Source organism: Urocitellus parryii, chromosome 7 (assembly GCF_045843805.1).
Source record: "Urocitellus parryii isolate mUroPar1 chromosome 7, mUroPar1.hap1, whole genome shotgun sequence".
Classification (NCBI taxonomy): Eukaryota; Metazoa; Chordata; class Mammalia; order Rodentia; family Sciuridae; genus Urocitellus; species Urocitellus parryii.
In genome coordinates this window covers 172,292,357-172,424,790 of record NC_135537.1, presented here as the reverse complement: position 1 = coordinate 172,424,790, position 132,434 = coordinate 172,292,357, and the positions used below count along the sequence as shown (strand labels likewise).

Below are 132,434 nucleotides of genomic sequence, written 5' to 3'. Positions count from 1 at the left end.
ATAGCTATGAGTACTTTATCAATAGGAAGGAACTGCCTACCATCCTAGCAATTTGGGAGGCTGAGGCAGGAGGACTACAAGTCCAAGGCCAGGCTCAGCAATTTAGTGAGACACTCAGCAAGCTTGTGAGACCATGGCTCAATAAAATAAAAAAGGCCTGTGGATGCTGCTCAGTGGTAAAGCACCCCTGGGTTCAATCCCCAGCACCAAAATAAAATAAAATTAAAAAGTTAGAAAGTATGAAATTTTCTGAGAAGCTTTCCCCTACGTCCAGCATCGCCTTCTCACGGAGTAACAGCATTTCGTTAGGGAGATGTTGCTATTGACAAATTGCTGTTGTAGTTAATCGTTGCCCATTTTAGTAACTCTCAGCCATTCATCTAAGATGGCCAGCAGTGTTAAAACAAACAACAAGTGGAAGTTCTCCCTACTTGACTCCCAGTCCACCTGTCTCCCATCCTTCCTCTCCCTTGCTTTTTTGGGTCTCCTACCCTTGGCTGGTCAAGGTTCCTGGTCTCAGGTTCTATGGCATCCTTGCTTCCTTGTACCATGGCACTTGTCACACTTGATTGCAACAGTCCCCTCCCTTGCCTACCATGCCAAAATGTGCCTCCGTCAAGGCAAGGGACATGCTTAACTTACTCTGTATCTTTAGCATTTAATGTGACGTATAATAAAGGCTTGGTAAGTGAACATAATTTCAATGAGGATACACTAGCTACCTTTACTAACCCTCTTCCTGAGTTTCTAAGGATGAGAAGCTGGATTTGCAGGATGCCAGGACCCTAGCAACCCAGGCAGTGACCAGAGTGGGGTCTTTTGTCAGAACCTACTTGTTAGAACCAGGGCCCTGGGGCTTGCTGCACAAGGTGCTGACTTGGAATGACTAGATACACATGACGGGTTAGTGAATGGCTCCAAGTGTGTCTGTGTCGGGGTGGGAGTGGGGTTACGTCAGTACACGACAGGCATCAGTTGAGAAGCCTGCTCACAGGGGCCAGAAAGACAGTCATGTCTCCCTGTAAGCACCAGGTAAGCTACCACTTGGGCCATCCATTCCCCAGCAGACACCTACGGAAGCCCACTCCTGGCGGGTGAGAGCTGGGGTCTGGAAGAGCACTCCTGAATGGTAGGCAGGCAGCACCAAATCCCAGCTCTGCCACCTCACTCATCTATGAACATTCTGTCTTGGGTCACTTAAATTCTCTCTTTTTGGGGGGGAGGGGAGCGGTTACTGAAAATTGAACCCAGAAGCACTTAATCACTGAGCCACATCTCCAGCTCTTTTTATTTTTGAGACAAGGTCTTGCTAAGTTGATTAGGGCCTTGCTACATTGCTTAGGATGGCTTCAAACTTGTGGTCCTCCTGTCTCAGCCTCCCAAGTCACTGGGATTATAAGCATGTGCTATGACACCTGGAGTATTTTCCAGCCAGCTTGGGTGACACGTGCACTGTTTTAGGTAAGCTTTCCTGGGACCAGTGCCTATGAGAGGATGGAGAGAGGAGAGATCCCAGCCAGGGACAGCAGGGTGGAGGCAGCTGTGGTGACTCAGGTGTGTGGAGATGACGCTTGACTAGTGTGAGAGTGGACAGGACCTTCCAGAGACTTTACAAAGTCAGGACCCATAGGACTCCCAAACCAGCCAGGCTCTGTAGAGAGAGGTTGAGGAAAGGAGAGGTGGTCTGTGGGGCATGCTTGACCCTGGAGGTTGAAGAACCTAGGGTAGCTCTGCTGGTTAGAAAGTGACTCCTGAAGTCAGACAGCCAAACCCAAGCTCTGGAGTCTGTTTTTTTTTTTTTTTTTTAATGGATTTTTTTTTTAAAAGCAAAGGTATAATTTATAACTCCAGCCCCACCCTCTGAATCACAGGGCAGCCCTGGACTTTGCCCAGTCTGACATTGAGAGAGACACTCCTTAGTCCCAGGGAACACTTCTTGGAGGTGTTCAAGGTCTGTGCGGGAGCCAGTTCAAGGGGCCTTGGTTCTCAGAAGTCAGGGGAAGGGCTGGGCAGAGAGCGCTCTGCTCCCTGGCTGGCTTTTTTGTACTGCTAACTTCTTCTCTGGGGATACTTTGACTTCCCAGGTGAATTCAGGCACTCCTGCTGGGAGGAAGGCTCCCAGAGAGGAGAAGGCTCCCCCTTCTCCTGCCCTGAGTCCCTTCGACCCCATTTCTCTGTGGACAGGGTCCAGATCAGAGGTGACCATCCAGGGGCTGCTGGTATGGTTGAGGGCTGACCCCCGGACCAAGCTTTCTGTGACCTCAAACAAGCCCAATGCTGCACTGTTGGGGGAGCACCTGGGGGTGCCTGCACTGGGCCAGAAGGTGGGGAGATGCAGGGAAAAGAGGTCACGAGTGGGATTTACAGTAGGTGCAGCAGCCTGGCCAGCCGGCCACTATGTAAGTGCCCTGTGCCACAGAGAGAGCAGGGACAGCTGCCCAGGGCTCTAACAGAACACATCAACCAGCCTGGAGGTGGGCGTGAGTTTTGAAAGAAGAGGACAAGAAGAGGGAGAATTCTGGGCAGAGGAACAACTTGGGGTGAAGACGTGGAAGGAAGGTGTGAATATGGAATACTGGGGTGAAGACGGTGGTGGTTGCTGAGCCCTTGCTATGGGTGGGGCACTGTCCAAGGGCTCTGGCCTCTTAGCCTTCTCCCCATTTCCCAGATGAGGAAACTAGAGCTCCCAGCAGTTAAGCAGTAAAAGTGCACTTGTCCGAGGTCACCCTCAAGGCCTGGTGCTGATCCAAACCCATAAATGCCTGACTCATGCAACCTCCTTAAGCAGCGCAGATCTGCAAACCACCAAGCATCCTATGGGGAGCACTGAGGGAACCGACACTGATCTACAAATGTTAGGTCTTATTGTTTTGATGAGAGGACTAAAGTCTTGTACTCAGGGTGTCACGAGGTACTCCCAGTTGCTGACTGGAATAAACTAACAGACTCCAGCAGGTAGTTCTATGCACAGGATGTGAAGGGGATACCTAAGTCACTGTCGTGGCTCTGCTTGGCCACAGTGTGGGGTCTGCAGGGTGCTGGGAAGCCCCCACCCCCAGTTTAACAAGTGGCTCTGAGCCCCCCTGGGCAGGGTGGGTCTGGGCAGGCACTTCCGCCCACCACTGGCTGGGCACTGGGCCCAGACTCCAGGCTTTTCTAGGTCAGGCGATTCTATCTTCAGCCTGGCCTGAGGATACAGTTTGTGTAAACTGCAGACAGGCCGACATGCTGTGTAAACAGAGACTATCTCCCACTCCAGCGTTTCCTCTGGGGAGGCTCCTCAAAATGGGAGACTCCATTCCCACTTATCAACTTGAGCTTCCTACCCTGATAGGAGGAAGCTGTGAAAGTCCACTTCCTGGTATTGCCTTGACCCCACGGCCACAGGCTCCTGGGGAAGCAAATGCCCCTACAGAGGAGAATTTTTTCACCTCCCCAAACTCATTACCCAGCCTCCAATCCCCCACATCAAACAAACCTGCAGAAGTTTTGAACATGTTTTCAGCCAAACCCTATCCCCTTAACGTTTACTTTTTAACTCCAGCTGGTTTACACATGGTTACTTGGCCTTCCGGGCCCTCCTGGAACAGCTCGGCTGCCTCTCGCACTTTATTTATAAACTTTTTTTCCCTCCCCCATTGTCAGTCTACTTGTCACCGGCCCTCACAGAGGTCCTGCTTACCTTGGTAAGCATCTCGCACACTTCTCCTCCTTCCCTCTTGCCCTTCCTCTCTTCCCAAGTCCTAGTGAAGGGTGGGCTGAGGGAAAACATGGCTGGGTTGTCCCTTGTGATCTAGCTGAGACTGATGGGAAGTTCCCTTGCGCTGGGACCTTCCTGATGCTCCCTGTCATTTGGGCTGTAGGACTCACAGCCTCTGCCACACAGTTCAGTACTTGTGGTGGCCAGCCTCCAAGATGGCCCCACTGAGCCTCTGCTCCTGGTATTCCTGTCCTTGTGCAGTCCCTCCCCCAATGGGCAGGACAAACCTGTGTAACCAGGATACTTTGGCACAGAGTATGACTTACTAAAGACATCCTGGCTTCTACCTTGCTCTCTTAGGTTACTTGCCAGGGGGGAAGCCAGTCGCCATGTTGTGAGGATGCTCAAGCAGCTCTCTGAAGGGGACCATGAGGTGAAGAATCAAGGTCTCCTGCCCATAGTCTGCACTAACTTGGCAGCCACGCAAGCAAGCCAGCCGTCTCAGAAGCAGACCCTAGTCAAGCCCTAGGCAGGCCCCAGGCAAGCTGGTCTGTAACCTCGTGAGAGATCTTGGGCTAGCACCATGCCACTGTAAGTTGCTCCCAAATTCTCGACCCACAGCAACTACACGAGATGATAAATGTTGATTGTCACATTAAGCTGCTATGTTTGAGAGTAATTGATTATACATCAATAGATAACTAATTCAGAACCGAAGTAATAAAATGGCAATAGTAGCTGTTATTGTGATTGTTTGATAAGTGTCAGACACTGATTTGCACTTTATATGGAATATTTACCAATGTAGTCAGTGATAAAAGCAAGTGGGGTGCAGAGGTGCATGCCTGTGATCCCAGCCACTCGGGAAGCTGAGGCAGGAAAGTTGCAAGTTTGAGGCCAGCCTCAGCAATTCAATGAGGCCCTAAGCAACTTAGCAAGACCCTGTCTCAAAATAAAAAAAAATAAAAACAGCTGGGGATGTGGCTCAGTGGTAAAGTGCCCTGGGTTCAATCTCTGGTACAAAAAAAAAAAAAAAAAAAGAAAGAAAATTAAAAATAAAAATAAAATAGTAAAAGCGACAATTAACACTGACATTGTGGCCCTTACTGTCCTAAATACTTCACATGCATTATTCCATGAGGTCCTCATGATGGCCTCTGAAATAGGAAATATGACCGTCTCCCTATGATTCCTGATTTATACTCACTCCCCGCCACCCGCCCCCCATCAATCCATGGTGATACATTTCAGGATGTTCCAAGTGTGCCTGAAACCTCCACAGGTTCTAACGCTTATACACAGTTTTTTCCCCCCTATACATACATATTTTAATGAAGTTTGATTTATAAATTAGTCATAGTAAGAGATCAACAATACTAGCTAATGATAAGGGGCTGGAGATGCAGTTCAGCAGTCAAGTGCCTGTCTACCACGTGGGAGGGCCTGGGTTCAAGCCCCAGCATTGTGAACAAAGCAAAACAAAAACAATAGCTAGTAATAAAATAGAACAATATATTGTGATCCAAGTTATTTAAAACTGATGAATTGTTTATTTTGGAAATTTCCATTTCATATTTTCAGACAGCCGTTGACTTCAGGGAACTGAAACGGAAGGTACGCGTGGTCTACCGTGCGCAGCTGGCCCCCTGGATGCTCAGGTTCTGCACCCACAGTTCAGACGGCTGCAGATGGAAAATATTCGGAAAAATGTTATATCTGCAACTGAACATATACAGACTTTCTTTCTCGTAATAATTTCCTAACCCATGTAATGTGACAACAATTTATAGAGCATGTATGGTATTAGGTATTATAAATAATCTGAGATGATTTTAAAGTGTAGGGGAGGGGCGAGGATGTAGGTCAGTGGTAGAGCATTTGCTTGCTTTAGCATGTGTGCGTCCCTGGGTTGGATCCTTCATGCCACAGGGGGAAAAATATATAGGGAAGAATTGCACAAGTTACATGCAAACCCTGTGCCATTTTATATATGGGACTTGGGCTTCAGAGGACTTAGGTATCCTTTGGAAGTCCCAGAACCAATCCCCTCAGTATAATAAGTCATACCATTGTGGGAAGGGGTACTGGGAATTAAACCCAGGCTCTTTACCACTGAGCCACATCCCCGGCCCTTTTTGTGTTTTTATTTTGAGACACGGTCTTGCTAAATTGTGTAGGGCCTTGCTAAATTGCTGAGGCTGGCCTCCAACTGACAGGCCTCCCGCCTCAGGCTCCTGAGTCGCTGAAATTACAGGAGCGCCACTGTGCCTGGTCAGTAAGTGGCACCTTGATGAGGAAATCAAGACAGAGAAGTTGAGTCTCATGTCCAGGGCGTACAGTTGGGGACTGGAACCCTGCCTGTCTGGGAAGCCTGTGCCAACCACCCATCCTGTGGGTTGTTCTGGGCACGGTCTTGGCTCTCCAGCACTGGGGACTCTTTTTCTTGGCGACGGTGGCTTTGGTCTTTGCTTTCCCACCATGGGGTGCATGTGATAAGGGCTAGATGCCTGTTTCAGCCTGCTGCACCCCTCAGCCCAGGACCTTTCACAGGTACTTTCCTGTGAAAATACAGTGACACTTTTTCTGGGGTGAGGACAACTGCTGCCCCACAGAGGCGCCCCGACAATGGCACTGCACGAAGAAGAAGTGCATTTTAATTAATGAATTATTCAGTTTCTTTCTTTATTTTTACAACACTAGGAATTAAACCCAGGGGTGCTCTACCATTAAGCTACACCCCAGCCTCCCTCCTTCCTTTCTTCCGTCCTTCCTTCCTTCCTTCCTTCCTTCCTTCCTTCCTTCCTTCCTTCCTAGGTATGGAATCCAGGGACTCTTTACCACTGAGCCACATCCCACCCCATTTTATTTTGAGACAGTCTCAGGATGTTGCTTAGGGCCTCTCTCAGCTGCTGAGGTTTGTCTTAAACATGCGATCTTCCTGCCTCAGCTGGAGATGTAGCTCAGTGGAGAAGTGCCGCTGGGCCTGGGTTCAATCCCCAGTACCCAAAATAAATAAAAATAAATAAATGAACAAATAAGTAAGTAAATAAATAAATAAAATTTCATTTCACCCAACATCTGTTGAGCTCCCAGTAGGAGGACTATACCATCAGGACTAATATGACAGGGGCCCTACCTTCCTAAGCTCTGTTAGCGAGGAAGACTCATCAAAGTGTGATAAATTATTCAGACCATTTTGAGGGCCTGGACAGGGGCCGGGGAGGGCCAAGTGAGAGCTGAGCATGGAAGTTGCCTGACTTGGGTTTTCAAATTGGAACATCGTGGTCACAGCTGCCCAAGTGTTATCCAGTGTCTGCTCAGCCTCTTGCATCTGGAAGCAGGATGTCAGGCTGGATGGAAAGTGCTGCTCTTACATCCTGTTCCAAGGGCTTCCTGGAAAGACAGAAGAAAAGGGGAAGAAAGCCCAGGCTGCTGAGTCCCAGCCCGCTTCTCTCCACGGAGCCGTGAGTCACCCTCGGGAAGCAGGCAGAGAGCGCACCGGAGAACCCCAAACTTGACTTGGTTGTTTTGACTACGCCAGGAGACTGCAGATGTCCCAGGAGGCCTGTGGGAATGTGCACGGGAGCTCTGCCAGTCTTGGGGACACCCTGGAGCCCCCATACCCTTCTCAGACTCCTGATGCCTTCGCTGAGCAGAGTGTCCTGACTCCAGGTCCAGCCCTGGAAGCTGGGGGGTGTTAGGCCCTGAGCTAGGAGCTGGGATTTGAACATGCTTAGGATATATCCTCAGGGTGCCTTGGGTTTACAAGCCATGGGGTCCCTAGATCCAGTTGGAAGCATAATTTTAACATACTCCATAGAACCCAGTTAGTGTTCTGAGACACCCAGACTCCCGGAGAGAGGTTCCAAAGCCCTTCTCAGGCTTCCTCGGCCACATGAGTTTCCTGGAAATGCTATAACAAAGCGCCTGAACTGGGTGCTAACATAACAGGAATCTAGCAGGACTGGGTGCAGTGTAATCCCAGCAACTCAGGAGGCTCAGGCAGGAGGATTGTAAATTAAAGGCCAGTCTCAGCAGTTTAGTGAGACTCTGTCTCATCATAAAAAATTTAAAGGACTGGGGATATAGCTCAGTAGTAGAGCATGCCTGGGTTCAATCCCCAGAACTGCACAAACAAACAGAAGACAAAAAAAAACCAAAACAGAGATCTGCAGTCTCACATTCTGGAGGCTGGAAGCCCAAACCCAAGGAATTGGCAGGACTGTGTTCTCTTTGACAGTTCCAGGGGAGAATCCTTCCTTGACTCCTCTAACTTCTGGTGTTTGCCAGATCCTTGGCAAGACTCCATTCGTATGGCCGTCAGAAGATGGCACTTGATCTTCCCATCATCTGCCCTGTGTCTGTGTCCAAATTTCTCTGTTTATAAGAACACTAATCATGTTGGATGAGGGACCACAGGACCTCACTCTAACTTGAGTACCTCTGTAAAGATCCTGTTTCCAAATAAGGTCACATGTGGTGGTACACGGTACTAGAATTCCAATATATCCTTTTTTTTGCAGAGAGACAACATTCAACCCATCACACCAGGCTCTTTAGATTGTTCTGGGGAAGAGCTGCAGCAACATGAAATTGTGACCAAAAGTATCAACTGTGCAGCTAGAAGGACTTGGTTTGCCATCAAGTGGAAACTTTTTACTAGTTTTCTGAACTTGACATATCCCCATAAACTGAACCTTCTAAGCATCCTCTAAAAACAGGGACAATAACACTTAGCTCACAGTGTTAGTAGAAAGGAGTCACTACTGATGTGGATGACACCAGCTCATAGGTATGTGAACTGGGTAGGGTGCACATGCCTGCAATACCAGGGATTCAGGAGGCTGAGATAGGAGGATCACAAGTTAAAGGCCAGCCTCAGCAATATGTGAGCCTGTCTCAAGATAAGAAGGGCTGAGGATGTAGCTCAGTGGTAGAGCACCTCTGGGTTGAATCCCCAGTACTGCAAAATAATAATAATAACAATAATAATAATAATAATAATAATAATTTGACTCCAAAAAAATGGGGATCTGTACAAAGCATAGAAGTAGAGAGGAAGGCCTGGGAGACTTCCTAGAGGAGGTGACGAACGGAGAAGGGTTTCAAAGGTTAAGAGAGCTCGGCAGGCCTAGGCACGGAGGCACGAAACAACACGACCCATTCAGGATGTCACAAACAGCCTGGTGTTGTGGGCCTGGAAGGGAAGAGAAGGGAAGGAGGGTGGGAGAGTAGGTAGGAGACAGGTCGTGAATTATTTCCTGTGCTCTCCAAAGAAGCACAGTCTTCATCCATCTCCTTGGGTGATGGGGAGGCTTCTCAAGGCTTGGACCATCAGTCAAGGACTGAAGGGAACAGAACCAGGGAGAGTTAATACACGGACTTCATCTGAGGGTTTGAGAAGGACGGAGGAATGGACACAGGCCAGGGTAAGGCCCGGTGCTAGCAGCGCAGGGACTGTGAGTGCATCAGGGCTGGCCAGAGCAGAGGAGAGGCGGGGACTAGAATCCCCAGCACCAGGAGGAGCCACCACCTGACAGGGCTGTGGCAGTGGGAGGCGGCCACCCACAGCTCCCCTCCCGGAGCTCAGCTGATTGTGCCCCATCTCTTCCCACCTGGGCTCCTGATTACATGGAAGGCCTTGTGCAAGGAAATAGTCCAGGCAATGGAGTCTGTGGAATGCAGCTCCCAGGGGCTTGACGTGGGAGAGGTGCAGCTGCCAAAGCAAAGGAGAGAGGAAGCCCCGAGGGTCAGCTGATGGACTGGGGAGGGTGGTGCAGGGAACCGGGGATAGCCGGACCAGTGATGCTTTGGATTGAACCAAAGCTTCAGAGAAAGCTTGGGAAGGCAAGGAGAGCTGAAAGTCATGGAGAGGAAGAGCTGACCACGCCTGGTGGCGACATCATTGTGGAAGATGAGGGAAAAGGAAGAGTCTAGGAGTTCAGGCTTTGGGGACACACCTGTCTGTTGATCCTGTCAACTCAGTAAGAGAAATCAAAAGGAAGAGAAGGTTTTCACTTTGCTCCAGGGCCTGGAAGTGGGTTGGGGATGGTGGGGTGCTAAGAAGCTCTTTGGGACTTGCTGAGTAGGAATGACATCCTAGTCAGGATGTCCTCAGGCAGTGGGTGATGCACTTCTAGAACCGGACTGTCCCCTAGGGTAGCCACTAACCACAGGCAGCGATTCAAACTTAAATAAATTAAAATTAAACAACAGCCAGGCACAGTGGTATATCCCTGGACTCCCAGGGACTCAGCAGGCTGAGGCAGGAGGATCTCAAGTTCAAGGTGGACAATTTAGTGAGAGGAGGTCTCAAAAATAGATAGGTAGATAGACAGAGATAGATAGGTAAGGCTGGGGATATAGCTAAGTGGTAGAATGCTCCTGGATTCAATCTCCAGGACTGAAAAAATCAATCAACAGCACCGACAGTTCAGCCTTGGTCCGAGTGGCCACATTGCCAGGGCTCAGGAGCCACATGGAACATCACAGTTTGTAGAACATTTTCATCCTCTGGCGAGTTCTATGGGACAGTGTTGGCCTAGAAAGTGTACGGGGGAGGGCTGGGGTGGAGACTGGGGTCATCAGCACATCAGGAGGTGGTGGGATGGGGGAGGTGGGCTTGGCCAGCAGGGAGGGTGGGCTTAAGGAGAACATGGGAGGACACACGAGGGTCATCTATACAGCTGGAGAGGGGGGCCTGGAGCGGGGGAAAGGCCACCCCACGGGCAGGTGCAGGTGAGTGGTGGGGATGGCTGGAGTCTGGGCCACCAGCTGCTTAGCGCCTGCTGAGTTGGGGGACCAGAAGTTGGGTCAGAGACTTGAGAAGGGACACGGTCATGGGAAAGAGCAGAAGGGGGAGCTGCCAAGTTCAAGAAAGGGATGTGTGGTTTGGGGACCCCGATCAGGTGACAAGCCATAGACTGTTGTGCTGTCGTGGGGGATTTGAAAGTGAGTCATCAGAACCACCAGGGTGGGAGGCCCCCGAGAGCGAAGGAGGTGGGATGTGAAATGGTCTAAATAAAGACAGTGGAACCGGTGGATTCACGTTCTCACAGGTGCTCTGTCTTCATTTCCTGTCTGTGCGCCCGCCCGCCGGGAGTCATCTTCCTGTACCCTTCCATTCCCAGGAAAGTCGGAGGCAGAAGGCGGGAGGGATGGAGCTTTGGAAAGTCCCTGCCTGAGAGTCACAGTGGGATGCGGCCCCCGCTGCTCTGGCTTCAGATCTGCAGCTGCCGGAGGAGCCTCTTCCCGGGTGGCAGGAGGAGGGGCTGCACGCGGGGGAAGGCTGGGCCTGAGCCTGTCACAAGAACATCAGGGTTGCCAAAGCCCCAGGGGAATTCTTGGTGGCCAGTGTCCTGGGGGAGTGGCGGTCATCAGTTAACTGTTCATTTGGCCCGAATTGCCCAGAGGGGACTTAGGAGTGGGGACTCCAGAACCAGCTGGGCCGAGGCTGAGCTGCGGCTGAGCTGCTCACTGCTCAAGGCCACAGGAGCTGGACAAGTGACTCAAAGCCTCTGGGACTCATTATAATTGCAGGTTTCTCATAGGAAAGGTGTGAGGGTTCAACGCCCCGTGGACATGGGCATCCAGTAAAGGAGGGGTGCCATCCTTCAGTGCCATTGGCATTGGCCCCGGGAGACCCGGCACATTGGGGAGGCCTCTGGGATCGGGTGGCAGCAGCCCCAGCCAGCCAGGGCTTGTGTGGCACCAGTGGACTAAGGACTTCCCACCCTGGGACTGTGGTCCTCCTTACCTGAAGCAGGGACAGTGGGAGGTGGGGACTTGGCTAAGGCAGCGTGTCTTGACTTGGGGGTCCCATAAGAGTGGGACCTGGAATTCAGCTTGGCATGTCTCCGCTCAGAGGGGCCGAGCACTGAAACTTGCTCCTCTACTGAACCGCCCTGAGGACTCCACTGAGTGTGGGGTTTCTGGTGGGACAGCCTGGAGTGCCCCTGTTCTCTGCCTGGGTTGGATTAACTGAGCGTGGAAATAGCACCATTATTTTGATAAAGGCTGTGTCGTCCAGGTGTGGGGATGCACACTTGTAATCCCAGCGACTTGGGAGGCTAAGGCAGGAGGATCACAAGTTTGAGACCAGCCTCAGCAACTTTGTGAGTGCCTTAGCAACTTAGTGAGACCCTGTCTCAAAATAAAAAAATAAAATGGGGTGGGATGTGGCTCAGAGCCCCTGGGTTCAATCCCTAGTACTAAAAAAAAAAAAAGGGCTTGGATTGCTCAGTGAGCCTGCTGATACCAGGAGGCACAGATTCCACCTGGTCAGTGGCCACCTTGCTGGCCCAGGGCAGGGCTTCTTGGGGTGGAGTAATGCACAGCAGCTGCAGGGGCAGGAAGCTCAATGCCTAAGAGGAATGGGAGGTCGTTCTTCCCAAATTGCTAATCCAGAGTCATTCCACCCCCACAGGGAAGGGGCAGTGCTGGGGGCTGTACATCTGGGGGATCAGATTTTAGGAAGAAAATGGCAGGAGAGAAGGGGGAACAAGCCTTCCCCTGAACACCCAGCTACTCTGCCTCTAGGTCTTTCATATTCACAGAAAGGAGCGTGATGGGTTTCTTGAGTTTGTACCGCAGGCCTCCCACCTCTCTCACTGTGGCCAGGGATTCAGTGAGGAAACTGGACAAGTGGCCCTGGGGGATGAAGAAAAGCCAAACAGACACACAGAGAGAGACAAAAGTGGGGCCAGGTGGGCAGCCAAACTCGGGTGGAGTTTGACAGATCCAGAGCTAGCTTGCATGTTTATTAAATAGGTTTCCCCAAAAGGTTATCTGTGGGAAAGTTTTAGCAGAGCAAGGCAATCAATCTGCAGGACCCAGGACCGACGAGTCGTTGGAGTTGTTACGCCCAGAATTCTCTGTTCCCAGGAGTTGGTGACTGAGCTCAAGGTTCCGACTGACACAGCTGCTCAACTTTGCACACAGCCCACGTGCCTCCTCTGGCCGGGCATCACCATAGCAACTGGGCCATCTTGACCTGCACCTTCACACAGGCAGTTCCCAGAGCAAACGCAGCAGTGAGAGAGAGTCAGAAAGACCGTCATCACTCTCCACAGGTTTGAAGGGGACCTTTGTTTCTTCCTGTTCTGGCCTGGGATTCTCACGTGGGGATCAGTGTCACCTCTCTCTCCAGGAGGTGGCAATGCAGATTAGAGGAGAGTGCCTGGTTTGTAACAGGGTGACTCCAGGAGGGTGTGTGGTGGTCTTGACTGTTGTCTGAAAGGCCTCCAGGGGGGTCTGGAGAAGGAGAAGCCCAAGTTCCAGCTCTCCAGGGAGAGGCAGGCTCAGGCCACCTCCAGCAGAGGAATTTTAATCACAAGTCCACAGACAACTAGGGAAGGTGCAGCAGAGCTTTTCAGATGCTGGCACCGAACAGGCAGAAACCAGGCTCTTGGGGCCATGGACTCCCTAACCTGTGCTCTGCTCTGCTCTACCCCTGGCATGGAGCCAAGAAGTGCATATGACTATGAGAATTCAGAGTCTGTCCCCAAAAGGCCCCGGAGGAAGGCTGTGTGGAGAGATCACAGGATAACCATCCACGTGGTAGCAGATCTCTGTACCAGAACTGTCTTCCTTTTTGGAGCTAAATAATATTCCACTGTGTATGTGTATATAACACATTTTGTTTATCCATTTATCCACTGATGGATCCGTGGCTTGCTTCCACCTTTGGGCTATTGTGACTAAACCGCCATAAACATGGGTTTACAAACCTAACCTCCCTTTCACACGTGAAAAAAAATTATAATTAAGGAGAGTGGACCCCCCCCCACCATAAAAAAATGCATAATGGAAGGACCTAACCTAGTAGAGGAAGAAAAACCACACAGGGCTCTCCTTTGAGGAAGTGACATTTTGGTTGGAAACTAAAGGGCGAGAAGTCATCCAGGAAGAATCTAACTGAAGAATAGTTCTGGCCACATGTGACTGCCCCGAGGTTGTGAGAGACTTGTGTTGTTCCAAAAATGTAAACGGATATGGCGTGACTGGGGGAGAGAGACCACAGGGCCTTGTAGGGTTCATTAAAAACAAGCTTTTCCCTGGCCAGGCCATGGTGGGCCCATGCCTGTAATCCCTGCCATTCAGGAGGCTGAGGCAGGAGGATCACAAGTTCAAGACCAACCTCAGCAATTTAGTGAGGCCCTAAGCAACTTAGTGAAACCCTGTCTCAAAATAAAAAATTAAAAAGTCGAGGGATGTGGCTTAGTGGTTAAGCATTGCCAGATTCAATCCCAGTACCCCTCCCCCCCAAAAAAGAAATGGGGTGGTGTGGGTGGGGGGAGCTTTTCCCCTAAAAACTGTGGTCGATCATTGAAGGCTTTTAAGGAAAAGAGGGAAATGTCCAAATATATAGTTTTTGAAAAATCATTCTGACCGAGTGGGAGGAATGAAGAGGAAGCTGGAAGGGGGTATGTGGCAGGAGGAGGGCAGGAAGACCTACTGGGCACCAGGGTGCTTGTCCAGGCAAGAGAAGCTGGTACTCAGGACTGACCTGGTGACAGTGAAGAAGAGAGAAATAGATGCATTAAAAAAACATTCAGGGCCAGACGTGGTGACGTTCACCTTTAGTTCCAGTGACACCGGAGGCTGTCAGGAAGCAGGAGGATCCTAAGTTTGAGGTCTCAGCAACTTACTAAGACCCTATCTCAAAATAAGAATAAAAAAGGGTGGGGGGCAGACTGCAGTAGTAGAGCACCCGGGGTTCGATCCCCAGGACTGAAACACACACACACACACACACACACACACACACACAACAAACAGACAGAAGCCATCCAGGAAGTCAACATAATTTGATGACTGATTCGATATTGGAGAATAAAGGAGAAAGGAATATCTGGTCAACCCCGTGTTTTGGGATGAGCACGTGAGCGTGTGGTGGCGTTATTTGCCGTGACAGGGAACAGTGAGGAGACGTGGGTTGGTTGGAGGTGTATGGAGATTATTCACTTGGTGTTAGATGTCACAGGGCTGAGATTCCAGGGCTGTGGTTGCTGGGTAGGCACAGTGGGCACGTGGCTCTCAGAAAAGAGGATAGTGGGAAAAGCAGGCTGGGCCACCTTTCAGACAATGGTAGCCAACAATCTCAAGTCGTCTCCATGTGAGAGTCGTGATCGCCATTAGTTTATAGACAGGGACACTGAAACATGGAGAGGCTCCAAAACTACCCAGGCTCAAGCAATTCACAAGTGACAGTGCCCGGAATCTAGACCCAGGCTGCCCAGGTACCAGGTGTCTTGTTTGTCCTACAAATCCCAGAATACAAGCAGAGCAGATGTGGCTGGCCCAACCTTTACGTTTACAAGTGAAAAAAAAAAAAAAAATCACCCAGGATGAATGACTAGCCCAGGAGCACCCCAGCTGGTTTTAGAAGAGACTGAACCAAGTTTCCAGTCCAAGTTGTTTCTCATTATGTTCCCTCCTGTCATACACTCAATTTCAAGTCTCTCAACTTCTTTTCTCAGATTTGATAGTATTCAATTCTTTAACAGTTTCCCCCCTTATATTCTTCTTCTTTTTTTTTTTTTTTGTACCAGGGATTGAACCCGGGGTGCCTAACCACTGAGCCACATTCCCAACCCTTTTTAGCTTTTAACGTTGAGGGTCTTACAAAGTTGTTTAGGGCCTTGCTTAGTTGTTAAGGCTGACCTTGAACTTAAGATCCTCCTGCTTCAGCCTCCCGAGCTGCTAGCATGATAGTGTGCACCACCACGCTGGGCAAGACTGGTTCTTATAAGGACTTTTGACAAGAGTTGGAAATCCTAACATTGAAGTTTAGCCCTGAGATGCTGATTCAGTGTAGACATTTGATCGGTTTTTGGAAGCACCTGGCTTGACCTTAGATTGGCAAGAAATTTTGGATGCAAGTGCTATTTTCTAAGGTATCAGTCATTCCTTTCTTTCACATCTTTGTTTGACAATGTGAACATTGTGGATCAATGTCCAGTTTTGGGTGAATCCTGTGATGTGCAGCTAGAGACCTATTTCTCTGCCTGCGATGATGACTAACAGGAGAAATTGGGGCAATGATGATTCAGACACCATTCCACTTAACCTGGTCTGCATCTGACCTATTTATTAACTTAATTTATTAATTTAATTTATTAATTCATTGTTTTGGTTTTAGGAATTGAACCCAGGGGTGCTTTACCACTGAGCCACATCCCCATCCCTTTTTATTTTTAATTTTTAAATTAATTAATTTATTTTAATTAGGTATATATGACAGCAGAATGAATTTGTACACAATTGCAGCACAACTTTACACTTCTACGGTTGTATACCATATAGCGTCACACCATGTGTGCAGTCATACATGTACCTAGGGTAATGAGGTAATGATGTTTATCTCATTCCACCATCTTCCTGCCCCCATGCACCCTCCCTACTCTCCCTCCCCTTTGCTAAGTTCCTTCATTTTTCCCTTGCCTCCTCCCTTCCCATTATAGATCAGCACTCACTTACCAGAGAGAACATTTGACCTTTGGTTTTTTGGGCTTGGCTTACTTCACTTAGCATGATATTCTCCAAATCCATCCATTTACCTGCCAGTGCCATAATTTTATTCTTTTTAATACTGAGTAATATTCCATTATGTATCTATACCACAGTGTCTTTATCCATTCATCTATTGAAGATTCCACAGTTTAGCTATTGTGAATTGAGCTGCTATAAACATTGATATGGCTGCGTTACTATAGTATGCTGATTTTAAGTCCTTTGGGTATAGACTGAGGAATGGGATTTGGTTTTAATTTCGAGACAGGGTCTCCTGAAGTTGCTTACGGCCTTGCTGAGTTGCTGAGGCTGGTTTTGAACTTGTGATCCTCCTGCCTCAGTCTCCTGAGCCCCTGGGATACAGGTGTGCCCAGCCTGTTTGTTTATTTATCCCATGTTTCTTTTCACATTTGAGCCAATGAGGCATACAGGAGATGCATAACATAAAATGGTAAAGCATAAATTAAGAACCAGGGCGGCTGGGGTTGTGTCTCAGTGGTAGAGTGCTTGCCTAGCACATTCGAGGTGCTGGGTTCAGTCCTCAGCACCACATAAAAATAAAATAAAGATGTTGCATCCACCTATAACTAAAAAATAAATATTAAAAAAAAAGAACCAGAGCAAGGAAAACACACTAAACATGAAGTCAGGACCAGGTGGGGACAGTGTAGATTGGTAGAATGAAGATAAGATCCCAACGAAGTCCTCCTGCTGCCACCCATTGGCTGAAGCTTGGGTTTGGGCTTTCTGGAAAGGAGGCGCACAGTTGACTCTTTTCCCTTTGATGGCTACAGGCTTGCCTTCATACAGCTAGCATTGCTCCAATCTATAGCTCATCACCACTGTGAGAAACTGAGATGACACAATTTGCTCTTTGTCACCAACTCTAGCCCCAGTGACCTCCACTTCCTTCCCTCCCTCACTCATTTCCTTCCTCTCTCTCTCTCTCTCTCTCTCTCTCTCTCTCTCTCTCTCTCTCTCTTTCTCTCTCTCTCTCTCTTTTTTCAGTACTGGGGATTGCACTCAGGGGCACTCGACCACTGAGCTACATCTCCAGCCGTTTTCATCTCTTACTCTGAGACAGGGTCTCACTAAGTTGCCCAAACTGGCCTTGAACTTGCGATCCTCCCGAGTCGCTGGGATTACAGGTGTGCACTTCAACTTCTAACTGCCATCAGGTCACCTCTGCACTGCTCTGTGCCTCTATCCCTTTCCCACTTCCGGTCCAGGCTTCTGTTACATGCGCAGAGTTTGTCTCCCTTGTAACCTGAGCTCTCATATGGCTTTGTCTCATCCTGGGCCCGATTCCACCCTGGGGTCTTTTCAAATTTGCCTCCCTCTGCTGAGTCAAGTTATCTGCAAGAATAATAATCTCATTGGCCCAGTTCATCTTTGACACCTTGTTCTAGGTTCTAGGTGGATCACCAGTCTATGGGTCAAGTTACATCATCCAAAATATGACCCAGGGTGCAGTGGGGATGTGGAAGGGGCTGTGTGGGAAGCAGTTCCTTTGCAGTGAGGCTTAAGTATGGCAAGCCACATCTTCTATTCATCTGGGAGAGGGATTGGGCACTAGCGTGGGAAAACAAGCAGCCCGCTTATCTTTCTTGCATTGGTTTATAAAATAAAGACTTTTATCTTTCTGCAAAGCTATCCTGAGTTTCTCAAGTTACTGGGGAGTCCTGCAGTAGACATGCCCTCTTAAATGTATTAAACACAGGGATTTCTGAGGGTATTTGACTTTAAGACTCTTGCGGCTCAGATTGAGGTTCACAGAGGCATCGCCTGGCAACCTTTATAAATGCAGAATCCAGACTCTCCCCTTACACACTGAATCAGAATCTGCATTTCAACGAGACTTTCAGAAGACTATGATGGGCATTAGGGTTTTTTTTTTTTAAATATTTATTTTTTAGTTTTCAGCAGACACAACATCTTTGTTTGTCTGTGGTGGTACTGAGGATCGAACCTGGGCCGCACACATGCCAGGCGAGCGCACTACCGCTTGAGCCACATCCCCAGCCCAGGCATTAGGGTTTGAGGAGCAGAGATGGTAGAGCACACTCTGGGAAACACTTAGGTCACTCAGCTCTGGGAATAAGAAGCGGGCATGTCCTTGGTCCTGACAATCCTGGGTGTCAGACCTGGGACCTCTCATTCTGTCATAGGTTTAGTTAGTATTTCAAATTTTGTGCTCTGTTTATGATTCTAATATTAATAATAGTAATAACAACTGATATTTATTGAATCATTACTCTCTTATCTCCCCTTAATATAACCATTCGAGGTAGGCGCTGTCATTGTTCCATCTCCATTTGATAGAAACCAAAGCACAGAGAGGTTAAGCAACTTAACCAAGGTCACACCAATAGTAAGTAGCAGGGTTGAGGTTTGACTCCAAGTAATCTGATTCCATAGACTATACTCTTCTTCCATGTATTACTCCAACAGTTTATAAGCTTAAACACATACACACACAACTATAATATGTGTTTGTATGCATACACAGCATACACACATATACTGTTTATATATGTGTACATATTACATATGTATATGTGTATGTATGTATGTGCATTAATATGTATGTGTGTATATATATGCATATATACATACATACATGCTTGGGATGTAGTTCAGTGGTAAAGCTGTCCTTAGCCTGGGAGATACTGTAGATTCTATCGCTAGCCCTGGGGTAGGAGGTGGGACTGAGCTTGTGTGTGCAAAGACAGTCTCAGGAGGCAAAGGAGAAATTATTACTCACTGGACATTCACCGCGGGTTATTCCTGGTTCTAAGGGGTTGTACGTGCACTGGCTCAGTAATCTCAAAACCAAAACCAGAACCAAAGAAGGAGCAGTTATTCTTGTTGATCAGATGAGAAAAAGGAAGCCCAGAGAGCTACCAAAGAAAGCCCAGAGCTGAGCGGCACATCTGGGTTTCAGAGCTGAGCGGCACATCTGGGTTTCAGAGCCAGCCCATCTAGCGTGTGACAGCGTCTTCGCCACCAGCCACACTCCAGGCCGTTGGTTGACATGAGGGTACGCTAGACAAAGCTCCAAAGCTCGCCAAATACGGTTTTCATTTTCCCAGGCTTTAGCGGTGCAGCCAAGTCTCGCTCCTTGGGACAGATCGTTCTGCTGGCGCGTCCCTGACCTGCGGGTCCCACCTGCGGCTCCTCCGGGTACAGGTAGGACCGGACGCCGCCCCCTGGTGGCAGGTGCGCGCCCTCGCAGCGCATGCTAATGAGCCCGCGGCGGCGCTCGCTGATTGGCTGGCGCGGGTTCCGGCTGCTTTGCCAGTCGCCGGGGGCGAGGGAGAGTCCGGGGGCCGCAGAGGCTCGGTGATCCCCCAGTCCAGCTTCTCGCTGGCCGCGTCAGGCTGCCTTGCTAACTTGGGGCTTTCCCCTTGTCCCCCGTCTGTGTTCAGGGTCCAGGATGACGACCCGACACCAGGGCCAGCAGTACAGGCCCAGGATGGCATTTCTTCAAAAGATAACCCGGTGCCCACACCTGGGCCCTGGCAGGTGGGCGGGGTCCGAGTCTGGGGAGAGGGAGCCGAGGAAATTCTGTGCAGAAGGGGCGGGCAGCCCTGCGGGGCCGTTCTCGGGGCTCCATCGTATGGACTAGTATGTGTTTCAATAATAATTTTAAAAATGTATTTATTTAGGTTTCCAATCTGCTTCTTGGTCCCGAAGGAAGAATCGGCACTGCGCGGGCAGAATGTGGGAGGGGCAGACACCAGTTCAGCCGGGCCCCTGGCTGCTCTGAGTCACAGAAGAACCCAGTCACCCACGTGTCAATTTCGCAGCTTCTGTAGGTTGCCATTTCTGGATCTGAAGTGTGATATTTGAAAGTAAAAACTTATCCCACACACATAGACCACAACATGCCCGCAGCTTCAAAGGCAGTGGTCACTGTCTCCTGTCGCTTGGATCCCTTGGTTGGGTTTGGGGCTAAATGTCAGGGGTTCTTGGTGACGTGGTCTGCATCATTTCCTCTCAGTCAGCCAGTCAGCCGTCCACGTGTGCAAATACTGCGCTGAGCATTGTTCATGTTCTGGGGACACATGGTGAGCATGACAGGAGCAACCCTGCACTCAATGACCCCAGAGGCTAAGGGATCCATCCAAGGGCAGCTTCAGGGTGTCCAGCCTGGGGCAATGTGGGTGGACTGAGGGCTAGACCCACCACAAGGAATCTTGTGGTGTCCTAGTCCAGACAAGCCAAGCTCTCTCGGTCCCATGGCAGAGCTGGAGGTAGGCCATATAGATGCTGTTGGCTTCCCACCCCAAACCAAGGACTTCAGCTTCAAGCTCTTGAACCTCTTGACCAGGAGGGTTACTCTGGCACTGTGAACATGACTGGCACTTATGTGACCTGAGTGCCAGGGAGTAGATGCCCCAGGAGCAGCCTGCAAATGACACTGAAGGTAAATATGAAGCTTCCTCCCCTCTCAGGTGGGGCTCTTCTGACAGTGTTCACCTGTTTCTCCTCCCAGTAGGATGCCACTCAGTGGCCCAGAGGGCTAACCTGCTCATGAATGTGCCTGTGTTGCTCTCCTTATGATCCCTGTCTGGGTCCCCAAGTACCTACTGTGGCTTCTTACACCAAGGCTATAGGTCTGCTATCTCCATTTTACAGGGTAAGGAAACTGAGGCAGGGGGAGCAGGGGGCCCAGGCAGCAGGTGCCATGTGCCCCAGGACCCAGGTGTGAGAATCCGGCAGGAGTGAGGGCAAGTTGTTCACTAATGCTGAGCTTACTGTGCAAGGGGAGTGTGAGGCTGGGCAGGCAGGAAGGGGGTGGATCATAAGGTCCCCTGAGCTTTACAAATGTGCTCCAGGTTTGCCTGAAGGGACCCACTGAGGAATTTGTAGCTGAAGAGTGACGTGGTCAGGTTCAGGTTCAAGAGCCCACTCTGATGTAAGCAAGAGCAGTGGCTGGGATGTCTCTTGTTTTTCCCAAGCTGTAGAGTCTTCCCTGACAACTCTGGCCACCTAGGAAATGGCAGCGTCTCGTGAGGCCAGGGAGAGCCATGTGATCCAAGGGCCCTTCCTTCTCCTGGGATTCCCAGCAAGCTCAAGGTCATGCTTCCACCTCCCCCATCTCAGGCTCAAGCTGCCCCTGTCTCCACCAGCCAAGCCATCAACATGTGATGCCTGGACTTGTTTAAGATGTGGTAGAGAGAGGGGGAGAGTTCGCCTGTCCAGGAGCTTTGCCTGGGGGAGTCAGCCAAGGAATGTAGTGGATGGAAGCAGGGGAGGCAGCCTGCCGTGGCCTCCAGCACCCATGGGCCTCCTGTTCCAGCTCCTGGAAGCTGCTGTGTTTCAGCCATCCTGGCCCCTAGGATAAGATGGAAAAAAAAAAAAGAAAAGTTCTCCAGCCCTTTAAAGTACTTTTGTACCTGGCTTAAGGAAACAGTTGGGCTTGGGTGAGGGCTACAAGGAGTAGGGATCTTGAGGAGGTCTGGGTGGGGTTGGAATTGCTTGAATCGTTCATACATTTCTCTGCTTAACGTTTATTGGGCACTTACTATGGTCTCAGATATTGTTAGACGCTGGATAACAAAGACTTCAAGACACAGTTCCTGTCTTCGGGTAACTTACAGTTTAGTAGTGGGAGATGACCATGGACACCCCATGGCCTGTCACAGCTGCAGTGGCAGACACTTGGAGGCTAAGGAAGTGTCTAAGTATGGGTATTTGCTTTATGCAGGAAGGAGTTCTTTCTGTAAGAAGATTCTGAAAAGCTTGTTGAGTTTTTAGGTGGGCCTAGAAGGATGTGAGGGTGTTCTTCAGGCAGATGGGGTGCCAGAAGCAGGTGTTGCGACAAAGAAGAAAGGAAATGTGGGTCTCGCTGTGGCTCTAGTACATGTCTGTTGGTTGGAGCCAAGTGGCAATGTCTGGCAGACAGTTTTTTTCTCTCAAGGAATATTCTGGAAGACTTGAGACACACATCGAACAGGTCATTGAGGATGTAACAAGAACAGGCTGGGCCCAGCTAACAGGTCCATACTGGGCCTGGGCACTTTGTGACAGAGATGTCACTGGGATGAGTCATCTTCTAGAAAACAGAGTGGTTTGGGATTATGATCGATGTCTCTGCACAGCCAAGTAGATGATGATGATTGTCCCCCAGGGAGCCCTCTCTGGTTTATAGGAAAATTCCAGTCCCTGAGTTCTGACGGAGGGTGACAGCCACTGAATGAGAGAAAAAAAGTGAGTCTGGGTGAGATGGGTTCAGAAGCCATTGATTTTTGACACTTTAGTGTTTAGTGACTGTCTGGGTTCTTTGAAGTTAGTTTTGTGTGTGTGTGTGTGGGGGGTTTGCTGGGGATTGAACCCAGGGCTTCATGCGTGCTAGGCAAGCACTCTACCACTGAGCTCCAACCCCGCCCTGGCTGGAGTCTTTCAATCCCTCCACCCCCAGCTCAGTTAACTGGAATCTGAGAGAGGGAACACTAGGCCTGGGATGGGGTCCCATGAGGTCCATTGATGACCCATTTCTTGAAACATTTGTCTGTGGCCTGGAGAAATAGTGATGGAGAAGTTGGGATTCTGGAAGAACCAGGAAGTTGTGCTCTGGTCAATAGAGGGGAAGTGGAGTGTGGAGGGGACCATATGCAGAAGGACCAGGACATTTCACTGGGCTTGAAAGAGGACAACCCAGAGGGATGCATGCAGAATGTGAAGATATAGAGGCCTGGAAAGGTCCCAGTATTCACCCTTTCCAGAGAGCTTTCAATCAAGATGGTGCATTAAAAATGTGGGAAAAAATAAAGTAATACCTGTTATGATTAAAAAATAAAGCTACAAAAAAATAAAGGTAGATTTTATTTTTGTTGTTTCTGCTTGAACAAGAAGGTCAAGACCACTGCTCCAAGACCATTCCAGACCTCAGTCAGTCAGATTTTTTGTACTTTTGACTCATTATGATTTTAATTTTTTTGGCACTAGGGATTGAACTCAGGGGTGTTTTACCACTGCTACATCCCCAGTCCTTTCTATTTTTTTTATTTTGAAATAGGACTTTGCTAAGTAGCTGAAACTGGCCTCAAACTTGTGATCCTCCTGCTTCAGCCTCCCAAGTCACTGGGACTACAGGTGTGTGCCACTGTGTCTGTTTTGATTCATTATACTTTTTTGGAGGGCAGGGGTATTGGGGATTGAATTGGGGGAACTCAACCATTGAGCCACAACTCCAGCCCTATTTTGTATTTTCTTTAGAGACAGAGTCTCACTGAGTTGCTTATGCATCGCTTTTTTTGCTGAGGCTGGCTTTGAACTCGTGATCCTCGTGCCTCAGCCTCCCACACTGCTGGGATTACAGGTGTGTGCCACCTCGTCTGGCTTGACTCATTATACTTTTTAAAAAAGGACCCCTTAAATGAATTTACATGGGGAAAGGGCAGAGGAAAACTATTCTGCACCCTAATGTTAAGGCCCCTAAAAATATACATGGAGCACATGTTCCCTTCTTCCAGCAAATGCATTTTGTGCAAAGTGAGACTTTCCTGCTGGAAAGAAATCTACCTTTCTTTTTTTGTGCTTTTGAAATAGCTCTTGTCAATTCTCATCGAAGAATTAGTTTCAAAGTCTTCAGATTGATTTCTTTTTCTTTTTCACACAAAGAGAAGGGAATGAAACGGCTGATACTTTTATCAGAGAAGTTTAAATTCTGAACTGGCAAAGCAGATAGGGACCTCTTCATCCTCTGCTGAGCGCCCTCTGCCTCCTTACCAGGAAGATGGTTGCCCCTCCAGCAAGGGAGGACAGTGTTTGGAGTGAAAGTTATTTATAACTTGAAAAGCTACCAATGAGAGGATGAAGAAGCTGGAACCCCTGTCATCAGAAACGAACATGACAGGCCGTGTGTGTGTGTGTGTGTGTGTGTGTGTGTGTGTGTGTGTGTGTGTGTTGGGCAGGGAGGAGAGGGCAGGTGGCTGCTGCTGGATCCTCAGTGATGCTGAGGTTGGTGGCTCCTTAGTCCCTGGCCATCCCCAGGAGCAGTGGCTGCCTCCTAGCTCCCTCTCTAATCCCCCCGGGACGGTCTCTTTGCTGTCCTCTCTGCTGCTGACCCCACAGCCGACCCTGTGGCCTGAGACACTGCCAGGCCCTGACACTGCAGAAGGCCAAGGACTGCAGCTCCGAGTGGAGCCACCATGAAGAGTTCCTTCCCCCAAACAATTCTGTGAGCCAAGAAAGTGTCTGTGCAGATGAAGTGTGCAGTCTTGCACGAGGAGCCCCAGCCGGGCCTTGCATGCTGGCTGAGCCCCTGGCGCTGTGCCCAGAGTGCGGGGGGCTGAGGCGTCCTCACAGTCTGCACCGAGCACCTGATCTTTCTCCAGACTGTGGTCAGCAGCAAGTGCTGGCTTAGCAACAGATCGAAATAGGAAGTCCCAACCCTTGGGGTTGGTCTAGGACATTGCCCCAGCTCCTTCCCTCCTGGAGAAGGTGGGACTCTTCCAGCCACAGGAGCGGCTGGTGGCAGGTGGAAGTTGTCCGACTCAGCTCTCTCCTGCGTGATTTTTTTCCTCTCCGATGCAACCAGGTGAGTCCACGCCTCCTTCTTGTCTACCTGGCTGCATCATGTCTTACACTTCCTGTTCCAGGAAGCATTCCCTGGGCACCCTGTCATCAGTGTCCCTTCTGAGCTCCTGGGTCATTTGCCCTGCATGGCTCACCTGGGCTGTGTGCTTAGTCATTCCTTTCTGTCTAACTTTGCTATCCAACTCCTGGAGGACAGAAATCATGTCCTTATTTGCTGCAGTCATGGCCCTGGGTGCATAAGCATCAGTCAGATCCTTTCAGGAAGGTTGTCCAGCTGAGTTTGTCTTATGGAGCTTTCGGCTGGTCCCTAAGGCCATACTGTGACAACAGTAACTTCTATCAGTACCACTCTCACCCCAGCTGCCACCCTTCCTGTTATTGCCTTTGAGATCATATCTGTTTCACATTCATTATTTTCATTTGATCTTTGCAATCATTCTTTTAAATAGATGGGTCATGTATTAATTTTTTTCCCTAGTAGATGAAAATACTGAGGTTCATAGAGGTCAAATAATCAGCCCAGGGTCACCCAGCTGACATTTTCTTTTTTTGTTTTTTGAATTTTTTAAGATGTCAATACATCTTTATTTTATTCATTTATTTATATGTGGTGCTGAGAATCGAATCCAGGGCCTTGCATATGCTAGGCAAGCATTCTACCACTGAGCTACAACCCCATCCCCACAGCTGACTTTTTCTATTTCTCAATTTCACTGAGGTGAGGAAAAACATTGAACTCATTGATAGCACAGGTGCATTCCTGCATGTTAAAAGAACTTGGTGAATTGAGGGCCTATGCAATGTTACATGGAATTGCAATAAATTGCAATAAATAGTTACTACAAGATTGCAACAGTGAAATCAGAATGACAATCTGGAAGCCTCTGGATTTGGTTGATAGGACCTAGACAGCTGGGTGCATTGAGGGGGCGCCAGATGCAGATATGTAACAGGCAGCTGGAAGTGGCTCTGAGCAGGGCTGGAAGGACCGAGTTCATGGGAAGGAGAGACTTGGGTTCTTACCGTAGTTCCCTGAGTGTACCTGGGAGCTCTAGCCTCCTTTCCTTTGCTTATTCTATACTCTCATCCTGGGAAGCCCTTCCCCACTCATCAGAGTTCAAAGTTGTATTTCCAGTGAAATTTCATGGACATGTGTATGTATATGTTCCAGCAGCAGGGCATAACGGAAATTTTTCTCTTCCAAAATAGGCTGCTTCTTTTGAATTTCCTGTTTCAGACACTGATACCAATATTTGCTCAGCAGGAAACCTTGGAATCCTGTTCTCTTGTCCTCCTCAAATCACATCCAGTCTCCAAGTACGAGAGAGTCCCCATCTCCAAGGGTGCTTCCAGAGACCATCCCTGCCTGCCTGTCCTCACTGCTTCTGCCTGGGCCTTTGCTGTATCCAGTAGGCTGTCCTGCCATCTCTGCAGTCCTTTTGGCTACCATCCATAATCTTGCAAAACAAGGCAAACTATGACGGTCCCCTTTCCCCAAGAGCTTCCTGTTGCCTATAGAATGATGTTAAGGCCTTCTGTGTCCTAGGCCCACTGCTTTCCCACCCACACCATGCCCTTTTATACCCTCAAGCCTTTGCACAACATCCCTTGGTCTGGAATGCCCCCCTTTCTCTGTGGCAGACAATAAATTCTCACCAAACAAACATTCCATGTGCTCTTTTAGTTAGAACTTATGGGTCATGTGTGGAGGTGATATGTGTGCACGTGTTCGTGTGTGTGTGTGTGTTTGTGTGTTTTCCAAGTTGAAGAAATGTGAGTTATTCATGTTTTTCACTCTTTGTCCTGCACAGAAATCAGGAATGCATGGGATGGAATGAGAGGAGCTGCAGGTGGTACCAGCCCAGATTGCTGAGTCATTATATCAAAGGAGGAACCTGGGCATTGCTCAACTTGAGTTAGTGTATGTGGTAAACCTTTGTTACTGCAGCATGACCTAATCTGTCCTGACTAATACACTCTCATTTTCTACCAGCTAAAAGCTTCATCTTTTAAGTCCCAGCTTAAATGCTAACTCTTTCTTAAAAGCCTTCAGAACCAACCCATCCCGAGTCAGAATTAATGGCTCTCCCTTTGTGCTTTCACAGCATGTTTAAGTCATGTCTGTTTGATGCTTAATACATATTATCATGGTTGGCTATGTACATGCAGGGTTAGTGACACAGAATGATTAAGAGTGTGAATTCCAGAGCCAGACTCACTGGGTTCATATCTCAGCTCTGTCACTTAGCACGGGGACCTTCAATGAGTTACTTAATCTTCCAGGACCTTGGTACATGTTTGTCCCCTCAGTACCCACCAGAGTACCTGATATGATAATTAATTGTTAAACAGTACCTGTTTGCAGTCTCTGTTTTGTCTCGCAGACAGAAGCACCAGTAAAAGACACGCAGAACCAGAAATGGGAATCAAAATGCAAAGCCAGGAAATCAGCGGCCTTCTACAACCTACCAGGTGGAATAGCTCATGGTCCAGGTGAGGTCTGCAATAGGCTATAGTTTTCTCCTACAAATTAATTCCTTCTGCTGGGACAGAACTCTAAAAGGGAGGAAGATATTAGATCTACTGCTTCAAACCACTTTCCCTGAAGTCATTGTTTTTATGTATGTATCCAGATGATTTTATGATTTTGTTTTTTTCCACTATTGTGATAAATTACTTTGATTGATTTTTAGAATATTAAATCACCCTTGCATTCCTGGAATAAACTCTATAGATGGAAGCTTGGTTTTATTTGCTAGACTTTGCATCTATACTCACTAATGAAAAACAATTTTTTTTCTCTTCTCCTGACACCACCCACCAGTTTTTGGATTCTACAACACCAACTAGGCATCCTGTATTTCCATCCAATTTTGACACTCATTTCCCAGAGTCAGCATCAGTTCCAACAGATTGAAGGGCTCAGTCCCACAAGACTGCCACCACTTCAGATGCCAGTCACAAGTCCTGGACCACTGGTACTTCTGAGCAACGGGCGATAAATCAGGGAGTCCCATGACTTCTCTTCAGGTTCGATAATTTGCTGGAACAACTCACAGGACTCAGGAAAGTGCTTTTCTTAATGTTATTGGTTTATCATAAGAATACAACTCAGAAATAGCTGAATTGAAGAGATACAGAGGGCAAAGTATGGGGGAAGGGGCACAGAGCTTCTGTGCACTCTCTGGGTCCATCGCCCTCCCAGCACCTTGATATGTTCACTAAGCTGGAAACTTCCTGAGCCCCTTTATTTAGGGGCTTTTATGGAGGTGCCATTACACAGCCATGAATAATTAAATCACCAGCCAGTGGCGACTCACTCAGCCTCCAACCCTTCACCTTTCTCTCCTCCCTGGAGGTTGTGGAGGAGCCTGAAAGCTCCAACTGTCTAATCACACCTAGGTTGTTCTGGTGACCCCCATGTCCCATCCTGATGCTACCCAGAGGCCTCTCAATAGCATACAGAAGACACTCTTGTCTCTGTGAAGATTCCAAGAGCTTGGGGAGTTCTTAGAACCAAGAGGAACTAAGGACAAAGACCAACTATTTTTTTTGTTGTTGTTATACAACAATGATTGACACTGGTCTATGATTTTTTCCTTTGTGCAATAACCTAGTCCAGTTTCTTTCTTCTTTTTTTTTTCCTATAGAGGTTATATTGGCCATATAAAAAGAGTTGGGAAGGGTACATGAATTTTTCTATTTTCTGGAAGAGTTGGTGCAAGTTTGTTATTCTTTAAATATTTGAAAGAATTAATTGATGAAGCCATCAAGTTGTCAAATAATAGATTCAATTTATTTATTGCATATTGGATATTCTGATTTTCTTTTCTTTTTCTAGTCCATTTTGGAAAGCTGCATTTCTCAAGGAATTTGTCCATTTCATTCAAACTGCCAAAACAAACAAACAATAAAGTTTTTATTTTTTGAGGTACTGGGGCAAGTTGTCAATTTTTTGATGTAAGACAATATTCTTTTATCTTTTTGATGTCTGTAGGGTCTATAGTGATGTCCTTTCTAATATTTGGAAGTTTGTGTTTTCTATTTTATCCATTTAAATACACTATTTTCAAAGAATCAACTTTTTATTTTCTTATTTTCCCCTAATGTATATTTGTTTTCTATTTCACTGATTCATAATCTTTATTATTTTCTCCCTTCTATTTTTCCTTAGATATATTTTTCTATTCTTTCGTTTTTAATATAGAACAAACCATTTTCAGCCTTTCCATTTTTATAAGGTTATAAATTTCCCTGTATGCCTACCATTAGCTATATCCCATGAATTTTCATGTAATGTCCTTTTTTTGGGCACAGGAGATTGAACCCAGGGGTGCTTAACCACTGAGCCACATCCCCAGCCCTTTTTATTTTTTGAGACAGGGTCTTGCTAAGTTTCTTAGGGCCTTGCAAAGTTGCTGAGGCTGGCTTTTTTTTTCTTTTTAAAGAGGAATAAAAGTTTATTCTGGGGTTCATGGTTTCAGAGATCTGAGGCCACAGATGACCAACTCCATTGTCTAGGCCCGAGCAAGGCAGAACATTGTGGTGGAAGAGTGTGATGTGGGAAAGCAGCTCAGGTTATGGCACCAGGAAGCAGAGAGAGACAGCGTCACTCAGCAAGGATAAAATCTATATCCCAAAGGCACACCTCCAGGGACCTACTGAGGCTGGCTTTGAGCTTGTGATCCTCCTGTCTCAGCCTCCTGAGTTGCTGGGGTTGCAGGCATGTATTTGAATGGAAATTTCAGATTCACTAAGAAAAGAAAACCTGTATTGGTCAATACATTTTCACAAACAGAATGTGGTATATATATTTTAGAACATAAAATTCTGGGGTCAGGGATGTAGTTCCAGTGGTAGAGCACTTGCCTCATATACATGAGGCCCTGGGTTGGTTCCCCAGTACAGTAAAACAAACAAATAAAATAAAAATGAAAAAACTTCTGCCTAAAGAAGATATACTTTGTATCCCATAAATACAATACTGTCCATGCAGATGGCTCTCTGAAGAAATGTGTGTGACTTCGCATCGTGTGGCCTTCATTCACAGACCTCCCGACCGTGACCGGGTTTCCTTCTTCTTGCCAAGGTGTCCCCCTCAATTCAGTTCATCTCTGCTCAGGCCAACCCAGCCAGGGCCTCCCAGGCAGCTTTCTGGCTTCCTTCCTTCTGGAGGGAAGTCCTCCCTCAAGTCCCCAGTCTCTTTCCACATGTTGTTCCCCGAGTTGGTCTGGAGCCCGGTGTCCAGGCTGCTCTAAGAAGTGGCCTGGGCCTGGCAGCAGGGCCTCCCTTTGATGGCACCATTTGTCAGCTGTGCTTTGGCCTCCCATGGAGAGGACGGAAAAGGCTCCTGTCAGTGACGATCTGGCAACCAGAGCTTGCCCTGTTTGGGAGGGAGGCGGACCGTTAACATCCTAGCAGCCGCCATTCACTGAGCACCTACTGATGCCAGGTTTCCTGCTGGAGACTTCTGGGTGGTGTCTTGTTTATCTTCACAACAACTCTGAGGAAAATGCTATTACTGTCCAATACTGAATAAGGAAGTGGAGCTTCCAAGAAGTAATGTGCCTGCGGACACCGGCGGTCAGTGCAGAGAGGCCTTGCATCAGGTCTGACTCCAGGGCTAGCGCCACTTCCGTGACCAGCTCACTGCTGAAACCCTGGGACTCAGCTCTCCCGTTTCCCTGGAATTGCAGGAGCTGGACAGGATCAGAGAGCTGGCCCAGCCAAGCCCCTTGTTTCTGATGAGGAGACCAAGACTTGGAGCAGGTTAGTGGCCTGACCAAGGTTACACTGTGAGGATGGACAGGCCGGTCCTCACTCTCATGTCTCTGGAGTCCCTTCTCTTACTGTTGGCCGTCATTACAGGACTACTCTCCTACAGTGGGGAATTTTGGCTGTTCTGTGGACCTAATCAATATGTTGGTCTCTGTGTCCATTTCTCTTTCCCAGAAAGGTGTCAATAACAGTTCCCCTTGGACCACCAGTGTGATGACTGCTTCTCCGACTCTCAAGGTGGGGCACTCTGCACTGACCATGACCTTCTTTACTACCTGTGTTTTTTTCCCACCTCTTCCACACTTGGCGAGGAGGGACTGAAGCCTTGACTCAGAGTGTGTCTTCTTTTGACACTGACTTTCCAAGTCTGCCCAGCAGCTTTGCACTCGAGGTCATACCAGGCTGGATGTGGATATGCTGCAGCTGCTCTGGAACGACACTGGCCATCCCCTTCTTCAGGGTGATGATGTTTCTCCCACTTTGCTGGCACTGGCTGAGGTCACAGTGCTGCGGCCATCATGAGTGTCTGTTTGAGAAGACCCAGCCAAGCCAGAATTTCTTGGTCTTTGCCTATGTAGCAGCAAAGACTATTCTACACAATAGTCCTTTTGTGCCTTGACAAGAGTTCCTAAAGGTAGCACATGAAAATAGTACAGAGATGGTTAATTCTGTGCATCAACTTGTCTGGGCCAAAGGATGCCCAGATAGTTGGTAGCACATTACTTGTAGGTGTGTCTGTGAGGGGGTCTCATGAAAAAATTAGCATTTGAATCAGTAGACTGAGAAAGATGGGTCGGCCTCACCAGTTTGAGTGGGCATTATCCAATCAGTAAAGAGAACAGATGAAACAAAAAATAGAGAAAGTTGCTAGGTGTGGTGGCGCATGGCTGTAATCCCATGGCCTCGGGAGGCTAAGGCAGGAGGATCATGAGTTCAAAGCCAGCCTCAGCAACTTCGAGGTGCTCAGCAACTCAGTGAGACCCTGTGTTTTATTAAAACACAAAATAGGGCTGGGGATGTGGCTCAGTCTTTGAGTGTCCCTGAGTTTAATCCCCAGTACTCCCCACTGCAAAAAATGGAGAAAAGGTGAACTCTGTATTCTTGAGCTGGCACTTTCATTCTGTCCTGTCCTTGGACGTTGGAGCTTCTGGTTTTTGGACCTTTGGACTCCAGGACTTAACCACTGATAAGCCCCTTCCCTGAACAACACCCATATGAGGCCTTCAACCTGAGACTGAATTGCACCTGTGACTTCCTGGTTCCCCGGTATGTAGATGGCATATTGTGGGAATACTTGGCCTCCACAGTCACGCAAACCAATTCCCAAAGTAAACCTCTTCTCTGATCTCTCTGTATGTCCTATTGGTTTTGTGTCTCTGGAGGATAAGATACTTCCTCTTTCTATCAGTGGGAAAAGTATTCAGTATCTTATTTCAAATATCATAGTTTATAACATTAAACAGGCTACATTCACATATAAGAGAAACAAAACTTTTATGAAACAATATTTGTGATGTACTTAATTACATGTATAATATTCTAATCCATTTTATTCCATTAAAAAAGTATTAACCCCTCCCCAGAGAATTAATTTTAGGACCCCCCCGTTTATCATGGGCAGTAGGAAAACACTGCTCTATTGTGCTTGTCTTTTTTTTTTTTTTAATTAGACCTAAAAATGAATCTGAAAGCCCTATCAGGCCTCTAGCACAATTCCACAAATTCCAAATATTTAGAAGCTTTGTGGGCTGAATTTTGTCCTCCCTCTAAATTCATACGCTGAAGCCCTAACTCCCAGTAACTTAGAATGTGACTGTATTTAGAGACAGGGCCTGTTAAAAAGGTAAAATGAGGTTGTCAGGGTGTTCCCTAATCCAGCATGACCAGTGTCCTTACAAGCAGAGGAGATGAGAGACACCAAACATGTACACAGACCAAGGGAAGACCATGTGAGGAAGAGAAGGCAGCCACTGAGAGCCAAGGAGGAAAGCCTCAAAAGAAACCAAACTTGATGACACCTCGGACTTGGACTCTAAACCTACTGAACTGTGAGAAAATAATGTCTATTGTTATTTCATTATGACAGTCCTTACAAATGAATACAGTACTATTAGCCTTTACATATGATTATACTGTCCCCTCTTGGAATTCTCTCCACCTCCAGACATCCAGTTCTGCATACACACTTGGCCCTGTATGAGCTGGTCATCAAAGACCTTGCCATACTACCCACACCCAGTGGCAGCCACTCCAAACTACCCACACTTCTCCAAAGATGAGTAGTCCCCACCTCTCTGCCTTTGCTACTAAGGCTCCCTCTGCTGGAAGCCCCATCTCTTCTTTTCAAGTTGATAATCATCTCTTCAGCTTCTGAGGCTCACCCCAAGCGTCATTTCCCTCTAAAGTCTTTCCTGAGCTTCCGCTGCCCAGAGACAACAATTTCTCCTGTGCACAGAGAGTCTCCTTAGTAGGCCCGAGACTGCTCTATTGTGCTTGTCTACTTTTTTTTTTTTTTTTTGGAAGCGCTGCTTCCAAGGTTGGCCCTTGGCTGGGATTTAGGAGCTTGAATTTTGAGAGCATTCCTTGATTCCCTGGTAACAGAGGCTCACTCTGGCTAGGCTGTTAGTGCAAACTGTGGTATATGTTGAACACCTGCTTTCCTTCTGAGACTCTGGAGGAAAGTAGGCCTCCTAATACATGCTGTGCAGAGGGTGCCTATACCACCAGTCCCCAAAGAAAACTCTGGAAACTATTTATAATGAACTTTCTTAATAGACTTTTCAAACTCATCCTGCTGGAGGAATGAAATATGTCCTGTGTTGAGTCCACTGAGAGAGGACTCTTGGAAGCTTGTACCTAGTGGCTTCCAGACTGCCCCATGTGCCTTATCCCTTTGCTAATTTTGCTTTGGATTCTCTACACTGTAACAAATTACAGCCAGGAGAATGGCTATATGCTGAGTAGTGCAAGCAAATTTCTTGAGCTTGGGGTGTCTTAGGAATCCCCAACATACCTGTCACATGTTCTACCACATGCCTACATACAGATTTCTTGCATCAACATCTTGAACCTTTCTCTTTTTTATTTTAAAATTTATTTATTTTGGTACTGGGGATTGAATCCAGGGGCACTTAACCACTGAGCCACATCCCCAGCCCTCTGTATATTTTTATTTAGAAATAAGGTCTCACTAAACTGCTCAAGGTCTCACTAAATTGCTGAGGCTGGCTTTGAGCTTGCAATCCCCCTGCCTCAGCCTTCAGAGCTCCTGGGGTTATAGGCGGGCACCTCTCACCTTGAACATTTCAATGCTCTACTTTCCACATCCCTAATTCATGTTGTTACAAAGGGTGTTTGTCTTATTTACCTTTGTCACTCCTGGGTTAGCATGACACTCAGTTCTGTCACCCATCTGAAGGTCTTCTCAGGTGGCTCATCTAAACATTACAGTTCACAAATATTGGCTTCAGAAGCTACATTTGTAACCCAACATTTCAGAAGGATAAGAGAACAGGAAACAGATATCTAGCGGTGTAAACATAAGTCTTCCTTTTCTAGAGGAGTCTTTGTGGCAGTCCATAAAGTTCCTTCTTCCCCAGCTGATGGCTTAGATGTAAGGAGTTGAGAACCATACCAGGCAGATATAGAAATCAACCTAGCTTAAATGCCTCATTCCCACAGGAGATGCCGTGTGTGTGTGTGTGTATGTGTGTGTGTATTTTTTTGGGGGGTATATATGTATAGTGTATGTATGTATTTTATATATGTATGTATATATATTTCTGTTCCAACTTTATAGACGTGGCTTCCAGAGTCCCTGTAGTTATAAGAGTCACCAATAAGAAGACAGCCCACAGTTGTGGCTTCCTATCAGAAATTATAGTTCTTCCAACAAGATGCAGTTGACCAATCAGGGCCACTTTTACCACAAGTGTCATTCCTGGCAACTAAATTGACATATCACCTTAATAGGTTACCAAGGGAACAGAGAGAGTAATGGTAGCCAGGCTCTAAGATGGCTCCCAGTGACCCCCCTGGGTCCTGTATTCATGCCTTATCACTCTCAGTAGGGCCAACCTATGCTATCACTAAGCTACTGGGGAAAAATGATGATGTGAGAATTCTGCAGCTGTCATAAAAGATACTATAGCTTCTCAGTCTCTTTTATCACTTGTTCAGCACAAGCCAGTGCATGTTTTGAGAACATAAGCAACCTTAAGAGGCCCATGGAGAAGGAACAGAGGACTTTTGCCAAGGGCTATGCCAGTACATCTTCTTGGAAGTGGGTCCTCTATCCACATCCAAGTCTTCAGAGCAATGTAGGTCTGAGCAGGCGGGACTAAGCTTGTGATCTCTGACTTTTCTCAGAGTCTTCCCTACAGCTTAAGACTTTGGCTTCAATTTTTTTTTTTTCTTGATTCTTGGAAATACTGTGTTTTCTTCTAGGATCCTCATCATAATTCTATGCTGATTCCTTTACAAACCCAGTGTTTCCACTTGGCCAACCTCATATTATTTTCAATTATTACACTCACTGTTTTATAATTGCATATTGGATAATAATTGCATATTGGCAATGTTTGCTCAATACTGTAACATTATTTACTGTCTATGATGTATGTAAAAGGAAGGGCAGGGAGGATAGACTATTTCCTTTACACTGCTTGTGGTACTTTTTCTTGAATGCTCACAGGACTGAAACTATCCTTACTGAAATCTAGTGAGACCATTTCCAAAAAGTAGAACTGCCTTTTGGGAACCGAGAGTGCCTGTGCCCAGGTGACTGATTTGTTTACATCAGCATTCGCCAAAATGTGTTCTTGGAAAAAACACGCTGGAAGATATTAATAGGGTGTTACTCAAAGGTCTATGGTCAAAATGCTTGACAAACGCCAGACTAAACAAAGTTAAGTGAGTTCCATTACCGCAGGCCTTTACAGAACAATTTAACAGTCATTAACTGAGTTAAGAAATTATAGAGTTCACATCCCAAACTTATTTGTCTCGTTTTCCCCCCACAGGAACACTGTGGCAACGCTTCTTTATACAAAACGGTCTCAACACGACAGTGTCAGAAGCATATCAGTTTCACAAACGAACACAGACCTCTGAACAATCACAGGGGACAGGAAGGCAGAGATGATCCTCCTTTAAAAACTGAGGACACCCAAGTTCAAAAAGGTTGCGCGGTTTTGTTGGCGCTTTCAGAAAGAGGTTTGGATCGGGAAAGAACACAGGCAAGTATTCTAAAATGCTGAGTTCCACTCTTCTCCGTAAGAGACCTTGCCTTCATGTCCTCACCCTTCTGTCCCAGAGGGAGGGCATTATGAGCCTCTTTCCTAGGCGCACTGTTCCTTCCCCCGCATTCTTCCAGGCTCAAAATCCTCATCGGCTGACCTAAGGCATCTATCTGTCCACAATTAAATACTAAAGTGCTTTTTCTTGTAAATTTTTAAAGGGGGTAAGACAGTCTTTGTCTCAGATACACCAAAAATGGGCCCTAGGCCACGTACTTTTAAACTGAAGAGTCGCCATTATATTCTACGAGGGGTTGTAAAAAGGATAAGGGCCCGGCGCTTGGGGCACTAGAGCGCCCCGAGCTTCCAGGTGGCGCCTACTCTCCGCCCCGCAACTCCGCGGCGTGCGGGTCCGCGCCCACCCCGCTCACCCGCTAGTGCGCCGGGAGCCAGAGGCCAGAAGAATCCTAAGCCGACGTCCAACCCAAGACTGGAACCGGCGCGGGGGCGGAGCCGGAAGTGGGGGCGGAAGCCCGCCCCCGGAGCCTGTTTCCCCTCTAGGACACGGGAGGTTCCGCATCTCTGTGGTCCGGGCTCCACCGCGGCGCTTTGGCTGGGAGAAAAGGGGCGGAGACCCAAGAGCGTGGGTTAGGCTCTCCAGGGCCCCTTTCCTATCCCTTCCTACCTGAACGCACCTGGCAGCACCTGCAGCAGAGGATCAGAAATTGCTTCTGTCACGATTTTAAAAAAATCAAAATGCAGGAAGACAACAGGCCACCCCCAAATTCAACATTTTTCTGTTTTTTTCCTCTTGCAGTGTATGCGTTCATACTTCATTAAAAAATGAGGCGAAGTCTGACTTTCGTGAACCATACAGCCGAAATGCCCCCCACCCCCCGCAAAAAAAAAAAAAGTTTCACATGTGAAGCGTCTTTTGAACTTGAACCCAGCTGGTGCCAGACTCATGCTCAGGTCTCTTTTTCATGGACTCCCCTTTCTTGTCCCCGAATACCACAGGCGTGAACAGGCACACTTGTCCTTACTTACACTCACCCTGGGTCCTCAGCTGGCTCATTTATTATTTCAAAGGTTCAAGTTAGCCAAATTTTACAGGCTCTCATTTGTATTTTCTGTTCTAAAAAAAAGAAAGGGGAAACTCTGCATATCTAACAAACTACCCAGTCTAGCAAAGTTAGGTTTAAACTCTGCATTACATCCCACACAAAAACGAGTGATGACATTAGTTCATTCTGGGCAAACAGAATGTAAGTTATGAGTCCTGTTGAGGAACTTGGTGTTTTATATCAAAAGCCATTCCTTGTGTTTACATTGTGACCCCCGGGATACCACCTGTGGAAGATTTACTTTAAGCCAACAAGGACACGGAGAAGAGCAGGTGCATTTGTGAAGTGATTCTACAATGGACAACTGTTGATTTTGCTTGTCCAACGTGCCAGTTTTCCTTTTCCTGGCTTTAACCCTAGGATTTTTCTATGGGAAACTTGCTGGCACACTTTTGGGGTTGGCACATGATGCAGGCTTGGTCAGTAAAACACAGGCTCAGGAGCCAGACTACAGGGCCCCAGTACTGGCTCTGCTGCTTAACTGGTGCAGGATCTTTTGCTTCTTGTTAGCTTCTCTGAGTCTCAGTATACTCATTCGTGTAATGGGCACATTAATAAGAGACACCTACCTCATAGGGCTACAGTGAGGACTGAATGAGTGAAGCAGTTACAATGCCCATGTACCATTATCTGTTTTTTTTTTTTTTTTTTGGTACTGGGGATTGAACTCAGGGGTACTTAACCACTGAGTCACATCCTCATCCCTTTTTATCTTTTTATTTTAAGACAGGGTCTCACTAACTTGATAGGGCCTGGGTAAGTTGCTGGGACTAGCCTCAAACTTGCAATCCTCCTGCTTCAGCCTCCCGAGTCTCTGGGATTATGGGTAGATCCACTGCTCTTGGCCATTATTCTTTTTTTTTACCTCTAGGGCTCTGGCCAATATTTCCTATTTCTGGCAGTTTCTTATCAAATTGCCTTTCTTTAACTCTTCTTTTTTTCTTTCCACATACTTCAGTGTCATTTACTTCATTCTCCCAAGAATTAAATTCCATATCTTCCTTTCCTACTGAAATACCCTGAAAATAGAACTGTGTGTTATCCACCTTTGTACCTTGGGTGCTGAACACAGATCCTGCTCCAGAAATGATGCTCAATAAATGTTTGTTGAACAAACTGAATGCTCTCTAACACAGCATAGAAGGTTGGATTAATGAAAATGTAATAAATCCTGATGATTAAAGAAAGGGTAAACAGAAAGAACCACAGGAAGCTAGAAAATTTTCTTGCAAAAACTCCTTGATCCACAGGGATTGCAGACTCTAGTTCTTCCTAGCCCTGGACTTGTTCCCATATGTGGTCAGATGATTTCTAGGAACAGACTTGGACTACCTATGGCCCACTTTTGGAATAATGGCTGCCCTTTTCTGCCCTATAACTCATCTCTTCCCTTGTGGATTGGCAGGAGAGATAGCTATTCTCTCAAGAGAGATCAAATCTACATCAGGAGATCTGCAAGCCTTACATGGGCATGGCAAAGTGGAGAATGGTCTTAAGATAGAGCAAGATACTCTGGATGGAGGAGGTAGGTCAGGCTAACTTAGAAACCCTTTCTAATTGGTGATTGCTTGGCTTCTGATGATACCAGACTGGTAATATGAGCATCCATTTCTGTACCATACCAAACTCTCTTGGAGCCACATCCACCTGAGACTTAAAAAATTCTTAGAGTTGGAAGAGATAGACAGGAGCATTAGTTTACAAATGAATATAGTGTAGATCTCATTTACAACTTTGGACCTCGAACATCAAGGCTACAAACACCCTAAGGACACCTAGTTTCTTGCTCCTTGAGATAATCTGTTTTTGAACCAAGTCCTAATTGGTCTTTATTTTTATTTATTTTTGTGGTGCTGGGAATTAAACCCGGGGTGCTCTATCATGAGCTACATTCCCAGCTCTTTTTATTTTTTAATTTTGAGACAGGGTCTCACTAAGTTGCTGAGGCTGACCTCAAACTTATGATCCTCCTGCCTCAGCCTCCGGAGAGGCTGGGAGGCCTGGAGGTTTTAAGATAATGCAAATGGGCAAGTAGATGCTGGGCTTAGAGTACAAGTTATGGGAGTTCAAGCTCGAAAGATGGCCCGGCTTGGGTAAGGGCCAACATATGGCCCTGTACATCGATGGCTAAAGGGAAACAGATGCAAAGATCAGTGGCAGGGAGGAGGTCAAGGACCCATAAGACTCAGGAGTTTTCTGGGTCACTCACTAGTGAGATCACCCAGGATAATAAGAGGAGGATGTGGGTAAGGTGCCAAGTTCTGGGGGAATTCTGGAGGAAGACAAATGAGAGCAAGGAGGATGGGGTGTGGTGCAGTTGGTGCCTGAGCCTCGAGGAGGAAGTGTTCAGCATGAAGGGGGAAGAGTAATGGCACAGAAGTGTGGGGGGGAGGGGCTCCTAACGCCAGCCTAGAAGTAGGGGCAATGACAGGGGAGCAAAGCAATCTTCCTGTGGTGGGTGTGACATCTCAGGGGACAAGCCCAGGTGCACTCTGGAAGAAGATGTGGTGGAATGTTCCATGAGGACCGAGAGGACCATTCATGAAGAATGCTCTTGAGGGCCCAGCAGAAGGACAAGGCCAGCAGCGGGAGGGGGGATGGGTGAGAGGTGGTGGAGTAGGGCTGGGCTGGGAGCCTGGGGGAAAGTCTAGGAACCTTGGTGTTGGGCAGCCAGCTTGTGCCTGTTGGCCAGAGCTTCTCATGTGCACCTGTTCTCCACCGCGGTCAGTGATGTCCCAGAAATCAGCAGTGTCACCAATCACATCTGCTCCTTGCTCCAAAACAAACCTGGAAACAACTGCTTAGAAGTCCCTGGCTTCCCTCGCTCTGGATGAAACTCGCGGATGGGGCGGCGGGTAAGAAGGGAGGCATCTCCTTAGATGGCGCCACTTGGCCTGGGGTCTGAAGCAAGGAAGCAGAGGTGGGATTCATTTGTCAGAAATACGCAGGAGGGAATTTTCCACAGAGCAGAGCAAGAGAAAAGAGCTGAAGGTGGGACTCCACCCCTGCTGGCTGGCGGAAAAGCAAACCCCGAGCCTTGCTGGAAAGGAACCCTCACACTGAGGCTCAGTGACGCTGAGCCTGGAAAGTCAGGTTGGGCCAGAGAGAGGGACTCCATGCTGGAGCCTGGTGGGGGCCACCGAGGGCCTCTGAGCAAGGGAGGGGCAGCGTAGCACAGCTCCCCAGGAAATTCAGACTTGGTAAACAGCAGTGTTCTCTGGGTTTGTAATTTTAGAAAACTGAGATATAGTTCACATGCTGTGAAACTCACCCCTTTAGAGTGAACAGTTCAGTGTTTTGGTCTATTCCGAGGTTATGCCCCAGACTTATTGGCAGTCACCCCCATTCCCTCCTCTCATAAGGGTTGGTAGTTTTTTGGGGGGTACTGGGGATTGAGCTCAGGGCACTCAACCATTGAGCCATATCTTGGTCCTTTTTTTTTTTTCGTATTTAATTTAGAAACAGGGTCTCACTGAGTTGCTTAGTGTCTCACTTTTGCTGAGGCTGGCTTTGAACTCATAATCCTCCTGCCTCAGCCTCCTAAGCCACTGGGATTACAGGGATTTGTACTTTTTGCAAAACATTCAATTTTGTGTGTGCTGGTTAGCTTGAATTTTGAGCCCAGAAAGGCTATCTACTAAAGACAAAAGAGAGAATGGGAAAGAGCAGAATTAGCTTTCTCAAGGTTTGGTTAGTGTATTGAGAGACAGCAATAGACAGATGATAGAAAGATTGACATATTGCAAGATAGATAGACTGAGGAGGATGTGGGTAAGGTGCCAAGCTCTAAGTCCAGAGGTACTCACATTGTAGGAATCACTAAATCTCACTCTGTTACCCTTTAGGGCTCATTGAGTTTTTAAAGATTCTATTTAGAATATTGAAATAATGGGATTTTTTTTTAAATGGTATGTGAGTATGAGTGAGAGAGGGGAGAGAGAGGGAGAGAGAGAGAGAGAGAATTTTTAATATTTATTTTTCAGTTCTCGGCGGACACAACATCTTTGTTGGTATGTGGTGCTGAGGATCGAACCCGGGTCGCACGCATGCCAGGCGAGCGCGCTACCACTTGAGCCACATCCCCAGCCCAATAATGGGATTTTTTAAAAAATATTTATTTATTTATGTATCTTTAGTTTTAGGTGGACACATTATTTATTTATTTATTTATTTAATGTGGTGCTGAGGATCGAACCCAGTGCCTCATGCATGCCAGGCGAGCACTCTACCACTGAGCCATAACCCCAGCCCAGGATTTTGATTTTCTTTTTTTAAGAGAGAGTGAGAGAGAAGAGAGAGAGAGAGAGAATTTTTAATATTTATTTTTTAGTTCTCGGCGGACACAACATCTTTGTTGGTATGTGGTGCTGAGGATCGAACCCGGGCCGCACGCATGCCAGGCGAGCGCGCTACTGCTTGAGCCACATCCCCAGCCCCCGAAATAATGGGATTTTAAGATGGGGTGGGGATTTTGACATTTATTAAGTGTGATTCTTCTTACTAGTGAAAAACAAGAGAATCAAAGAGATAGGTAACTTGATCAAAGTCACCCATCCAACCAATCCATAATAACAGAAGGCAGATCAGTGATTGTGTGGGAATAGAGGGGGAAGGAGTCAAAAAGGAAACTTTAGGAGTTAATGGATATATTCCCTATGTTGATCTTGATTGAATGCATTACTTTATATGTGTGTGTGTGTGTGTGTGTGTGTGTAAACTTACAGGATTGTATACTCTAAATATCAACAGTTTACTGTATACCAATTATATCTTTTATTGTGGTTAGTACTGGGGATTGAACCCCGGGGTGCTCTATACTAAAGCTACATCTCTAACCCTTTTTATTTATTTTTCTATATTGAGACAGAGTCTTTCTAAGTTGCCCAGACTGACCTTGAACTTGTGATCCTCCTGCCTCACCCTCCTGAGTTGCTTGTGCCACCACTACTTATTCCCCGATAAAGGTAAACTTTCAAAAATTACATTGTAAAAAGCTACCCACCCCGTCAGAGGCCGAGTGGGGACCAGGACGCACATCCTACGTCTTGAAGACTTCACATTCCACCTTGACCTCGGCTCCACCTTAAATCCAAAGCCTATTTCAAGTTGTAAAAATACCTTTCCCACAGTGCTATATAAAAAGAATTCTATACTTCCAAGTTTTCCATAATGAGAAATAATTACACCCTTTTGAAAAAGTCGCAGATGCCATTCAACGTTTCCAACGTGACTTGGTCCCTGGAGAGAGGGAAGGGCCCACTGCTGAGCTGGGAGGCGAGGAGGGAGAGCAAGGCCTGACTTTGTTCTCTTTAGCAATGCTTGTGAAAGCTCTCATCTCCGAATGCACCCAGTGAATTCAATGTAGGATAAGAAGGATAACAGGGACTGTGTTCTTATTACAGGACTGTGTTTTGTGGTGGTGGCTACTGGGCTAAAACAGTTTCTGAATAACCCACCCCTGGATGAGGGGGAGGCAGGAAACCTCCCGGAAAGTGCAGTTCCTTTATTCCCCTCTACATAACCCAGCACAGGAGCCACCAGGTGGGGCCAGCTTCCGGAGGGCTGATATAGGTTTTCTGTGGAGAAGGGGGAACGAGAGAGAAGGGTGGGTGTAGTCAGCCCTACCACCGTTTCCTCCAGCTGAGCTGACCGGAGAGTGGGCCCTGCAGGCTCACTTTGTGGTTCATGAGACCCTGTGGCTTCCCTACCAGCGTGTTCCAGAGCTGTTACCTCTCCAACAGGAGCTGGGAAGAGACATTCAGCATCTAAGAGAGTTTCCCCCGCTCTGTATGGTTTATTTTTTAGAATGGCAAGTGTAATATAGACTTATAACAACTTCAAACGAGTCCAAATTATAGGAGTGTAAATGGTGGTACAGCGTGTCCAGTGGCCCTGACGCCATTTCTGTCAGGGAGATGTCTGTTCACGGAGGGGTAGCAGTGCTGTCATGGAGCTGTCGAAAGTGCTGGGGGACACACACAGCATGAGTGGGACACAGGATGAACAGAACTTCTGTAGGACATCTCTGGGCATCCACACCATAACAGATATTTAACCCCTTGTCCTGTCTTTTCATAATTTTCCTTCCCAGTGTCCCTTCATCCCCCCAATCCTTTGCATTTTGCTGCCTGACTTCATGCTCCCAAGGGCTGACCCTAAGAGACCGGGCCACCCAGCCTTCAATGGATTCAAGTCAGGGCTGGACAGAGGGAGGCACCCACAGGAGACTGAGGACAGAATGAAAGAGAGAGATGGTCATTTATTTCCCCAGCTTCCTTTCTAGCAATGACCGTGCCCCTCCAAGAAGGCAGTCCTTCCACCAGGTGCCCCTCCAAGAAGGCAGTCCTTCCGCCAGGGCTCTGGTTCTGCCTCCCTTTGGGTTTGGGAAATGGTAATGGCTTCTGGCATCTGCTCCCCTCTGGACCCATCTGCAGCTCCAGTGGCTCCTTCATGGAAGTCTCTGCCTGGAAGTGGTCTCACCCTTCCCTCATGTTGGAATGAACTATTTAAGGTTCTGTTCATCATTTCTCCTAGACGGGGAGAGGGGCACGGGAGTGGGGAGTGTGCCTTAGGCTTGAGAGCCCAGCACTTGGCACAGTGGGTTGAACTCAAGCACTGAGTTGGCTGGGGGTGGAGAGACACTTTACTGAGAGGCTCTTGGACCCGGGTTTTAAAGGGCATCGATGCTTCTGGTGGATGACACATCGTTGTACCACGATGAGGTCTTTCTTATTCTTTGGGGACAAGGTCCAGGACTACATGGATCACAGTGTGGGATATTCAGGGCAGCGTGACTCCACTTGAGGCCCTGAGTCACACCCTTTTGTTGATGCTGTTGAGAACACCAAGGACAACAGTGGCCATGACGTTGGTGTCATGTGTCCTCATCTGAGTCACAGGACTGGAAGTTAGTACTGTTCCCTCTGCCTTACTGCAAGGTAAAGTTGACCGAGGCGTGGTTTATACATAATGACATGCTCTGATTTTAACAGTACAGCTGAATGAGTTTTGACAAGCACATCTCCCTGTGGAGGTGAATTTGCTCTTGTCAAGAGCAGAGCATTTCTGTCACTCTGGCAAGTTCTCTCACGTCCTTTCCTCTCTAACTCCACACCCAGCCTCTCCAAACGGCAGCACCACTATTGTGGGCTGGTGTCCAGCGAACCCTTGTCCCCACCCTCCAGGCCTTCTGATCCTTGCCTCTGCCCCTTTTCTGGTTGCTGTTGTCTGTGGGGTAACCTTGTGTGCCCTCTCACCTGGTTGGCTTCCCATCTTCCTTCAAGACCCCTCCTCCAGGAAGCCTTCCTGATCTTGTCCTCCACTCAGCCTGGATGAGGGTACTCTTCTACAAAGCCTTGTATTGTGTCGTCTGGATCCCCATCAGATTTTGTTTTATGCCTTTTTGTGTGTGTGTGTGCAAGTATTCTCCCCACCATGCCCACCAAATGAGATCCTTGGTGAGGACTGGGTCGTATTCTACTTTGAATTCCAGACTCTAGCACAATGCTTGGCAGAAAGTGTTTGCTGTTTAAAATAAATATGGGAATGATATCCATCCCCACCCCACTTCCAGGACACTTCCTAAACCTTTACCACCACATTATACACTGGGCCCTTTTAGTTGCAAGACAAAGAGACTCAGACAGGAAGATGCCCTTAGCCTTGGAAGGGCTCTGACCCAGCTTAGCTTGGCTGCTCTTGGCTTGTGCAATTTATTTGCTTCCCTTTCCTCCTCCTCCTCCTCCTCCTTCTCCTCCTCCTCCTCCTCCCCCTCTTCTACTGCTACTACTACCACCACCAGGGATTGAACGCAGGGGCATTTTACCACTGAGCCATCCCCAGCCCTTTTTATGTTGAGACAGGGTCTCTTTCAGTTGCTTAGGGTCTTGCTAAGTTGCTGAGGTTGGCCTTGAACTTGAGGTTCTTCTGCCTCCCCCTCCTGAGCTGCTGAAATTACGGATGTGCACCATGGTGCGTGGTGCCCAGCTGCTTCCCTTTTCTGATTGGCCCCCTCTACCCATCTTACATCTGCGGTCTCCTAACTTCAGCTTGCCTTTTTACCTTAGCTTTCTTTGGCCCTGACTTTACATCTCTCTGGCTTGACTTGACATTTGTAAAGGTAATAATCTATCAAGTTCACCTAAGCTTTTTGGATCCACATCATAGCCATATCATAGGCCAGGAACTGACCTCAGGGTTACATGTCCAGTATCCCTAAGGGTGGGTCCCACAAAACATGGTTGCTTGAAGAGCAGAGCACTATAGAAGAGGTAGGCAGGCCTTCTGAGATCTCTCCTATCCTATTACTGAGCAAAACTCCTCGTATTTTTGCCCCTCTTTGCTCCTGAATAATTTACATTTTCTCATCCTTCATATCAGAAAAGTCCCTTATCTTCTTCTCTCTTCTTAGGAATTAAAGGATTTAAGGCGTGTTTAAGCTGAAGGAACCTCAGGGGCTGTCTGCTTGCGCATGTTCTGTATGACATTAGGCACAAAAGATGCTCCGTGGACATACTTCCCGGACCTCTGAGACCTCCTCTGCACAGACAGACCCCTGCAGCATCCAGGTCCTCTGTATTGGAGGCTCTGAATCAGGGACTACTGGAAAGGTTCCACGGGGAACAAACCACAAACCCCTTGAAATTGTCCACAACCCTGAGTCAGTGTCGAATGTGTGCACGTGAGCACATCTTCCTGAGAGAATGTCAATAGCGCTCATCAGATCATTAAGGTAAATATTACCTAAAGGAAAAAAAATGGATAACAAACTCTACTTTAAAAGACATTGGCTGACTGTGCCTTCCTAAGGCAAAGCTCTACTCTTCCAAGTTTTATTGCTGCACTTAATGTCCACTCACCCAGTGTAAATAGGAGAAAGAACTTTTTATGACAAAGCTGAAGGGTCTTGATTACTTAGGGTCTTTAACCTTTTATTTTTCTAGAGATGAAAACACTAAAATAATTATGCATCAATTTAAGTTCGTCAGTTGTAACAGTCGTACCACTCTAGGTAGGGATGTTGATAAAGAAGGAAACTATAAATGTTCAGGGAGAGAACATATGGGAAATCTTTATACTACACCCTTCTGCTCAATTTTGTGGCAAATCTAAAAATGCTCCCAAAATGAAAAGTTTACTTAAAAATGGACAAACAAACCAGCCCAACACCAAGAATCAAAGAAGTAAAATATAATTTTCCCAAGGCTAGACAACTGGGTCAGTAGGCACTACAGCCTTCCTCTCTCTTCTTCACTTCTATATTTTAGCCATCATTTTACAAATTCCTGTTATTTTGTGTCCATAAGTCATCATTTCTGATCTCCCCCCCAAAAAAAACCCCAAAACAACAACAACAACAACAACAACAAAACATTCGTTTAGGGCCAAGCACTGTGTTACACATTTCTCCTTTGACAGGTAGGGGAATCTTTCTGTTGGATATTATTACCCATTGAAAAAAGATTTTACTTTTCTCATAACCATATTGATACTTGGAGATTTAAAGAAGTTGCCCAAGGTTGCCTAGCTGCTTAGGGGCAAAGAGGGTGCAGGAAAGCCTGGGTTTCCACCACGCTTTATTGATGAGGGTTTTCTCTCACTTTTGTACATAACTCCGCCCAGGTTAAAAGGCTCCCTCCTGAGGTCTCACCTGAGGCTCCGCGGGGGTACAGGTAGGATAGGACGCCGCCCCCTGGTGGCAGGTGCGCGCCCTTGCAGCGCATGCTAATGAGCCCGCGGCGCCGCTCGCTGATTGGCTGGCGCGGATTCCAGCTGCTTTGCAAGTCGGCGGGTGCGAGGGAGAGTCGAGGGGCCGCGGGCGGCAGCCGGAGCTCTGCGCGCTCCCCGCCCCGCGCATCACGGTCGACGCCCAGGCTGGGCGGGCCAGGCTGCCTGGCTAACTTGGGGCTTTCCCTCTTCTCTCCCATTTGTGTTGTGGTGGTAGATCCATCCAGGGTCCAGGATGACGATCCGACACCAGGGCCAGCAGTACAGGCCGAGGATGGCATTTCTCCAAAAGGTAACCCGGGTGCCCACACCTGGGCCCTGGCGCAGGTGGGCGGGGTCCGAGTCTGGGGAGAGTCCGAGGATGAGCGGGGCAGGAGTGGCGGGGCATCCCTTTGGGGCGGTTCGCGCCGCTAGATGGTATGAAATGACTTATCTGCTTTGTGTGTTGCTCCTAAAGACTATAATAATGAGGGTTTCGTGGAAACTGTTTGTAGTGGAGAATCTGGAGCCAGCTATGATGGTCTGCCCGAGGCTGGAAACAACCTGTTACTCGGAGAGGAGGGTGCCAGAGGCAGTTCAGCAGAGGCTGTGAGGTTTGACACAACCTGCCGGTATTGTTGTAAGACATCCGGATGATAAATCAACATTTCTTTTGGCCATGTTTTTCTGATCCTAATACTGCAGGATTATAAAATAAGTATGTTTGTGGGTATACATAGACGATGAAAACGATGTGATCAAGGCCACCCTGTTTACAATGTGCAGAGAGCCCTCCTTTGTGGATGGGCACTTGAATCTCCCTCTGACAGTGGCTGGCAGCAACATCAGAACCTTGTCCCGTCTGTTGTAAATGCTTTCTCAGACCAAGTGACCGGGCACAGGGTGTCCATTCTGGATGGACACGGAGGGTGGTGATGGTGGTGGTGGAGAGCACTTGGAGAGTGATGTGTTTGGGGATGAAGTGGTTCATTTTGTTCTGGGCTTTTGAGATAGCGAGTGTGGGAAGAGATCGACAGAGGATTAGGTCCCAGGTCACCCGTCTGCCCTTCCCAAGCGCAGCCACTTTTTGCGGCCGGCCGTGTGGTGTGCATCCTCTTAGGCTTATCCTGTTGAGTAGAATTAGCTGAATGCTTTTGACAAGCTGGGCCCTGCCCTGAGCCCCAGAAGCTAAGCAAATTGGCGTAGTCAGTGACCAACCGTTTCAATTTGCTAAATGTGTTAAAGCCTGGACAATCCTGGGCACACCAGGACAGTTGTCACGCTCTGTCCACTGAGAGTGGCTGAATGTTGTCCTGCCGGAAAAGAACCAAAAAGCCAGTATCACAGATGCCAGTTCCTCAAAGCCAAAGAAACTGCCTAAGTCCAGTGTCTGAGAGCCCGACACCATCTTCTGGGTTTTATCCCTGGACTGCTTTCGTCTCCCACGCAGGGCAGCTCTGACTTGGGGACTCAGAGAATAATTTTTCCCGAGATGTTCAGCTTGCTTTTATTGAATCTTGGGCATTCTTTTCCATCAAGATGGAAGAGAATCTAGTAGATTCTTCTCTCTTTACCTGGTGTCTTGCTTTCAGCCTCCCCTTCTTCACCCCAGCCTCTCCTTCCGTTTCAGCCCCCCTCACCTCCACCCCAGCCTCCCCTCCTCCACGCTAGTCTCCTTCCTCCACCCTGGCCTCTGCTCTCACCCCACTTTCCCCTTCCCACTCGATGTACCCCTCCTCCATGGCATTCTTCATACAACCACTGTTTTCCTTTCCCAAACCTACGATGACCTCCTTCACCCAAAACCCTAAGTGGCTTCCCACGCTCAGGATTCCATCCACCCTTCTCAGTGTGGCCACTCATGACGCTGCTCTTGCCCCCTGCTCCAGCCTCTCTCTCCAGCTTTCCCTTCCCCTGCCCTCCACCCCCAGGAGTGGAAGACCAGGAGAGTTTAGGATGCTTCTCAGGGGCTCTTGACTCAGTGACTTCCCCTGCTCTCCGGGAGTCTGTCCCATGCCCCTTCATGTACCAGCTTCCTCTAAGTCCTATCTCCCCTCTGCCAACCTCCCTCTCCTCCTCTTCTCATGCCCCACTCCCAGCCACTCCTCGGTGAAGGCGGGTTCTGTTGACCCTTCAGCAGAGTGACCTTCTTTGTGCCTACAGACCCTGCTCCACCTCCAGTATATTTTTTTTTCTTTGCCTCATGCCATCCACAACCCTGTCTGCTGCATATTCTGAGTCCCTTGATCACGTCACAGATTTCCTAAAGAGAGAGCAGGGCAAAAGGCTGCAAGACAGGTGTCGGGAGCCTGTGCCAGGGGACTCTTAGCAATGCACCAGCCTGGGCACCCCAGGACAGTCGTCGCACTCTGTCCACCTTCTGGAGGTAACGTCTAGCCTTCTGGAGAAGCCTGAAATGTGCCCCGGGTGCAGGTGTCATTCTCCACCGGTTCAAAGCCTATGCGTGTTCCTGGCAGAGGACTCACGTTCCTCCTCTCATCTGTTCCGTCAGACAGTGGGGAGGGTCACTGTTCTATGGAGGAAGAAGTTGACACTTGGAGAAGTTAAGCCACTTGCCAGTCATACAGTCACAAAGTGATGGAACCAGGAAAAAAAATACAGGACTGGCCACCACCTGTCCCCAAAGCGATACAGTGCTGTGAAATTCCCCATGATGTGGGTCAGAGTGTGGTGTCTGTGGGAAGACCTGGCTCAGTGTGTCTGGGGGACACAGAGCTGAGGACTGAAGAACACATAGGAGGGTATTCCAAGCAGAGAGGGGGAAGGATGTTCCAGGAGAGGGAACAGCATGGGCTGAGGCAGGGAGGCTTGGGAAACCCGGTGGGTCTGAGGATGGGTTGTTCTGTGATGGATGGAGTTTGGAGGGGAGGGGAGAGGAGTGTGGAAAGGTAGGTGAGACAGAGGGGACCACAGTGGGTCCTTGGAAACTTTTGAAGGTGGTTTGCTTTTTGACAGATTTGCAAATTAAGAAGACCCCTGGTGTGAATAAGAGGATGGAAGGGATGTCTTCTTTTTTCCTGAGCTAGGAGAGTTCACTCAAGGTCTCCTGTGCCTCCCCCAACTCCAGCTACCCCGGACATGGCGGTGTCTCACACTGGGGAGAGCAGAGCTCGTCAAGGGCTCTTCCCTCTGCGACTCCTAAGGCTCTTGCATTGTGTGCTCACCTCAAGCTCCACCCGGGGGAGACTGCCCCTCAGCCCAGACGCTGCCCACCTGTGATGCCTGGGCTGGTTTAGGATGTGGTGGGAAGAGATGGAGGGCCAGCCTGCCCAGGGGCTTTGCTGGGGGTTTAGCTGAGGACACACAGGGGACTGATGACACAGCTGAGTGGACTCTTGTGGCTCCAGCACCGTGGGCTTTAGTTCTGGTGCTGGACCATGTCCCAGCGGGTTCCAGTTACCGGGATTCACTATGGGACTGACTTTTTTGGAGAAAGAAGCCTCTTGAGATGATTTGAATTTCCTGGGTGGTTCCATTTCTCTCCTCCTCCTCCTCCTCCTCCTCCTCCTCCTCCTCCTCCTCCTCCTCTTCTTTTTGCTTGAGAAGGAGGAATACTGAATATTTTGCTGAAGAAGAACACTGACCACCTGGGAAGAAAGTGGTATCCCTTGCTTGTATCATTCCTCCATTCAGTGCAGATAATGGAGCACTGACGTCCCAGTGTTGAGGATACCAAGGAGGTTAGAGTCTCTGGAGACAGACAGATGTGTAAATTAGGAGAAAAACACGTTCCATGCACCATGGCAAACACTGTTGGAGGCTCCACCAAGGGGTAGAGGTCAGCTCCACCTGGGGAGTGGGGTGGGAATCAGGGCAGGTTTCTCGGGGGGAACTGCAACGGAGTCGAGTTATGAAAAACGAGTCTTTTGTTTTTGGCAGGAGAATGGGAAGATGAGTGACATTTTAGACAGGTACAAAACACAAACGTGTGAAATAGTCTGGTGGTTTTGGAGGCTGCTCAGTGGTCAGGAGTGCTGACTCAGAGAGGGCAGAAGAAGTGTTTGGGTTTGGGACAGCAGGGCTGGTAGGTGAGAAGGGCCCAGAACCGAAGGGCTTCTTATGACATGCTGAGGATTTGATGCTCTATGTGTTTAACAAGAAGCTCTCTGATGTCAACCAGGGATGGATATGATGAGGTGATTCACATTCGAGAAGGATGATTCTGATGAGACAGTGTGAGGCTTTCCAACTCTGGATGTACCTTTAAAAATGTCAATACCAAGTCACTTAGAGTTTCAGATTACGCTGGCCAGGCCTGGGGTGGGGCTCAAGCAATTTTTTTTTTTTTGTATTGGAGATGAACCCGGGGCACTTTATAACAGAGTTACACCCCCAGCCCTTTTTATTATTATTATTATTTTTGAGACAGATTCTTGTCCAGTTGCTTAGGGCCTCAATATCAGACTTGCTGATCTGATCTTGAACTTACAATCCTCCTGTTTCAGCCTCCTGAGTTGCTGGGATTCCAGGTATGCCCCACTGCACCCGGCAAACATTGGTCTTTGAAAGAAAGCTTCCCAGGCAGTTTGAAGTGCAGCACAGATGACATTCCTTGAGGACATTGGGCAATGTGTAGATGCACTGGGGGATTATTACAACTGGGGCTTTTATTGGCATCTAGTGGGTAGAGACCAGAGATGCCAACATCCAACAATGCACTGAACGGCCCCTAAGCAAAAAGTGATCCTGCTGAAAATGTTGGTGGGGCTGTGGTTGAGGGCCCCTGGGCCAGGGGACACGCGGGAGGCTGGAGGCAGGTGCCAGTGAAGAGCCAGAACCTGACGGTCCAGGAGGGGGTTAGCAGACATTCATGAGGCCGGATTTAATGGGCAGAAAAGAGATGTGTGAAATACAAAAGCACAGTCCCTGGGAAGTCACCCATCACTGTTGGTGGCTGGGGTCATCACACAGGGGCCACGGCATGGTGCAGGCTGGGGTGGGCTGGCCACTGACTCCTTGTGGCTGGGCTTATTAGAAAGAGCTCACCCTCCCGTGAGAACAATAGCTGTCGTGAGGTCACCTCCCCCATCTCGATATGGGGAAGTCATGATTATTACTGTTCCCCTGGGAACCTTCTCCAGCTTAAAGGAAAATTCCAGCCCCTGAGATCTTCTGCAGTGAGTGACAGCTTCTTAATTCCTGGAGCAGCGTGGGCCTGGTGGGTGGGATGTCAAAGCCAGCGTTTCTGATCCCTTCACGATGTCAGGGTCCGGGGCACACCTGCAGTCACGCATCCCAGAGAAGAACTGTGGGGCTGATATCGCCCCTCCCCCCGCACCCCCAATGCAGGGCCTGCCGGGGCTCGGGGGTAGTCTGATTGTGTGGCATTTATGTGTTGCTTGGGAACACGATGGGGCTGATTCTTCATCTCGTGAGGAGCTGGGAGCTGATGTGGCTTGGAAGAGGGGCACTGATGTTCAAGGGCGGGGAAGGCCGTGGCTCGTTCTCATCTCCAGAGGGATGCCCCGCAGGTCATAGGAGGCTGGTAGGAAAGTTTGCAGCAGTTTGGAGAAGAAAGGCCAGGCTTTTCTGAACAACATGGGAAGCAACTGAGTCTGTCTTCTCTGTGGGGAAGGGGTTTTTCTGATTCAGGATAGAAAAGAGTCTGTATGAGTCAGCTCAGGTTGCCATAACAAAGCACCACAGGCTGGGTGGCTTAAACAACAGAAATTTATTTATTTTTTTTCACAGTTCTGAAGGCTGGAAGTCTGAGAGCAAGTTGTGGTAGGGTTGTTTTAATCTGAGGACTCTCTCCTTGGCCTGTTTTCTCTGAGTCTTCATGTCATCTTTCCTACTAGTGCCTTCCAAACCTATATAGGATTAGGGCCGTCCACATGACCTCATTTCACCTTAAAGACCCTTTTCCCCCCAAACAATCACATTCTGAGGTATGGGGGGGTAAGGATTTCACAATATGAACTTGAGGGAGCTGGGAGCGGTCACAATTCAGTGTCTGACAGCATTTCTCAGTGCCATGAGTTAGAATCCTGCCATTTCCTGCTCAGGTGATTGAAGAGACCACTCACAAGAATTTGCATCAAGAAAAGTCTGAAGAAAATCGATTGGAAACTCAGCATGCTGAACTCCCTCAAAACGTTCCCAAGGTCCATGTGAGGCCCCCTCCCACACAGCTCCTTCTTTCTGTGAAGGGTGACACACCTGCTGGAAAGAAATCTGACTCCTCTCATTGTGTTTTTAAAATAACTCTCATTATTCCTCCTCTGAAAGTTATTTTCGAACCCTTTATCATAATTTTTTTTTTTAAATGCAAAGACAAAGAATCAACTCTGACTTTCGAGAATCTCAGGTTTCTAACTTCCAAGGTGGGATTCCATATGGGCCCCCTATTTCCACAAAATGCTGTTGTTTCACCTCATAAAAATATTTAAAATGAATACAGCCTTTCTTCTGGCAGCTAATATGAGAGAGGGGAGTCTTGAAGTTTGACATTAGAAAATCCAGGAATTCTTGGAATACCACATAAATCCAAGATGCGTCGTTGGCTAAGAACTCGGAGAAGAGTCCCTTCCACAGCCCTCAGATTTATATGGGCTTTCAGGCCACTATCTCCCCTGGCCATCCCCAGGGGCAGCAGCAGCCTCCCAGCCTCTCTGCAGCACCTGCCTGTCTCTTTGCTTCTCTGTCTCCTGCCACCCCTCCTGTCTGACCCGTGGCTGGAGACTCTGACAAGCTCTGACCTTGCAGAAGGCTAAGGGCTGTAAGTTCCAGTGGATCTGAAATGAACATCCTCCATTCCAGACAATCCCGTGAGCCAGGACCGCCTGCAGATGAAGCCTGCGGTCTGTCTTGCTCAGGGAGTCCCCGATGTTGCTTGGGTCTTGCTAGCCGGCTGAGTCACTCTGTGCCTGGGAGCGGTCTTGATCGTGACCTGATCTCAGCCCATTTCTTAGAGATTTGGATTCAAAAGCAAATGCTGGTTTTGCATCAAAGACGGAACTAGTAAATCCCACCCCTCAGCCTTGAGTTGGGACCTTGTCCCACACTCCTGGAAAGGCAAGAAGCCTTCCAGGTGCAGGAAGGAGTAGACTGTAGAGGGAAGAGGAAAGGCACAGGGAGAGTGTTTGCAATTCAGGGCTTCCTGGAATGACCTTTACCTTGCATACAGCTGGGTCAGTCTCTCTTTTTTAATTTTAATTTCAATTTCATTTTATTGTGGTAAGACCACTTAGCAGGAGATCTACCCTTTTAATAAATTTTAAATGTACAGTACAGCATTATTAACTACAAGTATTATATTGTACAGCAGATTTCTAGAACTTATTTGTCATAGCTGAAATTTTTATATTCATTGATTAGAAAGTTCTCATTCCCTTTCCCACCAGCCCCTGGCAAACACCATTCTGGGAATTTGCCTGTTTTTAAGGACCTCATAAATTTGGACCAGGAGGCATTTGTCCTCTAGTCTGGCTCATTTCGTGAACTGTAATGACCCACAGTTCATGCATATTGTGGATGGCAGAATTTTCTTCTTATGTGCCTCTAAGTTATCTTTGTCCATTTGTCTTCGGGCACGTAGGTGGTTTCCACACCTCAGCTTTTGCAGTGAACACGGAGGGCAGACCCTTCTTCTAGTCCTGATTTCAGTTCTTTGGGATCTCTATGCCCAGAGGCAGGACTGTTGAATCTCTTTCTGTTATTTTGGGGGTATATCCAAACTACTTCCCACAGTGGTGACATCAGTTTCCCTCCCACCCACGGTGTGCAAGGATTCCCAATCCACCCTTTCACCTGAAGCTCAGGCCTCTCCACGCCACCGGCCCTTGGAGGGCACCACACCATCCTCCTCTCCTGGCTGTTACGCCCATCAGTGCCTTCTTATTTCTTGGTGTATAATTTAGTCTGTGGTTGGAATCTCATAAATACTTACTTCATGCATAGCTTTGTCCTAAATGCTTTAAATGCTTAATTTCATTTAATCTTAACAACATCTCTATGATAATATAGGTGCTATTGCAATCTCTATTCTACACAAATGAGTCTTAGTGGAATTTACCGAAGGCCTCTAGCATCTTAACTGGGGCAGGGATTTGAACTGAGCTCTCTCTGAATCCAGACTCTTTGCTTTTATATTTGTTAATTCTCAAGACAGGGTCTCCTTATGTTGTTCAGGCTGGTCTCAAACTCCTGGGCTTAAGCGATCTTCCATCTCAGCCTCCTGAGTGCTGAGTCTGTAGATGTGCGCCATGGTGCCTGCCCTCTTGATTTTCACATACTTGTCTCTGCAACTCCCCAAGGACTGGGAGTATGCCTTTTACCTTGCTGTATCCCCTACGGCGTAGGTGCTCAAGAAGTACCTGATTTTGTTTGAGTAGCAGAACCGGGTTTTTATTCCTGGACATCTGAACATGGCGGTGCATGCAAAGTTTAAAAAATGCATTAATCGTATGAATGCTGCTGATGTTTTCTTTTGAGATGGGATCTTGCTAAGTTGACCAGGCTGGCCTCAAAGTGGTAATCCCCCTGCGTCAGCCTCCTGGGTAGCTGGGATTACAGTGCTCAGTGTGCTACTATTAATGATGATAACAACTAACATGTGTGTCTCCTTATAAAGCATACATCTTTATGCTTACACAAGTTGAGCATCTTTAGAGGGAAAATGAGAAATCTCGAATGCTTCGGATTCTGAAACATTTTGAGCATGAACATGATCGATACCACAAGTGGAACAGTCCACGTCGAAACTTGTTTTGTGTACAAAATTATTAAAATACTATATAAAATCACCTTCTAGCATTTGCACAGGGTGTATATGTACACCATAAATACAACTATATGTATGAGGGGTAAATGAAACCTAAGTGTATTCACTTGGATCCTACCCCTCAAACATTGCAGTATGTGCAAATATTCTGAACCCCTTCTCCCCCCAAAAAAGAAATATGAAATCCCAAACACTTCTGGTCCCAGTATTTGGATAAGAGATACTCAATTTATCGTTATACATATGTAATATATATTTCTTCTTATAAAATGCTCTTGAGCAGTTACTTAATTGGATTCCATGAGATTACAAAATCACATCTGTTAGTGGGATGCGTACTACCTTGGTCCCTATTTTTATGACGGAGGCAGGAGATTCAGAGAGGTCACTGTGTTGCCCCAAATCCTTCAGTTGGGAGAGAAAGAAACTCCACAGGGGATGTGGGACCCTGGGGTTCACCTTCGAATGATAAAAGGCCCTTCCTGAAGTTCATTGTCATGGGCTGTAGGGGGTTGGGGTGCTATTTCCTGAAATGAAAGGAGAAAAATGAGGACATCACCAAGTCAGTTAAATTGAGGGGAAGCAGGTCAGTTGGGGTGCTCTTTTTCTTTGGGCACCGGCTAGGATGTGGACAGGCTGGTCTGAGGTGCAGCCCTCCCTGAGGATCTGTCCAGCTGAGCGCTGGGCCAGGGGCCGGGGGAGGTTTCTCGTTCGCTTGCTGGTGCCTATTCTGAGCCCCTGCTCCTGCTGGGACACCCACCCTCCTTTCTAATTCCTGCTGCCCACGTCCTGCTCACCTTTTTAAGGTCCTCTTTGGGAGCGCTGCTGATATCGTGAACTGGCCTTCTTCACTGTGCCTCCTGAGCTGCCCTGTCGTCCTGTGCGGTAGCCCCCTTATCCATGGTTTGACTTTGTTGGTTGTTTCCCTGGTTCTAGGGACTGAACTCCGGAGGTTTCACTTCATTCCATTTGATATGCACAATCAACCTTGGCCTGAGAGAACCAAATGGAAAATTCCTATTTGGAGAGAAGAGAGAGGGAGGGCATTCACATAGCTGTTAGTATATTGTTAGAGTCGTTCTATTTTATCATTAGTCATTATTAATCTCTGATGGGCCTAATTCATACACTAAGCTTAGCCACAGGTGGGTTTGGATGGGGAAAACCACAGTAAACATGGGGTACATGATGCTGAGGATAATCAGAGCTGTCCTGTGGCCGTCTTCCTGAAGTTCAGTCTTCCCTGGAAGAATTTATCGATTTTCTTTGGCTTCCACACTCTCTTGGATGTTTATGACTCTGTAATTCATAGCTCTGACCCTTGTCCTTCTCAGCTTGGGGCAGCCATTTCCAGTCCCTTGCCGGCGGACACTGTGGGTGTCTCAGGGCCCCTTCACAGCTCACATACCAAAGCTGCAGCCTGTGCTTCCAGAAGGTGCTCCTCCCCTGCCCCCACCTTTCATAGTTTGCCTTGCTGGGATAGAACCCAGAGCCCTCGCTCACGCTAGGCGGGTGATCTACCGCTGAGCCACACCCACATCTCTCCTTCTTTTGCATTTTCTATTTTGCTCACTGGTAACTCTGGTCCTGTAGGTCATGACCTTGGCATTGTTCTCTGCCCTTTCACTGAACTACCGGATTCCTTGCAAGTGCAGATGACGCGGGCTTCCTGAGGGCTCTGAGAGTCTTGCCTCCTTCCATCTTCTCGCTGCTGCTTTCACGTACTTATTAATTCATGCATTGACTGTTTATGGAGTACCCTGTGTGTGCCAGGCACTCTCCCAGGCACTTGGAACACAGTAGCAAGCAACCACAGGCTAATGACAGGTGCTTACAGAGCTTACTTTCCAAGAGCAAGGGGATACACACGATAAGCCATTTAATAAACAGGCAAGTCACTTTGCAAGTTCGATGGGGAGTTCTATAGAAGTAAGCAGGGGATCAAGAGAGCCAACCATGGAGTTCAGAGTTGCAGCTCTGAGTTGGATCGTTGGCATGGGTCTCCTGGGGACCTCAGAGGAGAAGGAAGTGAGACCGTGAGATAAGTAGATCTTTTTGGAAGACTGGTCCAGGCAGAGGGAATAACTAGAGCAAAGGCCCTGTGGCAACATGTTTGATATTGTTGGGAGCAGCAGGGGGACCAATATGGAGGGAGCCTGTGGGGAGTGGTAAGACAAGAATCAGAAGAAGGGAGATCCCAACCATGTAGACCAGCAGAGTGACCTTGTCATTCACTCCAAGAGAAATAGCTGTGGCAGAGAATGGCCAAGCAGAGGGGGTCCGGGAATTATCCTAATTGGACTGGAAGCCTCATCTGGCTGCCTTGCTAAGAAGAAGCCAAGTGGCAGGCGGCAGGGGTGGAAGTCCAGCAGTCTACACCTGGACCATGCGGTGACTTTGAACGGGTCACCCCTCTGTCTTCCCATCTCAGTGTTCTTCTCTCTGTCACGGTCACATCTCCAAAATGCTCTCTGGCAATGGCCGCTTGAATAGAACCCACACCTGGAGGTGGCATGCGAGGCCCGCTATGATCTGCCCTCTCTCTGTTCTCTGTCCCTCTTGCTCATGGGACGCTGTCTTCCTCCGTGCCCTCACAGTGACATTGTTAAGGCCCATCTGCTCTTAAACGCCTCCCAGAATCTCCATGTCAGGAGGAATCTCTCCGGGCCTCCCAGCCGGGGAGGTGTCTGCGTCGGTGGGTGGTGGCATCCAAGCTGCCCGATGCCCTCGAGGTTCCTGTGCCCGATGGGATGCCCCAGCGTCCTCCTTTGTATCTTTGGATCCTGCTCAATGCCATGAAAAGCCTCTGAAATGACTTCTCTTGCTCTGTCTTGCAGATTGAAGCGCTTGTGAAGGACATGCAGAACCCAGAGACGGGGGTCAAGATGCAGAACCAGAGGGTCCTGGTCACCAGTGTCCCTCACGCCATGACAGGTGATGTAACTCGTGGCCTACCCTTGGCCTGGAACAGACCCCCCACAAAGGGGTTGGCAAACTTGGTCCCACAAGCCCCATGTGGCCCACAGTTGTATTTGTAAATAAAGTTTTATTGAAACGCATCCATGTCCATGCACCTAGGCATTGTCTACAGCCACTTTCACACCACACTGGGGGAGTGAAAATATCCACCACGCAGAGGCTGCGTCAGGAGCCACAGAGCTGAAATACCTACTCGCTCACTCTTTACAGAATAAGTTTTCTGATTCCTACAGTACAGTTTTCCTCTGCTGAAGGGTTAGGAAAGAAAGAGAAAAGGACTCAGGGGGTCACTTGAAGCCATTTCTCCCAAAAGGTCATCACAGAAGGCCTCGTGTCAGGTTTATGTTTTCTTGCTGTTCGTTTTATTTTAATGAAATCAGCAGGAAAACAAAGTGCTGTTTGGCAGAAAAAAAAAAAAAAAGTGGCTTTTGTCTTGCTCCACCCTTCCCCACCTTCTAATTCACACCTGGGCCTTCTGAGGTCCCCACAGGGATGGAGCTGCTGTCTCCTCCTTGTGTGTGAGTCCAGGGGCCTGCAGAGCATCACTGGGGGATATTGGCAGGAGGGAGGGCTGGACCGACAGAAGAATGCCTCTCGGTTGTTCAGTTACCTGTGCTTCATGACCTTGGCTTTGCAGGGACGAGTATGTGTCCCACTAAGGCTTGATGCCTGATGAAGCAGAGGGTGCTCAGACACAAGCCCAGGACTCGCCACTGTGCCGTGCTCAATGTGAGCTCGCCCTTGGCCCCACCTGTCACCTGGCCACGCACTTTTCACTCGGGGTGCCCTCGTCTTGCCTCCCCTTTCTGATTGCTTGGAGGAAGGGGTGCCCCTACCAGCAGTGCGTCACTCAGGTTTTCTTGAGTGCAAGCAACCAAAGATGGAAGCCTGGCTTGTGGAGGGGAAAGGGGGATGAGTGGAATGCCACAAGGCAGCTCAGGGAGGAGAGGAAATATGTGGGAAAGGGGGGACCAGAGCATCCCTGTGCACCCAAAGAGCAGGGGCCAGTGGGCATGCTTTTCAGGGTATCTCTGCTCTCCCCCATCTTTAAAGGGGCAGCCGAGGCACTGGTTCTTAAAGGCATCCCTGACCCTGTCCCCTCTCTGCTTCTGGGTGTCATGAATAATTTCTGGCTTGAATTCATTAATTCTGAACGGGGGGTGAGGGGACTTCGAGGAGAGGTGTCTTGTCTTGCTCCTCAGGTAATCTCAATGCTTAGCATGGCCATGTGCATCAAGGGTGGTTCCTAAAAGTTTTTCGATCATGTCGATGGGTCCTGGTCCTCCAGGTGGTGGGGGGAACCTTTGCAAAGGGCACTGACCCAGAGTCAGGCCCGCTGAGGTCAGATCCTTCAAGTGCCCTTCTAGCTCCGCAGCCCTAGCTGGTTATCTCATTCGGAAGCGGAAATAGCCATCCTTGTCCCAGAGACCGTTGGCGGGAATGAGGTGAGAGAGCGCTGCGTGAGGGCCCAGCTCGTGGCACATACTTGATGGGTGGGCCCCGTGCCGTGTCTGTTAGCACTCACAGTGAGGTTGGAGGTAGATATGGCCACTTCCTTTCTTCATGGGACCTTGGGGACACAAAATGGTTCCGTAGCGGGTTCCCATGTCACTGAGTCTGTTCATGAGTGAACTTGGATTTGAGTCCGGCTCTTGGAAACCGAAGTCCATTTTATCTGCTGTAGATGTGAGTAGTTTTTTCCCCTTCCTTACACATGGGGACTCTTGGTTTCCAGAATTGGGTAAGGCAGCCCCCCGTCATGTTTTCCTTGTTCCTCCCGCAGGGGTAAATCCCAACGCTGTAGAAGAAGAACACAGGAAGCAGCCCTGGTCCTCCAATTGTAGCGCCAATGGCAGCAAGTGGCCATCTGGCTTCCTGGGTAGAGGTGACCCTGACAGCCTGCTGTCTATCAGCACAGACTGTCGTCAGATGCTGGTGGTGCCATCACCCCGTTGGGTCTGTTTGGGGAAGCAGAGAAGAGGATGAGAGCCCCGGCTCCTTGGTGGAGAGAGCTCACCAGTCTGCCATCGGTGGGGTCTGCCTCTCAGGCTGCACATGGCTGTGTAGCTTAGAAGAGAGGCTTGGGGGGAACAGCGACTTGGTCCAGGCCTAGGATTTTAAGTTGATTTTAGGTGAAGATTTTTGCTTGTGAACAGCCAGGCCAAGAGTCATAGGAGGGGAAGTATTGGACGCAGTAGTGGTGGTTTGTGGGCATTGAGAGAGAAAATGCCTGGCCATTGGTGACCTAGGTTGTGCACATAAAGGAAAGAGACACAGGTGTCAGCAACCAGCCACGGTGAGGGTCGTGTTATCTGGAGATGAGCCCAGGGGACATGTGAGTGGACCCCAGGGACCTCCCCGGAGGGCCCCAGTAATGTCTCTTCCCTGCCTCGGAAGACAGAAGTGTCACTGATGACTGTCCAGCCGCGAGGAGGCAAGCAGAGGGGTCTTGAGTTCTGGCTCTCTTCTTTGGTGTGTTTTGTGCCAGTTCCCCTGCAGGCAGGGACCCTACGTGGCCCTTGGAAATCGAGGAAGTTGGTTGGAAGAAGTGGCCATTGGCATTTGCAAGAAGACTTCCCAGAGCACCTTGCCTTTCCGAGATGCCGCTGCCCACCTACAGGGAGCACAAATGAAGCCCCACTCCACAGTCCAAAGATATAAATCATCCTGAAACCCGTTACTCAAATGGGTACCCTCCTCCCACCCTAACAAAACACCCTCACGATGACCTGAAGGCCGGGTTGGAATTTAGCTTTCTGCCTTCTGGGCCTTCTGCCTGGGAGACGGGGTGTGGGGGAGCCAGCGGGGCCTTCAGCCCCCTCTTCTCTTCCCATCTTTGGTTCTGTTTTACTTCCGTGTGTCTCAGCTCTATCTAGAGCCCCTCCAACAGCTGGCCTTGGGTCTGTTTTCCCAGTGTTTAGTCTTAGTTTCTCTGCTGTCTGGCTGATGAACGGAGGTCCAAGCACAAGTTTTCGTAAGGTGAAAGATAAGCACAACAACAGAGCTTGACAGTGAGTGTGTGAAGGTCGGGTTATGCTCCAGGTCTGCTGGAGTCAGATCACGATAGCCCTGAGTTGCAGGCTTCAGAGTTGCACTGGACATACAAGTGGGAGGCGGTGGTGGGGATGATCACAGCCGAGCCGGGAGGGACTGGCCAGGTGACCTCACAGATGAGGTCATGGCTGTCCAAGGATGGGTCAGGATGCTGTGACAATGACCAGATACTTCTCTGCTTTGCAGGAGGCGATGTTCTACAATGGATCATCCAGCGTCTCTGGATCTCCAACCTGGGTGAGGGTCTGTCCTGCATGGGCAGTTATGGCCGACTGTGGTGCCCACTGCACCACATGGGAAATGAAATGGAGGCTTTGCCTATCTCTAAGAAACCCGCTGGACTTGGTAGCACATGCCTGCAATCCCAGCGGCCCCGGAGGCTGAGGCAGGAGGATTGCGATTTCAGAGGCAACCTCAGCAACTCAGTGAGGCCCTAAGCAACTTAGAGAGATCCTGTCTCAAAATAAAAAATAAAAAGGGCTGGGGGTATGGCTCAGTGGGTTAAACACCTGTAGGTTCAATCCCTTGTAAAATTGGAGAGACCTCACTTCCATGCATAAAATAATCAGAAGCAAAACATGATAATTTAGGGGCAAAATAATAATTATTATATACAAAATATGGAGAGTGTGTAAATAGGGGAAGCTGGAAAGATCTAGAAAGGCTTCCCAGAATAGTGCTGCATGCCCCTGGTCTGGAAAGAAGTGATGCTCCTGAATAGGGGAAGGAGAGTTAAGAATGTCTTCCTGGAAGGAGAGACTAGCAGGAGCAGTGGTGTCGGATTGGAATGAACAGGAAATGGAGGGGTCATGTGGGGGATTGGGAGGAGTGACGTCAGCTTACTCTGGAGGGTGGTGACAGGGTGGGCGTCCACTTAGCAGGTTGGCAGATTCTGCCTTATCTGGAGATAAGCAAGAGGAAGCCACGGGCAGCTTTTGAACCTGGCAGTGTGTCTGATCAGGGTACTCAAGCTGGGATGTTGGAGCAGAAAGAATCTGGGGACCAGACTTCACCCTAGAAAAAAGGCTGTTGATAAAAGAAGGCATGCAAACTGAGGGTCTGGTGTGTGGGGGAGGGAGTGGGACTTGCAGGGTGGGGGCTGGGGAACAAGTCGTCCCAAACCTTCAAGGATGATATGGATGCAGGTTGGGGCCCTGGGGCGGGTGGGCCTGCAGGCTGAGGGATGCATCCCTCTCTTGAGCACAAAAAGCTACCTGCTTCCACTGTTTCTGAGAAAGAACAGGAAAGTTTTCCCTTAATTGATGCAAATACAGAAACAAGCCTTTGCTTCCAAAACAACTGAGGTGGGGTGGGAATTAAAGTGAGGTGGGTAGGAGTGGAAAGATCTGGACCCGGGGTGCAGGTGAGTTGCACTTGACAGTAAACATGGCCTCCTTCCTGTTTCCTCTTTGATTGAGGAAGTGTCCGTTGGTTAAGCAGAGCCATTTGCAACCATTCATGTGATCTTTTTTAGATCCAAAGAACCTATCGATGCTTCTCCAGGGCTTCCCCAGCCATCACCCCCAAATCACCTGCAGCAGGCCACCTGCGGTACCAGTTAACATCTAGGTTCACTACTTCCCATCCAGACTTACTGAGCTGTCCTGGGAACAGGACCTGGGGGATCCTCTTGGCATGCTCCCCAGCTGGTGCTTGTCCATAGTCAAGTTCAGGAACCACCATTCCACTCCTTAGATTCTGCTCGTGGAATTTGGTGGGTGAGGGAGTGGGGCAATGAGCTTCTTCCTTCAACCCCTGCTCCTGACATCATGTCTGAACTGCTTCTCCCCAGAGGCGCAGAACTTGGGTAACTTCATTGTCAAGTATGGCTACATTTACCCCCTGCAAGACCCCAAGAATCTCATTCTCAAGCCTGACAGCAGTCTCTACAGATTTCAGGTGAGACTGGGCCTTGACCTTGGGTGTTCATGGGGCTGAACTTATTTGAAAGATAATTGGTTGGCCTCATGTCCTCACAGTCAGGAGTGCAGAAGTGGTGGAGAGGGATAAGGTGGTTTTGTCTGAACCCAGTGGGTGAATCATGGTTTCCCTGCATTTTTTTTTTTTTTTCTGTAGACGCCGTATTTTTGGCCCACACAGCAGTGGCCTGCTGAAGATACAGATTATGGTAAATACTTCATCCCGACCTTTGCCTTGGGGTGTGCTTGACACATTGCTTATTTATTTTCAGCATTCTGTGACATTTGTCTTGTTGTCATCACGACCTTTAAGTCATCTGTATTGGGACCCCCAGGGGCAGGGACCCGTTGGGCTGAGCACTCTCCAGCACTCTAACTTCAGCCCAGCAGCCTCCTGAAGAGAGAGGCGGCCAAGGGAGTTCTGAAATATGATGATGATGGAAAATGTCATTGTTTTCTTTTCTAGCCATCTATCTAGCCAAGAGAAATATCAAGAAGAAAGGAATTTTAGAAGAATATGAAAAGGTACAGAAGTGTTTTCAAGTAGAGTTCATTATGATTGAGTGGAATATCATTGTAAGATTTTTTCCCCTCTTCCCCACCTTACTACATTCATCTGTACCCTCATGAGCCATCCATCCACCCATCTATCTATCTACCCACCCACCCATCCATCCATCCACCCATCTATCTATCCACCACCCACCCATTCATCCATCTCCCCACCTATCCATCCATCCATCCACCCATCTATCTATCCACCACCCACCCATTCATCCATCTCCCCACCTATCCAGTCGTCCATTCACCCTCCCCTTCATCCATCCATCCATCTATCCATCCACCTACCCACCCATCTATCCATCCATCCATTCCCCCACCCCACCCATCCTTTTATCCACCCACCCGTGCATCCATTCATCCACCTTCCCATCCAACCATCTACACTCCCCACCCATCCACCCATCCTTCTACTCACCCATCCATTCAATCACCCATCCACCTACCTGTTCACCTCCCACCCTCCCAACCATCCATCTATCTATTTGTATAGAAGCAGCTCCCTGAATTAAAGTCTTCCCATATCAAGCTTCAATTTCTTCTCCATAATTTAGGCCCTTGCCTGAAAGGCCATTGGGCATGAAGGGACTACCCCCTTCATTTTGCTTGTCCTGAGACAATATGACTTAATTAATTATGTATGACAATGGACATCCCTTGATTAGGGAATTTGAACCTGAGTTTATGATGTGAAAACAGTAGTATAAGCTTCTCTTTCAGGACAGGCGAGTCCGATTTCCCCCAGAATACATCCTAGTCCTGAAAACACTAACACTTCTGGCATAGGGCAACAATCTTGCTGAGGTATAATTCTTTAGAAATATGCATATATATTTTAAAAAGGGCCAACATCATATCAATGATAAGGCTTATCTTTGTGGGTTTTTTTTTTTTTCATACTCCATTGTTAAATGTTGAGTTTCCATATTCTTCTCCATCCCCAGTTTTCTCTTTCTAATCAGATTTGGGTCACATTTATTTTAAACAAAACCCAACAGCACTGAGAAAAGCAAGGTCATATGGTGGAAGCTTTTGAGAATCCCACACCACCCATGAAATGAGCCTCGTTGACGAGCACGGGCTGAGAGGACCGGATCGGGCCGGCAGTGGCAGGGAGCCCGGGTCATGTCCTCGTGGGTGGAGGGCTCTTTGCCCTGCATCACGGGCTCACTGTTCTCATTTTGTTTCTTTTCTCTAGGAAAATTACAATTTCTTGAACAAAAAAATCAACTACAAGTGGGACTTTGTCATTATGCAGGCCAAAGAACAGTACAGGTGAGTGAAAGAGGGTCCCCTCGGTCCTCTGGTTGACTCTCCGCCCTCCTCCCTTCTTTGTTTCCTTTCATTAAGATAAACCTTTACTGGGCATTTAAGTGCCAAACACTGGGCTGAGCGTCGGGAATAAAAGGTAACGGCCTGGTGGGTTGAGAGAACCGGCCGTGACATGGAGCTACTGTGACATGAAGGCCACAGGGCAGGAGTTTGCAGAGCCAGCTGCAGCAGTGATATTGAACTCAGCAGCCGCATAGGCTGTATCCAGGTGAAGGACCATGAAGGTGACCATGGAGGAGAAATGGGGTGGGAGGAAGACAAACATGGAGGCTGGAGGCAGGAAAGCACCCGCTGCAAGCAGTTCCGTGGCGTGGAGAGGGCGGGGCATGGAGAGGGCAGAAGTTGGCGAGACTCTCACTGGAGGTATTAGCAAGAGCCCATCGTGAGACGGCTTTGCACCAAGGGCCGCCAGGAGCTGGAGAAAGATTTTAAACAGGAGTTGGGGTGTAATCAGGTTCACGTACTGGAACCACCAGTGGGCCCCTCAAAGGTCTAGACTTGGTGGAGCATGGTGGTCTGCAGGGCGCACCGCTGAATTCCATGCAGAGCCCAGGACTCGGACTAGCAATGTGCATTGTTAAATGGTAGCACTGGTGCAGGCTCACATGTGCCTCGTATCCATGTTAGAATCAGAGCTGAAAGTTCCCAGGGGGCTCTGCCTTGTCAATGACAGCCAGATGGAGATGCTGGGAACAGCGAAGGGCGGGGAGGGTGTATTGGTCAGGACGAGGTTAGGCTGCTACAACAAACAGCCCCCAACTCTTCAGGGAGTAGAGCCCACAGGTCAATTTCTGTTCACGTTCATGTCCACTGTGGTTCAGCTGGGTCCCTGGAATGCCCTCCCTCAGTGCAGGACCCACTCGGAAGGGGCAGCACCCTCTGGGCCTCGTGGGTTGCTGCAGTAGGGGAGCGAGCGCCTGTGCAGATCAAAGTGATACCTGTTTCTAGTGCTCACCATTCAGTCAGCAAAACAGCTCAGATGATTTTGCTCAAATTCAGGGGCCAGAGAGCGGGGCCCTACAGTTCTGCCATGGGTCTGAGAAGTGGGAGGGCCAAGGAATATCTGGTGACTGGAACTCATGATTATCCAATTGGATGGTTCTGTTTGTCCCAGACTCCCTCACCTGATAGGTCTGGATCCTGGAAAGTCTAGACTTGCCATTGGCTCGTTGGCTGCATGGTAGAGACCTCATTTAATGAAGCAGCCTAGGGGTTGGAATAGCCATTAGCATTGTCGTATGGGAGTGCCGATCCAGGAAAATATACACAGCCTTATGGCAGAGTGGCTTTGTTGTCCTGGGGGCCTTCATGATAGAGCTTTCCCTACTCCTTAGACATGAACATGTCTCTACCTGGGTGCATTTGAGATAAAGCAACAGGGGGACAGCTTTCTAATCTGTCACCACTAATATTTGTTTGCAAGACTTTGGTAAGGTCTTGGTTGTCGTCTCATCTTCTGTTGGTGTGGGGGAATGCATGGAGTACTCATTGCCACCCCTCACCCCTACAAGTGGGGAAACTGAGGCTTACAGAAGTTACGTTGAACTGGCTGAGGCTCTTGGTAAGGGAAGGCAGTGGTAGAGTCAGAGCTAGTAGGACTTGATTCCATCCCGTGCACCAGTTTTGCCCTCCTAGGGTTCCATCCCTCCAGCCCCTCCATACCGTCCTGCACCTCTCTGCTTTGAGCAGGATGGAGGATGCTCCCTGCTACTTAGAGCACCACCAGCCCTGACATAAGCCCTCCAGGGAGCTCTCATGGCTTGGAGTTACTCTCAGTGGCACGTCAGACCCACCCTGCAGGCCCTGGATAATGCTCTGCACGCCCAGATTCAAGGAGAATTTCTCTCCATCATTCATTTCTAGGTACCATGGAATGAGCCATCCCTCAAGGTTCTCCTTCCAGGAGGCTGGCTTTCCCCACTCATCCACGGCTTAAATCGAAGTCCGTTTCTGATTTCAGATTTAGGGTCTCAGCACAGAACTGTGTGGTCCGTATAGGTTGGCCCAGAAGGTAGTCCCTTTGTTATATAAGCTGAGCCCCCTCTTCTGAGTTCCAGACTCAGCATCCAGCTGCCTATTCAAGATCCTCATGATTATCCATCCTCAAACCCAGCTTGTCCATATTTGAATGTGTCTTTATCTCACTGGGCAAACTTCTTCCTCTCTACTTCAGTATGAGGAACCTTCATCCACCCACTCCTTCCTGACGATGCCCCATGTCCAGTCCTCTGATCCAGTTGCCTCCTCTAGCAGAATTCCTTGAGCTAAATCTGACTTCTGTCTATCTCCACTGCTCCTACCCTGGTAGATCCAAATCACCATCAGCTGGACTATGGCAATAGCCTCCCAACTGGCTTCTTGGCTCCTATCTTGATCCACCCCTTCCACACATTTTTGATGCTGGAGATGCAACCTAGGGCCTCACACATACTAGGCAAGTGGCTTTATTCACTGAGCTGCACCTCCAGCCCTGTTCTTATTCTTGAAACCCAGATGGGATCATGTCATTTGACCTGTCCTCTGAGCTGTCAGAGAGAATGCTCACTTCAAACCTCTCTTCCTTAAAGAGGCCTTTCTGATTAGCTGTTCCTCAGCTTATGCTAAACCTAGCAGCTAAAAACTGCAACATTTATTTTATTGTCTCTCATGATTTCCATAGGTCAGGAATTCAGGAAGGACATTACTGGTTTGTTCAGAGCTGGGGTCTAGCTGGCATTCCTTGCTCTTGTTTGATAGCCTCTGGCCTCTCTGTGTGGTCATTTGAGCTTCTCACAGCAGGACAGCATCAGGGCAGTGGATTGCTTACAGGTGTGGAAGCTTCCAGAACCTGTAGTCCAGTGAGGAGGGTGGCAGCTGTCCCATCTTTGGTGGTCCAGCCTCAGAAATTACCCAGCACCAAGCCTGACCTACTATATTGGTTAGAACCATCACAAAGCCCACCTGGTTTCAAGGGGAGGGAAAATAGACCCTTTTGTCTTTGGAAGGAGTATCAAAAAATTGAAGACATATTTTTTAAAAAATCACCACAGAGACCATCCCTGATTCTACATTGCGTTACCTGAATGTTTGTTTCCCTGTAGCATATCATGCACCTTGCAATCTTATGTTTATTTCTTTACCATTTGTGTAGTGTTTAGATCAGAAGCTACACAAAAGCTGAGACTTTTGTCTGGCTCACCAGCATTCTCCCAGAGCTTGAAACATAGAGAAAGATCAACAAATCCATGAATGAATGAATGAATGAATGAATGAATGAATGAATGAATGAATGATTAAGCAAATGCTTTTGCTAAAGAAAAATCACAATATGACCGACTCAAAGAATCCTGAGTTTACTGCCTCTCTTGGATTCCATCTATCTCCTCCCTCTTCCATGAATATCAATCACAGAGAAGCAGATGAGCAAAGCCAGACAGGACCACGAGTGTGAATTAGAGACGGACTGTTTCTAGAGCCGTCCAGCATCACGGAAACCCCGCTGAGCCGCAGGCTGTGTGTGGCCATCCTCCCGGGGACACCAGCTAGTTAACCCGGTAGAAGATCCAGTTAGGTTGTCAAGGGGAAGTGGGGAGAGACACTGTTTATATTTAATTTCCAGAAGAGGTTGGCAAAACAGCCCGCTGGAGTGGCGCTGCTCACCCATCTGGTCTCTGGATGTTATTGTGTTGTTCACAGAACATTAACGGGGAAATAAATCTGCAGACTCCATGGTGGAGCGGGCCTGTGCGTCATCTCATGTCGCCTGGGAAAACAAGCAGTAATGAATGTGAGCACAGCTCACCGCGGAAATGGGACCGAGTAGGGCCGGTGGCGTGATAATTGGAGCTCCTTGGCTCCTGACAGAGGAAAGCCCAGAGTCACAACCTCTCCATAATGGGAAAGGAGGGCGCTGAGAGAGGAGAGGGAAATGACCAGCCTTTCCCAGGCCCAAGCTGAGTTCAGAAAAGGCCTGAACTCTTGGGAGTGATCAAAAGAACTCATCAGCAGGGAGGAAAAAAGGAGTCCTTGAGGCCTGCATTTCCCCATCGCAGGAGGCTGACAGCTTGTGCAGATGTTAACTATGCTCTTTACCAAAAAGACCCAGTACGAAGCCAGGGGGTCCAATGGTGGCCCGGATGGGCATCCCGCCTGCTCCAGTGTGAAGCTTGTTTGATTCTAGAGCTGGTTATGGCCACACGGTCTACCTCAGCCCAGCCCAGTGCTGTCAGGGAGAGCTGGACCTGGATCTGACTCTGGGTGCAAGTCCCATTTCTGTTACGTGCTGACAGTGTGGTCCTGGCTGGCCGTTCAACTGCTCTTTGCTTCAGTTCCTTGAATTATGAAGCCAGCAAAGGTCACTGAGAGGGTTAACCAGGATCAAACCAGTTAATATGTGTAAAAGAGGTTTGAGTGCCTGAGTGTGAAATTAGCGTTTGCTATTATTGTGGTGCATGCGAATTATTTGCACAGATTGGGTGAGCAGACCAGGTCGCCAAGAACACAGACCATCATGGACTAAAAGATGCAAAGGGTTATGGCCTTAATCATGGCTTTTGGTTTCCCAGGGCTGGAAAGGAAAGGAACAAGGCCGACAGGTACGCGCTGGACTGCCAGGAGAAGGCCTACTGGCTGGTGCACCGATGCCCTGTGAGTACGGGTTCCCCCACCTCTTGCCAGGTACCCCCTCTCTCTCTGCGCTCACCATGCTCATTGCCAGCTCCTCCCACTCTGGAGTTAGAACTGGGTCATCAGGAGGAGCTGCTTAGAGTTGGGTGAGCCTCCAAGCACCACCAGGCTCGGAGAAGACATGCCCTGTGTCTGGAGGGTATGAATGTCAGGTAGCAAGGGACATGGATGAATGTGTCTTTTGGGAGGGCTGGGACATTTTCTTTTTTTGTTTAGGATACCACACCTTGGAAAGGAATATAAGAAGAAAGATGTAGAACACAGGTTTCAAAGCAGAAATATAAAATTCTCTGAGAATGGAAACTCTGCAGAGCCAAAGCTGTTCTGTGTGTCTCAGCTCCCTCTCCTCCTGCCTTAGATCCAGGCCCCGGCAACTGAGATGGGAGAAGAGAGCGCATTAGTGTGTGATGAGCTTCTCATCGCTTGAAGCACTTTGCTTTCCTGGCTTGGGAGCGCTTTTGCTTTTCCTGGCTTGGCGGGACAAGCTGCCCATAACCCATGTGACTTGTCCCAGCCCATCTCTGGGAAATGGTCACCTCACCCCCAGCAGAGAGAAGCAGCCTCTGGCTGCCACCTGCTGGGGTTAATTCCAGTGCCTCAGTGTCCTCCTGGGCCAAGCTCAGGTGCTTCTTCTGGGAGGTGGGAGGATGTGGAAGAGATTGTGGAAACTCAAGAGTTGTAAACAGATGTTCTCCCTCCTCCTCTTTCACTTTCCTTGCCTGCTGCTAGGTATCAGAAGTTTTTAGAAGCAGAAAGTGAGCTGGGTCAGGTGGGCACAGGGTTCTGGAGTCCAGGACACCAAGGACATGCTCCTCACTGGTAGCTTAGGAGTGAGATTGTTGCAATGGAAGATGTGCCACTAGCTTGGCAAGGTGCCCCCCGTGTCCAGTGGCACCATGATGGAGGGAGCCCTCCTCTGCGCCAGGTGGAGCATGATTTCCACTGTATATTCAGAGACTTTGTGATGTAAGATTGCCAGTGTGACTGCATTCCTTGATAAGGGACAGCCTGGCTGTGCATGTGATCTGCCCAGGGCCTCTCTCCTCTCCTCTGTCTCTGTACCCAGAAAGTCTGTAGGAAAGAAAGTGAATAACACATCACCTGCTTAATTCTCCTGGAGTAAGCTCTCAGCCTCCATCGGACAAAAGGCTGAGCTGAGCGGTTCCTTGCAGCACAGTACAGAAGAGCATAAATAGGACAGCATGTTAGATGACTCTCCCACCACGCCCCCATTTCTACCACCATGACCATGGCCGACCTCCAACTCCATCCCCTACCCCGCCTTCCCCATTTCCACCACCTTGCTGACTATCCCCACTTATCTCCCTCAACTCCCTCTCTTTCTCCACCTCACCACCACCATCAGCACAGTTGTCATCGTCATTGATGTCATTATCGCAACTGATCTGAGAAAACTCACAGTGTGCTGGGTGCTGTGCTGAGTGTTCTGCATTCGGTCTTCTTTAATCTTTGCAGCGTTATTTCCCCATCTTACTGATAAACAGGTTGAGGCTCAGGGGTGTTGCTAATGTGCCTAAAGCTACACAGCTCATAAGTGCCAGAGGCTCGGAACCCACACTGCTGACGGGATCCTCCCTCTTGGTCTGGATGCCCCTTTGCCTCTCATGACAATGTCACATGCCATGTTCGTGTGTTTTGGTGTTTCGTAACTTCCTTGCTCATGGGAATACTGCCTGGGTCGCTGCTGCTCCAAGAAGCATGGTGCCTGGGGTCACACAGGCCTGCTTTCTCTTTAATAGACCCCACTTCAGAGTGCGACTCTGATGTGCTTGGAGCAGTCCTAAAACACCTAAGATGCAAACTGCTCTTCATATCTGATCTCCTCCCTCAGTGCTGCTCCCCTCGGTTGAATCTGGACCAGTAGTCAAGGATGTGGCAGGACTGCATCCGGGGCTTCCCCCCTCGACTCTTTTAAAACAGGCTCCACCTCTCATTGGCCTACAGAGAGTGGACAGTTTTCAGTCTGAGGAGCATCTCAGCCCAGAATGGAGCAGTCCTTCTGAGGAGCCAGGGAGCCTATTGTCTGTCAAGACTGTCTCCAGGAGTCCCAAACAAGCATCAGTTCAGTGGGACAAAAGCCAGTCACAGCAGAGTAAGCATTTGGCTCTCTGGAGGGTGAACAGGCTTTCTGTGGACCAACTGTAGCCACCTGTTGTAGAGTGTGACTCGGCCGCAGTCAATGAACTTGACTTGGGCCCCAATGAGGGCCCTGACTCTGTGTGCCAGGAAAGGATTGAGGTGCTGGGCACCCAAGAGCTACATCATCAAGCACCTGCTGTGTACAGGTGTGTTGAGGTTGTCTCAATCACAACTGGCCGCAGTGCGGTCCAGTGGGAGGTGTCGTTACTCCATTGCTCAGATGGAGAAGTCAAGGCTGAGTTCGGTCTGCTCAGTGCTGGGTGTGCCTCCACCTCTGTGGGGTGGCAGAACCCCACAGGCTGCTCCTGGTCAAGGAGGACCCCATGTACCCTTCTCTCTCAGTCAAGGAGCTCAAACTCCAAGTTGCCATCACACGGGTGGGTAGCCCTCTTCCAGAGATGAGACCCCAGTGCCCAGCAGGCACCGCCAGTGGTGACTGATTTCAGGGAAGGGGAAGGAAGGTCTGTCGGATGCTCCGTGGGAAACAGCATCCTTGGCAAGAGGCCAGTGGCAGACCTGGGAGACGGTGGTTGAGGAGTGTGATCCCAGTTCCCATTCGGAGCCCAAATGCCCCCCGTGAGTCAGCATCCTGTTGTAAAGAAAAAAACCCTGTTTCTCTTTTGTTTTTGACTTGGATGGATCAGAGGACGGAGATGAGCACGATGCAGAGAGGAGTGTGAATGGTTCCTGCAGCCGGTCACTCTGAGCCTTCCCTGCATCTTTGTGGTGCCACCTGGGTCTTGAACCTAGTCTGTCACTCAGGACTGGTTTGTGGACAGAGGCTGCTTTTTGGTGGTGTGTGGCCTTAATCAAGTGGTCACCTGTGTGAATACCAAGCAAACTGGCCCTTGTTTCAACCACATACCCAGACACTTGCCTTCCAGGGAAGAGGATGTCTGGCTTCCACTTTCCAGTGAGCTAAGTACTCCTTGAGGGAGAAGGCAAAGTAAAGTAAGGCAGCGCCAACATGTTGATGATGATGATGACGAAACATTATGAAGCTATTAACCTGACATTTTCAAAGGCCATTCGATGACCTACAAAAATGATCCGGCAGACCATGTTGTGTTGTAAAAACAGCGTGGAACACTCCATATACTCTGGTCCTAATCTTTGAGAAATTAGCACCTACTTTGTGCACGTCCAGTCTCTGCCAGATGCTTACGAGGCGGTGGGGATATTTGAATTGTGAGCCAGGACAGACACGGCCTGCGACCTCGAGGAACTTACTACAGTCTGGCAGAGAGACAAAGACTAAAACTATTATATAAATGAATGAGTAATGTACAGAACACCGTGGCAGCTCGTAGGAGGCAGGGGCCCTGCAGCAGATTGGGGTTAGGGAACACCTCTCCGTGGGAGTGACGTTCAAGGCAAGAGAAGCTTGCGGCAGACTTCTCTAATCTTTGAACCTAAAATTCTCTCCCTGTTCCAGCTTCATTCCCTGCTTTATTTATTTATTTATTTTTTTGTACCGGGGATTGAACTCAGGGGCACTCAACCACTGAGCCACATCCCCAGCCCTATTTGGTATTTTATTTAGAGACAGGGTCTCCCTGAGTGGCTTAGCACCTCGCTTTTGCTGAGGCTGGCTTTGAAGTCACCATCCTCCTGCCTCAGCCTCCCGAGCTGCTAGGATGACAGGTATGTGCCACCACACCCGGCCCCCTATTTTATTTTGTTTATTAAATAATTTAGCCTTTCTCTCCCAAGCATCAAAATGTTTTCAGAAATACAGTGATGAAGGAGATGAAACTGAAGAAGGGCCCAGAGTGACATGGTAGAGGGTCACCACGCAGCGCACGTCAACTCGGATGCTCACAAAGCAGTGATGGCGAAATGCAAAAGGCTCTTCCTTAATGAGATCCCCAATCATTTAGCAAATTTTGCTCATGCCCAAGGGGTGTAGCTGGGGCGGCAAACCCCGGTGTTCACAGTTCTGGTTGAATTGGGGAAGTTCGCTCACATGTCTGTGGAGTCCTTCGTGCATGTGGCACCAGGGCAGAAGGTGTCTGTGTGCCTCCTTATCTGCAGGCTGCAGGGGCACCTCAGTTGTCCTGATTTCTTGACACTGAGTCAGCTCTAACGTACTGAAGAGTGAATGAGTGAGTGAGTGAATGCATGAGCCTCGGAGTCTCCCAAACCAGCAGAGGCAGAAAGGCAGCCCCCTGGGGGGTTTGGAAGCAGGGTCCTGGGTGGGACCACAGCAGGAACATATAAGACTTAGGGGGCTGCTGCCCACAGAGAGGCTAAGAAGGGCAGGAGCTGGGGCAGCAGGACAGCCAAAGGAAGGCGGCTGGATGTCTAGTAGAACTGGTGAGGGAAGCTGAGGGGGCTGACCTGGATCGGCTGGCCGAGTAAGAAAGTCCAGAGGTGGCGGCAGGTCTGACAGTTCACAGCTGCCCAGCCCAGGCCATTAAGGGTCACCCGGCAGCGCATGCCCGATGAAGGGGGCGATTCCTAGAACCCATTTCAGGCAAGGATGTTTTTTTTGGATGGCCACACTCCCCACTTTCCTCTACGCGCTACGCTAGATACCCGTGAGGGCCAGTTTACACCTCTGTATTGTCCCTTCATGCCACTTGTCACAACTGTAATTTGGTTTTGGGATGATTAATTGCTGAGTGACTTCTATCCTTCAAGACTGGAAGCGGCTTGACTTGCCTTCTGAGGATGCCCCCCGAAACCAGGGGGCACATCCGTTCACCTGCTCCCCAGGGCTGGACACAGAGTCCAGCACACAGGAAGTGCCTCATGACTGTTTGTTGATGGAGGTCCCCAGTAACTTCCAGGGCAAGGATGGGGGCTCCCCTTCCAGTCCTGCTCCTCGCCCGTCTTCTGTTTCTTGCTTTCTCGCTCTTTATTTTGCCTAGGCTCTCGGCCCAGTATTTGCCTCCACGGTCGCCTGCTGAGCTAGACTGTCAGATTTAGGAAGTTAAACACAGGGTGTACGGTTCCATTTGAATTTCAGATAAACAACGAATCATTTTTATATAAAATATATTTTACATCAAAACGTATTTCCTATGAAGATCTCTTTGCTATTTTTGGTATAGATACACAGTCAGTGTAAACATAATGGGACTTGAATCGTTTGCTGTTAATCTGAAATTAACTGGGCCTCCTCGTTTTTCGTCTGGCAGCCCTACCCCGAGCTAAAAATGGTCTCTATCTTAGATGAGGCTGAATCGGATGGAGAAGAAGCTCAGTCACTTCCAAGCCTCTGCTCCAGTGTAGCCAGCCTGGTTAACAACAGGTGCTCAGCACTTGGTGGGTCTGCCCCAAACCTGCAGAGAAGTGGCCACCTAGATTGCTGGCCTCAGGGAGTTGGGAGAGGCCAAGTGAGATTGGCTGGGGAGTTGGGTGACCTGGTGGAAAAGGGATCTGGCAAAGATGGCTGACCCAGCTTTGGGCCACCTCTTCACACACAGGATCTTATAATGAATACGGTCCCTTGCTCAATGACAGTAGCCCTCCGCTGACAGTGTCACATCCCACCTTGCTAAGCCCTCATGAGAACATTCCAGGTCGGAGGCACCGTCTCTGTTTCTCCGGTGAGTCAGCAAGTGCAGGGAGAAGTGGTTTCCAGGATTTGGGGCACAGCTGGGAAGCAGCAGAATTAGGATGGGAACCCAGAGGTGCCTGATTGAAGCTTGGACTCTTCCAATGCGCTGCTGTGCTGCCACTGTCCTACCCAGCCCGAGGGAGAAACTAGAGTGTGGGGAAGGGGCACAATGGAAGGAGTCAGGAGTTCCATGTATTGATCCCAAAGGACTGCGACTGAACTTGATTGTTACCTATCCAACCATCTACCCACCCACCCACCCATCTGTCCATCCACCCATCCATTCATCCATCCATCCACCCACCCATCCATTTGTCTATCCATCTACCCTTCCATCTATTCATCCATCCATCCGTCCATCCCACTGTGGTTCTGGAGAGGCCATCCGTCTGTTCACCCATCCTTCTATTGATCCAACCATCTGCCTACCCGCTTGCCCATCCATCCTTCCCTCTTATTCTCTTAGGCTCTTGGGATGCTGTGGGTGCAGGAAGCTCTCTCGCTCACCTGAAGGGTTCACACACCCTCACGTCTCCCCGTGCACTCTGCCACGAGCCCTTCTCAGCTCAGTCTCACGCTTGGCCGCTTGGTCAAGACCCAGAATCTAATCAGAAACTGGGGACTTCCTGTAGTGACTCTTTCATTGTTTTTATTCCATTCAGCCGGGAATGAACGACGTGCTGGACTATGGCCTGGACCGAGTGACCGATCCAAATGAAGTCAAGGTAAACCAGGTACGTTTCTGCTGCATTGTGGGTGGGACCCAGGCCAGGTTCTGAGGCAGGGAAGGCGTCCACGTGTCCCTTCTTACCTGTGTGGGCAGTGCCATCTTCCCTTTGAGACTGCCATGGAGAGGAGCACCATGTCTCTGCGGCATCAGGGTCCAGGGAGAGGGGAGGCCATGGCCAGGGTCCTGGGTAAAGGGAGGTGACACTGGGAGAGAGGAGAGGGTGTGGGTCAGAGCAGATGGCATCTAGATGATTGGTTTTTAGTCTTCTGTGAGTCACTTTCCCCTTTGAGAATCTGATGAGAATTAGGAGCAACCCTGCCCCAAGATGCACAGGCAGACATTTTACACACTGAGTAACCTTCAGGCTCAGAAACCTTGAACCAGCTTTAGATTTAAACCGTAGTCCACAGGACTAGAATGTCACAGTGTCTTTCATGTCCTGGTGGGGATCTTCCAGAGACTCTCAACTTTTTATTTGTAATGGATGGCCAATTTCAAATATATATTTGTAATTTAAAGAAGCATAGTTTATATAGTGTTGAAACCATGTCCCTGTTGACATTTTGGGTCAGCTAATTCCCTGGGAGGGGGCATTCTGTACAGTGTAGGGTGTTTAGCGGCTTCTCTAACCTCTGTGCACTAAATGCCAGTGGCTCCCTTCCTCTACTGGACCCACATCCTCAGGCCGAGGATCAAAACTGCCTCTAGACATTGCCCAGTGTCCCTGGGGGGGAGTCAGGGTGGCCCAGGTGGGAGCTGCTGACCTCCGCCAGCCAGCCTAGAACCCGGGTAAATTTGTCTTGGGTGGTTTCATGGCTTTCCGTCCAGTGTGTCTCTGGTGGCCAGGGGCAGGCCCCTCTTCAGTGCAGCATCATCTGCAGGCTTGTGCCTTGCAGCCTGAGTGCAGGGCTGGAGGGCTTGCTGGGCTAGGAAGGCGGCTGTGGAAGGGGAAGAGGAAGGCAGCTCTGGGACACGCGGAGAGGGACTTGGAGTTCCTAGAGAGTGTCACCGGGGGACTTGTTAGGTCTCTTGTCCACAAGTCAGACTGACCCTTCTTTGATCCCCCCGTGGGGCTGTCAGCCTTCCCCCAGCGCCGTTCCCACGGCAGCCTCTCCTGGTTCCCCTTGTCAGATAGCAGATCGCTGCTGAGGCCTTGTCGGCTCGGTTGCCATGGAAACAGAATCAGCCAGTGAAACACAGAACCGGGTGGAGGATTTGCCTTTTTTGTGTGGCTAACAGGGCTGCTCTGGAAACCTCTTTCCTGGGGAGGAGGGGGAGGGCGGAGGAAGAAAGCACGTCACTGGCTCTGACATGGGTGGGGCGTGGGGACAGTGGGGGGGGGCACGTGTCTGTGACTGAGGCTCTGCTGCGGATGTGGCGGGGTGTGTGGGGGGGAGGACACCGGAACTGAGCTGCTCCATCTGGGGTGCTGTGGTCGGGGCGACCCCTGAGGGTCACGTCCTCCCTGGTGGTGCAGGAGGGAGGGAGCCTCTGGCTCTCAAACCCGTTTCCTGCCAGCGGCTGGCGGTGCCTCCAGCCCAGAGCCAGGGCCCAGAGGGTGTGAGGCTGAGTGTGGGCTCATGGTGGGCTCCAGCAGCAGCGCCTCCCCTGGGGCTCACCTCTCCCTCTCTCTCTCCCTGCAGCTCTCCTCCTCCTCCGTCTGTGCCCTCGGGCTGCTGTGGACTAGTGAGAAGAGCAGGCGCCTGCGTCTCATGCAAGCTGACCCTTCGGCCTCCCTCAGCCACCGGCCTGTCCATCAGACCTGGCTGTGCAGGGCATGGGGCCGGGGCCGGCCTCCTTTCCCACCCTCCGAGTGTCCCTGTCCCCACGGCTCACCTGCCCTGAGAGGAGAGGGCACCTGAGAGTGCAGACTCCCCAGAGCTCTGGGAGGGCAGAGGTTTTGCATTTTGTACATGGCGCCTGAGCTGGTTAGAGGTGAAAGGTGACTTCTGAGAATGAACGATTGAAGGAAGAGAGACCTCTTTTTCTTAAACAGAGGCCAAACCCCATCAAGCAGAGAAAGAGGCCGCTAGGCCAGCAGGTGTCCAGGGCCCCTGGTGAGCCGCTGTGTCAGGCTGATGGCCTCTGGTTGGCCAGGCTGTGCAGCCCTGGGAGGACCTGGTCACGAGGCTCCCCTCAGTTCTGACCCCTTGAGACAATGGGGTGTACAGCTCCCCACTCCCCCTTTATTTCAGAGAGGATTTGGCCCCATGGTAAGGACCCTGATCGGAGGCCAGGCTTTGGCAGGGAGGTGCCCTTCCTCCTGACCCTCCCCAGGAAAGGCTCCTCTGACAGGGTCCTCACTGTCTTCTAGCAACCAGGGGCAGCACTGAGTGCCGAAGGTCAGGTCGGCTGGAAGGACCAGCGCTGCCTCGCGCTGCCTGGGTGGTCTTGGGCGAGCTCTGGAGCTGTCCCAAGCCTCAGCTTCCTCGTCTGTAACATGGGGACCACCAGAGTTCCTTCCTCAGAGGATCGGACAGGACCATTCATGTGAAGTGTCCAGAATGGGCACCGACAGGCTTCACAGACAGTAGCCGGGATTGCCAGAACGGGCGCTGGGTTACCAGGGAGATGATTTAGGGGTCCTGTCAACCTGTGACCCCACCCGGGAGGCTGTGCTTAGCCGTTTTGCTGTCTGTCCTCATACCTTCGCTGACTCCCACGTTGACTGGAGGGAGGGGGTGCATTCCAATTTCAACCTCTCTGCCTGCTCGAGTCACCGACCGCTGAGCACAGGGTGGTTACGTAGGTGTGCGCATGAGGCTTTGAGTAAAAGGAAGAAATATAAATACTGCAGAGCACTCGGCCTGGGGCCTCAGGGGGCAAAGCCCCCCTAGTGCTCACACCAGTAGGGGACAAATTGCTTTCTTCTTGTGGCCCCCTTTATGACCACGCGTTGGAAAAAGAGCCACTCTGGGGACTGAGTTTGCTGATGGCTCGCTGGCCAGGGAAGACTCACGTCCATCCTAGGAGGGACAGAACGTCGGGGCATCCCAGTTGGAGAGAAGAGAAAACCATGAAGCCCGGATGTGACCCTCAGCTGACAGCCCTGCAGAGCCTGCTCCGTATCCTGCCTGCTGCTTTGTAATGCCCACTGTGTGGCCTTCTGAAGCTTTGCTAGATTTCATTAAGTCCATGACGGGAGGTAATGTCAGCCAAAGGTGGCGCAGTCAGGACTCCAATTTAGATCTTTCCAGTCTTTCCAGCCCAGGCCTAAGTCTGGCACCCAGGGCCTCTCCACAAGCAAGTGACTTGTACCCTCATCCAAGGCCCCACACGGGAGGGCCTTGCATGATTTAATATCCATCACTGTCTTAAAATTCCTCCAGTTTTTCTGGAGAAGGGGCCCCGCGTCTTCCTTCGGCACTGGGCCCTGCACACTGTGCTTGAATTCTGTCTCCACCTGATCAGGAAGTACCTTGCAGGGTTGGATTTGCTCCAGATGATAGCAACCTGGGATCCTCACTTCCGGAACAGCAGTCTCTCTTCCCTTTTCCTGTCTGCTTTACATTAACGACTTCCTTCTCTGGATTTCCCTGTTTGCAGCTTCTGTCCCTCTCTCTGCGGTCAGTGCTGTCCACTCCTCAGGTTCTTTTCATCTTGCCCTTGGTTCTGTGAGGACATCTGCCTGGCCGCCTCCTCCCAGACGCTCCCTGGCTCTTATCTGACAGGGGCCTCAGGGTCTCTCAGGCACGGCCCTGATCCCTCTTGCCCTGTGACAATGGTCCACAACCTCCATCCTGGCTTTGGCCCCAGAGCTGTGTAAACAAGTCTAGATGTGTCCCTATTTGGGAAACCCTGCAAGTGAAATATATTAAGTTGTTAGAATTCCAGGAATGCCGAGCACTCCAAGATTCCTTCGGCAGAATATTCTTAGTGTGGCAAAGTGTATCTCTTCCCCGTGGAGTAAAGAAAGGGCCTCCATGCAGGGTGGGGTGGGGGGACTTTTAAGAAAGGAGAGGGTTGATGTGAAATTCTAGATGGAAAAAAGTTCGCATCTTCCTATTTCATCAGGAGGTGGTTTTTTTGAATTGCATAGAATTTCAGGTAGGTGGGTGCATTTTTAATAACTTCACTTTAAAATGATGTTTCTTATGACCTTTGGCTAAGTAATAATAATATTGAGAGTAGGCTTACAAGATTTAGCAAATAAAAACAGAGGATTCCCAGTGAAACTCGAATTCCCGATGAACAATGATGACTTTTTAAATGGAAGTATGTCCCAACCACAGCCTGAGCATCTTGTAATCTTGTCATGAGGCTTACGCCATACCATGTGTGTGATTAACCACTGCATGTTGGGTCTCAGCAGTTAGCCAGTTATCTATGTATATTACCTCACTGAATTCCCTTTTTTCTTCTATCTTCCTCTTAAAAATGAGAAGTCAGAGGCTCTTGGATGCTAACTAATTCATCTAGGGTGACATAGCCAATCCAGTATGTGGTAGAGCCAGAATTTTAATATTTGACCCCAAGACTCTGTCCTGAGCCATTCCTCATCTTACAGATAACATTGTCTCTCCATCTTTTAGAAAAGTCCAGAACCACTTGGGCCAGGCGCGGTATACGCCTGTAATCCCAGTGGCTCTGGAGGCTGAGGCAGGAGGATCACAAGTTCAAAGCCAGCCTTAGCATGGGGAGGTGCTAAGCAACTCAGTGAGACCCTGTCTGTAAATAAAATACAAAATAGGGCTGGGGATAGGGCTCAGTGGTTGAGTGTCCCTGAGTTCCATCCCTGGTACCTTCCCTCCCAAAAGGAAAAGTTCAGAACCTTTGCCCTGCACTGTCCCGCCACCCCTTTCCCTGGGCAGAGATACCTGTGTGCCAATCTGGGGGAAGACCCCACGAACAGCTAATTTTAAAGGTAGAAAAAAAGCTAAGGTTCTTACAGACCATCTAAAGTATAGATGAAACAGCCTCAGATTCAAAAGAATCCTGTCACAGTTGGAGGATCCCTAATAAAAAATCTGAAATCCTCCTAACCCTAAAACCATCAACATGGTGATTCATATCATAGAACTTTGTTTCTGCACAAAATCATTATTACTATTATTTTGGAACTGGGTATTGAACCCTGAGGTGCTTAACCACTGGGCCACATCCCTAGCCCTTTTTATTTAGAGACAGGGTCTCACTGAGTTTCTTAGGGCCTCAATAAGTTACCAAGGCTGGCTTTGAACTTATGATCCTCCTACCTCTGCCTCCCAAGCTGCTGGGATTACAGGTGTGCGCCACTGTGACTGTCTTCTGCATCAAATTGTTAAAAATATTGTATAAAATTACCTTCGGGCAAGTGTACAAGATGCATATAAAACACAAATGCGTGTTGTGTTTAGACTTGGGTCCCATCCCCAAGATATCTCATTATGTACCTGTAAATATTCCAACATCTGAAAAAATAATTTGAAATCTGAAACCCTACTGGCCCCAGGCTGTGGTATAAGAGCTTCTCAACCTGCATGAGAGAATCTGGTTCCCAGAAGACAGCTGGTAGTTCTGGAAACCAGAAAACATACAGCAAACCACACCACAGAAGTAGATTCCTAAGGAGATACTAGAAGCAAGTAAAGTCAATAAAAATATAAAAATTTAAAAACCGAAGACTGAGATTAATGGCCCCAGAAGCAAATAAATACATGAGGCCAAAGGAGGACCAGGAGAGGTGGAAGGGAAATGCAGTGCTGGTGGCTATGGCTTGCAAGAACACCAGGACCCCGCCCCTTCCCTCTGTGTCTGTCTGCTCTGGAGTCCTGGGCTCCAGGTGTTTGGACAGGAAGTTTGTGGAGCTGGGCTCTTTGAAGGAGGGTGTTTACGCCCCTGGCTGTGGAGCATGTGCCTCGCATGATATTGATCTTTACCATCATTAGTGTCAATTAAAGAGTGTTTCCTGTTTTTGTGTCATCATGTGGTTGGGGCTCTTGCTTTCTTTTTGTTTTAAATTAAATGACTGGACACTCATTCCATTCTGCAGCCTTCTCAGCTTCAGGGCAAAGAAGAAATTGGTGAAGAGAGCAGGCTAGGTGGGAGAGCTCATGGGCTCCCTGATTTTGTGTTTCTCACAGATCCATCCTCAGCTTTGCAAAGGGCAGAGCTGGGTTTGAATCATGGCTCAGCCAATGACTGATCAGAAGATGTTGAGGAAGTTACCCACAACCTCTGATAGCCTTTGCTTTTCTTAGCAGAAAATCTGTATTAAAAAATCTGCCTCCCTTGAGCTTTATAAGAACACAGAGTTGTATAAATTGCTTTGCAGTCTTTGCTAGTCGTATTATGCAAACATCCCACTTCCCCTTTGAGCCGAGGGAGGTCGGAGATTGTTAGATACTGTTCTGAGTAATCCGTTTCTGCCAGACTCTAATAGAAAGATCTGATTGCATCAGATTTGGTAGCTAGTTCTCGCTGGCCCTTTTCCTACCTGAAATTCATGTCTTCTAAAATAGCGCCTTGTATTGAGAGAGAATGGAAGTGTATGATAAGTGTGGTCGCTAAAATGTTTAGATCATTTGGGGGGAGTGTTTTCAAATTTTTGAGTGGAAAAGCTTTGAGAAAATCCTCAGTTTTCTAGGCCTCCAACTGAGCTGAAGTCATCATTTATTTGATATTTGTTGAGCATCTACCCTGCACTGGACATTTTTCAAGGGAAGACAGCCATGGACTCTAGGCCCCTTAATGGTGATAGTTTAAAAAAAAGAGTCACACAAATAAATACATGATTGAAATTGTCCTGGTGCTGTGAAGAAGGTCCGGGTGTGTGAGAATCAGACACCTACCTGAGCTTTCCTTTTCTGAGATAACTCTTCCTACCCTGCTATGCAAGAAAAAGATTTCCCATGAGATGCATCTATAAAAGCAGAGTGGAACCCAGCTGGATTAAGACAGGAGAGATGAGAACACGGCTTTCCCCCTTGGGCCGGCCCTCATCCCTTGTCAATGGGCTCATGAACCAGTGCTGCTTTGGCTAACTGGCTAAGGAAAAGGTGCATCCACCCGGGACTTCTGACTCCGTTCCAAGTGAAGATTGGGTTTGGTTCAGTGGCATGGATGGCAGCCTCCTGGAATGAAGAGGTTCAGCTTGAAGTGGGCACTAAGCAGGCCGAGGACACAACCACATGTAGGAAGGCCAGGACTGGAGTGACCACCCACCGTACCCAACCTCATGTGAGGCACAGAAATGGAGCCCAGGGAGCCTGTCCCTCTGGGGTTGTAGGAGGTGATGTGTTTCAGCTGGAGGCAGATTGGCATGGTTTCCAGGGGTTTCTAAGGCAAGCCCTTCTTTCTCTGCCTTAGCTCAAAAAGTCTGGAGAGAGGACACCTTGCCGCCCTTGCCCAGCCTGAACTTGCTTTGGCAGCTCAACTCTGGGACTCAGCTGTCAACAGACACTGGGTTCTTCATTGTGTGCTTTAGTTTTGGCAATGAACCTTTTTTTTGTTTTGTTTTTTTTATCGTTGATCAGATTGTTATGAATGGAGAGACTGAATCTCACCTTTCATTCAGAACTCTCCCCTGTGACAAAAGAAACACACTCAAGATCCTTCCTCGTCTTTCTTTCTCCCTCCTTTTGTATCTCAGTGGGAGGGAAGGTTTCCCTTCTTTATCTCCCACTTTCCAGATGGTTCTACACAAGATCGAGGCCAACCCCAAACTTAGTCTTTAATCCATCTTGGATTTAGAAGAGCAGCATAAAATTACAGTGGTAAATGATACTCCTTCCCCGGCCGAGTCTCGTCCTTGATCTTGTCCTCCAGCGTTTGCATAGAATAGGGTGAAAGATGTGGCAAGGGGGAAATCCTACATTTGAAGAAAAGTCGGACAGTCTTCTCTTGGGGAAGGGTTCTTATTTTTCAGATGGGTATTTGAACTGGAATGATTTAATGACATCGGTTTAATAGCTTTGTTTCTTTGTTTTACAGAAACAAACAGTCACTGCTGTCAAAAAAGAGGTAATTGGTTTCCTGGTTCCAGTGAAGTTCGATTTAAAGTCTTCTAACAAATTCTATGTACTTTGGCCTCCTGCTCTGGGCTCAGTGATGAAATGAAAACCATGTGTACTGTTCAAACAATTGTTTTCAAATGAATGGGCAACACAGAACGACAGAGGATCTTTTGTAAGATCCCACTGCGGCTGATGCTGAGACTCAGGATTTGAAACACCCCTTGAAGTCCCGGAGCTGAGGGTTGGCCAGAGAGGACTGTGGGAGTGGACGCAGCAGAGCGTCCATATCCTGGCCCCCTGCTCTTACAACTGCGGGGCCACCCAGAAGTTCACCATCATGGTGAACTGCCTATTTGGGCAAATTTTCTCTCCAGGTCTCAAGACTGAGGCCTGGGAAGCATTGGCCACTGATACGGGACATAAGGGGATATCCAAATGCAGGGGAGGGTGGTGGAGAAGGGGATGGCATGCTAGTGCTGAAGCTGTAGAACAGGTCCCTGTCCTGGTGACCACCCTGTTTCTGTCAGCCAGAGGCATGGGAGGGCAAGCCAGGCATCTTCCCCCAGGTTTGGGTTTAATGTTCTTTGGGACATTTTTTTTAATGTGTTTTTCCAGGGGGTTAAGGAGGCCACTGACTTGGAATTTGGGAGTCACCTATCTTGGTGGGAGTGGGGATGAGTCCTTTTGGCACACAGGTGCCTGGCTTAAGGGAACAGAGCGGGCTGTTATTATGGATCAATGGCTTCTCGTCTTGGAGCCAAATGTCACATCAGTGTTGGTGACACCTGAGGACGTGGAGTTGGACACGTTCTAACAACTGCGTCTCTTCCAGATCATGTATTACCAACAGGCCTTGATGAGGTCCACCGTGAAGTCGTCCGTGTCCCTTGGAGGGTATGTCCCTGATTTATTGGTCTTTCGGAACCTGGTCTTGCAGCAGGTAGACAAGAGGGGAAACTTCTGCTCTAAGGCAGACTTGATAAGTCATGAACTGAGATCAGATCCTAAAGAATCGTAAGATACAAACTCAGTCCCTTGGGTTGAGTTTCCAGCTCCTCACTCAGAATAGATCTCCAGGTCTCACTTGGTTTGGGTGAAATCGAGGGTGGTGAGGTTCTGTGAGTCTGCCATGTCTCTGGGCCACCACTCTCGTGGATGAGGAGGTCGGAAGAGTCACCAAGTCCATGAACTGGACTCCTGGGGATCTAAAACCATCTAGATCCCTGTCACCACGCACTCCGACCTGTGAGGGATATGTACACCGTATTTACTGGTTCAACGTGTTAACTGTCCGCTGCTTACCTTCAAGTTCGGTTTGGAGAGATTGGAAATTTATGTTTGATTGATTGGACCATCAGCCTGCCTTGTCCAGGTCTGCATGGAGAATGATCTGGGAGACAGATCACTGAAGGGTTTAAGTGCCTCCCCAAATGCAAGAAGTTATCCTTTTGAAATATGGAATTCATTCTAGGAGCATCTTGGTAACTCTTGAGATCTTCCTGCACACATGAAAACAAACTCAGTTTTGTTTCTTTTCACTGTTCATTCTGACTGTGTTGGACTCCAGCCGTGGTAAGGGGTATGAGGCACCGTGGGGACTGACAAGGCTGCGTTTTGTCCAGTACCCTCCTTCCAGTGGGGTTAGGGGTCAGGCTCTTGTGAAAATTTTTCTCATCTTCCCAAACTTCTAGTTTGTAAAAATTCACATTCCAGAGCTGGGGATGTGGCTCAAGCGGTAGCGCGCTCGCCTGGCATGCGTGCGGCCCGGGTTCGATCCTCAGCACCACATACCAACAAAGATGTTGTGTCCGCCGAGAACTAGAAAATAAATATTAAAAATTCTTAAAAAAAAAATTCACATTCCCTAAGAAAATGTCCTGTGACCCCACCCACATTTTTCAGTGACTTCTCTCTGCTGCTGTTGAGCTCCGATTGCAGGTAAAGATAGTACCCACCTCTGTGTTCAGTGGGCCCCATTTTGAGTTAGGAGGCTGATCGTTACTCTCTGGTAACCTCAAAACTATTTACTCTGGTGCTTCAGAAACCAGTTTCACAAAAATGTTCAACATCTCTAGTAACTAGAGAAATGCAAATCAAAACCACTCTAAGATCTCATCTCACTCCAGTCAGAATGGCAGCTACCAAGAACACAAACAACAATAAGTGTTGGTGAGGATGTGGGGGGAAAGGTACACTCATACATTGCTGGTAGGACTGCAAATTGGTGCAGCCAATCTGGAAAGCATATTGGAAAACTATGAATGGAACCACTATTTGACCCAGCTATCCCACTCCTCAGTCTATACCCAAAGGACTTAAAAACAGCATACTACAAGGACAAGCCACATCAATGTTTATAACAGCACAATTCACAATAGTTAAACTGTGGAACCCACCTAGATGCCCTTCAATAGATGAATGGATAAAGAAAATGTGGCATATATACACAGTGGAATACTACTCAGCAATCAAAGGGAATAAAATCATGGCATTTGCAGGTAAATGGATGGTGCTGGAGAAGATAATGCTAAGTGAAGTAAACCAATCCCTAAAATCCAAATGCTGAATGTTTTCAATGATATAAGGAGACTGATCCATAGTAGGGTTGGAAGCAGGAACATAGAGTATTAGATGAACTATAGATAGGACAAAGGGGTGGGAGGGGAAGGGAGGGGGCATGGGGATAAAAAGATGGTGGAATGAGATGGACATCTTACCCTAAGTACATGTATGGAGACACAAATGGTGTGAATATACTTTGTATACAACCAGATGTATGAAAAATTGTGCTCTATATGTGTAATATGAATTGTAATGCATTCCACTGTCATAAATGACAAATTAGAATTAAAAAATATAAACCAGTTTCATAAAACCAAATGGAAAGAAAATTGAAGGAGACGTGAATACTTTTGGATACTTCCTAGACTCACTTTCTAGTTTTAGGAAAATTGTCTCAGGGCCTCATTACCATAAACTTATATTATTAGTGTTTGGACCTGTGTGGACCAGTCTTTTTTGTCTTTCCAACGGATCCACTGGTAGTGTGATTAAAGAAAACGCATGAAGGGAAGCTAGGAGGCTCAAGTTCTGCAAACCCAAGACTCTAGATCAAGGATCCTGTTCTATCAAAATCCATAGCTATGGGAAGATTTTGCAATAGGTGCCTTATATATACCTATGGGTGCAGGCTTCCCTACTTCTCAGACATTAGAAAATATAACAACTCAGATGGTCTGATAATTCAGGTGAATTTGCTTTTGCCCAAAGTAGTGGGTTTGGAGTTCACACATCAATTAGGCCATAGGTTTTCAAGTTCCCCAACTTAGGCATGACTGACAGAGAGTGGAATCCAAGATGGCAGCAGAATCTCCGCACATGGGTGGCAACCTTGTGCCTCCAAGATGGAAGCCAAGAGACGGGCAGACTGAGTCGGTACTGAATTTTAAAATATCCCAATGAAATGGGAAGAGGTCATGTTTTAATGGTCTAGGGACAGAGAAGGAATGAAGGATTTTGGACTGGGGAACAATACCTTGATTTACAGTAGAATAGGGACAGATATTGCCAAATACCTGCCAATTCCAGCAGCTCTTAGAACACTTTTCTAAGAAGACAGTAATAAGTGTAGAAATAAATCGATACAAGGAAAGAGGAAAAGCTGGTCAACCCAAACACTGATTTACTCTCTTGGTGTTGAGCTTCTAGGAAATTGTTTTTCTGTTTACTTTTCAGGATTGTCAAGTACAGCGAGCAATTCTCATCTAACGACGCCATTATGTCGGGCTGCCTCCCTAGCAATCCTTGGATAACGGACGACACCCAGTTCTGGGATTTAAATGCCAAATTGTATGTATTTTATATATATATATATATATATATATATATATATATATATATATATATATATATTTAAATATGTATACAATTTACCCATTTAAAGTGTAAAATTCAATGGTTTTATTTTATTCATAGAGTAGTACGATCACTACTACAATTGATTTAAAAATATTTTTACCACCCCCCCTAAATATCTTGTATCCTTTAGCCATCACCCACCAAGTCTCCATCCCCCAGACCCCTCCAGCCCTAGGCCACTTCTGGTCAACCTACTTCTGTCTCTGTAGGGGGATTTGCCTGCTCTAGATATTCACATAAGTAGAATCAACAGTTTGTGATCTTTTCTCATTAGCTTGTTCCCTTAATATAGCTCTTTCAAACCTTGTCCATGCTGTAGCGTGTGTTGGCACCTCGCCTCTGTTTACAGCCTAACAGTATTCACTGTGTAGATGACTGCGTGTTGTTTATCTGTTCATCCATCGATGGACACTTGGGCGGTGTCTGACCTTTAGCTATTAGGAGTATGCTGCTGTGAACATTCATGCATTAGTGGTGAAGGGGCAGCTGCAGTGGGTGACGGGTGGCTGGCTGGTGGCTGTGACTGTAGCATCCATAACCCAGGCTGCACTAGAATTCTTTCCTGGCTGCGGTGGCAGCCTGGCCCTCCACTGGATGGTCTTTGGGCCATCCTGAGGCCTTGAGCTCTTTCCCTGGAGGCTGTGGGAGCAGGGCCTGCTCACGTGGCCCCCACCTCTGCGTTGTCCGAGGGTCCGTGTCTGGGGCTGCATCTTCCTGGCGAGTCAACACTCGGATTCATGTTTATGCGGGGACTGGGAGAGGAGGATTGGGTGAAGAGGTCAAGCCGTGGGTTGTGAGACTAACGGGGAGTGTGAAGCCCCTCGCTGCCACCCTGGCCACCATCAGGGACCTCCGCTGCCTTCACGTGGAGTGTTACATTTACAAATCATTGTCCTTGCAGGGTGGAAATCCCAACCAAGATGCGTGTGGAACGATGGGCCTTCAACTTCAGTGAGTTGATCCGAGACCCCAAGGGGCGACAGAGCTTCCAGTACTTTCTCAAGAAAGAATTCAGTGGTGGGTATTCTTTTTTAAAAAATTTAAAATAAAAATTTGACTTTTAGTAACATTCCTTTAATGTCTAGATGAGGGTTTTAGGACTTTTTCAGTAAACGTTTCCATAGCTCTGCTAAGACACTTAAATAGGGGTTCCCTCCTTTACAGCTTCCAGAGTCAGTCCTGGGTCCAGGACCATTTCTAGGCCTCAAAGAGGCCCCACAGTCCAGGGGGATAATTGCATCTCTGCACAAAGTCCATGTTCGCTTTAGGGCTTCATCGTGAGGTAGGGCTTTTCGGGATGGGATGCAAAATAAGTGAGGTTTACCTCTTTTGCCTCCCGGTTTGATGTTTCTTTAGCCTAGTTCTGCAGATTTGATCCACCAGGGGATATTTTAAACATATCTTTGCTGGATCCCACCCCTGGAGATTCCTTTTTATTGGTTTGGGCTGTAATCGCTGAAGTGTTGGAAGCTCCGCAGGTGATTCCAATCTGTGATCATGATTGACAGCCACTGCTTTTGCTCCTGTCAGGGACTGAGCAACATGCAGATGGTGATGAGTGGTAGGGCCACATTTTATGCCCCATCTCTGGGTGCCCCAATGGTGGGGCAATTGCAATTTCTTAAATATAGTGTGTTGAGAAACATCTGGGAAAACCAAGAGGCCAGATTAGAACCAGGGTCACCAGGCTGCACATTCAACTGGCTTCATCACCTTCATTGAAATGTTTGCTTTCCTGGGATGTATTTGCTTACCTGTGAAGTCCCCAGCCCTGGGAGCTTCATGTTTGAGCCTTGAGATTCAGCTGCTCACCACTCAAACCTGTGGGGTTGCTCTGGAAACAAATTCCATTGGACATGCCTTTGGTCCGTTGGCCTGTCTGATGCAGAACATCACATGATAACATGGATTCTTGAAAAATTTTCTCCCTAATCAAGCCTAATGGCCATAATGTAATAAACCCCAGAAAAGGCGATGGAAGCGAGTGCTCTTAGGCCTGGCAGGTAAATAAGTGGAAATGGTGCCATCTAGTGGCTAGGTGATAAACTACATCGAGTATAGTTGGAATCAGAATTCCCTGCGTTATTAAAACCCATTATTGTCAATCTCTTTATGAGAAGCCCAAGGGTTCACGTATGAAGAGAGAAGGTGAATAATCAGTTTTCTCATTTAATTAAAAAAACTTAATTTGAGATATGATCCACATAACATGAAGTTCACTCTTTTATATTAAAAAAGTAATAAAGTGTAAATTTCAGTGGTTTTGAGCACATTCATTAAGTTTGTACAGCCATCAAAACTAATTCACCGTGCCAGAATGAACCCCCTGGCCTGTTAGAAGTCATTTCGTATTCCTCCCTCTGCCCTTTTCTCCCCCCTCCCCCTCCATTCTCCCCTAACCACCCCCCACCCCGCCCTAGACACTCATGGATCTATGGATTTGCTATTCTGGACATTTCTTATAGATGGAATAATAATAAAACACATAATTGTTTGTCTTTCCCCACTTATTGTATAGTGTTTTCAAGGACTGTCCACATTGTAGTGTGTAATGGGGCTTCGTTCCTTTTTATGACTGCAATATATTCTATTGTATGGATAGATCACCTTTTATCCATTCATCAGTTAATGGACATTTGGGCTGTTTTGACCTTTTTTTTTTTTTTGTTATTGTTTTTGTTGAGGTTCCAGGAATTGCACCCAGGGGCACTTAACCACTGAGCCACATCCAGGTCTTTTTTATTTTTTTATTTTGAGACAGGGTCTTGCTAAGTTACCTAGAGCCTCACTAAATTGCTGAGGCTGGCTCTGGACTTGTGATCCTCCTGCCTCAGCCTCCCAAGCCATTGGGATTATAGGCGTGTGTCACTGTACCCAGCTGTTTTTGACTTTTATTATAAATAATGCTACTGTGAACATTGGTGCATAGACTTTTCTGTGTTTATTTACTTAATCTTCTGGTATTACAATACATTTAACAAAATCTACCATTTTATTTTTATTTTTTCCAAGTTATTAAAGTTACCACTTAAACCATATTCTTAAGTGTACAATTCGGCGGCAATAAGCACATTCACACTGCTGTGCAGCCGTCACCACCACCCACCTCCAGAATTTTTTCAGTCTCCCAAGCGAAACTCTATACCCATCCCACACTGAATTCCCACTCTCCCCAGCCCCTGGCCACCCGCATTCTTTCTTTCTCTATGAATTTGATCACTCCAGGCACCACACAGAAGTGGAATCCTTCAATTTTTGTCCCTTTGCACCTGGTTTATGGCACGTAGCCTGATGTCCTCCGAGTTCATCCGTGTTGGGTCATGTGTTGGGATCCCCTTCCTTTTCACTGTCTTTCCTGAGCAATCCTCCAGCCCACGTGAGGATCACATTTTGTTTCTCTCTTCTTCCATCCGTGGCTGTCTGGAGTTATTTTCACCTTTTGGCTACTGTGGATACTTGCTTATTTAGTTTTAGCCATAGGCAACTAGCTGCCCTTTGTGGTGGGCAGGGTGGTCTCCATCCCTCTTGGTCTCAGCTCAGCTGTCAGTTAAGAGCAACGCTGGTCTGTGATCCTGGTGCAAAGAACACCCTGAAGTTCATGCTGAAGAGCAAGGACCTGTGTGGCGTTAAGGGACAAATACCATAGAGTTTAGAATTGTGCAGCCTTTCCCAATCTGAAATACCTGGAAGCTTTAAAACAAAACAGGAAAGGAGAAGAGGGGAGTTTCTCCCATTTTCCTCTACCATGGCATTTTGTGATTTGCACGCACGCATGCACACACTCATAGGCTCTTGCTCGCCTGTTAGTGTGATCATCTTTATTTTCCCAGTCAAAAATGTCCACCTGGGATCACTGTACCAACATGTTCCCAATGCTTCTGAGTGTCATGGACAACTGAGTGTCATGGACAACTGGCGAGAGAAGTTAAAGTTGGAAAGAGATGAAGGATTTCTAGGGGTCTGGATTTTCTTCTAGGCCAAGAGGGACAGAGTCCCTCTGGCTCTGGTGATGCTCAGTTGAATCCCCCTGGTGGCCAGGCCTTCCCTGAGGGTCAGTCCATCAGCATCATGCCTGAGTGATGCAAGATCCTTGCAAGGAAGGACCTCTGGGCTGGAGCCCCCGGGGGCTGCAGGAGTTCATGTCTCCACACGCAGTCACACCGACCGGAGGCAGAAGTCATGCAGTCAGTGAACACAGCCCAGCAGACAGGGACGTTCAGGAGGAAAGGCTTGGGTGTAGGGATAAGTGCTTATGTGCTTCATCCCATGGGCATAAGCCAATGAGAAAAGAAAGGTCACAACCTGGGAGGGGGGTGGGTGGTTATGATGAGCTCTGTCCTGTGTATTGCTCTAGGAAGGAACAGCACCCACCATGTGAAAGTGTTGTCCCAAAGGTGGCGGGCACCAAATCAGATGATTTCAAAAGCCATTGCTGGGTTCCAGATGCTCTCCCCGCCCAGGACGTGAGGCGGGGCCCCTTCCCCAGGAGTATTTAGCCTGAGGTCACAACGGCAGGGGCTCCCCAGGCTGCAGAGTGGACCCCGTCCCAGCTGACCCATTTCTTTTATGTCTTCTTTTCTTCTCTGGTGGCCCTTTCGTCCGTGTGTGGACCCTTCCTCCCGGTGCAGGGGAGAATCTGGGGTTCTGGGAAGCCTGTGAGGACCTGAAGTATGGAGATCAGTCCAAGGTCAAGGAGAAGGCGGAGGAGATTTACAAGTGAGGCCTAGCTGGATGGTGGGGGAAGTCTTCCCGGGTGGGGCCGGGTGGAGCAGGAGGTCCCACACCCGTCCAGCTGTCTGCTTGGGCGCCTTGAAGTCAGCCTGGTGGGATGGCCATGGGATCCGGTGAGAATGTGTCTGGGGGCTACAAAAGCAAGCTGCACGACTCCAGGGCAGAATTCTTTAGCTGACCCTCCTCAGGTCTCCTTGGGTTGCGTGTGTGATGTCCTTCCCTGAGCCGGGCGGTACCCTGGTCCTGCTGTGGGCACCTCCCACTGGTCCTTCTGTCTGCGCTGGGCACAGTGGGCGCCAGTCTTGGGCTCCGAGGCCCAGTGTTTTTAGCTCCCACTCACACGGTTCCCAAGGTCACTACTGTGCAGCTGGAGCCAGCCCTCGGAGCCCCGGTCGGTGCTGGTGTTCGGGCAGCAGGCCAGGCGGCCCCTCCCCTCAGGGACTCAGCCTTTGTCCCTGTGACATCCTTCCTTCGCGTGGCCTTAGGAAGGACCAGCTGGTGTTCAGAGAGGTGGGGAGAGCAGGGCCTGGCTGCTCTGTTGGGCAGGTTCACTTCCCTCCCCCAGTGGGAGGGGCTCTGATCACCAAGAAAGATGTGTGTGGGGGGGTCCAAGAAGGACCTGTTCAGGCTTCCCCAGAACAATGGACTAACTGTGTTCACGACACATGGAAAACTCCTAATGCCAAAAATCTGCTGGAAGGGAGCATCAGCCTCCAACCACATTAGCCTCCTTTCTCCCCAGCCTCCACACTTATGTAAACCTTTGAATTCCAAAATTTTAATGTCCATCCTAGGAGTGTAGAAAAACATCCGTGCGAGTGTTTGCAGAATCAGAAGCACTGGGGAAGCTCCCAGTGCTCAGATCCCAGGCAGAGCCACAGGACTTAGAAAGTAGGGCCAACTGCAGGGTCAGTAGCCAGGCCACCTCTGGGTGCCGGGAATAAGGGCTGCCTCCTGACTCGGCACTGGAGATTTATCACCAAACCCATTTAGGTTGGCACAGGGGAGAGCAGGACCTCTCTTGGGAGGTGTCTTGTCCTGGCTCCAGGTTGGCCCTGGAATCCGGATGAGTAAGGAGGCAGAAGGTGTTAAATTGGGGTAGACTGGCCAGGGCCTTCCCTTCCTGGGCCTTCCCTCCTAAGGGCAGCAACGTCAAACTTGGACACTCTCGTTCCCAATTCTGGCATGGCTGTTTTCTTGCCTCTAGGAAAAGCCGCGGGACCACCTCCTCAAAGTTCAGACTCTTTAGTGTCTCCTAGACGAGGAGCCTCACCCTGGGGAGCCCTCCCAAGCAGCTGTGAACTTGGTTTGGCTACTTTTGTGACTATCTGCCTCCTTCCCCAGACTGTTCCTGGCCCCGGGAGCCAGGCGGTGGATAAACATAGACGGCAAGACCATGGACATCACGGTGAAGGGGCTGAAGCACCCCCACCGCTACGTGCTGGACGCTGCGCAGACCCACATCTACATGCTCATGAAGAAGGTGGGTGGGGTCCGGCCAAGGACCAGGGGCCAGGGAGGTTCTAGCTACCTGGGCGGTTCTTTAGATATGGAGGGGGGAGATGACAGGAGGATACGGCTTTGCTGGTGGTAGGAGGCGGAATTGCCCATTGGGCTGGGCTGGACCCTCCTTGAGCCCCCAGGCCCCCTGGCCATGGAGGACATAGGCCCCTTGCTCTGCAGGGGTGATATAGGTGGCACTAATGACATTATTAATGACGGTATTAATACGATAGCCACTTGTTGAAGCCTTATGGGTGCAACTGGTGTGCCAAGTATAGAACTTGGTTCTCCAGGAGAACCGTGCGGCAGGCATTGCTGCTCCAGAGCCCGGGGTTCGCCCAAGGTCTTGGCAGAGATGGGCGTGGGATGCCAGCTCTGGGTGTACCCGAGTCCAGTGTTCTGTGTTTTGGGGTGGCGGCAGTGTTTCTGGTGCTGGGCAAGTAGAACCCACGGAAGGCTTGGTGTCTAAATGACACAAATTAGATCTGATTGTAACCAGACCCCGAGAGAATCCAGATAGCCTTCTGGGTCATTAGTGAAATGTGAACATAGTAGGAATTCTTAGGGAACTGTTAAAAATAAAATGAGGAGAACAGAGATAAAATCAGGCGGAGTCAGGCTTGGAGAATTGTCTAGTTTGGTCCATCCTTGAGGCAGGGGTGAGGAGGACTGTTGGTCCGGAAAATTTCCACAACAGCCTTCCCCAGAACAGTTGGGAATCCCCAATAAGGATGCTTCCATTTCTCATTACGGCAATGATTCCTTTTATGGCAAAGTACCCGGTCCCTTGTCGTGTGGTGAAGATGGGTGTGAACGGTCAATGTTTACTTATTTCCCTTATTTATGTTTTTTTTTTTTCCTAGTTAGTCTTTCAATGTGTTGTAAGGAAATATATTTACATGAAAACAGGTAACCCTTTAGAATTTTCGGCAAGCATATCCTTAGCCATCTCTCATCACTTTTTCCATCAGTGAAATTTCTCTGTGTATTTCTTGCTAGAGGTCCACAGCACGGTTTCTATAAAAACAGTCCTCCTTAATGTACTATGAAATGTGTTGACTCTTAAAAATGTTGTTTCAAGAGAAGCCCAGGGAGGCCAGCTCTGAGCCAGGATGGAACAGCGTCTCGGTGACTTAGGAAATGAACAGTGTATGTGCTTGTTGGTCTCCACGTCCCCACAGGCCGTGTCCCATGACGACAAGCTCGATAGGACTCCCGGCTCCATTATCCCTATTTATTCCCAGACCCATCCTGGTTCTAGAACTGCTGCTGCCCGCACTTGGTCTTGACAATAGCCCTGTCTGAATAGACCCCTACCTGCGGTTGTTGCAGCGGCTTTGTCCTCTATTTCTAATGGCTAGCGCTTTGGGCGAGTTTGGAAGTAGTAAACGTTCATGAAGCAACGTCCCTGAACCTGCCCAGGGCGCCAGGAAACATCCCGCGAGAGGAGTCTAAGTCTTGGGCTTGTCATTTTTTCTTGCATTCTCTTGCTGTTATTCCCCAAACCCAGGGCAGACAGGGGCGCTGGTGGGCGGGGACGTGGGTTTCACACCCATGGCTCCTTGTGTTCTTTGAAGAAGATGTTGGATGGGACAGGTCCGTGTCCTCTCGTCCCCTGTTGGCTTCACAACAGGCGAACAGCTCCAAGGAGGATTTTAATGAGGGGGTTAGAGACTGGTCGCCCCGTCCTTGGAGTTTCCGACTAGGTAGGACGGGGGTGGGCTGAGACTGTGCATGTCTAGCAAGTTCTGGGGTGAAATCCATGTTGCTGGTCTGGGGCCCACACCTGAGGGTGGCTTCCCTCAACACCTCCCTGGACACCTTGCATCCAAGGAGATTGGCCATCCTACCTTCCAGGGGGGCGCTGGAGAATGGCACGTGTATCCTTGTGATGTGATCGATTCTGTCTCCTAACCGCCTGTTTTTCTCTTGTTCCGATTAGGATTCCTATGCTCGCTATTTAAAATCTCCCATCTATAAGGAAATGCTGGCCAAAGCTATCGAACCTCAGGAGACCACCAAGAAAAGGCAAGTCGAGCTGCCTGTACTTGCTGACTGTCCACCAGAGGGGCCAGAGGGGCCAGGGTCCCTTCGGCCAAATGGCTACCACTGAGACATTGGCCTGGTCTGGGAAGGACCTTGCTCAGCCAAGGGGCACCTTGTTGGCTTCACGATGCCCTGAAATCACTCTAGCAAGACTCCTTAGTAACGGCCTCCAGGAAGTTTCAGTTTCCTGAAGCTGGTGCAAAAGGAAACTGGTTCTGACTGGCACATCAATAATGACCTTATCACCAGTGGAAACATCTCCCTGGCTTTTTAAATTGCTGTGCTTCTCCCTCTTCAAACGGACCCGTGGGAATTCACAAGCTTCATCCCTGGGTCTCTACCGTTTGAACCTTAGAATAGCAAACTGTACCCCCAAAGAAGACGCTAGGCTGTTAGGGGAAACAGTGACACCCCAGGTGTTCAGGGACTGCTTTCTGGAAGGCCATTAACTCATTTAATCTCAGTTTCGGTGTTGGAAACGAGGATCGTGTCATCTTGAACGGCCATCAGGACGTTGGGTGACATGGTGTTTTCCTGGGGGCAGATGGAACTCTTTTTTGGGAAAAGATACTCTACTCTTTGAAGATTCAAAAGAGCAAGGGAACGACAGACTGAGCAAAACCAGGGGACCCTGGCAGAGGTCTTCCAGCACCTCACCAGCCATGCGTGCCGTCCACCGTGGTTGGTCAATTCTCCTGCTTGTCCCTTCAGCTCACTCTGGGCCCTTTTCCAGCTCTTTGGTCCATTCAAAAACAGGGGTCGTGGGGCCAGAGGCTTTATCACAGGATCTTAAGAAAAAAGCACCCTGACGTGGTCTGATTCTCGAGGATAATGGTCCTGTTATGATGAAGAGGGAAAGGAGGGCCCTGTGGTGCTGTTCCAGGTTCACAAAGTAAGGAAAGGAGTTCAGAGCCCCTGGGGACTTGAAAGCGTCTCCTTGAAACCACAAGAAAGGGCCACGGTAGCTCCAGAAGTTCTGCCAGAAAGCAGTGGGGGAGGAGGGCAGCGCCTCGCGCTTCTCTCTCCAGATATTTTAAAAGCCAAGGCGCCCATGAGAATTCGACTGGGATCCTTCCCCTGGCACAGCTGGGGCTTTGAGGGCCCGGGGCAGCACCTGGCTCTGGCACAGGGTGTTGTGTTTCAAGTGAGAGCCGCCTGTGAATGCTGTGGACGCCGTGAAGTTCAGCCTGCACCCAGGCAGGGATTGCAGTGGGCCTGAACTGGTTCCATGAGGTTGTCTTAAAGCGTGCTCTTTCCAGGACAAGGCGAACCTCAGCTCCAAGCCTTCGTCCTGCAAGAGACCCAGTGTCAGGCTTCCTGTTAGGGGAGCTTCCACCTCCCTAGGGTAGACACCAGGGTTCTAAGGGCCTTCACAATCCCTGAGACTGCAATGCTCCTTTCCCAAGCCCGTGTGGCCTCAGGGACAGTGTCTCATCCGCTTGGCCTTCGTGCATCACATGGACTCCTAGGTCCTCATCTGGCTCCTAAGGGCCTGATGGAGAGTTTGGTCCAGGTTTGGCTTCTGGAGACATTCCTGATTCATCCCAAGACCCTGTGCATGATTCATCCCAACACCAGCCCACGCCCCTGCAGGGCCTTCCCTCTGTCTGTGCCCACTGGGACTCAGCCCTCTCGGACAGTCCAGCTCTTTTCTTCCTTCTCAGAGTCTTGACTTTTGAGGAGAAAAAAAGTGCCCCAACTCCTTCCTGAGGCCGAGACCCTTGGCTTTCCGTTCCCCAAGCCCCCCTTGCTGGCTTTTTACAGGAACATCTTTCTCCAGGATGTTCAGCTACCGGGGTGGTTGATGAGAGTGTTGGAAAGTGTGTCTGCCATTTTTACCATCCACAGCGTCTCCCTGTGTCTCACCTAGAACCTGACCGCAGGTGGTGATCATGCGGGTCCTGTCTTCCAAGTGGGGAGAAAGGAGCTAAGGTTGGCCGGGGCTCCAAGGACCCTGCTTCAGGTTCACCGGGAAAATGAGGGGACACATCCAGAGCCTGGCCTTCCAGCCCCAGCTCCCACCAGGTGCCGCTGGGCATGCAGCGTGGTTTCCCACCAACCGCCCATCTGTCCTTCCTTCCAGCTCCACCCTGCCGTTCATGAGGCGCCACCTGCGCTCCAGCCCGAGCCCGGTCATCCTGAGGCAGCTAGAAGAAGAAGCCAAGGCTCGAGAAGCAGCCAACACGGTGGACATCACCCAGGTCATGAGCAAACTAGACCGCCGGAGCCTGCTCAAGAAGGAGGAGCCTCCCAAATAGACCTGTGAATCCGGGGGCGTGGGGGTGGGGCGTGCCCTGGGGAGAGGCCACCAAGGAAAGGTGGGGTCAGAGACTAGAAGATTCTGCTCCTGGCAGTGGGGTCAACAAGCTTATCCCAGGGGCCCTTTCAGGGTGGACGTCCTAAGACTAGAGTCCCCAGAGCTTCTGGTTCTACTCCAGCTCACTAAGGGACTCCTTGGGGTGGAGGGATCACCGGACTCAGTGGCCACCTGTCTGACCTTGGGCAGTTCTTGTCGTGAGAACCATGGGGCAAACAGGCTGCTTTGTGACCCACCATGAGTTTTGGGAAATTAAAGAGAAGGCTTCTCCCTACCCCTAGGGCATGGTTCCTTAAGGGACACTTATTTAAAATAGCTTTAAACAAAACTGAAGCTCCTCATCCTGGCTTCCCAGTGTAGATTCTGCTTCTAAAGCAACCTGAGATCTCTCCCAGGGGCCAGTGGCAGTGTCCCCTGCAGAAGCACTTCCCTTGGCTCCTCTGGGACACCTGCCGGGACCCTTCTGTGGAGCTTGTTCTTAGCCACCGTGGCTCGAGGGTTAGTGAGCTCTCTTGTTCCTGTCTCCCCATCCTCTTGTGTGTGCTGTGTGGAGAGGTAGCTTGCAGGGATGAGGACTCAGGTTAAGCACAGGTGACACGGCTGCCTGAGGAGCATCTTTTCAGCTGAAGAACAAACGATCAGATGTCTTCATGGGTGGACGGGTGGTGGACACCTGTGACATTTGCAAGATGAGTTAGGATCAAATACAGTACTTGTTAGGGTATTTCTGGATGTTGATGCCTCCCTCCTCTCTAGCTGTCAACTGGGCCAGTTCTGGGGTCAGGGCTGGAGGGATAGGACAGTTCAAACCTTGACCTTGTGAGCTTTAGAAGGTTATTCTTGGCAGTGAGGCTTACCCCATATACCTGTATGCAAAAGTGAGAATAAAGAAGAGAGGGAGAGACCAGCATCACACAGCAGGAACACTCACTTGTTCAACACATTTATTGAGCATCTTCTGTGTGCGAGGCATTGCTGAGCAAAAAAGACATTGTTCCTTATAGTCCAAGACTGACAAAAAGCAATTAAACTATCAGGTAGAAGTTGCTGTGTCCCAGCCAACAAGAAAACCGGAGTGGCATGTAATCATTTGCTTATTGTTCTTGTACATGATCCGTGGCTGTTAGTTTTGGCTGGGTGGACGCGCTTGTCTGGCAGTTGGTCTCCAGTGGTCTAGGCTGGGATGTGGGGAATGAGTCTGCTCTGCTTCATTTGTCTCTCATTTTCCAATCACCTGGCCTAGGCATGAGCCCATGGCGCTGGCAGAGTTGCAAGGAAGCTAGTGGAAATGTGGAAGGCTGCACATGGTCTCTTCCACGTCATTTTATGGGCCAAAGCAAGTCACAAAGCTAGCCTAGACTTAAGGGATCGGAAACACACTCATAGCAAAAGTCAGAGTCTCATAGCAAAAGACACAGGTACAGGGAAGTGTCAAGAATTGAGCCATCATTGTAATCAATAGCACAAATATCTGATAAAAACCTGTAGAATGTATTATATAGGAATAGCCAGGGGGTTGTGATGAGCATTATGGGGTGTGTGCAGACTATGCCTCCTTGAAGCAATCACAGGAAGAGGGGACTATGTGGGCCACCACCCAGAGGTGGGAAATGGCTCAGTGTGAACTGAGAGGCCAGTGAGGGGGGCCTGGTGGGCGAGGAGGACACAGTGCAGCACAAGGGCGGTGGGTGGGGGCAGGTCACTGTAGGCCCGTGTCAGGCATTTGTGGTCACCGGCCTGTTAGCAAGATGATTCCAACCCCAAAGGGGAGCTTATGCACCCCGATTTCACTAGTCACAGGTCAGTTCACACTCCTAAAGAGCAGCTGAGGATATCCTTTGTTCATCTGTCTTTTGAGGAATGCTGGAGTCCCCATCCAGTGGTCACCCCAGAAGAAATTTTAGGTAATGAACCATTATAAACTGAGAAGCATAAGAGGAGGGACGATGGTTGTCTCACTCCAGAACCTAATGTCTAAAACCTAACAGGTTCTGCCCAATATGTATTACATGGATGGATGGGTGGGTGGATGGATGGATGGATGGATGGATGGATGGGTGGATTGGTGAATGAATGGATGGGTGGGTGGGTGGGTAGATGGATGGATGGATGGATGGATGGGTAGGTGGATGGATGGATAGATGGGTGGGTTGGTGGGTGGATGAATAGATGGGTGAACGGGTGGATGGATGGATAGATAGATGGCTGAATGGATGGATAGGTGAATGGATGGATGGGTGGATAGATGGATAAATGGGTGTGTGTGTGTGGGTGGGTGGATGGATAGATGATGAATGGATGGGTAGATGGATGGGTAGGTGGGTGGATGGATGGATGGATGGATGAATGGATGGGTAGATGGATGGGTGGATGGGTGGATGAGTGGGTGGATGGGTGCATGGGTTTAAAAAAGCCTTGGATTTGGAGAAAGCCTCCTAGGCTCTGTTCCTGGGTCTCATTGCTAGCCATGTGAACTTGAGCAAGTCACTGAAACTTTCTGCTCCCTCCTCCTTTGTGAAAGAGGGGATGGCACAAGATTTATGGTCAGAACAGATTTTATAAATTCCAAAGGGACAGCGTGACTGGGGCACTAGTTTTACTTGAAGATTTGGAATAGGAGGAAAGTCAGGTAATTTTTAAAAAAATTGCATTAAAACAATCTTGAATATATTATGAAATAGAATGCAAAATGTGCATGAATTTTTTAGGATAAAATTTGAGACATCAAAGACATTTCCTGCTGGGCTGTGGCATGTTCAGGCTCTAGCCTGAGATGCCGGGGGGTGGCGGGGGGTGGCGGGGAGGTGGTCTGTTCACCCTGCCATTTGGCCTAGTTTAGTGGGGAAGTTTAAGAAGCATGAAACCAGAGGATATTAGCTGTCCTTTCCAGTTAGTCCACAGGAGCTGAGATCGTATACCTGGAAAAATGGTCAGGGTGGTGGAGGTGTCAGGTCAGTCTTCAGAGCACTGTGTTCTGTTCATCTTTGGTTCAACTCTCCACCATCCGATTCCCCATGTTCGGGCTTCACATATCTCTCATTCTCCAACAGATGACCATGTGCTCTGGGTCTGGCGCTTGCCAGATTGTCCCCACATAGCCACAGAAACCTACTCCATGTCAGACACACAGGATCCACAATCTCACGAGAGGCACAGGCTTGTAAGCAAAACAGGCGATCATTCTTTACTAAATGAATGAAAAAATCAAGGTCTCATTATTCATGAAGGAAGGTTCAGGATCCACAGCTTCACCCCTGGAAGGCAGCAATTATGTTCCACAAATGTGTATGAAAGACCACTTTTGTGTAAGCATGGGCGAAGGGTGCTAAGGGTGGATACAGCAATGGATAAGGTGGTCTCTGCCCTTAAGGGGTTGAAACAAAGCCTCTACCATAAGTCTGAGTAAGACTGAGACTGGGTGGAGGATGACACTGGAGAGGAGTCCAGAGTTGAGAGAGAATTGCTTGGCTGGGGAGATCAAGAGAGGCTTCCTGGAGGAGGAGGAGGAGTATCTTTAATAGGTGGAGCCTAGGCAGGGCTATGGCTGTGGTAGACACAGCTTGTGGGATTAGGAAAAGGTGTCCCTTCAGACAGACATAGCCCCATAATCCTTGGCTGGATTTCAGTCCTGGCTGGCCACTTGGTCAGGTGCCCTTAAGCAGGACACAGCTTGTATAACTATTTGGTGGCTCAGAGCACAGGGTCTGTGAAGTGAGCCTGGAAGAGCAGGTTGAAGTTGTCCCATGGAAGGTCACAAGCGGGAATGTGGACTCTCTTCTGTTGCCTGTGAGCTAGCTGGATGGGCCTTGGTCTTCAGACTAAAGCGGGATGTAGGAAGTAGGTCCTGGCAGCAGCTAGTCCTTGAGAACCAGATGAAATCTATCTGGAGCCATTGAGGAAACTAGACTCAAAGATCAAATGGAATTTTCCAGGTAGAAAGCAGAGATCTAGAGTTGATAATTATAATCTTCCAGAAAGACTTTGCGGCAACGTATAATGTGATAATACCATATGTTGGAATTCCTAAAAAGATGAGTAGACAACCAATATTTAACAGTAAGGCTGAGCAGGGTACCTTGGGAGACTGGGTTGTCACAACTGAACCTCACATTTTTTTTCAAACATTAAGTTTTGTTTGAGGTTTCTAATAACCACCAAACAAGAGACCGTGTCATGGAGCAAGCCCTTCTTGACCTAGATTCCAGCCCTTCTTGACCTAGATTCTTCTCACCCCCAGGTCCCAATAGGAAGTTGAAAATGTGCTTCTGGAAGGAGACTTTTAAGCCATTCCTTTAGGCGTGAAGGATGCAGAACTGCACAAGACAGTCCAGTTTGATCTTATCAAATTTACTCTTAGTGAGAGACCCAGAGTGGATGGTAGGTCAGGGCTCTGAAGGCAAAGGGCGCTGGCTGGAGTAATTCTGAATCATGGAGAGGGAGTCGTGTGAGATGGACTCCTTTACCAGGAAGTGATGGTTGAATGGGTGAGAGTGGACAAGGACTCAGGGGAGAGGGTGGACAGGAAGAGAGAAGAAGGCTAACCAGGCACCTTGGAGGAAGAAACATTTTAAAGGTACAAGAGAAGAGAGAGTCCAGAATGGAATGGAGTGGGGTTAGCATGCCTCATGGAGAGGACGAGGCGCAGATGTGAGGGAGGGGTCAAGTTATGACTCAATACAATTGTTGGGCAGGGACAGTTGGGCCTCGTTCAACAGTCTGAGTCCTTCCACTTCCCAGCCTCCCCTGCGGCTGGTGGGGTCATGTGACCAGTGCTGGCCAAGGGGCTGTGCAGAGGCCAAGGGCGTGTGTTCCACCCCGACCCCACACTCTGCTGTGGACTTGGAGACGACATCACCTTCCACATAGCGCAGCAATAGACACAGGAGGCCTCCGCCTGGGTTAAACTCTGTGTGTGGGGGTTGGGGGCAGGGAGACCTCAATTGGAAGAAGTCACTGAGAGCTGGGAGCTACTGCAGCCTGGCCCTGCCTGTCCTGACCGATCCAGGAGCTGGATGTGTTGGAGGCTGGGAGGAGGCTGCTGGATGGAGCAGCTTGGAAATTACTGGGGCTTTTTGAAAGGAGTGATTTTAGCGGAATAGGGGGACAAAACCCAGGATGAGGTGAAGAGGGAAGGTGGTGAATGCAGATCAGCATTTCAGGCAGTTTGGGATGAAGGTGAGGGCTGGAGTGGTAACCTAGGTGGTGGAGGGGTGAGGGGAGGCATTGGTAAAGACCGGGTGCAGAGGATGTGTTTCCAGTTGACGGGTGGATCTTGGGGAGGCAGGGAGGTAGGAAGAGGAATGATTGATAAGACACACCTTGGACAAGTCTGGAGGGATATGCCTGACTGGTCTTGGAGAGGCCGGGTTCACTGCCTGGTGTCGCAGCTCGGAGAGAATTTGGAATGGAAGAGGGAAATGAAGACATTGGCTTAGCATGAGATCAATTTTCATGATAAATAGAATTTGCGAGAGCATGGCTGAGGGCGGGCAGTGGGAAGGTGCTTGACACTCTCTGGCGGACAGTGGTGATGTGAGGCTGAGCCAAATAGAGGGGAGCAGAAAGGCTGTTGAGCTGAGAGAGGTAAGAAGTGTCCCGTATCTTTATCCAGAATCTTCTATATGTTGGAAGGTGATCAAGAGAGCGAGCCTGTGTTGCTCCTTGGCCAGCCGGGTAGCATTTGGGGGAAAGTTTTGGAATTCTTAGAACCTTGTCAGTGCGAAATGCTGGGGAATTTCCACAGCGAGGCGAAAAGGTGGGCTTCAGAAAGCACTGGCTACTTTCAACGCCGAACTTGAAGACAACCACTCACTATTTGCTCCAAGTCAGTCCAGCATCCTGCGTGGGATGGGTCCTTAAATGTCACTGAAAAAACAAATTTCTGTGTTGACATAAGAAGGATTATTTCTAAACTCAGTGAGTGTGGACCGCAGAGTCGGGAGGACCCTGTTTTGATATTTACTAGCTGTGTGACTTTGACCTTCAACTTACCTGCTGTTGTAATTTCTTCTAGAATGTTACTGAGAGCAGAGTGTCTGGCTCAGAGTGGGTGCTGAGAAATCCTCTTTCTGGCTCCCCTTTTCTCTTCTTCCTGACTCTTGTAGACCACCAAGACTGGGGTCCAGAGTCTAGCTTTGGTGGTTAGAGGGGCCAGGCTCTGACAGTTTTCTTCTTTTTGTCCCAACCATTCAACATCCAAAAAAGACTTTCAGCACCTGTGACATGCTCAGCATCCTGCCAGGTGCTGGGGATCAAGGAGGGGGGACTCTGACCCTTGGGACACTTGCAGTCAACAGGAAAGACAATTGAACAAGCGTCACTAGCTGAATTATGGGAAATCACCATGGTGCTTTGAGAGGGCATCACAGGGACCACTAGCTTGGGGATGAGTGAAGACCAGGAGATCAGAGAGACCCTAGGGCAGGTAGCTGGTGTATGTGATGAGGACCAATGGTCGACCTGGACCGTCCAGCCTGGAAGGCTCTCCATAGCTCCCAGGGATGCAGGGCTTCGTGCATCTGTGTGGGTTCACTGTAGCTCAGCTCCAGGCATCTGCTCTTTTCCACGCTTATCTCCTGCCTGCTCCCCTACTAAAGGGTGCAGGTTCTGCTCTCTGATCCTGGAATTTACCAGGAAACTCTCATGTTTGATGTCACTGGGGCCACAGGTCCCTTCCTAGGTCTGAGGTTTTACTAGAGCATCCTCAGCTGTGGCCAGAGCTCTAGCAGGTGGCAGCTGCTCCTGGTGACTTTGTTGCTGTGAGTCAAACTAACAGTAGCTCCACGAGGCCCAGGTGGATCTGAAATGGCATAAAAAATGGTATTTATTTGGGCACTATTATTGACATATTTACACCACTGGGATAGCCTCTACCATGCTGTGTACTTAAACATCATCTTAATTCATTAATGGCATAGTTTAAACACATAGCAAGCCTCTTTGCCCATGAAGTGTACATTTTATGCTAGAACATAAATTATTCTACAAGATCCTAGTATTCTCTTTGTAGAATTCCATTTTCTAGCTTGGCTTTTAGGGAAAAGACTGTTTTCATTATGAATATTAAGTGAAAATACAAGGACTAGGGATAAGGAAATAAGGGTAAGGTCATTAGAACCATGTCTGGCATATCATAAATGCTCAATAAATGCTTGCTGCTGGTATCGTCATTATCACCGTCTTCACCACTGTCAACTCCATCATCATCATCTCCACCATCATCACCATACTACCATTATTACCACTGTCATCACCACCACCACCATCATCACCACCATCATCATCATCACCATCACCATCATCACCATCATCACCACCATCATCAGCATCACCATCATCACCATCATCACCATCACCATCATCCGCATCACCATCATCACCATCATCACCACCATCCTCAGCATCACCATCATCACCACCATCATCATCACCATCATCACCACCACCACCATCATCATCACCATCATCATCATCACCACCATTACCATCACCATCATCAGCATCACCATCATCACCACCACCACCATCATCATCACCATCATCACCATCATCACCATCATCACCACCATCCTCAGCATCACCATCATCACCACCACCACCATCATCATCACCATCATCATCATCACCACCATTACCATCACCATCATCAGCATCACCATCATCACCATCACCATCATCACCATCATCACCACCACCATCATCATCACCACCATTACCATCACCATCATCACGACCATCATCACCATTATCATCATCACCATCATCACCATCATCACCACCATCCTCAGCACCACCATCATCACCACCACCACCATCATCATCACCATCACATTTATCATTGCCCTCTCTAGAAGCTTAATGGTAAGCTTGTGCTTTCTCCTACCTGTCAGTGTTGTCTAACACAGTGGCTCATTCTTTATTGTTTAAAGATTTCCTGAGGGATATTTAAAACATTATTGTCCCAAAACATTTTCTGTGCTCCCTCAGCATCTCTCAGTGTAGCCCTCTGAACCCTCCAGGGAATATCAGGATATATTCAGGGTGGGGGGAGTTGATGTTGCGCCCCTGTCTGCAGCTCCTAGGAGAGGACTGACGGACCAACAACAGCATAGTGACTGGTCCGTCCTGCAGTCCGAGTTCCATGGCTGAAGTGAGGTCACTCCCAGCTGGAAAGGCTCTTGCAGGACTGTGTCCAGTGGGTTGAGTGGTAGAAAAAGCATGGTTACCTAAGTGGATTTTTCCCCGTGGAGCCAGTTTTGCTCGTTTGCTTTTGGAGAACTGGGGAAGGGAAGAATGGGAAGGGACCAGAAGGAACCGCAGGCCCTGCATGCTGAATCTGAGTGTGGCCCCTGCTCACCTTCCTGCTCGGGGGAAGGCAGTTCAGGTGGCCTTCACATTCTCAGCCACTCTCGGAGGACAGAAAAGGGAACGGCACCTCTCTGCACCATCTGATCCACTGTCTGTGTAAACATTCCTGACTGTCCTCGTGTCAGTGTACCTGCTCATTTCATGCTCCTTCCCCCTCTCCTGGCTCTTGCACAATAAAAATGCTGCACACGATGAAACAGAATCAAGCTCTCCTTTCCTTTGTTTGTGTCCCATCACATTTCATCGCCACGTGTCTCGCATACCATTGCTTTGCTGCCTCGCACAGGAGTAGGTTGGGGCTTGAGCTGGAGGGGCTGGCTCTCGAAGCACAGGCCCTGGCCTCTGTGGAGGGGCCAAGGTGGGAATTCATGGTTCCCTGGTGGAAGGGGGTAGAGAAAGCAGCCCGCTGAAAGTGATGTGAACCCACCAGGCTAATGGCCATTGGCCCAGAAGAAAGGACCATCTCAAGTCGGTAAGTGCAAAAAAGATAGTGGCCATCATTCTTCCCTGTCTTGTCATTCATTCTGGAAATCGGGAGGTGCTGGACAGGAGTGGGGTGGAGGGAAGAGAGACAGAGGGAGTAGGAAGGCGGGAGTGAGCACAGAACTGGGGGAGGGTATGTGCAGAGGCCGATCCCATGAAAAGCTTTGATGTTGGTCTAGTTGCATCATCTCCATGAGCCTCCGTTTTCCTATCTGTAAGGTGGGATTAGAGCAGGAGTTTATCACAAATTCTAAAGGAGTGGGATTCAAGTGCATGAGCCCAGGAAGTGCCGCTTTGATACCTCTGTATCCCTCTTCACAAGGCTGATTTCCCAGTTAGAGTATTTTTACCCCACTCTCTAGGACCCCAAGTCCTGTCTGAACTCAGCAGGCAGTGGAATGGTCACACGGGGTGGTAGAAACAGCAGGGCATTTGGGTCACACAGGCTTCGGTTCAGCTGCTCATCAAAGTCATGGCTTTGGTGCTCTGTTGCTGCGTGACCAATGACCATGGACAGCAAGCTGTTGTCCACATGAGACAGGGCAGGTGTCCAATGACCATGGACAACAAGCCGTTGTCCATATGAGACAGGGCAGGTGTCTTGGTCCATTTTGGCTGCTTTAACAAAATACTGTAAACTGGGTGGCTCAAAACCAACAGAAACTTCTCACAGTTCTGAAGGTTGGAGAGTCCACAACCAAAGTACTGGTGGCTTCAGAGTCCAAGGCCCACTCTCTGGTTCTTAGACGCCTTCTCACCGTGTCCCCATGTGGTGGAAGAGCTGGGCTAGTGCTCTTGGGTCTCTTTTTATAAGGACACTAATTCCATTCCTGATCACCTCCTCCCAAAGCCCATCCCCCAACATGAATTTGGGCAGGACAGGAACCTTCAGACAGAACCCACAGCCGAGTTCCCTGCTCAGGGCTTGCTTGCAGGCTGAGCAGCTCTGATCTGGAGGCTCTGGGCAGAATTCTCTTTCTAGCTCATTCAGGTTGTTGCAGGATTTAGGTCCTTGAGAGACTGCAGGCCTCGTGTCCTTGCTCTTGGCTCTGGAAACTGCCCGATTTCCTTGACATGAGGCCCTCCATCTTCAAAACCAGCGACAGAGAGTTCGCCCTCCTCGAACCTCTATCATATTTTGAGTCTCTGATTCTGTCCCTAAACTCAGGTTTAAAGGGTTCCTGTGGTGAGGTCAAGTTCACTGGCTACTCTCCCTTTGTAAAAGTCAGCTGTGCCCTCTCACGCCACCTGGCCTAACCATGACACTCACGGTTCACAGGCACACTGCAGGGCAGGGGTGGGAACCCCAGGCACCACCTTAGAACTCTACATGCCACAGTTACTTACTAGTCATAAGAGCCTGGGGGAGAGCCATGAACCGCTCTGGGTCTCAATGTCCTATTCTCTAAAGTGGGTGGTCATAGAGTCCCAGAGGAGCCAGCGTGTCACGTTCGTCGATGGGTAAACCTGGGTAAAGGGTAGAACATGCTTCCCCAGAGTGGCACCTTCAGCAGGGCTGGCTGGGGCCAGGGTCTGTGTTCGAAAAAAGTGCCCTTGGGTGATGGTGAGGAGGCGGCTCTGCAGGCCACCAGAAGCATCCAGCCGGTGTGTGCCCTGCTGTCTCCACAGTCCCTCGGCTGCTGCTTCTCCTTCTAAGATCTCTTTCCTTGGCTTCTGTACAATCGGGTAATAATAGTTGCTTCAAGCAGAGGTTCTGGGGAGTCAAGAAATCATCCACCATCAGCCCAGGGCCACATTTGCTAAGGTCCTACTGCACTCTAGCAATGACGATGATCGTGATCAGTGTCATAATCCAGTGGCCCCTGGCTCTGAAGCCTGGGGGGGGGGTGGTGGAGCAGCAGCCCCAGCTGCCCTTCAGAACGGGGCCTTCTCTGAACCTGAGGGAATGGGTGCAGGAGGATGGAGAGCCGCCCTCTCAGCCCAGTCTCTGAGCGCCCAGTGGCCCCCGGCTGCTATCTTCCTTCAGGAGCTGTTCTTGGGTGCACCTGCCCTGCCCTCTTAGGGTTGGGCCTGGCCTGCTCAGGGACCTGGAAACCAGGCCTTGCTCTGTGGAGGCCAGAGGCAGCCTCCTTCAGCCACAGGGAAGTACTCGGCCAGGGACAGCGGGGCCCTCTGAGGACATCGTGAGGCCATTTCAGTCTGTTCTTCACCACAGTCATTTCCGGTCCTCTCTTGGGGGTGGCGTTGGTCCAACTGTCCCACAGGCCCACCCGCCCCAGGACTTCTGTCCTGCTGGGCTTTGATGTGGCGCCCTCAGGAGGAGCCCAGCAGGCCCAGGTGACAGACCCGCGTGTCCTGCAAGAGCCTCACTGGAAATCCCGATTTCAGTTTCCTTCTGTCGGTTTGGGCGAAGCTCCTGAGGCTCCTCAAGCTGTAGATGCACCAGATCTGTCCCTCCTGCCCAACCCTCGGGGCGCTGGGGACGCATGGCCCAGGGAGGCTGACGGCCGCCCTTTCTTCTCAGATCACCTCCTGCCCGACGTTGCCAGCTTCCTTGCTGGAACACCCAGGCTCCATGCTCAGCCTCCCTGCCCATCTCAGGGGAAATTAGGGGAGATGTTGGGGCTGGGCCACCCCCGGGGCATGGCCAAGGTGGACTTGGCAGGCGCTGGCCTGGAGGGGGCAGCGAGGCATGCTCCAGGATGACTTCTGCCACCTCCGCTGCTCAGTTCAAGTGTTAAGTGCTGCCCAGCGATGGAGAGTGGTGACGTGGGAAACGGCGGACGGGAGGCCTTGCTCATCTGGGGGCTGGAGCTGAGGGTGGGGGAGACCTCAGCCTGGCTGAACTCCGCATCCTGAGCCTGGAGGAAGGTGGGGTTGGGATACGACTGTCCTGCCCTGGGGACAGATCCCCGGCTGGGCAGGAGGACTTTATATGCCTATACCTCTGGGTGACGTAGGTGACTCCCCAGCTCCTCAGGAGGCAGCCACACCAGGCCTGCGTCTTGCCACTGGCAGTGGGCTGGGTCGGCACAGGGCCGCTCAGGGCCCTGGTGACGGGTCACACGGCTCACCACTGAACCCTGTCCTTCTCTCCTCCACAGCCAGGCCAGCACATGGCTCCCAGCCCCCACCTGGCTGTGTACACGGGGACCTGCGTGCCCCCCTCTCCTTCCAGCCCCTTCTCCTCCTCCTGCCGCTCCCCCAGGAGGCCCTTCCCCTCGCCCAGCCGCTTCATCAGGAGGCCCAGCAGCACCATCTGCCCCTCGCCCATTCAGGTGGCCTTGGAGGGCTCCTCAGCCTTGGAGCCCAAGGGGGAGCCCAGCTGGTCAAGCGTGCAGCGCGGCGCCCTCATGGCCGAGAGCAGCGAGGCCTCCCTCGACGGCCCCGGGCCCCGCGGCCAGCCCCGGGCCCTGCCCAAGGCCCGCGCGGCCCTGTCCTTCAGCAGGTTCCTGAGACGGGGCTGCCTGGCCTCGCCGGTCTTTGCCAGGCTCTCACCCAAGTGCCCTGCGGTGTCCCACGGAAAGGTGCAGCCCCTGGGGGACGGGGGCCAGCTGCCGCGGCTGAAACCCAAGAGGGTGACAAAGTAAGCGGAGGGGCTCGTGCCTGGCGCCCGCACCGGGGGCTGCGGTGTGGACAAGGCTCCGAGCCGTGAATGTGGTCTGGGGTGGATGGGGTGGGTAGTGAGGAGGGTCCTCTAGAGCAGACCCCACGAGTAGGCTGCTCGTGTCCCTGGGCCACCGGAAAGTCTCAGTCTTGCTCTTCCTCCTTTTCCTGAGGCGAAGGGACAGGCATCTTTCTTTCCCATTCATGTGCTTCCGCCCAGCGGCCCATCCCAGCCTGTTGGCCAGTACGTGCACTGCATTAGGAAAGGGCAGGAAAGATCTGCTGCAGTGAGAACCACAGGCGGTGGACCCTGGGAAATGACTCAGGGTCCCCTCCCTTGCTCTAGGTGCCCTCATCTCCCCGCCCCAAGGACACCCGCCCACATCATTCCTGCACCCACCTGCACACTCTCTTGACAGGCTTGCAGGGACCCTGGCCCCAGCAGGCAGCGGTTTCTGTGAAATCAAGGTGCCCTGTGTCCTCCTGAGCAGTGGCCCCTCTAAACTCCATTTTGGGTGGTCCTGCAAGCCTGATGTCCCCTGATGTAAAACCACAGCTCAGAGGAGGTGCCTGACCCAGGGGCAGAAAGCAAAGAATGGAAAAATCAAGAATCAGCCCTGTCCGCGTGGGGCTGGGGAGTGGCCGGGGGCACCCCGGACCTGATCCACGTGCTCCGTGCTTGGTTCTGCCTGGGTTTGGTGAAGGAAGTGACAGGCAGAGGTCTTAGGTTCCACGGGGACTGAGACATGTGGTCTGGGCCGGGCAACGTCCTGGGGGACAGCCGGGAGTGGAGGTTGTGACTCTCTCCTGCCTTGTCTCTTGGGGAAGCAGGAGGCAAGGTGGCTCCGTGGCCTTGGGAGGGGATCGGGATCCAGTGTGTCTGCCGAGTCTTCCCAGCTGGCCCTGCTGAGGGGATGTCCTCTCTTAGCAGCCACTGTCCTGCCTCACACGTGGCCCGGAGGCTTTTAAAATGCTCTCTTCTCAGGGATCATCATGTCCTCAGAAAGCAATTTAAAAAGGTTGAGAATTAAGTACTGGTGTGTCCTACAGGAACATCGTGAACTCATCAAAACCATGCAAATTCAAGCCCCTTGAAAAAGAAAATCGAACATGTTCAGAATTACCTTTAATTCAGCAGCAAAGCAGGAATCCCCAACCGAGGGATCCCCGGCCGACGCTGTGCATGTGAAGTTGGGGAAACGCCCCCCCAGGCTGATCTTCTCTGGGCCCCTCGGGAAACTTGGGGGTGAGTGGCCCTTCCGCCCTTTGATCACAGCTTTTCTTTTGTGCCTGAAGCTTCTTCCAGATCAAAATGGATGTGCCCATAGAGAGCGGACCCTGCCTGATGGACTCGGACGACACTGGAGAGTCTGGTGACCAGGCCACAGAAAAGGAGGTCATCTGCCCCTGGGAGAGCCTGGCTGAGGGGAAGGCAGGCTGAGCCGGGCCGGGGGCCCCGAAGATGCTCGTGGCAGACACTGCTGGACAGGGCCACGGGGCATGCTTGCTCTCAAACCAAAGTGCATTAGGATGGCGTGTGAGGGCCGGAGAGTCCAGAGGAGGTGAAGGGTCGGGGAGAGTGCTCTGGCCGGCTCCCGATGGCCAACCCCCTCCCTTGCCCTGACTTCCCTTTGCTTGGCCAGAAAGGCACGTGGGCCAGAGGATGTCCCTTGCTGCCTTAAAACCAATAAAAGGAGAACTTGGAAGATTTTCTCGGGTCAAAATGTTAGCATGTGCCTGGCTTAACTAGTTATTCATGAGCTGTTATTTGTAAGGTAAGCTCATGTCTTCCTGAGTCTTGTCAACAAAGGGACACTGAGTTCCTTCCCAGAGCTCCCTCCCTGTCCAAACTGGTTCGAGCATGATGCTTTCAGTAACTGCACTCCAGGAGTCGGGGTGCCCCAGAGAGTGGCATCCTGCAGGAAGTGGGGGGTGGATGAGGAAAGACACTCTCCTGGAGCTCTGGATCCTCCAAGAAGCTGACACCAAAATGGGATTTGGACAAAGGGCAAGAGCTGGAGGAGCAGGCAGGGGCCCTCAGGCTGTGGTGCAGGTCTGAGCTGTGGGGAAGGAGGTGGGGAGAGGGAGAGTCTCAGATGGCAGTGCAAATGGCCAGGCTGGCCCTAGGTCACCCTTGAGTTAGAGTCATCGTCTGAGGAGTCCTGGAGATCCTGACTTGGTACAACCACTGTGCATGGTCACTGCATGGTCATGCTCATGGGAAGCTGGCCCCAGCAAGGATATGTGCTGTGGGCCCCACTCTGCACCAATGAGGCCATCTGTTCACCTGCTGTCTGCAGGAGGTGGCCAGACTGCTCCTCTTCACCCCCACTGCACCAAGTGAACAGCAGGCAGCCGTTCTGGAGGTGCAGACTTGGTGTGCACTTCCCACCTCTCCCCCAAGTACTCATCCAATAAGTAGTGATCAGTTGAACTCCTACTGTGTGCCCAGCACTGTGCTATACTTGGGGATGTCACTGTGAATAGGACTCCTAGCCCCATGGATTCGGATGGTTCTCAACCGGGTCAATTTTTCTCCCCAGGGGACACGGCACAGTGTCTGGAGATATTTTTGGTTGTCAAGACTTGGGTGGGGAGTGGGAGTAGCATCTGGTATCTAGTGGGTAAAGGCCAGGGACGCTGCTAAACATCCTACGAATGCCCAGAAACCCCACAACAAAAGATTATCAGTCCAAGACGGTGTCACTGTTAAGAAACATAAACTAGAGGTTATGGATTATGTTGTCTTTGGTTTCCAACCCCATTCTGAAGCATTGCCCCAAAGAGTCCTGCTGGGATCATAATTGGGTTGGACAGTGGGTTGAGATTAAGAGATACATGGTTAATAAAACAATTCTTCAAAGTTGCATGGAAAGTCCTTGAAGGAAAGCAAAATTCCACTTGTTTGCAAAATCGCTCATTACGTTCCTCCCCTTTGGCCCTCAACTCTATCAGAATTCAGTTAGTAGATAAGAACCCCCAACTTGCTTTTAACCTCTGACAGCTTATCTTATTTAGGCCATAAATACTGGGACTGCTGAATCCTCTCTCCACAGGGCAACCACAGATGTGTGAATACTTCGAGAGCTTAAGAGCGTTGCTCAGTTTAGATTCTAGCAAATCTACTCCACGGAGCACACTCCGAAGTCACTCACCGAGGGCAAAGGAAACTTTTCTTCCAGGAAATAAGTAAAATAGTCTGGTCTTTCCTGAAAGGGGCGTGAGTTGGTTAATTTGATGCCTTTATTTGTAAAACTGATTCAAAATGAGGTTGAAGATGAGGCCAGTTCCTACCTTTAGTTACCAGCAGCCAGTAGGTCAAGAGTAATGACAATCTCGACTCTGGATTTGGACACTAGTGTTTATGGGCCTCTCCTCTAAGACCCCAAGATGCTAAAGAGAACTAAACTTTCCTGGATCCCCAGAATCAATGACAGAAGGCTCCAGGGTCTACTGGTTGGATAAGGTAAAGTCCAGGCTGAAGTTCAGTCACAGACATCAGAAGGATGTGGCTCAAATAGGATCTTCTGCCTCTGTTACATAGTTGCCCAAAGACAGGAGAGTAGTCCTATGGGAGGCACGTCCGAGGAAGATAGGAAATGCAGGGGCCACAATTTTTTTTTTTTTTAGTTTGTCGCTCTGCCCAGACCCAAGTCACAGGCATGGAGTATGATGTTTCTCCATCTTGTGTGGATATTAGAATCCACCGGGGAAACCTGAAAGGTTCAGGACTTTCTAGCCCTTTCCCAGGTGACTTAATGTCCTGATGAGGTTGAGAACCATTGCCGGGGGGGGGGGGGGGGGGGGGGGGGGGGGGGGGGGGGGGGGCAGGGATTCAAGCTGGCTCACCACCCCCAACACGCATGCCCAGGAGGGAGGGGCAGGAAGGTAGCTGATGTTTAAGTTCACCTCCCATTGGTCAGCACTTGGTCACATGGTCTCACCTAACCGCAAAGGAAGCTGGGACATGTAGTCTTTAGTCCAGCCCACTAAACTTGAGGAGTTTTGAACACTAGGAAGGAAGATGGAGAGAATTGGTATTGGTAAACACTTGATTTCTCCCACTCTGGAACCATTATAGTCTTGGGGGGACTGACAGTATGATGGGACAGGAGAATACAGGTGGTGGCACCAGTTACTTTTCATTTGGCCAAATATTTTGTAAATGCCCCCCAATGCAGCTGTGCTCTGTCCCACGGTCAGGTTGCTTTTCACTCCCTCAAACCCCAAGTGAGGATTGGGGGTGACGGTGTTCCCCTCATGGAGCTTCTCTGAGCTTGGATCTGGAAGTCCTGGTGGACCATAGGGTGTAGGATGTGTGAGCCCTGCCTGGGGGTTAGTTGGAAACACATGGAACGAGGCGATGCATATGTGGCCCCTGGAAACCCCTCACTTGTGTGTCAGTCGTGTCCCATTGCTGTGACCAGACAAGAACAACTTAGAGGAGTAAGAGTCATGAGAGCTCATGGTTTCAGAAGTTCAGTCCATGGTTGACAGACCCCATCACGCTGGGCCTGGGTGAAACAGAACATCATGGAGGAAAGGTGTGGTGGGGTGGAAAGCTACTCAGCTCCTGGTAGCCAGAAAGCAGAGAGAGAGAGATGGAGGCTCCCAGAACAAAATATAAACCCCCAAAGCAGGTCCCCAGTGACCTACTTCCTCCAGCCACACCCCACCTGCCAACAGTTACCACCCAGGACAGTCGTTCTTTTCAATTATTAATCCATTAAGTGGATTAATCCACTTAATGAATCCACTGATTAGGCCACAACTCTCATTAGCTAGTCATTTTACCTCAGAACATTCCATTATCAACACAGGAGCTTTGGGGTGACACTTTGGATCCAAATCATGACACTTAGCTGAAGAGAGGACCAAGCACCCTGTCCCAGTGGGTGAGTCTGTGAGACAGCCTTCTGGACCCCTGCCTGATCTCAGTTGCCCATGTGGCCCGGCACCTCCACTTCATGGGGAGCAGGTGGTTGACGTCTACTGCTTATTCTCAGCTTCTGGGGTCACAGTGGAAATAGAGGCCACAAGAATCCCATCGTAACATTCCATTACACTTGTCAGAGTTCCCACAATTGTCTCTTGACAGTCTATAAGCAGAGCCTAACATGGTCACCCTCACCTGGTCCTCTGGGGCAGGGAGCCCTGGGTGGTCCATGTAGGACGGTGAATTCACTGAGCCTGGGAGGAGGCCAAGCTGCTCCTTGCTTATTTGCTAAGAAAGAAAAAAGGGGCATCCAGGATTCTGTGCTGGTCAAATACTGGAGGAGTCCCTGGGTGCCCAGCAGGTGGACTGGGCAGGTGAGGGGAATACGGTCCCTTGAACCACTGACTCAGAGTCCCAGCCTTCCAGGCCGCGTGGCTGTTTCCTCCTCACACTTCACCAGAAGAGGGCGTCCAGGGCTCACGGATCCCCCAAGAGAGGCATCTGGGAATTTCCCTTAAGAATCCAGAGACCTGCGCTGGGAAGAGAAGGGCCTGGAGAGGGGAACTTCACTCTTCAGCAGCTGGGTTGGGGTGTGGGTGACCAGGGACTGAGCCCCTGCTGTGACTTCGTCCTGCTATCCTCAGCCCTCAAATCCCCTGGAGCTGGCCAAGGTGGGGACTCGGGAGAGGGAAGCCTCTGGCTGGGCCTTGAAGCTGCCTCATGGGCCTGAGTGAAGGTGGGGCCCCCAGCAGAGCTCTTCTGGCCACTGTGCACAGAGGGGGACCAGGCGGGGAGACTATCCCTGGTGGCCTTGGGTGAAGGTTGAGACTTGACAAAAAAGCTTCAGCAGAAAGAAAACGTCCCCCTTCCTTCTCCAGTGGACTGTGGCCAGTAGAGTCTCACCCTGGGGGAGCCATTTCCTTTGGTCCAGCTCTGGTTCCTAGGACTGGAGTCTGATGAATCTTCTCTTCGACTCCTCAGCCTGAGGGGTCTATCTGCTCCTCTGTGGAAGGCAAGGCTGCGGGGGCTGGGGCACGCAGAGGGGCCAGGCCAGCACAGGGGGGTTTGAGGGGGGGGGTCAAGCTTTCCTGCTTCTCAGTCGATGGCAGGGATTCCCCATATGACAAACGGAGAGTTTTCTCGTGGGATTATTCAGAGACCCTCCAGTAGGGGGAGTGTATGGACACAGGCACCCAGGGCCACATGGGCACACCCTAGGCTGGGCATGCGTGGAGAGGCCCCATGGTGTGTGCACGGTCTGCTGTGGATGTGGGCCTGGGACTGGCTGCCTGGGGACTCCTCAGACTCCAAGGCAGCAGTAACTGTGGGCTGAGGCTGGGAATCAAGATGCACATGGGAAGCATCTCCAGGAGGCCCCCCGAGGAGCCTGATGCTGTAGAAGAACATCTGCCTCCCTGACCCCGTGTTTAGGGACAAGTGAGCTCCGGGCATGAGCCGAGGCAGCTGGAGGTCCATGGGGTCCAGCCGACGGGACCAAGGTCAGGCTCGGGGCTGGGCCTGGGCAGATGACAGCATGTCTCTGAACAGAATCTTTAGAAAAGAAACATTTTCATGGTCCATCGGCTAACTTCTATCCCTTCACTTCAACCCACAGGTAGGCACAGGAGTCGTCTGTCCTGAAGGACTGCATCTCAGGGAGTCAGGGATTTGCACACCTGTAGCTGACACACTCACATGGAAACAGCTCTCTCTGAGTTCCTGCCTGCCCCTCATCCTCACCACAGTCCTGTGTGCCCTGCATCACCACCCTCGTTTTGTAGGAGTGGTTTCCCCCCTCTCTTTAAATTTCAGAATCTAAAAATATAGAAAAATACAAACAATAATATAATAAACATTTATAGACACATCACTTAAAATTGGCCCATGTTATTATTTTGCCCTAATTTACTTAAAACAAAGTAAAATGATATCTCTGTCTCCCTCCCCTCATGCACCTTCTCTCCTGTCTTCTCTCTGCAATTTTTTTTTCCCCAGTAAATGGCCAGTTGGTAGATATTTTAGATTTTCCAAGCCTCATTTGGTCTTTGTCATCCCACAACCCCTAAGCTCCTCCTCTTCTTCTTCCTTCTTCCAACCATTAAAAATGTAATGGCTATCATATGTATCAGAAGAGATTAATATCTAATATCCAGAATATATAAGGATTTCTCCAACTCAGCAATAATATCAGATGAATGAAAAGTAAGCAATGGACTTGAAGGCCACTTCTCCAAAAAAAGAGACACACATTGCCAATAAGCCCATGAAAAGATGCTCCACGTCACCAGTCATGAAGGAAATGCAAGTCAAATCCCCAATTCACACCAGTTAGGGTGCCATTTGTAAAAACAAAACAAAACAGAAAACAAATAGTATTGGTAAGGATGTGGAGAAATTGGAGCCCTGGTGCATTGCTGGTGGGAATGTAAAATAATGCCATTACTTTAGACAAGAGTATTGTCAAAAAATTAAAAACTGAATTATCAATGATCCAGCAATTTCATTTCTGGGTATATTCCCCAGAGAACTGAAGGCAGAGACTTGAACAGATACCTATATTCACAGAAGCATTATTCGAAACAGCCCCAAACTGGAATCAACCAAATGTTCAATGATAGAGAAATAGATGTTAAGGACGGCACAATAAAACATCATTCAGCCTTAGAAAGGTAGAAAGGTCTGATGAAGGCTGTGACATTGATGGGCCTTGAAGATGATATGCTAAGTGAAACAAGCCAGTCACAGGAGTACAAATACTGCCTGATTCCACTTTTATGAGTTATTTTTGGTTGTTGTTGTCTTTTGTCAGTTTATTTGCAGGCCACCAACCACTGAACTAAATTGTTACAGGGAAATGATTTTACCCTCTTAGTGTATCCATCTGTCCATCTTCCTTCCATCCTTCCATCCATCCATCCATCCATCCATTTATCCATCCATCTACCTATCCATCCATCCACTCATCCATTCTTCCACCCATCCATCCATCTAACTATCCATCCATCCTTCTATTCATCCACCCCAATATCTACCCATCCATTCACTCATCTATACTTCCATCCAAAAATCCATCCTTCCATCCATCCATCCATCCATCCATCCATCCATCCATCCTTCCTTCCATCCATCCATCCTTCCATCCATCCATCCATCCATCCATCCATCCATCCTTCCATCCATCCATCCATCCATCCATCCAAGTTTCATGGAAGGCCTATGAGGCATTTGGTATGCTTTCATGAATCAGGCCCTACTCTCGCATAGATTGGACAGGAAGCATTCTTTTAAATGAGCAATTACAACACCAGTACTAGGAGGGAGTGCAGAGGGTGACAGCTAAGAGCCCACACTCTGGTGTCACAGAGCCTCAGGTGAGGTCCAGGTTCCACCCTTTCCTGAGTGACCTGGAGCATCTTATTAAAACGTTCCAAGCCTCTGTTTTCTTATCCATCCGCTTGGGATTTGGGTGACACTGGCTCCTGGGGCTGTGTGAAGATCATGAGCTTTGACCTGTGCCTGGGTCCTGGTGAACGCTTGATCAATATTTGCTACTTTAATGCATAAGGCGGGATTAAAGCAAAGAGGAGCCTCATTAGTCCCAGAATGTGGCCCCGTGTGTGTGTATTGGAGCCAGGGGTGGGCAACATCCGCTTCTTTCAGGAATATTTAGCAGTGATGGCCAGAAACATGGGAAAATCGCCTGGGAACACTGAACCTTCTGCAAGCGTTGAGATGAAGTGAGAAGGCACACAATGAGGGAGACAGCTGCCTCTGGGAAGAAGTGACAAAATATACCCTGGGATCGAGTTCCTGGAAGTCCAGGAGTTGGGACTTAAGGACATGAGGCCAGAGAAGAGCATATTTCAGGCCTCAGGGACTGTGACTATGTGTTGAGGAGCTTCCGCTTCCCACCAAGGAGGCCCAGGCACTCCGGCCAAACCCTGAGGTTCCATTGTGTGTGTTACTAATTCTATATTAGAGAGACCTGGATTCCAGGGTTCTCAGCCTGCCTTGCAGACATCCCAGCCCTGATTTCCTATGCGAAACCTCCATGTCTCCCCCTCCCTTTTTTTTTTTTTTTTTTTGACTTCACAGCAAGGAGGATTTAGAGCATGGTGTTAACACAGTGCTCTTAGGAGTTTGGGCCTTGCTTCTTGTGTTGGCTTTCTGTCTCTGTGACAAAATACCTGAGAAGATCAACTTAAAGGAGGAAAGATTTACTTTGGCTCACAGCTTCAGAACTTTCAGCCCAGGATTGGCTGGCTTCGTGGTCTGAGGGCCTGTGGTGACGCAGCACATTATGGGGAAGCGCATGGATGAGCGAAAAGACTCACCTCATGGTGGCCAGGAAGCAGAAAGAGAGAGAGGAGGGTGTGTTGGGGGGCAGGAACAAGATACATCCTGAAAGGACACACCCTTAGTGACCTACATTCTCTAGTAAGACCCCACCTCCTTAAATTTCCACCACCTTCCAATGTTGCCACCAACTGGGGACCAGGCCTTCCACACATGAGCCTTTGAGGACATTGTAGATCCAGGCCTTCCGGACAGGCCTGTGTCATGGTTATTGAATTCTACTTGTCCAGCTCATTTCAAGATATTTCGACAATGGGAACGTCTATAGGGCAGACGTGACATCTACAGCCTCCTCCCTATAGAGAGCCCAGGCTCAGCCTGGGGTTGACAAGGTTTCTCATCTGTTTTTAAGACAATAATGCCTTGATTCTACAGCACACGTCCAGACGTAGGGTTAATTGAAGCTGATATTTTTACTTTATTACTTTACTTTTGTATTTCCTCATCATCTTCTGCATTCTTGTCAAAACAGGCAGAAAAAGTAATCACTTCATATCAGTCTGAATTTTTATGCCTTTCTTTTATTTTTTTTTTATTTTTATTTTTTTAAAGATTTTATTTATTTATTTATTTAGTTCTCAGCAGACACAACATCTTTGTTGGTATGTGGTGCTGAGGATGGAACCCGGGCCGCATGCATGCCAGGCGAGCGCGCTACCGCTTGAGCCACATCCCCAGCCCCTGATGCCTTTCTTTTAAACCCTAATGGTGAGTTACTGAGACAAGAGTCATTTGAGATTAGGGTGAGCCCTCAGCCCAAGGCCTGCCTGGGGTTTTATAAGAACAGGAGAGCTGGGTGAGATGGCACAGGTCTGTAATCCCAGTGACTCGGGAGGCTGAGGTTCAAAGCCAGCCTCAGCCGCTTTGTGAGCCCCTCAGCAATTTAGCGAGACCCTGTCTCAAAATAAAAAATTAAAAGGACCATGGATGTGGGTCAGTGGTTAAGCACCCCTGGGTTAAATCCCCAGTACCCACACCCCACCAAAAAAAAAAAAAAACCCAAAGAGTAGGGGGGAGACACACAGAGGGAAGAAGGCCACGTGAAGAGGGAAGTGGAGATGGGAGTGATGCAGGCACATTTCACGGGACACCACAGCCTGCTGGGCACCGTCAGAAGCTGGAAAGGGCAATAGGACCCTCCCCTGGGGCCTTCAGCGGGAGGGAGCATGGCTCTGTGCACACTGATTCCTTTCTGTCTCCAGAACCTTGAGAGAGTAACTTCTGCTGCTTCAAGGCACTTGGAGTGGGGTGCGTTGCTCTGCAGCTCTGGGAAGCGAACACAGCCCTGCATGCCATCGTTGGCGGAATCTCCTCAAGAAGAACATTGAGTCGTTCCCGATTTGTCATGAACGTCCTTGTGCATTCCTCTGTATCTTTCCAGGACAGACGCTGCAAACAGGAGTCGCTGGGTTGGAGATTGGTATTAAGACCGAGCCACCATGACGAACCGCCTCTCTGAAAGCCCACCCTGATTTAGACGACTTCCACCCATGAACGTGTCGGGTAATCATTTCCCTACGCCCTGGGAGGCCCGTTACCGACACTCCCACAGGGTCTGCGCTCGTGTCGACCGCCGCACGAGGCAGCCTGGGTTGAGTGCATTCTTCCAGAGGCCAAGAAATCTGGGGTTCTACTCCCACTGCCAGCTCTTAACCCTGGGAGGACAGGGACAGCGAAGATGACCAGAGAGACTGCTGGGATGCCCTCTGTGGCCTCCCAGCTTGCAAAGGCGACTCAGCCTTGGTGGGGTTTTGGGTGTACGTGTTGGGTGTCACTGTTCCCAGGGTTCCCAGGATCAAGCTTAACCAGAAGTAAGAGATTCTGTGTCACTGCACTGTGTGACATTGCAAGATGTGGTCTATCTCTGAGAGTGTGAAGTCACTGGGACTGGGAACTGGGCCGTCGTCTTTGCATCCCTGGATGCACCAGACCCTGTCCCTGGAAGGAAAGAAGTGGGAGTTCTTTATACCCCCTTGTTGGGATTCTGCCCTTGAGGCTGCTGGTGCCCCTGCGTCTTCCCCAATAATGGATTCTGTCTCTGAAAACTTAAGTATGACATCCCCTCCCCTGTCCACTCAGGCCTGAGGAGGCCAGCTACTGGGGTGGCCATCCTGACCCTGGAAAATGCCGCAGGTGCCTCCCGCACGCTACGGCCCCTCCCCTCGTGGTGGGGAGTCCCACCTGGAGAGGCTGGCTCCAGGGTGGCTGAGATAGAAGAGGCAGGTTCTGCCGGTAACTGCTTAAAATTCATGTTGCCATAGCAGCGTGGCGTTGGGCCACGGGTGATCCTGCTGCACAGAGCTTTGATCTCGGGGAAGGCAGGGCTTCTTTTGCTCTTTGGCTGGTTCTAAGGGGACACTGCCTTGGGACCAAGCTTTGCCTTTGCTCCGGGGCCTGGGGATTGTCCCCAAAGCAGAAAGCTGAGGACAGAAAGACAGAGAATGAGGCCCTCAGAAGTCCACAAAGCCCGGAGACTGCGATTCTAGTCTGAGGGAGTTGGCTCGAAACCCTAAGGGCCAGAGCTGTGGGTCTGAAGAGAGCCGTCAGATGGGGCTGGAATGAGGGATGTGCCCGGGCGGGCTGACTTAAGGAAAAAAGCACCAGTGAGACATTTGTGTGTGTTTTGGGTCGCAGCGCTGAGGAAGAGGGTGGTTTATAAATAGAGGTGGGCTAGCTCAGCAAGTCTCAGCCCTCTTTATAATTTGCCCGCTCATTCAACACACATTTATTGAGGATGTACTATGTGGCTGGCACTGGGACAGGCAAAGGGCTCTGACGATTTCAGCCCTCAAGGGCTTTCCCAGCAGGCAGGGCTCTAAAGCATACCCTGGACTAATACAAAGTGGAATGTGATCAGTTGCTGGAGAAAAGAACATTTCAGGAGGGAGAGCTTCCCCCCACCGCCCCCCCACCCCGCCCCCCCCCCCCGCCCCGCTCCCCGCCCCCAGCCCCAGTGCAATTCATAGACACATTTCCATTGAACCTGAAATGACAGGGAGAGATAAGGGGAGCATTCTAACCAGGGGGCACAGCGAGAGGTCGATGTGGTCAGAGGACAGGAGAGAGATGGGTTCTGAAACAACGGGAGCCAGGTTGATTAAAGAGACAGTGGGAGTCCATGCTGAAGTTCAGTTTATCCCAGAACTGAGCCGAAGATGTCGGAGGTGGGGAGCGGGGGAGCGCGGGTCGAGCATGACTGATGGGAGCCACATTTTAGAAAAATGCCCAGGGGGTGGCAGGATGTGGGATGGACTGAGAAGTGAAGTGGTAACGGAAGAGGTAAGGGAGTAGGGTGTCATGCCCAGCGCTGGGATCGGAAAGCCATGAACGGTCAGAGGGGGATGCACAGGGTTAGGGTTAGGGCTATGACCCCCAGGGTGCTGCAGAACACTGCCACCCTTCCAAGGGACCAAGAAAATCAGGAGCAGGGAGAGAAAAGTGGCTCCCTCCAGACATTTCTACCGCTGGGGGCTCTGCAAGAAAACTGCCCCTTTGGGCCAATTTTGGAGGTGACTTCCTTCCACCTCTCAGCATGGGAAGAGGAGCAAGGGCTTGACCGGGGACACCAGGCGCTGAGTCACACGGTGGAGAGGAAGGCAGGTGCCAGGAGTCAGGAGGTGGCTGGGGAAGACGTCCCCAAGAAGAGGAGGAAAGGCATTCAGGACCCCAGGAGAGAGAAGCCCTGGAGAGGTCTCTGGCCGTGGAGTGGCCTGATTCACAGGAGCTGATGCCACCCTCCTCCTCCTGGCTGCTGAGGATGGACTCTGGAGGCCTGGGCAGAAGCAGAGGGACCGTTTAGGAGACTCTGGGATACCAGAGTGAGAGATGACGATGGTCAGCCCAGGGGCCTAGCCGTAGGGGTGTGGGAAGGGGCAGTCTGGGTATGTTTCAATGGTGGAGCCAAAGCGATTCCCTGGTGGACCGTCTATGGGATGTAAATACAAGGAAGGGTCAAGAGTGGTTCCGGATTCTCACAACCAAAGAAACTCAGAGGGCAGCACGACTTTGACTGGATCGGAGAACGCTTCAGAAAGAGAAATCATCGGAGTAAGAAGAACAGAAGATCAAAGGTTTTCTTACGCTCCCAGATGTGTCAGATGTAGGTGTCTACACCAGACAAGGAGAAAGCAGTTCATATCGGAGGCCACGGCTCACGGGAACTCTTTGCACCGGAATTAGAAGGCTGGGGGTGAGTGTTGATGGAAAAAAGAGACGGCCTAAGGAGGTCCAGGGGCACTCTGCAGTCGGGAGTCTGGTCAGTGAGGAAGAGCCGGGAAAGAATCCAGAGAAGGAACAATCAACGAAGGAAGAGAACCAGGAGAGGGTGCTGTCCTGAAGCCAGGGAAGAAAGAGCTTCACCGAGGAAGGTGCAGCTGTGTCCACTGCTGCTGACAGGCCAGACCAGGTGTGGGCGCATTCTCCACGGCTTAGGGACGCGGAGGGCACCGTGTCCTCCATAGCTGCAGCTTCATTAGAAGGAGGGGCACGTCACGGGCCACCAAACTTTGGGGCTCAAGAGGGTAAGTAAAAGAGAAATCAAAGACATAGAGAAAAGTTTCTTTCCACAAGTTTCTTTAGAAAGAAAGAAGAAAAATGGTCCAGGAGATTGCAGGGGAGTGGGGCCAAGAGCGATCTTTGTTTTAAGGCGGAAGAAATAAGAGTATCCTCCTAAGTTAGTGGGGAAGATCCCACTCTCGGGAAATTCTCTCTCCACATCACCTTTAATGGTACGTAGGGAATAAATCAACTTTTTTCTTCAACATTTCTTTCTACCTGCTTTACCCACAATGTGTGATGAAGGGCACAAAAGTAATAAATATTACTTTTCTTTCCCTCATACATATTTATGGCTATTTATGTCTCATCCATATCTCCGTGACTCCTTGACTTTATACCAGCAAACGTCTTATCCGATTCCGCTCACGTATAACAACTTTAAAAGAATTTAAGAAACTGACTTTATTTAGCATTCACATGTTCTCCCGTTTCATCAATTAAAAATCACATAGCTCCCAATCAGCTCTGTGGAGTCCTAGGTCTTCTGATCATTTCTGGATGCTTCGAGTCATTTATATGGCCAGAACTTGGTGTGAGAAGTGGGAGGACCAGGGATAGATCCAGAGGGAGTCAAGCCAGACTCTGAGAACTGTTCTCAGTATGAGATTTTTCTAGGAAGAATCGTGGAAGGACCTCAGAAGATTTTAAATGAGGGAAGACATGGTAAGATTTCTACGACAGTAAGCTCTTTTTTTTAGAGCAACATGGAAAACGGATTGGTTGAACCCAGGAGTGAGATGGAGAGAAGAAGCAGAAAGGTTGGAGAGGTGGATTAGCAGTAGATTTAGCAGGACTTGAGGGATCATTTCAAGAGAGTGAGAGCTGAGGATAAGAGAGCAATGTTTGAGGGAACCAAATTCAGGCCTGGAATGTGGCAGAGTAAGGTCCAAAGGAAATCCACCACAAAGGAAGAAGAGGTCAGCTCACATGGCAGGAGGAACACACATCTGGATGGACATGTATAGGCCAGGGCATAAATTTAGTGCCTCAGAGGTCAGTGTCCAAAGCTTTGATGGTACACCAGATACACAAGGAACCATCCCTTCCCTGAGGAACTGAGTTTCTCCTTAGGGAGGAAGACATGGAAATAAATAAATGCCACCCAGCGTATTACAATACAAGTATAGATGGAGTACTGTTTGGTCCATTTTCTTCAAGTGATATTGGTCACATATATGACGTTTTATCAAAAAATTTACCGTATTCTTCTGCTAACTTTACACCAAATACCACATTCTACATATAGCTAATTTTATTTTCATCTTTGTGACATTGCTTTGCTCTGAAGATTTGACAACGCAATAAGAGTTGAGACAGAAGTTGGAAAACGAGGAGAAGTTATTATCGACTATTTGTCAATAATACAACTGTAAATGGAGAAACCCCCACCCCCTAAAAACTATTTCATTAGAATTAGAATTTAGGAGGGAGATTAGATAAAAGACAAATATTCAAAACGGAGTGACTTTCTGCTTTGCGGTAAGGCACATGTTTCAGTCTGTGTAAAGTTCTTTCTTCCTTTCCTATTTTTGTTGTCATTTTCTTGAAGGCGGCGTAGGCAGTACTTCCTACCCTTGGAAGCCATGTGACTTGCTTTGACCAATGGGAATGTGCAAGAAAGTGACAAAGTGACCATTCCCCGCTGAGACCCAGAGGCCCAAGCTTCCTGTCCACTCTCTTGGAGCACCTGCCCTCCAGGGAAGAACTGATCTCCAGCAGACTCCACATTCAGGACGGTGTCTAGGAACAAAGGCTCATGCAGGAGACCTGGACTGTCCCCAAAGGCTGCAGAAGAGCTCCTTCCAGCTCTATGACAGATCGGGCAAATTGCAGCTGACCTACATACAGAGTGTAGAATACGTGTTTGTATGTGCAAGTAAGGGAGAGTCTTAGAATTGTGGGTTATTCAGAATAATCATAGCAGGAATGAAGAAATCCCTGACTTGGGTTGGGAAGAGTGCTTGTGAGGACTGCAAGGAAAAGAATATTTACTCAGACAACCAGTAATAACCAGTTAGGAAATTTAATACAGAATAGATAGTATTTACAAGAGCTTGCCAACCTCAATTCTTAGGCATAACCATAACAAGAAAGTAATAACTATTTTATGATTTAATTGTTTAAGGCTTTTAGGACAAAATGCATAGATAAGAATTGTTAAGATACTTTGAAAAGAAGGAATGGCATATGGGAGGATGTTGGCTCTTCCAGATGTTAGCCCAAAGTGACAATATTACAAACATGATAGCACTTGGTGTCAATTAAACAACAATTTTATAATCAAAATATAGGAATAATAAAACACATAATACACAATAAAAGTACTTTATTTTAAGAATTAGATAAAAGGATGGTTATTCAATAAATGGCGCAAGAATAGTTAATTTCATTTAGAAAAATATTTACTTATTTAAACAACCTAGATGCCCTTTGATAGATGAATGGATAAAGAAACTGTGATACATATACACAAGGGAATATTATTTAGCATTAAAAGAGAATAAAATTATGGCATTTGCAGGTAAATGGATTAGAGAATATCATGCTAAGTGAAATAAGTCAATCCCCCAAAACCGGGGGCTGAATGTTTTCTCTGATAAGTGGATGCTAATCCATAATGTGGGGGGGGCATAGGATGAGTGGAGGAACTTTGGATGAGGCAAAAAAGAGGGGTGGGGAGTGGGCAAAGGAGTAGGAAAGAGAGTGAGTTGAGACGAACATTATTACCCTAGGTACACGTATAATTGCATGAGTGGTGTGACTCTAGTTCATGTACAACCAGAGAAGCAAATATTCTGCTCCATTGTGTACAATAAATTGAAGAGCTTTCTTCTGTCACGTATAATTGATTAGAATTCATTTAAAAAAGTGGTTGTTCCTAAGGGGGAAAAATATTAACCCCAATGATACATTGTGAACAAAATCAACTCAAGATAAATCATGACTCTAAATATAAAAGCCCAAACAATATTGGAATAAATATATGAGATATTGGAAGAAAATATCAGAGAATAGCTTAATGATGAAATACAGATATTTTTGGAAGAGACCAACATTTCTTAGTATATAGAAAACCCAAACCATAAAAGGAAAATTGATACATTGGACTCCATCAAATTTAAAAACTTCAGCTCATCGAAAAGACACTCTCAAGAAAATAAATAGACCAACCATAGGTGGGGAGAAAACATTTGCAACACGTTTTGTCTGACAGAGCTTGCATCCAGAATGTGGAAAGAGCTCTATAGCTCAGTAGTGGAAAATGAACCCCTCTATTATTAATGGGCAAAAACCCTGAAAAGACACTTCAAAAATTTAATTTGTACAAGTAGCCAATAATTAAGTTAAAACCACAATGGAATGCCATTACAGACATCCTAGAAAGGTCAAAATGAAAAAAAAAAAGTTGACAACATCGATGTGAAGGTAATGCAGGACGCTGGAATTTTCCTACACTGACTGTGGGAATGTGAAACGCTCAAACGTTTTGAAAACTAAAAGTTTCTTAAAAAACTTAACCATATACCTATTTTATGAACCAGCGATTCCACTCCTAGCTTTTTGTTCTGGAAAAATAAAAGCATATGTTCCCCCCAAACGTTGGTACAGAATATGCTTAGCAGTTTTGTTCACCACAACCCAGTTCTGGAAACCTCCCAGGTGTCCGTCAATTAGAGAATGGACAGACTTTGGTATATTCACACAGTAAAATACTACTCAATGACAAAAAGGAATGAGCTGTCGGTATACATAATAGCACTGATGAATTGTGATTTGAATTCAGCATTTTAAAAAATTATATTTTAAAAAAATTAGAGTTTAGTGGTTTTACCTGGTAGTTGGATTCATCTTGACACACTCATACATGCATGGAAATCGATTTCCTTCCCCCTTTTCCCTCCTTTTTTTTTTTTTTTTAAATTTTTTTACCCAGCAATTCTGCATCTAGTTTAGCTGGAGAAAATAATCTGAAATGCATTGTTATTTACTAAAACAGAAAATCCCAACATTCTAGGTTATCAAAGAAGGAGAATGTTTATGTGAGTCATGGTATTTCAGTAATAGAACCACTAAAATTTCTTTTGTAAGCAGCATTTAATGACATAAAGTGCTTATAATATGGTAGATAAAAATAGCAGAAAATGAAACTAAATAGACAATATGCTTTTGGCAAGAGAAAAATGCCAATAAAAACTAAATCTTAAGACATAGTTCTTTGGGTGGTTTTTCTTGAAAGCACCTTATTTCCGCCTAACATTGGTTGCAGATTATCCATCATGGGTTGCGTTGGGCTCATAATTTTATTTATTTGACTATTGGTTCCTTCCATATTTTGTTTGTGCATCATAATTATACATAATAGTGGGATTTATTTACATATTCATACATGCATATGATGCAACAATATAATTTGGTCAATATTATTCCTAAGTATTTCTCCCTTCCCACTCTTCTTCCCTCCTCCTGGTGCCTTTCCTCAACTCTGCTGGGCTCCCTTTCATTTTTATGAGACTCCTCACATTTTTCCTTCTTTCTTTCTACCTTCCACATAGGAGAGCAAACATATATCCTTGACTTTCAGAGTTTGGCTTATTTTGCTTAACACAATGCTCTCAAATTCCATCCATTTTCCTGCAAATGACATAAATTTATTTATTTTACTGATTTTAAAATACATTTCTTATTTTCCATACATTTTTATTGGTGCATTACAGTCGTACATAATGGTGGGATTTGTTGTTCCATATTCGTGAATGCATACAATATAACCGTATACTTTGGCCAATATCATTCCCCACTATTTCCCCTTTCCCTCCCTTCCCGTAGTCCCTTTCTTCTATGCTCAGTGTTTTTAAAATAATAACTCATTTGCCATATTTTAAGATTCCGGTTCCCAGGTCCTCTTGAACATTAGAAGGTCTGGCAACAGTGTTTCCACATGGCAGCAACAACTGAAGATCCGTGGTGGCTCCCTTAGACAGGAAAAGTGCCTTCTAATTACTTTTTTCTTACACGGCGCCTCATTTACATTGCTCATATTGCCCCTGTAGGCATTTGCTCATGCAATCCCTGATTCAACACTGAATTTAATCCTGGGATTATATCAGACCATGACAGAACTCTTTCCTTCAACCACATTGCTTTGGCTTTCTGCCAGCATCTTGTGGAATTCATTACTAGAATTATTACAGGAAATTGTTGAGGATGTGGTTCTCTATAATCTACAGGACATTTTTTTTTTCTCTTAGCACTCAGGGCCCCAAAGTACCTTGGCTTCTCCCTGGCCATGATATTTTTCTCATTCAATTGCGTGCACCTCATGAATCTTGGGACCAGTCATGACTCTGTCCTCACACTGGTGGCTGGAAAGTTCAGAGCCAAATCTTCCACAAAGTGCACTGTGTCTGAACCAGACAACGTGTGGTGCATTCCTAGAAGAAAGGAGGTTTTAACATGTGTTAAAACATCAACAGCAATGTCTTAGGTGGGTTCCCCAAAAGTAGACCCTGAGATGAAGATTTGTGAGCAAGCGATTTTTAAAAATGCTTTTAGGAAAACACTGGTCAGGGAGAGGGGAAGAAGCCAACAATGGTGGGATCTCAGTACCATGGACAGTAGCTTCCGTCTCTCACAGGGTAACCCTGGAGTGCTGTTACACCTCACAGGGTTTTGCACTCTGTGCTGCCTTACACCTCTCTGCACGGCTGGGCAAAGCTGCTTCAGGAACTGGGGACAGCCCTTCCAAGAAAGTCTGGTGGTTAGAAACAAAGCCACACTGCAGCAGGTAGAGGAGCTCCGGAAATAGAAAAAGGGACCCGGGGATCTGAGTAGAGCACCAGAGTGTCCACTACTCCGTGAATATGTCTAATAAGTAGGATTATGTGTGATTACTACACTTTTGAATACAATATCATGATGTTCAAATTTTCTGTATAATTGACATGTATGCTTTCACGATAAAAATAAAGTATAAAATCAAATGTTAAACCATCCCTAGACCCTGTATCTTCCTGTAACCACAACTCTTTCTTCTTTCCCTCTTTGCTAAGCTTTGCTTTAAAGAAAATTTAAGATAAATTTGATTCATTTTTCTTGCAACAAGGACGATACATATTTACTGTCGAAAAGATAGAATATACAGATGAGTAAAAAGTAAAAAAAAAAACAAAATCCTCTTGAATTCCACTGCCCGGAGATAAACATTGTGATCACCCTCAAGGATAATTCTCCTAGGTGTATGTGTCAAATAAAACATGGAAAGATATTGCAAATGCCTGCTTCTAAGATATCTAAACAGACTTTTAAATTTCAGAATAGTTTTATATTTATAGAAAATTTGCCACAACTGTATAGGAGTGTTCCCATACACCCCTCACTGAGGATAAACTCTGCTTTTTCCACTCAACTTGTCATGAACATTTTCCCATGTCAGTATGGGAAAAAAATTCCAAGTTTTCAATCTTGACATCATTTTTAAGGATGAGATTGTATTCTATAATAGGGATAGAGCACAATTTATTTAACAAAGCCCATTTTGCTGAATCTTTGGGGTGTTTCTAATTTTTCATTTTTATAAGTGTTTCTTAAAAGACTCCAGAGGTAGACTTGCTTGGTCACATCAGAAGAAAAAATTTAAGTCTCTTTAACTTGTTGATCATTTGCCTTTCAGAAAAATACTCTTAGCAGAATATGAGGCTATTTATTTCAGCACCTATCTACTGCCTCCTATCTGGGCTCCCTGGCCCCAGTCTTTCCAACCCACGTGGCCTCCAATATGGGTTTTTAAAAACATAGACCCTGGGCTGGGGTTGTAGCTCAGTGGTAGAATGCTTGCCTCACATGCATGAGGCCCTGGGTTCAGTCCCCAGTACCACATAAAGATAAACAAATAAAAATAAAGATTTAAAAAAACCAACATAGACCCTGCTTGAAATCCTTCCATGGTCCCACTGACTACAAGACAGAGCCCACACTCCTTGAATGACATCCAAGGTGCTTGCTTTGTTCTTTCCGTGTCCCTAGTAGAGCTTCCCTTCTGTTTAGGGACCATACCCTGCTTGCACTCTCTAACCTGTCATGTGGCTCCATTCTTCTAGAACTTTCCCGAAGCTCTTCTTTCGTTCTGCTTGATTGGCGAACACGTCTCCATTCTTCCAAGGCTCATTTCAAATATCACCTCTAGGAAGACTCTCTGGAGCCCTTTTTCCTCCCTCCCCTACCTGCTTTCTTTTCTGTGTCAACTCCGTCAAAGCCCAGGCTCCGTCTCCAGGTAACTGACACTTCAACACATGTGCCTTTGGCCTCGAAGGTGGTGACTGAGGAGGAGAAGGGATGTCTGATTCATCTGTGCCTCCTGCAGTGATCTAAGCAAGAAGAAATGGATGGGACGGGAAAGGAGGCATCAAT

At 48.9% G+C, this 132,434-nt stretch overlaps 1 protein-coding gene and 1 long non-coding RNA gene across 2 annotated transcripts; one reads left to right on the top strand and one right to left on the bottom strand.

Annotated features, from left to right (window-relative positions):
* Positions 1-28,564: 28,564 nt before the first annotated feature.
* Positions 28,565-36,295, bottom strand: LOC144255923 (uncharacterized). Its single transcript, XR_013344002.1, has 3 exons — positions 36,207-36,295; positions 33,906-33,975; positions 28,565-28,651 (listed from the first exon to the last, which is right to left on the bottom strand). It is a non-coding gene; the product is annotated as an uncharacterized LOC144255923 (long non-coding RNA).
* Positions 36,296-39,675: 3,380 nt separating this feature from the next.
* Rgs9 (regulator of G protein signaling 9) lies at positions 39,676-112,619 on the top strand. Its single transcript, XM_077801004.1, has 21 exons — positions 39,676-39,754; positions 41,767-41,863; positions 46,843-46,917; positions 58,185-58,281; positions 61,567-61,617; positions 63,173-63,279; positions 63,457-63,508; positions 63,766-63,824; positions 65,059-65,135; positions 69,737-69,818; positions 76,245-76,307; positions 84,224-84,253; positions 85,079-85,140; positions 87,982-88,095; positions 89,066-89,181; positions 92,793-92,880; positions 94,240-94,378; positions 96,341-96,426; positions 98,528-98,645; positions 110,677-111,158; positions 112,475-112,619. The coding sequence occupies exons 3-21, from the start codon at positions 46,861-46,863 to the stop codon at positions 112,617-112,619; spliced, it is 2,025 nt and encodes a 674-aa protein (XP_077657130.1). The 5' UTR covers positions 39,676-39,754; positions 41,767-41,863; positions 46,843-46,860.
* Positions 112,620-132,434: the final 19,815 nt, after the last annotated feature.

Coding starts and splice junctions, on each gene's coding strand:
- Rgs9 (XM_077801004.1), top strand. CDS start 46,861: ATGACGATCCGACACCAGGGCCAGCAGTACAGGCCGAGGATGGCATTT. Junction 58,282..61,566: donor TGTCCCTCACGCCATGACAG/GTGATGTAACTC, acceptor TCTGCTTTGCAG/GAGGCGATGTTCTACAATGG. Junction 63,509..63,765: donor TGCTGAAGATACAGATTATG/GTAAATACTTCA, acceptor TTTCTTTTCTAG/CCATCTATCTAGCCAAGAGA.